Raw genomic sequence first — 144,179 nt, 5'->3', positions numbered from 1 at the left:
ACCCACCCTGGGGTATAGGGTGACCAACCCCCATAGAGGGTCTGTCAAATCCCTGGACCTGCTCATGTCCCTGCCTTTCCCTTTAGTCAAATGGTAGAATCTATTATATTAAAAGTCACTTGGTATTTTAATGTAAGAGATATAAGCCTCCAAAGAGAGATTAAAAACAAACATGGTATTACATTTATAGACAGATTTGTCTCTCAAGTTCAATCGTGTTTGTTTGTCTATGTTGAATAAAAATACAACCATTCGTGAGAAAGAATTAAAAATCAAAGGGATAGAAATTTTGAAACCAACAGTCAACATTTTTTGCAATGAATAAGCATATAAAACATTCTAACTTTAACAAACTACAAAAGGAGATTGTCCACTTTGCAATCTATTTGATATAATTCTAGAAATGCTAGTTATGGTATGATAGAAACAGTAAAAGAATGATCACTCAGATTGAATCATCACTAGTATCACTTGCCTTTGCAGAGGATAAGATGTATTGCAAGAAAATCCAAAAGTGCTTACCAAACCCACCCCCAAAACAGGGAAATGATAAAAATATGAAATATAACAGAATATTTAATATCACCTAAATAATCTGTATTTTTATATATTGCCAATGAAGACCATGAAGAATTCATGAAAAGATAAATATCGTTTCAAGCAATGACAAGACCATTTCATATGCACACACATAGACACATACACAAACACATATAAAAGCTTGTGATGTCCTTGGCGAAAGGAACTCTGAGTAAGGCAACACGGCTTAATGACAGAGATCGGCAGTGATTCTACGCTTTGTTGCTTTTATATACACCAAAATAGCCTATGGCAATCTACTAATGGTCCATATTAATATTTTACCTTATCAACATCATAAATAATGTTTACAAAGATAATGACAAAATGGTTGTGACCAAAATCTTGTAGAGAGGTAGGATACTCCTGACAACTAGTGAACTGAAAAGTGAAGAACATTTTGATGGAAAGATAAAATAGTTTGGAGCATTTTGAATTTTCAGGTGCTAGCAGGACATACAGAGCATAACTGTGAATCGTTTTTTTCCCTAATAAAAGAAAAAAGTGATAAAGATTTGGAAATAATGCTTGCAAAGGTGATAATTGAAACCAAAAGAATGAATGATAATATCAAAAAAGGAGATAGAAAGGAGGAAAGGGAAAGTGGGGGTGGGGGTGGGAGGGAGTGACAATAAAACAGTGAACTGGGAATGAGGTAATGGAGAGCTTGAAAGCTGTGATGGTTTATAATTTTTTTTTTCTATGTTCGTCATGCTTATGGTTTTTTAGAGGAAAAAATTTTATATCACATACATAGAGCCCAATTTCTTTGGCCATTTTCCAGTTTCCCAGTTAGTCTCATTTTTTAATCATCTTTGCCAATTTGTTAGGTATCAGGTAAAATCTCAGATTCGTTTTACTTGAATTTCTCTTATTTGTGATTTGGAACAATTCTTTCATGTGGTTGTTAATATTTTGCTGCTCTTTCGAGAATTATTCATATTTTTATCACTGATCCACTGAGAAAATGGCTTTCTGTTCTACACTTCTGCTAGTTGGTTAGCTACCTTGAGTATCAAATCTTTATCAGAAATATGAGATATTAAATGTTTTCCTTGCTTTTATAATTGTCTGTATCTCTTGCTTGGATTAAGAATGAATTACTATTTATATCTCCAATTCACAAACGATTGTTTTTCCAATTCTTTTATGTCATGATTTATTTGCTTACCTTGAGAGTAGAATTGTAAAGGTGAATAAAGTTGGCATCTTTTTTAGAGGGCACTCAGTAAGAGTTAGAAAACTGATTCTATCCTTTAACCTAAGATCCCATTATCAAAGTATTAGGCAAACATATAAAGGTCTATCTGTGCAATACTATTTTAATTGATTATCTTTGCTACTGAAAAACTGGAAAGAATTTATATTTGAAATGGTGGAGGAATGACTGAACAATCTGTTCTGAGTGGAAAACCCTTTATTGAGCACTTATTATGTGCCAGCAGGCTACGTGACAGAGATACAAATACAAGAAGCAAGACAGTGGGGGGTAGAGCCAAGATAGCTACAAGAGCAGATCCTGTCTTGGGCACTCTCTCACAAAACTTCTAAACTAAAGACTGTAACTAAATTTTGGAGCGCCATAACCCACAGAGAAACCCAGTGAGGCAGTTCTACTACTCAAGGTAACTTGGAAAAGAGCAGATAGGCTCTGCTCCCCGGGGTTGGAGGGGCAGCCCTCCAGAGGGCTGGACTGCCAGAGCCAAAGAACTTCAGCCTCCCAGAGGCAGTCCCAGGGTGTTGGGAGCCACAGCTCACAGCAGTGGGGGCTGTTTCCTGACCTACACCCTGGGGAACACCAGGCACAAATTGGGGGAACAGCAGGGGTGACCTCTGCCGGAGCGAGCATGTGAACTCCATCCCTCGGGGAACACAGTGAGCAGCAAGCAGCAGCATGGCTAAGGCAGTCCCGATCCAGGAAAAAGAAGCAGGCAGAGCCTGTAAGCAGGAGCCCCCAGGGCGTGAACCCATTGAACCTAGGGAGGGGAGTGAAGAGAGAGACTACTAAGCCCTGTCCCTGGAACAGGACTCTGGGGTTCTGACTACATTCATATCCTTATTGCAGTATAGGCCCCCCCCCATAGAAGAGCACCCCCCCATCTCAGCCCCATGGCAGAAGGGGGTGCATATGGTCATTCACAGACCAGGAGGGAGGGCAGAGACTCTCACACTGAGACCCTTGTGGGAGTATCCCAAAAGCTCAGGAATCACCCCCAAAACAGGTTAAGGCTGGGAAAATGAGCAAGCAGAGAAACAAGAGAAACACCATTGAAAAATATTTTGCCTGTGAGCCCAAGAAGGATCAAGACACACTCAATCCAAAGAAGAGGAAGCCCAAGCTCCTTCATCTAAAGACTCCAACAAAAACAGAAATTGGCCTCAGGCTATGGTAGAGCTCCAAAAAAGACTTTGAAAATCAAAGGAGGGAGTTAGAAGAAAAACTGGGAAAATAAATGAGAGGGGGGGCGGAGCCAAGATGGCGACAAGAAGGGATTGAGTCTTAGGAGCTCTCTGATAAAATTCATCAGCTAAGGACTCTAACTAAACTTTCGAGAGACAGAACCCACAAAGGGGTCCAGTGAGGCAGTTCTCCTACTCAAGGTAACCAGGAAAAGAGCAGAAAGGCTCTGCTTCCCGGGTTTGGAGAGGCAGTCCACCAGAGGGGTGGCCCGCCAGAGCCAAAGAACCTCAGCCTCCCGGACGCAGCCCCAGGGCACTGGGGGTCTCAGCTCACAGCAGCGGGGGAGTCCCCTGAGCTGCACCCCGGGAAGCACAAAGTGGGGGAACAGCGGGGGACCTCTGCCAGAGCGAGCACGTGGAGCCCAGCCCTCAGGGCACACAGCAAGCAGCTTCTTCTTTCCCTAGCCCTGATCCAGGAAACAGAAGCAGGCAGAGTTGGTAAGCAGGAGCCCCCAGGGCATGAGCCCATTGAGCTGAGGGAGGGGAGTGAAGAGAGACTGCCTAGCTCTGTCCTCTGCCCCTGAAACAGGACTCTGGGGCTCTGACCACATTCAGATCCTGACCACAGTCTAGCCCCCCCCATAGAACAGCAGCCCCCCCCACATCAGCCCCTTGGCAGAGGGGGGCGCTTATGGTCATTTACAGACCAGGAAGGAGGACAGAGCCGCACACACTGAGACCCTTGTGTGAGTGTCCCAAAAGCTCAAGAAACACCCCAAACCAGGCCCAGGCTGGGAAAATGAGCAAGCAGAGGAAAATAAATGAGAGAGATGCAGGAAAAACCTGAAAATGAAGTCAATAGTCTAGTCAAGGAAATCCAAAAAAATGCTGAAGAAAATAGCATGCTAAAAATCAGCTTAGGTCAAATGGATAAAACAGTTCAAAAAAGTTATTGAGGAGAAGAATGCTTTAAAAAGCAGAATTGTCCAGATGGAAAAAGAGATAAGAAAACTCTCTGAGGAAAAGAAATCCTGCAGACAAAGAATAGAACTCAGGGAGATTGATGAATATACCGGAAATCAGGAATCAATACTTCAAAACCAAAAGATTGAAAAATTAGAAGAAAATATGAAACATCTCATTGAAAAAACAACTGATATGGTAAACAGATTTAGGAAAGATAATTTAAAAATTAGTGGAATACCTGAAAGTCATGATCAGGAAAAGAGCCTTGACAGCATTTTCAAAGAATTAGTACAGGAAAATTGCCCTGATATCCTAGAAGCAGAGAGCAAAATAGAAATGCAGAGAATCCACAGATACCCCTGAGAAAGTGATCCCACAAAACCAAACCCCAGGAATATTATAGCCAAGTTCCAGAACTCCCAAGTCAAAGAGAAAATAATACAAGCAGCCAGAAGGAAACAGTTCAAATACTGTGGAGCTGCAATCAGGAACTCACAGGACTTAGCAGCAAGTACAATAAAAGCTCGTAGGGCTTGGAATATAATATACTGGACGGCAAAAGAGTTTAGAATGCAACCGAGAATCAACTACCCAGAAAAACTGAATGTCCTCTTCCAGGGAAAAAGGTGGACTTTCATTGAACCAGGGGAATTTCAAATGTTCCTGTTGGAATGGCCATAGCTGAACAGAAGGTTTGATCTTCAAATACAGGACTCAAGTGAAGCATAGAGATTGGAGGAGTAGGGGAAAATATGATGGACTTGATGATAAACTGCATGTATTCCTGTATAGAAAAATGATGCTGATAATACTCATATGAACCTTCTCAATTATCAGAGCAGCTAGAAGGAGCTTTTATAGATGAAACACAGGAAAAAGCTGAATTTGAAGATAAAATATGGTGTAAAAATGAAGTCAATAGAAAAAAAGGAAAATGTCACTGGAGAAAGAAAAAGGAGATGGGGAATAGGCCAAGATATTTAATATAATAAGATTTTTCTTTATTACAATGAGCTATTGCAATGATATGGAAGGGGCGAAGGCAAGGGGGAATGAAGGAATCTTTGCTCTTATCAGAGGTGGCTAGAAGGGGAAACAGCATATATACTCAATGGGGTATAGATATCTGGAGTAAGTAGGAGAGAGGGCAGGTGACAGGGGGAAGGGGTGGGGATGTGAATGATAGATGAGAGGATGGACCATGGGAGGAGAGGGGTCAGATATAACACATTTTCTTTTTTACTTCTTGCAGGGGACTGGGATTGCATGACCTGTCTGGGACCATAGGGCCAGGTGGATGCTGGGCCTAAAATGAGATATGGGGGTTCGGGGCCTCTTGGCCCCAGGACCAGGGATCCTTCTGCTACACCACTCAGCTACCCTACAGCTGAGTTAGAGTGAAAGGAGAGAGAAGATATATTACATGAAAGTGGAGAAATATGAAAGGAGGGAGTTGCGATCAGCAATGGCAACAGTGGAAAAATATGGAAGTAAATTTTGTGATGAACTTATAAAGAATGTGGTCCACCCACGACAGAGTTGGTCGTGCTGCAACACAGACTGAAGCACATTTTTATTATTATTATTATTATTATTATTATTATTATTATTATTATTTTGGGGAGGGGTGCAGGGCAAATGGGGTTGGGTGGTCTGCCTGGGGCCACATAGCAGGGTGATCATTGGGTATCTGAGGCCAGATTTAGACCCAGGTGATCCTGGCTCAAGGGCCAGTACTCTGTCTTCCACCCAGCTGCCCCTACTATTATTACTATTTTATTTTATTTTTGGTGATTTTTCTGTTTTTGGTTTATGCAGGGCAGTGGGGTTGGGGTGGCTTGCATGTCACACAGCTGGGTGATTGTTGGGTGTACGGGGCTGGATATGGACTTGGGTGCTGCTGACTCCAAGGCTGGTGCTCCGTCCACTGTGACAGCTGGCTGTACTTGCAATTATTACTATTATTTTTTTATTTTAATTTTATTTTTTTTCTCTCCCCTTTACTTTATTGCTCAAGTGAGGCTATATTTTTGGGGCAAAGGGGTACTTTGTTTACTCTTAAACAAGAATATTTCATTAATTCATAAAATAACACTGTTTGCACAAAATGAGAATAAATAAATATTAATTTACAAAAATAAAAAAAAAAGAAGCAAGACAGTTCCTTCCATTGAGGAGTAGTCAATCGATGAAGGGTCATAAAAGAGTGCAAGGGCCAGGCTGATGGTGAGGAGAGTCGTGGCTAAAGTGATGCATGTGATCGTTTCAGAAACAAAGATGGAAAGGAGAAGGGAGGAACTGTGAATGCCAGTCAGATGACTGGACTGCTGCCTGGTATAAGGAAGTCAGTTTCATATTATTATGCTATTGAAAAGGGTAAAAAGAATAAATAGGAACACATATGGCTTCAAAATAAAACTTTATTGTGAAGAAAGCAGAAGCAGAGAAGCATTTACCAATACACACACTTACACAGACACACACAGTTTGAGAAACTATATATACGAGGAGGCAGAGCCAAGATGGCAACAAGAAAGGATCCTGTCTTAGGCGCTCTCTTATAAAACTCGTAAGCTAAGGACTCTAAATTTTCGAGAGACAGAACACACAGAGGGACCCAATGAGGCAGTTCTCCTACTCAAGGTAACCTGGAAAAGAGCAGAAAGGCTCTGCTCCCCAGGGTTGGAGGAGTGGCCCGCCAGAGGAGTGGCCCACCAGAGTGAAAGAACTTCAGCCTCCTGGAGGCAGCCCCAGGGCACTGGGAGCCAAGGCTCACAGCAGTGGGGGAGTTTCCTGAGCTACACCCTGGGGAGCACTGAGCACAAATTGAGGGAACAGTGGGGGACCTCTGCCAGAGCTAGCACGTGGAGCCCAGCCCTCAGGGCACACAGAGAGCAACTTGGCCACCACAGTCCAGATCCAGGAGCAAAAGCAGGCAGAGCCAGTAAGCATGAGCCGCCAGGGCATAAGCCCATTGAACCTAGGGTGGGGAGTGAAGAGAGAGACTGCAGAGCTCTGTCCCTGAAACAGGACTCTGGGGTTCTGACCACATTCAGATCCTGATCCCACTCTAGGACCCCCCATAGACCAGCAGCCCCCCCCCCCCACCTCATCCCCGTGGCAGAAGGGGGCGCATATGGTCATTCACAGACCAGGAGGGCAGACAGAGCCTCACACACTGAGATCCTTGTGGGAGTGTCCCAAAAGCTCAGGAAGCACCCCCCAAAACAGGCTGAGGTGGGGAAAATGCGCAAGCAGAGAAAAAAGAGGAACACCATTGAGAAATATTTTGCATATGAGCCCAAGAAGGATCAAAATACTCTTTCTGAAGATGAGGAAGCACAAGCTCCAGCATCTAAAGAATCCAATAAAAGCAGAAATTGGGCTCAGTCTATGACAAAGCTCAAAAAAAGACTTTGAAAATCAAATGAGGGAGTTAGAAGAAAAACTGGGAAAAGAAATGAGAGAGATGCAGGAAAAACATGAAAATGAAGTCAGCAGCCTAGTCAAGGAAATCCAAAAAAAAATGCTAAGAGAAACTATATATACTTCTAGAGGATTTATCTTTTCTAGTCAAGTTTTCTCCTGCTCTTATCCCTTTTTGCTCTCCACAGGGAAGCACGATCTCTTTCACTTGCTTCCATTTAAGGTGGACCAAGGAATAATTCTTGGCTTCTTGATTGGTAAACTACTGTTATCTTCTGCTTACAGTTTTCACAGAATTCTTGTGCTCTCATTCTGATTGGTTCTCTCTCAGGAACAGAATCTGGCTAGGCTCTGTCCAGGTCCCAGGGCTAAACCAAAGATCATAGTGAGGGGAATGGGGAGAAAAATGCCCCTTTCTCTTGTTACTTACTGGGCCATCCATAGCAACCCTTATAGAAGAAATTCCTACAGACTCTGTGATATACTTTGAAGGCATGCCATGGAGATATTTGAGTCTATCCTGGAAACCTCTTTTGTCTGAAGGTGGCATAAGAGCAAAAGAGTCACTTGACATACTTTGAAAAACAGCATCTGGTAATTCTCCTGCAGGTTCCATAGACTCTTCTGACTGACCCCAGGGAAGGCTTCTGTGTTGCCACATGCCCCACCTGACTCGTTTTCATAGAACCAGTCAGTCTGCTCATGATCGCCTTGTCTTTCCTCAACACTGGGAAACAAATCATCATCAGTGCTGCTGAGGCTGCTCAGGTCACTGTCACTCAAGATGTCCTCTGAACCTTTTTGTTCCTCATATTCCATGGTATCCTGATTGACTGGAACCAAGTCTTCCCTTTTGCAAACCACTGCACCATCTTGGATTTTCAGTCTTGGTCTAGACACATTTAATTTTCTTTTCAATTTGTTGTTATTGAATTCCTGGTGTTGGTAAGATCTCCAGTCAAGGTCCATTTCTTGTTCTCCATCTTCAGGTTGTCGAGTCAGCATCAGTGGGTTCGATATTTCCAATGGCGGATCTCCTTCCATGTGCTTTACCTTTCTTCTTTTACAATGAGCTCTTTTAGCTAAATTATCTACAGCAAGCTGTGACTCATGCTAGAAAGAGCATTGACCTGTAATACTATTTAGGCTCAATGATGATCTCCGTTTTGCTATGAACAAGTAGTCATCAGAGTCACTGTGATCTTTCTTGTCCCTCTTCTTCTTCTTCATCCACTGCATCTTCTTCTTCTGGCTCTCTCCAAACTCCTTGCCCAATTACTCTTAAACAGTGGCCTGTCTCCCAAGGAGTATGAGCATTATCTAATTGCCGTGTTCTCTTCCTTTTACTTGTGGGGCTTTTTGCTGGCCAAGTCATACTTCTTGAAGGATCTCCTGGGTCGGCTAATCCTCCTTTGGTTTGTTGCAATCTTTCATCTAGGGCTGAGAGGAGATCATGAACCAGTTCTTCCATGCTTGCACTAAAATGCCAGCTGGGCGTGGCTCGAACTCTAATCCATTGTCTCCAGAATGCCTGGAAATTTAAAGTAATCCTGGAGCTGGACTCGGAGGCTCAGGCTCCAGGGAACACTCCTGCTCCAGCTCTGGCCCCAGCTTCTGGGATCTGGCAACAGAACGAGAAGACTTTCTGCCTCCTAGGCATGGCATTTTGAGAGGGGTCTCTGGAAGAAGAGGGTTAACATACAATTTATTGTTTAAAATAGGTTCCCTAAGGCCCTCTTGTCCCTAAAACGAGGATAAGAAATAATATTGGAACCAGTTGGGCAGGATGACCTAAGAGGTCACCATTTCCTCCATCCTGAAATGTGAGCTTCTGTTCTGGGACAGGGCCCGGGGACGGGCCTAACGTGGGTTCTACCTGAAAAAGACAAAGGGTCCCTAGAGACATTAACGTGATCCTTTGAATGAATGAAGCAATTTCTCTATGTAAATTCTTGTTAAGAGTAGATGGGAGAGGAGATGAGAGAAAGAGGGAGACAGAAAGACACAGAGACAGAGAGAGAGAGAGAGAGAGAGAGAGAGAGAGAGAGAGAGACATTGATATTCTCATGCAACTTCCAGGGCATCCTACCAAATCTTTCATTAAGGGCAGACGTAATGAGAGATGGTTTCCACATTCCTCACCACCACCATCATCATCACATCCTGCCTACCTGCCAACAAGCATAGAGTAAAAAGATGTGCGACTGGCAGTAGACTCACAAGCCCAGAACACAAGTTCTGCTTTCCTACCAGTCCTCAGTCTTCATTCAAGGAAATAGAGCAGGGTCCAGCTGTCCCCACAAACTTTTACCTAGAGGTCAAGGAAAAAGCCAGTCCAGCTGAAAGGACATGAACCCCTGGGTGGGATGGTAAGGGCGGCCAGTAGGTGACAGGATGGTCAAGTTTCCACAACCCTATTAACATCGAACTCTAAATCCACCACTGAGCAGCACAGCACAGGGTTATCCATTTTCATCCAAGGAAACTTGCCTGAAATAACTTGGAGCCATTATTTTAAGATATGGATCCCATCTGAAGGGCCTCAGGTTTCCAGAGGACACTGGTCCATAGGTGCTTGCAGAGCCTGGAGGCCTGCAGCCCTAACTTCAGGACTTGGGAGTGCCCAGACTTCAACCAACCCTGGCCTCCAGCCTCTTCTGCAGATCATCCTCACTCATTGGGACCTACCTCTATCTAACATTGCACCTGACTAGCACAAAATCCATGAAATCCATTGTTTATGATGACAGAGTTAAAAGGATGAGCCAATTAGTGAAAGGCAGTTGAATAGTTCAGTGGAGAAAACACTATGCCTGGGCTCAGGAAGACCTGAACCCAAATCCTTCCTCAGACACTTCCTAGTTGTTTGACCTTGAATGAAAAATTGCCCTTTGACTTCCCTATGCCTCAGTTCACTGGAGAAGGAAATAGCAAACCATTTCAGTATCTTTGTCAAGTAAATTCCCTGAACTATGGTCCACAGGATTACAAAGAGATGGAAACATCAACACCACCACTCAGTTTAATGAATTATTCAAACACAAATGACACAAACACAAACACATGCACACAAAAACAAAGTTAGCTTAGATTTCTTTTTATGTAAAATAGGGGATTCAATTTGTAAATGTTGTTTAACCTTATTAAACCATTTTTTGAACAATTAGAAATCAGGCAGAATGAGTCCATGTACTTGTCTTTGTCCACCTTTCCTTTTATCTTTACAAAAGACCCAAAGACACAAATTCTTCAAGGAAAGAACTGTAAAAGAAAAGACAACAGAGTTAAAGCATATTTTACCAGACTTTGTCTATGGTATCCATGATCTCCGGACGGTTGTCATCCGCAAGGTCTGGCCTCCACTTCACCTTATAAGGATCCTACCAGTGTGTAGTTGGTTGGGAGAAGATCAGTTTCTCTTTTAACTAAACCAGGTCATTCTTGAACTCTTACAGAAAGTTGAATGGATCATCTGCCCAGGTTTTGCTAGCCATGGACTCCCTGTTAATGGTTGTCCTGAGTGAGCCTGGAGCTTGTTGCTGTCCAGCAAGCCCCATACTGAGTAAGGAGCTGCCTTGGTGGGGACACTGCTGTCCCTTGAATCTGTGCTGCCAGTCTCGCTGTTTTGGGGACTAATTCTTTGGGGGATGGCAGGCAGGTCTTAGAGACATAAAATATTTTAATTCATTCCTTGACTTTTATAGACCCTCTACAAAAGGGAAAAGGAAATCTCTGGGGCTGCTGGTTGCCTCCAGGAGGAGGAGTTTTGGTCCACAAGCTCAGGAAGAGTCTGACACTGCTAAGTAACTGAACAAGAACTGTAAGAGAAGAAAGGGAAATGCTGAGGTTGAAGCAGCTCAGCATCTGGACCCTCAGTTTCTTATTCCTACAGTTGAGGAGATTGGGGAAGCCTACAGGACAGCTGGTAGGTGAGCAGGGACACCCTGATATGAATACTGAAAAAGGAGCAATGATGCCTCTGTCCCATGCACACCCTTTTGCAACGACCCCTTACAAGTTAAGGTAGTGGGTAATAGTTACTGGATTCTATTCTTTCCTTGAATTCGGTGTCTGCAATTGAGGGAAGACTTTGTGGTTCCTTTGGGAGGGGAGTTTTGGGGAGGGGCCCTACTTTTTCCCTGTGACACAGCTGCAGATTGGTCTCATGGTCCAGTCACAGTGTGAATGACTCCTGTGGAAGGTGGAAGAGCAAGATCAGAGGTAAGGTGGCAGGTAGAGGAGGGGAACATGAGGATTCAGAATGTTGGAGCTGGGGAAAGCCTTCCTTTGGATTGGTCAGCCTGAAGGTGCTAGAGGAGGTGCCTGGGGTAGGTATTATGGAGATGTGTGCATGCAGGGTAAGGGGAACAGGACAGTCAGGGAGGGTTAGGATTGTGGGGGTGGGGAGTTGGAGGCAGTGAGGATAAAGGACACTGGAACTGGAATACATCTTGCCCACCTGCCTCCTGTGCCAGTCTACTCAGGTGCTTCCACAATTTCAGATAAGGCTCATCTTTGCCCATGAGTTTCCATGCCCTGTATCCAGTGAGACTATCAGCCTGCACTTGGGATTTTAGTGGATTAATTTATTCTGTCATGAGCTCAGGGAAGCCTTTGCTCCTCCCCAATGAGGAGTCTGGATATTTCTCACCCCAGCCATGGGAGTCCACAAGACTGAATGGATGCTTCAGCAAGTAAGGGACAAAGCCCAGCACAGAGATGGCAGGGATGGGTGGGGCACATACAGGATTCAGAAAGGAAGAGGGGACCACTTACTTGGTTCAGGGTGATGGAGGAGCAGATGCAACAGGTGTTATATGGGCCTGCGGGTCCATGGGTTCCATGGGGTCAGGAGGCATGAACTGTATGGGGTGGAGGAGGTAGAGGCAGTGGAGAAGAAGGAAGGAGGAATCCATATTCCCTCTCATACTGCCAGGCCACCATCTCATTTCTATCCTCCTTAACACTTTATCCCGTCCATCCTTGACTCAGAGGTACCTTAACTTGGAAGCAGTCAGCCCGGGATACCCAGAAAACTAGAATTACATTTACCCGAAGGTGACTCTTGACTTAATGGGAGGGAAAGAAGTTTAGATGGAATCACAACTGATCTGGAAAGAGGAGATGAGAATTCCTCTCAGAGGAAAAGAACCTAACGAACCCAGGGCCAAATAGGCAGGCCTTCTGCTTCAGGAAGGTGGGGCCTGAGCAGAACCATGAAGGCAGGGAATGGCTCTGGACCATCCTCATCAATATGCAGCCCAAGCCCCACACTGTGCCCAGCCAGGACAAGTCCCGTTTTGGGGCTTGGGGAGGAGGGAGAGAACGCTTGACTTTCTGCATTTGAGAAATGAGGATACAATTTGCTGGAAGATCAGCAGAAATGTCTGATTTGAAGGGAAGTTGTGGCCTGCCCTCCACTCATCATGGAGGCCCCTAACTGCAGTTGTAGGTGAGGTCTAGGAGAGCACATTCATCTCAATTGTCATTACAAGCTTGGTTTTCTGAAGATTAAAAAGGACCTAATGGGAGTTTGGAAATTAGGCATTTGAGGAAATAGAGGCTTCTCTTACCTCTGACATCACTCTCTTTAGGGGTGAGATAGTGGCAACATCACCTGACTGTCCTCATGGATGGACCAAACTCAGACTTCTATCAGGGAAGGATGCCCAGAGTAGCCTGGATGTGGACACTGGTCTGCCCTATGTGAAAGCAGGTCCTCACCTGTGTGGTGTCTGAGGAGGAGGAGGGTGCAGATACAGAAGAGGGAGGGATCTCAGACAAGTCAGATCAAGCCCCTCCTTGGAAACAGCCCCTCCCTTCATTGAGGCTTAAGCATGAAGGATGGTTTGAGGGGTGGGTATTTCACCAAAAAGATTGATCAGGTACCTCCTGGAGCTCTTAGTGTAAAGACAGAAGCCATCCCTAGGACTGTTTCCCAAGTCCAAGGGATCATGGAATGCTTTCAGATGGTGGAAATCTGCAGCCTTGATTGCAGGTCTCCTGCCTAGATCTCCCTCCATCCCAACACTAGCCCTGACTTGACACATATCCATGACATCACTAGAGAGGTGTCAGTCTGAAAGGAGAGGAGACAGGAAGTTTATTGAAGAATTTGTCCTTAATGCAAACCAGAAATTGGGTTTTGACATAGTTTTATCATTCGTATCATTTCTGGGAAAGAAGGGGGAACAAGTTTGATATGGAGTTTTTAACCCCTTACAAGAGGAATACAAGGAATTTTGTTTCTCCTTTCATGGCCAACAAAAGCCCAGAGAAAGACATTTTTTGTAGAAACTACTCAAATTACATGGAAAAAGGAAGATATTTGAAGAAAGAAAATATTTGAATCAATCTGTCCCATGATATGGAGTATGCTGTCAGACTTTGCTCACCCTCTCTCTGGGTGTCTCTCTGTGTCACTCTGTGTGTCTGTATAGCCCTCTGGGTCTGACTGTGTGTCCCTCCTTGTCTGTGTGTCCCTCTGTTTCTCTCTGTGTATACCTGGCATCTATGTGCCCAATGCAGGCTGATGGTCTCACTGGTTCCTGGTCAGGGCACCACAGGGTCAAAGCTGGACCTTACCTGGACTTGTGGCAGCAGGTGAGAAGACTGGTAGAGGCTGCCCAGGGACAAGACTTAATCTTGCTCTCTTCATCCTCACTGCCTCCCTCTCCTACACCCTCTTGCCTCCATTCATCTCTCCTTGATCATTCTGTTCTCCTGACCTCCCCACAATATAAAATCTCCCCAACGACCTCCTCTAGCCCCTTCAGACTGAGTGACCCCAACTAAGATTCCCTGCCCTCTAGTCCTACCCATGCTCCACCCCTCCCCTCTAGCTCACATCTGCCCTTCTTCCTCCTCCTCCTGAAATAGATCTTCTCTCTGGGGCAGGTTCACAAATGGGGAGCCAGGATGTCCCCCCAAGTCTCTCCAGCAGAGGAACCCCAAATTCTTCTCACAATTAATTCCTGACAGAATGGATTGGAGAGCAGAATCCAGCTTTTGTCTCCTCTTGGATTCATTCCATCAGGAATTCTGGGAAGGCTTCATTGTGTCCTGTGGCAGAGGGAGTGGATACCCTTGGCCCCCCATGACCAGCTGCAAGGCAGATCCACTCCCTGGCAGTAGGAGGAAACAACTCTGAGAGCAGTTGGGGTGGCCAAGGAGGAATACTTAGTGAGGGGGAGGGGGATAGGAACGGAATGTTGGAGGGGGGGCTGTTGTTGTTTCTGAACCTGTGTCTTGAGGTGGAGGCGCAATGGAGGGCCAAGATAGGGAGAAAAGAATGGCCCTGGAGATGGAGATTCTGGGGAAAGAGTGAGCCTGAACCTGCCTTGCTCAAACACCCACCCTCCCTCCCCTTCCCATCATCACAATCCTGGGTTTAGATGCTCCTTGACATTGGAGGGTCATGGCCTGCAAGCCCTTACAGCACAGGTATGACCTGGGAGCAGGTGGAAATACCTTGGGGCCCACCAGATCTAGGCTAACTGGCATGTCCAGCTATCTCAGGCCAGAAGAAGGTATTACCATTCAGCCACACCTGGGCAAGTAGGTGCCAGATTGAAGGGGCGGCTGAACAGAAACCGGGAAAAAATACCAAGAAATGATTCTCCAGCTTACTTCCATCAAGTTTCACAACCACCTGCCCATATCTCCCCACTTTCCTAGCTTGTGGCCTTTAAGGCCTAGTGGAGAGGGGGCAAGGCTGGCCTTCTGATGTAGAGAAATGTGGGCATAGGGTATGATGAGATCAGTTGGAGTCAAACTTTGCCAATCTTTTGTTTGGATTGTAAAGGCATTCCTCCTTTTGTATTCTAATTTAGGCCACACCTGAGGGTCTGACATTCAACTTGGATTGCATTGCTAAGAGACCCCTCCTCAAAAGGCAAAATCTCCAGTGAGGGACTTGGGTCACTCCCAGGTCACCACCCATTCCCATGGACTCCTGAAGAGAGCTTAAGGGGAAGGAGTAAAGGTCCTGGCTCTTTGACCTCCCAGTCTCCTGCTGAATGCTGGCCAGCTAACACTCCACATGGTCTTCCCTTAAAATTCTTTCTACCTTCTCTATCCCTTTATTAATATGTTGTTGCTTCCTTTAAGAAATTACTATTTTCTTTCCAAAACCTGCATTCCCATGTCTGAGTCGTGATTCCTCTCTGGGAAGAAGTGAACCCAGGAAACAAATCAGTGGCAACACTTCCATTCTCCTTCTGAGAAATGGATATTCAACTTGGTGGAGGAAGAGGAGGAAGTGGAGGTTATAAGGGGAAAGCCTCTCTCCTCTCCCTGCTGCTCCAGAGACTGGGAAGCTGATCCTATGATTAGTTTTGTGACAACGACCTGAGTGCTGTGTTTTCCACAAGGACGAGAGAGGATAGTGCAAGAATATCTCCTGTAAAAATAATACGTCACTAAAGCCAAGATGGCTGGTCTTTGTCTAAGCCATACAATGACAACCTGTTTACAGAAAGGGCAAAGGCAGACTAAAGGAATGGGGATTAAAGAAATAACTTTGACCAGTTGTGGAGCTGAGTGAAGTCCCTGAGCAAGACACCAAGTTTCATTACTGGGGGAGTTGACAAACTAGTTTCAACAAGTTGGGGACTGAGCTAAGGCCTGGGTCTTGTCCTTTGTGCTTGTCCAAGGAGGTTCATGCATGGTATCGTTCACCGCCCCCCCCCCCATGCTCATTAGTATGACCATGTTGGGGGAACCATATAGGGGTGAATGCATCAGTTAGATTGTTATCTTGACTTGTGATAAGCATAAAGGGGAGGCTAAAACCTTTCAAACTGCATAGAAAACTGAACATTGTCATAATTCACAGCCTTCCTTCATCTGGAGAGAGGGCCCTTCTTTGCAAAGAAGAATCCATGAAAGCCATTTTAGTCACTCTGAACTATTATTACGAGACATTATCCATCACAGCAGCCTGTAAGGAGGGCATCCACATCCCCAGAAGGAATCCCAGGAATCATTCTCCTAGGGTGAGGTATCCAAGAGGACCCAGTAGCAAAGAGAGTTTGCAGGAGAACCAGAGAGGAAGACTCCAGCAGCCCCACCCCGCTTGGGGCAGCTCACTGTTCACTATGCCAACTGAGATGGAGCCTGATCCAAATAAAATCAAAGAAAAATATGATTGTTGGAATCTATTTAAGGAGGGGCTCAAGGGTGATGCAACAACTACAGCTTGTGGACAGAGACAGGAAGATTCAGGAAGAGTCTTGAGTTCCAATAGGGCCTAACACTCTTACTGTCTGTGTGAGCCTGGGATAGATATAAGCCCTGAATGCCTCTGTTTCCTCATCTGGGAAATGAATTATAAAATAAGAAAATGACAATCTACTCCAGTATCTTTATAAGAAAGACCAAAATCATGTCACAAAGAGCTGGACACAATTGAACAACCAGAACAATTTAACTAGACTTTGACTGTAATCACCCTAATCTCTAGAGCTTTCTTCCATAAACCTGTGAAACCCACCCACCCTACATTTTAGGGAATAAGTGAGTTCTTGGACCAGGATGAGAAGACTTTACCTTTTCCCCATAGCTGATCTGGCTTCTTCATAGGGGCAGAATGTTCTAGGGGTTACAAGGGAGATCGGAGTTCACTCAGGTCTCCTACCCAGGGGTCCCCCTCTTCCCCAACAATTCACTCCAGGAGTCTGGGTTGAGCCTGGACTGTGCATGTGATCTAGGCTGGATGCCAGGGAGGCCAGCACCGAGGCCAGAAGGTCCTGAAACCCAGGGGGCACTTGGGCAGTGCTTTTCTCAGAGGAAGTCCCCCTGCTGGGCTGGTTGCACCCTTTCCTGGTGGAGAACATGCCTCCTCTGGGTCCATCTTGTCCAGCCTGGTAGCAGATATGTCTCTTGTCCTTGGGATGGTAGGAGGCAGACCCAAGGGAGGCTTTCTCACAGAAACATAGCCACAGGCAAAATAGGAAGAGGAAGGACAGAGACTGAAACAGAGTGAATCAGAATAAAGGAGGTTCAGGGTCCTTTCCCTCAGCTTCCTGTTCCTCAGCAGTGGTCATGGGGACACATTAGGGGCTGGGAAGGGGGGCAGAGATGCACAGGTACTTTCTGGCCTAACCTTACCTTGGAAATAGAAGCCCCAGCTGATCCATATCCTAAACCTTAGTAGGGGATAGAGGTGAGAGGGGGGCAGGCTTCACAGGTATAGATGCTATTCTGGATTTTCTCATTAATTCATCCTGTCAGGAATTGTGGGAACTATATGTTGTCTCCCCAGGAGCCAGTAAAGGGAGGTATCAAGGAAGACCTTCCTCAACTATTTCTTCTTACACACCCAGAGTGCAAAAATGGTGTAAGAGCCTGTTTCTGTGTGTGTGTCTGTGTGTGTGTGTGTGTGTGTGTGTGTGTGTGTGTGTGTGTGTTTGAGTGTTAGAGGTAGAGGGACACAGAGATTACCAAGGAGGTGATGGAGGAGCGGTGGGAGTCCTTGGAGTTTAGGGACCCCAGGGCCAGGCTAGTATCAGCAAAAGTATGGAATCAGGACCAAGGAAGGAGAGGGTTGGAGACAGGATTCTAGAAGCCTGAAAACCCCCGTCCCTAGGTCCCCTGCTCTCCCCCCTGCTGCTCATTAACTAAAGGGTCCATGTCCTGCCAGCAGAGACCACAGGCAGTGAGTTTGCCCGCTATGAACTACTCCTGGTGCTGGGTGAGAGGGAGCCCACCAAAGGCAGGAAAGCTTGAACCCTGAATCCTGAAACCTCAGAATCTAGGGAGGAGGTAAGGAAGAACTCCATGTGATCTAGGTTGGATGCCAGGGAGGCCAGCACCGAGGCCAGTAGTTCCTGAAACCCAGGGGGCACCTGGGCAGTGCTTTTCTCAGAGGAAGTGCATGAGCTGAAATAGTTCAGAGAGTGAGAGTACTCCTTCCTTCATCCACATCTTTCTGTTACCCAATCCCCAATGCCCCCCAAATCACCCTCCAGTTCTACCAAGGTCTTTCTGCTGTACTTTGGGGGCTGGTGGGGGGGACTGTAAACACTTGGCTTTTTCTTTGAGAAGTGAGCTTTCTAACCCCTCAGGGAGGCTGATGGGATTGTGAGAAACTATCCCTCTTATTTCCACCTACCTGGACTGGGTCCTCTTTAATTGACTCATATGGGGAGAATAAGAGAGGATTTGTGAGAAAAAAAAGAGTGAGTGAACATGCAGAACATAATTAACAAGAACATCCAGAACATCTCCAATATCAGAAGAATGGTCTGATCAGAAGGGCCTTTCCCTCTAGGGGAAAAGAGCTTCCCCACCCCTAAGGCCTCCCTATCTCCCATTATGTGTAAATCACTGGTGAGAGTAGAAAGGAGAGGAGATGAGGAAGAGAGAGAGAGAGAGAGAGAGAGAGAGAGAGAGAGAGAGAGAGAGAGAGAGAGAGAGTGAGACAGGGAGACAGAGAGATAGAAGCAGAGTGACAAGGACAGAGAGACAGAGACAGAAATAGACAAAAGACAGAGGGGTAGAGGCAGAAAGCTTTCAATTAAGGGTGCAAAGCTTTCATTAAGGGTACACTAATGTTAGATGGGGTCCGCCTTGCCCACCACCACCATTATCATGTCCTGACACCCTGACAAGCAGCAGAATGCAGAGAAGAACTGTGGAACTGGCAGCAGTCCCCAATAACACAATTTTTTCTTGTCACCACACAGTCATCATCTAAGTAAACAACTCCCATAGAGCAGGCCCACCCATCCCCATCAACTGCCACTCTTAGGACATGGAAGAAGCCAGCCCTGTTAGAAGGATAAGAACTCCAGAGGGGGAGAGGCCAGCAAGTGACAGGAGGGTCAAGTTTCCACAACCCCATTAAACATCATTTCTAAAGCTTGCACTGAACCCCACATCCCAGGGTGCTCTATTTTTATCCAAGGAATCTCAGCTGGTATGATTTGGAGCCCTTATTTTAAAATATAGATTCCATCCCAAGGGCCTCAGGTCTCAGAGGACACCATAGGGTGCTTACAGAGACTGTAGGCCTGCAGCCCTGACTTCAGAACTTGGGAGTGTCCAGGCTTCAGCCAACCCTCTTCTCCCAGATCTCCCTCAGTCATTGATACATCAATCTAACATCCCAGCCAACTAGCTAAAATTTCATGAAATCCATTGTTTATGATGGTGGAACACAAGGATGAAGTTAAAGAAAAAGCAAGGTCCCATTTAGTGTAAGATGGATGGCTCAGTAGACAGAACACCATGAGCAGCACGATACAGGGAATTCCATTTTCATCCAAGGAATCTCAGCTAGAATAACTTGAATCCCTTATTGTAAAATAAGGTTTGGAGCTCAGGCTTCAAGAAGATACTGGTCCATAGGGTCCGTGCAGACCCTAGAGGCCTGCAGCCCTGACTTCAGGGCTTTAGAATGTCCAAGCTTCAACCTACCCTGGCCTCCAGCCTCTTCTCCATAGCTTTCTCATTTGTGGTGACTTCCCCCTATCTAACATCAAGACTGATTAGTTCAAAATTCATCCAATCTGTGGTTTATGATGCCAGAGCAAAAGGATGAGGATAAAGAAAAAAGTAAACTATTTAGAGTAAGTCAGTTGGATGGTCCAGTAGAGAAGATAATATACCTGAGATCAGGAAGACCTGAGTTCACATCCATCTTCAGATACCTCCTAATTGTGTGACCCTGGAAAATAACAGGCTTTTAACTTCTCTCTGCCTCAGGTCACTGGAGAAGGAAATAGCAAACCTCTGCAGTATCTTTGCCAAGCCTATCCCCTGTACTTATATGGTCGCCATGATTACAAAGAGTGGAAAACACCATAAGCAATGCTATTCAGTTTAATGAATAATATACACAAAGCTATCTTTGATTTCATCTTATGTAAAATAGATTCTAATTTTAAAAGATTTTTTAAACTTATTAAAATGCTTTTCAAATTTTTTTTTTATGTCAAGCAGAAAGGACCCCTGAAATTTTCTTTGTCCACCTTCCATTTTATCTTTAAAGATGCCAAAAGACAGAAATGTGTTAAAGGAAAGAACAGGAAAGAGAAAGACAGTAGAATCTATGAAACATATATTTTATCAGACTTTGTGGGTGGTATCCAGGAGCTTGAGATCATTGTCACCCCCAAGATCTGGCCTCCACTTCATCTCATAAAGACTTTACAAGAGGGTAGTTGGATGGGAGAAGCTCAATTTCCCTTTTACCCAAACCAGGCCATTCTGAGCTCTTACAGAAAGCTGAATGGATCATCTGCCCAGGCTTTATTTGCCATAACTGTCATGGAATCCCAGTGAGTCTGGAGCTGGTCATTGTTCAGCTAGACCCCGGCTGAGTGAGGAGCTGCCTTCCCTCCTGGGAACAGTGCCTCGTGATTCTGTCCTGCCTGCCTAGCCTGTGTTCAGGGTTTTTCCTTTGAGGGAGGGCAAGCAGGCCCAAGATTTAAAATATTTTAAACAAATTAGCTATTGACTTTCTTTAGACCATCTAGTAGCAGAGGAAAATGAAATCTCTGGAGCTGCTGGCCACTTCCAGAAGGAGGGGTTTGGTCCCCAAGCACAGGAAGAGTCTGACACTGCTAGACAACTGAACAACTGTAAGAGATGAAAGGGAAAGGCGGAGGTTGAAGCAGGCTCAGGATGGGAACCCTCAGCTTGTGGCCCTACAGTTGGAGTGAGTGGGGTTGGAGAAACCTACAGGATGGCTGGTGGGTGGGCAGGGACCCCCTGATGTGAATATTGAACAAGAGACCTTGAACTTCGGCCTGACCATTTATGGGTTAGTGGTCTCTCTGTCCCATTTATACTCTCTTGACAGGACCCTTCATAAGGGAGGGAAGTAGGGGGTAGCCCTCCAGAACTGAATTATTTCTGGATAGTCTATACTTCTCTTGAATTCAGTCTGTTGACAAATGAGGAAAGACTTTGTTGTTCCCATGGAAGGGAACTGTGGGGAGGAGCCTTCCTTGTTCCCAGATGCAGCTGCAGAGTGGCCTCATTGTCCAGACCATGTGTGAATGGCTCCTTCGGAAGGAAGGTGGAGGAGCAAGAAGACAGAGAAGGGTGGGGAACATCAGGATTCAGAATGTTGGAGTTGGGGAAAGCCTTACTTTGTATTGGTCAGTCTGAAGATGCTGCAGGAGACCCCTGGAGTAGTTATTATGGAAGTCTGGGCAGGCAGGGTTAGAAGAGCAGAATGGCCAAGGAGCATTGGGGTGGTGAGGGTGGGGGAAGTATAGACAGTGAGGATAAATCACACTGGAATACATCTTGCCACCATGCCTCTGGAGAGAGGGGTTATGAGGGTGGGCCAAATGAGAGGACTTTTCCTTTTGACCAACCTAGGACTTTTTCTGATCTTCCTGGGATCCTGGGAATCTCAAGACTGTGAAGAGGTAAGCCAGATATGTCCAGCATCCTACCCACCCCAAAAAACCTCTCCCCTCCCCAGATGCCCCATCTCTTCTCAAGAATCTACCTTGAACCTCAAGGTCTCTCTTTCACCTTTCCACTTTAGACACTCCCAGGCTAGGAGTTCCCTTCCAGATGGAGAACATGCCCAGTCCCCACTGACTTTTTCTTGCTCAGTCTGACCCCAGAATAGGATACCAGGGAGTGTTTGAGTGTTTTTTGAGTTAAGTTTTAATAACCAGATTTACTAAGAGAGTAAGGGGAGGGTCTGAAATTTAGATATTTAAGTAGTCTCAGTCCAAACCTTCAGTTCTCTGTCCATTTAGGTGATTGGGACTGGGGGATATATCAAGGATGGCTTGTCCAGAGGTCAGATACCCAGTGATGTGGGTAAGGAAAGAGAGATCTTGACCTTTGTCCTGCCAAGTTCTGGGCAACAGTGTCTCCATCCTACCTAGACCAACTTTGCAAGACCCAACTCTTGGTTTCCTGGGGGATGAGATAGACCAGGGAAGGGACTCTTACCAAATTGTCTTATCTCTGGAGTGAAATACTCTTAAATCCATTCTTTCAGGAATTAATTGAGGGAAGAATTTACTATTCTCCTCCTGGGGAGACATGGGATGGGAATATCCTGGCTCCCAATTTGTGAACCTGCAGAGTAACGTCATCCAGCCCCAGAGTGAACATCTGTTTGAGGATATGAAAAAGCAAGGGCAAGTGTGATAGAGAGGAGAGGGATGGAGTAGAGGAGATTCAGAAAGGGGGCAGGGATGGGAGTAGTCTTGGTATGGGTCAGTCAGCCTGAAAGCCTGGAGGAGGCCCTTGGGGAGATTTTATATTGGGGAGGTCTGGAGGGCAGAATTTTCAAGGATAGGTGGGGACATGAAGGTGGGGGAAGTGGAAAAGAGAATGGAGGAAATAGGATTAAGTCTCATCATGGAACCACTTCTGCCAATCCTCTCACTTGCTGCCAAAATTCCATGTAAGACCGATCTTTGACCATGAGATCTCATGCAACCAGTGAGACTATAAGTCTGCACTGGGCTCCCGGAATGTTCCAGTCACTGTGTTAGGCTCTGGTACAGGCAGAAAAACTAAAAAGTCTTGTTCCTTCAACTATCGGTGGCATCACTTGATGTGGGGAAATGAGAGATAACGATATAAGGAATAAATTGGGGGAATCTGATAGAACCTGGTCTGGCCCAACAGCATGACCATCAGTACCAAACCCTTTAGGTCCCCCTCTCCCCCACAGCTGCCAGGCCCTAGACCAGAACATGTAGCCTGGCGTTTGTGGGCTGTGTCCTGGTACTGTCCACACAGTGCAAACTCCTGGTTGATAAATTCTCTTGTATATAACCATTCTGTGGATCTTTCAGGAAACCTGGGAACAAAAGCCATCATTTATAGTCTAGTGGACACCCAACGCCCAGAGAAAGCCTTCAGGTAGCACTTATGATTCTGTGACGTCCTCCACCCAATTGCCACTTCTCTGAGCTGGGGAACAAGCCTCAAGAAGAACCTTTGTCCAAATCTGTCACCCAGAACAAAGCAGAGGGAGCTCATTGTTCACTCAGGATGTGTGATCAGGGACATCCTGGATCTTCCTCAGTGTATAAGGGGGAAGCCATGCCTAGGACCTGCTCTCCAGGTGTCCTTCTGGCACTGTGACCTGATTCCTAGCCAGAAATAGGTGCCATCAGCTGAAACTTCTTTGATCTAAATGGGCTCTGGTGTAAATCCTTGCAACAAAAATAACCCTTTGCATTTTTTTCCTAGAAAAGTTTCAGATTTTTGTCTTATACTTTTAACCCCAAAGCCAGATGAATCCGAGGCATTTCCATTACCTGCAATCAGTGGTGTTATACGAAAGTTCCTGGAAGAGGATTTGTAGTGAGACATATGAAACAAAAGGGAAAGAAAATATAATTAGGAATGTATCGTAGCAGTGTTTTGTCTGGGAACTGTGATCTACAGATTGCCTTCCCCAGAACACAGGCCTCCACTACCTGTGGGTGGGGATGGGAAGGCTTTCTCTTTTAACCAAACCAAGTTGATGCAGAGAATTATGACATGGATGTAGCAGAAACAAAATGTTAGATCTTGGTAAGTGGGTGGAGGTTCTCCACTCTTGAGATGTCAATTGACTCCCAGGGTTTCATTGCTTAATGTAAAATCTATATCTTGTCTCCTCATTTCCAACCCCCAGTCTTCAACCCTTCACCTGGTTTCTTCCAATAAGTGGGCAGGGAGTACCCTTTTGCCCTTAGAGCCCAGATGAGGGGCAAAAACCCAGTCCTCTCTCTCTCTGACCCAGTCAGCTCTCTCAGACTGTCTTTCCTTATCTGCCTTTAGCTGGCTCTGCCACACTCTCTGCCTACTAGGCTATTCTGTGTTAAGTGCCTGCTGACCCTTCAGGAGGAAAAGTCTCTTAACCAGTTCACTTTGTTGTATTTTATAATGAAATCCTGAGCAGTTTGAGAGAGAGAGAGAGAGAGAGAGAGAGAGAGAGAGAGAGAGTGCTTGAATTCACTCACCTTTTCCATGGCCTTCAATCTTCTGTTTTCAAATTCTAAAATTTTAATAATCGAAAACAAAAACTTTATCCTGATATGTTCAGGGAATCTCAGATTTTTTTTGAACTTAAGTCTCCTACCAAGGAATCAACCCACCTCCCCCCCCACACACAGCAAAACCACTACCTTCAACCTATAATTTATCACTTTACAATCAACAGCCCCTGCTCCAGGGTTTGGAAGCTCCATTTTCTGATGTTTCTGCCCCCCACCTACCTGCCAACCTTTGATCCTTCCTCTCCCCATACATTTTTAATACAGGCTGTGCTAGGAGAATTGGGGAATGGCCTGGACCTTACACAGTCTTTGGATCTGGCCCCTCCATTTCTTCTCCCTGTAAGTGGGAGAGGGTAGGGGAACTATTACGTAAGTCTGCTATGAAGGGAAAGGGAGACCTTGAGTTTCGGTCTGGTGATGTCTAGGCTACCTTTGACTCTCCCACATGGATATTCATAGTTTCAGACTATTTAACTTCATGGTCAAAGGGGCATGGCCCTCAGAATTGGGGTATTTTATTGAATTTTTTCAAGTCCTATAATGAACTCTGGGGAGCCTTTGTTGTTTCCCGGGATGGTGAGACATGTGGTGGGTCAGGGTGCTTCTTACCCCAGCCATGCACATGCAGAGTAGCCCCACTGTCCACAAGAGTCAACAGAGGGAAGGCATGGTCTGTTCTCCACTTACCACACATCATGGGGGCCCCTAAACTGGAGTTTCAGGTGAGGTTTAGGAGAGCACATTCATCTCAATTTTTTATTAGATGCTTGGTTTTCTGAAGATATCAGGACTTAATGGGAGTTTTCAAATTGGGCATTTGAGGAAATTAGAGGCCTCTCTGAATTCAGACATCACTTTCTCTCTGGGGATGAGATAGTGACAATGTCGCCTGACTGTCCTCAAAGGTAAAATGGCCCAACCTCAAACTGCAATCCGGGAAGGATGCCCAGTGTAGCTCAGATGTGGCCATTGGTCTGCACTATGTGAGAGCAGGTCCTCACCTGTGTGATGTCTGAGGAGGGGGAGGATGTGGATGCAGAAGAGGGAGGAATTTCAGACAGGTCTGTTAGGCCCCTCCTTGGAAACAGCTGCTCCTTTTATTGAGGTCTAAGCATGAAGGTTGGTTTCAAGGGTGGGTCTTTCACCAAAAAATCATCAGGTAGCCCTAGACATCTTAGTGTAAAGAAAGAAGCATGCCTAGGACTTTTCCAAGGCCAAGGGGTCATGGAAGGATTTCAGAGGGTGGAGGTCTGCAGCCCTGATTTCAGATTTCCTCTCTAGATCTCTCGGTAATTTTTGACCATCTCCAGCCCAACCCTAGACCTGCCTTGTTACAGATCCATGCATCCACTAAAGGGTTGTCAATCTGATAAGAAAGCTGACATGAATTTTATTGATGAATTTTTCCATAATAGAAAGCAGAGGGCAGTTAGGAGGTGTAGTGGATAGAACACTGGCCCTGGAGCAAGGAGAAACTGAGTTCAAATCAGGCCTCAGACACTTAATAATTATCTAGCTGTGTAACCTTGGAAAAGTCACTGAACCCCACTGCCTTGTAAAGACCAAAAACAAAGAATCATAATAGAATACAGAAATTGGTTTTTGACTTAGTTTCAAAACTCTTTGTATCATTTCTAGAAAAGATGAGGGACAAGTTGATTTTGGGGTTTTAAACCCCTTTCAAGGGGAATCCAAGCAATTTCGTTTCTCCTTTGTAGAAACTGGTCATAATCAAGTGAAAAAGGAAGGTATTTGAAGAATGAAAATATTTAAATCTGTCCCGTGTTATGGAATTCCTTGTCAGACCTTGCTCTGACTCTCCCAAGTCTCATCCTCTCTATAGTCAGGGACCAGTGAAATGAAGAGATCTTGACAGGTGAAAAGGATCTTTCTCCTTGGGCACCTAATCTCTTTGCCAAGCCTTCTGATTTTCAGAATGTTTACATTGTTTTGGATATTCACTCACTTTTCTTCATAAGAGCATTAAAGGTGACCGAGTTCAGGCAGACTGGACCAAGTGGTGTAGTTTCTCCCTATCCCATCAGTCTTCCTGGAGTGTGGGGGGAGGCTGGAAAGCACACTTGCCAATAGAAAGCAAAGTCTTTACAGTTGCCCACCAATACCCAGAATATGAGGGGGAAGTCTTGCGAGAGTTGGAGGGTGCTTTTGAGGGGCATGTGGAGGGTGTTTAGCAGGATGGTGATGATGAAGGAAGGAGGAGGGACATCCCCTCACTTCATGCTCCAGCTCCTGCCACTCCTCCTTGAAGCAGGAGGACTGCCCAGGTGTCCGCTGGGTCCCAGGGCCTTCTGCCTCTGTGCTGGCATCTCTGCAAACCAGCTGTAATTCCCCTAGACCAGGACCTCCATTCTACTATTGAAGTAGAAACTAGTGCCTGATGGGATGGGATGAAGGGGATTTCCCTATTTCCCCCAAACTCTCCTTTTTTGCTTTGCCAGAAAGTGGAGGGTGTTCTGGGGGTTGCAGGATGGTTCTCAGGAACTTGGGAATTACTCCCTCATCAAAGACTCCTCTTTCCCCCATTCACTCCCTAGGGAGTCTGTTTTCCTTTCCCAACAGATGGCCTGCCAGCCTGAAACCTCACTTCCCTAAGGCAGGAAAAGTCATCAGCATAGTCCACTCTAGGAGGCAGGTCCAGTTGGAGCTCCTGCCTTTTGCATTGGAAGATACAGGTCCCAGGAGTGTGGTGAATGCACTCTAGGGTCCCCTATCTCTGTTTATGTCTCTATCTCTGTCTCTCTCTTTTTCATTTTTCTTAATTCAGTCCACAACAGGAGAGGAAGGTGCTGCACAAAGATGAAAACAGCCTCAGGATGCTGAGCTCAGCAAAAATCCAGGACAGAATGATGGCTGAGAGCCAGCAGGCACCCCTAGGGGATAATGGCAAGGGAGATCTTGGACTTCTACTGGATGATTTCTAGGGCTGCCTCAGTTTCCCCTAAAATCACTAAAGCTGTTTCCAGAAGCCAGACCTGTTGGCTTAAAGGATATAGGAGGAGGGGTGAGTTGCTCCCTAATGAAGCCTTGGATTCATTCCATCAGGATTTCTGGGAAGACTTTGTTGTGCTGGGGAGGGACAGATCACCTGGGCTCCCTTCGAGATCCTGCAGGGCAGCCTGGGTGTCTGCTGGGAGGGGGGAAACTACTCTGGTCCTCCTGACTCCAGAGCCAGTTCTCTGTGCCACCTAGCTACCCCTAAGGTAATGGAGTTAAGTGACTTGTCCAAGGTCACACTGCTTGGCATCAATAGGAGTCTGAGAGCGAATTTGACCTCAGGTCTTCCTGACTGCAAGGCTGGTTGACATGACTTTCCTTTTTCCCAGAATTTCCACAGTTTCCAAAACAAACCCTTAGTCTTGGCTTTGTGTTGAAACACATGGGGGGGACTCAAGGTGCCTTTCCCCTCCTGTAAGGGGAAAAGTAAACAAAGTGTCCCCAGCCTGTCCTGAAAACCATGTGATCAAAGAGTTTGGAAAGGATGCCCAGAGCTGACTGTTCTTTTGGGAACAATTCTGCAGTGACTCAAATTCCCAAGGCCTGGTCTCTCAGGCTGACATGTCTCTGGGGATCCCATTCACCTGTAACAAGTCAGGTGTCATGTTGGGTGGGGGACGACCAGAATTCCGGAGGCAGCTCCAGAGAGGAGGCCAGAGGCCAGGCATGGTCACATAAGTACAGACAGACCCTGAAATCAGTGCTGCAGGCCTCTGCCCTCTGAAAGCAACCCATATTCCTTTGGCCTTGGGAAATAGAGTCCTAAGGACTCTAGGTGCCTAAGAACTCCAGCTGGTTCCTGAACCCCACTCCCAAAGCATCCTTAATGATCAGCCCTCAATGAAGGGAGGGGCTGTTTAGGGAGGGGTCTGTTTGGGCTTGTGTGAAATCCCTCCCTCTTCTGATCCACTCCCTCCACCTCCTCTGCTGCCTCACCCAGGCCAGACCAGTGGCCACATGAAGGCTACCTTGAGTTTCCTTCTTATTGCAACATGGGTTTGGCCCAGCCTAGCTTTGAGGATGGTCAGGTGGCATTGCCATCATCCAATCCTCATAGATATTCAATTGCAGTGAATCCACTAGTTTTCTCCAACGTCTAGTTTCAAAACTCCTAAGACCCTGATGAATTTTTTTCCAGAAACAAAGCTTGGAATAAAATCTGGAGATTTTATCCTACATGCCACCTGCAACCTAACCTTAGGGTTCTCCATGATGCCTGGTGGGTGGAGGGTGGACCATGACTTCCCTCCAAATCATTAGCTTCTGCTGCTCTCCCAGAAAGTTTAAAGGTCATTTCTCAGATGCAGAAAGTCATGAGAACTCTCCCTCCTCCCCAAGACTCCAAAGTGAGACTGCCCTGGCTAAGCACAGTGGGCTCCATGATGATGAGGATGGGTCATTCCCTGACTTCCTATTGCCCTCAGGCCTCACTTTCTAAGAGCTGGAGGACTGCCCATTTGGCCTTTTTTTTTTTTTTTTTTTTTTTTGGTTTGAGGAGTGTTGGCTTTTGCTTTGTGGTTTTTCAGGGTCAGTGAGGGACAAATAGTAATTTACTTTTTGGGGACATAGACATCTCCAGTGGGACATTCAGAAAGCAACAAAAGGTCATACAGACAGACCCAGATGGACACAGAGGCAGAACCAGGAGACACCTGGACAGAAGTATTGAGGAACCCACAGACAGACCCAGGGACACAGAGACAGATCCAGGACACACAGACAGACATATGGAGGGACACAGACAGACAGAAATAGAGGGACTCACAGACAGAAACAGAGGTACTCACAGACAGTCACACACAGAGGGACTCATGGACAGACATACACAGACAGACTGACCCAGAGGGACAGTGAGAGACACACAGGGACACATGGAAATCCACACAGAGGCGTATGACCCAGAGGGACACAGACAAGGAGAGACATGCAAGGAGTGACAGACTGACCCAAAGGGACACACAGACACAGGAGGCTACACAGACAGAACCAGGTACATAAAGGCATACACTGTGCTTACAGACACAGAGGGACAAATAAAGGACACAGTCAGACAGGGAGACACACACAGAAAGACACAGAGGGACACATGACAGATCCAGAGGTAAACACAGACCCAGGCACCATGCCACCAGATTCAGAGGGACACACAGTGGGACATCATGACAGACACAGAGGGTCAGTATGGAATCAGCCTAAAGGAGAGGGTGGAGACAATGAGGATGCTGGAAGCCTGAAAAACCCCAAGCAGAGCCTGTGCAATCACCCCCCGCTGCTCATCCCTAACTAAAATGGTCCTGTCTTGCAAGTGGAGAGCAAGGACAGTCACTCCTTGTTCACTAGGAGTTACTCCCTGTGCTCGGTGTCTTGGGATACCAGCAAAAGTAGGGGTTGGGCCCTGATTCCTAGAAGCTCATACTCTAAAGGAGGACAGAATCAATTACATGTGATCCAGGTTGGATGCCATGGGGGTACGTGGCCAGTCCTTCTCACAAGCTGGGACTGCCCTAGCTTGGCACAGTGCGGGGGTTGGGCTGCATGATGATGATCCACAAACATTTCCCAACTTCACAGTTCTGCTCAGCCCACACCTTTCTGAAGCAGCTGACCCTGGGTGTTATGGTCTTCTCCCCCGGACTGACCTCTCTCCCCTTCTTCCAAGATCTATTGTGATTCCCTCTCCCCTTCTCTTTTTTTCTCTCCCATTAGTTGACTAAGCCCCTTAGGGTAAGTCCAAGTGTTTCTAGTTTTCTGGGTATCCTGGTGTCTCTGCTTCCAAGCCGTGGCACCTCCAAGTCAAGGATAATCAGCACAAGTGGTTTAGGAGGAAATGGGCAGATGGTGATCTGGCAGCATGAGTGGGAAGATGGATTCCTGCTTCCTTTGGCCTCACTGCCTCCACCTTTTTCACCTCTCCCTCCAACCTATACCTCCTGGGTGGGTCCTTCTGTTCTCCTGACCCTATTATAGACCCAGGCCTGTAACATCTGTCTCATCTGCTCCTCCAGGACCAGTCCAAACCAAGTCTGTAACTGACTTCCCTCCCCTCTTCTGAAACCTGCCCTAGCCCTCCCTGCCATCTCTTTGATGGGCTATGTCCCCCCCAACCTGAAGAAACCATTTACACTTGTGAACAGGGGGACTAATCTGCACAACCATGGCTGGGATAAGAAGCACCCTGATCCCCCCAGATGTCTCCCCAGCTGGGGGAAAAGCAAAATCTTCCCACTGTTCATAACAAAATGAATTAAAAAAAAATCCAATAACACCCCTATTCTTAGGCCACCACCCTTTGGGCCCCAAGTTAAACCAACCAGTGGGTCTTGAACAATGAACATCTCTCTGTGACAGAGTCAAAAGTAACCCAGAAATCCTCAGGCAGAAAGTCAAGGTCTCCCTTTCCCTTTCTGGCTACCTTCCCTGTTTGTCACCCCCAACCTTTCCCAACCACAAGGGTAGCAAGGTGAGGGGACATGATCTGAGATTGCTTAAATGCAAGTCCTTCTGACTCTCCAAATACTACCTGTATTCAAAATTAAAGAATCCAGGGGGGGCTGATTCCCACCAGCCAAAGGAGAAGCAGCAAAACTAAGGCCAGGTTGGGCAGGAATGACTAAAGGGTGGGAGGTAGGTGGGGAGTTGCATCTTCATCACAAAAGGGAGCTTCCAAATCCTATGGCAGTGAGTGTTGGATATAAGTTGACATATTATAGATTCCATGCAGACTTTCTTGGGGCAGTGTTGAGGGAAGTGCATTTCTTGGGGGGTACGAGTAAATCCTTGACAGGAGATCCATGTTCAACACAACTCTGTGACTCCCAGAAGATATTGCTTGGGAAAAGGATTGATTTGATTAAAAAGGAAAGCCCTCCCTACCAGATACCCCAAATAGAAATTTTTATGAAGGTAGGAGAGAACAGTACTTTGGAGATGACCCTCTTTAGATCGTGGAAATCAAAGGAAAACAGTGCTAAAATATATTCCAAAGTATATTTTCTTTCCCTTTAGTTTCATTTGCTTCACTAAAAATTCTCCTCTTCTGGAAGCTTTTTTATAATACCACTGAATGCATATAAATAAAATGTTTTGAATTCATCCAGCCTAGGGTTCAAAAGTAAAATACAACAACTGAATATATAATTTTGGGACAAAAATTCAAAAGTGTATTGTTTTGCAAGGATTTGCATCAGAGCCCATTGACAACAGGGATGGTTAGGTTGATAGCACCCATTACTGGTCAGGTAGCCATTTGCAATGACTGAGGGACACCAGCAGAGCAAGTCCTAGAGATGGCTTCCCTATTGGTCCCTGAGAGATCCAAGATGTCCTCAATCGTACACCTGAGTGAACAATGAGCTCCCTCTGCCCTGCTCTGTGTCACTGAATTGGACAAGGAATCTTTTTGAGGCCTCTTTCCCAATTCAGAGGAGTGGTAATAAGAGTGGAGAAAGGCCCCAGAATCAGAAGTATTGTCTGAAAACTTTCTCTAGGGGTGGTGTGTCCACTAGACTCTAGGAAGGATGACTCTTATTTCCAGGTTTTTTTGAAGATCCACAGAATGGTCACATAAAAGAGAATGGACCAAACAAGATTTCCACTGTGTGGGCATCCAGGAGGCAATACAAAAGACCCATGCTACATGTTCTAGTCTATGACCAGGCAACCTTGATGAGAGGGGGATCAAAGGGGTTTCATGTTGATGGTGATTCAGGGTTGTTTTGGGGACCAGGACCACCTCTATGAAATTTGCCTGTGATTTATATTTTATCATTATCTCTCCTTTGTACCCATCAAGTGATGCCACCCATATAGGGACTAAGTGTTTCTAGTTTTCCTAGCTGTACCAGAACTAAGAACAGCAACTGGCACAAGCTGGCAGCTGAGTGCAGGCTGATAGTCTCACTGATTGCCAGGCATGAGATCTCATGGTCAAAGATGGGTCTTAAGTGAAATTGTGGCAGCAAGTAAGAGGATTGGCAGAAATGGTTCAGTGACAAGACTTATTCCTTTCATTCTCATTTCTTCTACCTCCCCCACTTTCATGACCCCTTCTGACCTGGATCATTCTGCTCTCCTGACCTACCCAATATAAAATCTCCCCAAAGGCCTCTTCCAGCCATTTCAGGCTGACAGACCCAAATCAAGACTTCTCACAACCCTGTTCCTTTTCTGAATCCCACCCTTACTCCACCCCTCCCATCTACATCACATCTCTCCTTGCTTCTTCACCTCCTCAAATACATATTCACTCTGGTACTGGACAAGAGGTAACTCTGCAGTTTCATGAACTGGGAGCCAGGATGTTCCCCTCTGACATCTCACAAGCAGGAGAATACCAGATTCTTTTCACAATTAATTCTTGACAGAATGGATTGAAAAATATTACACTCCAGAAATACTATGATTTGATAAGGGTCCCTCCTCCCCCAGGCCATCTCACCCCCAGTAATCCAGTAATTGGGTCCTGCAAAGTGAGAGTTGGTAGAAAAGAGACAATATAAACCCAGAAATCCTCAGGCAGAAGATAACGGTCTCCTATTCCTTACCCACCTTAGTGAGTGTCTATCAAATCAAAGAGAGAAAATTCTAAAAGCTGCCAGAAACAACCAATTCAAATACCGAGGGTCTATGGTCAGGATTACACAGAATCTGGCAGCATCTACATTAAGGGCTCATAGGGACTGGAATATGATATGCAGGAAGGCAAAACATCTTTGTTTACAACCGAGAATCAACTACCTCGCAAAACTGAACATGCTTCTCCAATCAAGAATGGTAATGGCAATGGCATTGCAGATTAATAGGGTGGAAAATGGGGAGGCCGGGAATTGATTAGAATTTTCTTTCTTCTAAAGTACTGTTGAGTGATGAATGTTTATTCTGTTCAGTTGGGGAAAAATGAAGTCAAAAGAAAAAAGAGACCTTTGGGAATCTTGAGATGCAAGAAGGGGCTGGCCCTGCAAGGAGGGCACAAACCAGCAGTCATTCATTTCCATGTTTTTCCATGTATCAACCCAACTGCTATGCTTCCCACTTTGTAACTGACTTAGTCAGTGTCCAAATAAGATGAAAGACACGTTGCCATGGTTGCTTGTTTCTTGTGCCAAAGTACAGTCCACATCATTTTTCTGTGATCCTCTATGCACTCATCTTCCCTACTCCTGGCTTTTTAAACCATGGGCCTTTCAGACTCACATGATCTATAGGGTTATAAGATCCAGAACAGAGAGGTCCTCAGTTCAACTCCATTTCCTTATAGATGGGGAAACAGAGGCCCAATTAAAAGACTTTTCCAAAGTCACACAAGGTACAAGAAACAGTCGTAAATTCAATCTAGTTCTTATTTGGAAGGATAATTGTGTCCTTGATAAGTTTGGAGAATTCTGTTCAATTGGAGTACTATGTGTTTTCTTTCATTGAAATTTTATTTTAATTTTTGAATTACATGCAATGGTAGCTTTTCAACATTCATCCATTAGCAAATTTAGGAGGTCCACATTTTTCTACTATCCTCCCTTCCCTCCCACTCCTCCGTGGTGGCCAACAGACTAGTAAAAGTTGTACTTTTACATTTGTGCTTACCATATTTACATATGGGTCATGTTGGGGCTCTGCCTTTGAGGAGAGTCTGACAAAAAAGAGACAAGCCAAGATGACATATTCCTTGAAGGGATTTGGGGCCATACCACCCAAGGCCAAATGAAGGGGCTGATCTAGGGCAGCAGTGTCATAGTGATCTTTTATATATCTGAAGGTCTGACCTGTGAAAGAAGAATGAGGAGCATTCCAGTATACTAAAGCTAGAGTCAAGAGGTATTGGCATCAAGTATGTGGAGTCAGGAAAATATGCTCTCAAATAACAGTTCTGATGCACTTCCTCACAATGTGACACCAAGCAAGCTATTTAACTTAGCTTATTCTTCATTTCCTTATCTTCCCAGAGCCAGAAAAGAGCCCTGTAAAGTAGGGACTGTTATCATCCCCATTTGACATAGAAGTCTCAGAGAGGTTAAGTGTCTTGCCCAGAGTCTTCCAACTTGAGGTGTCTCAGGCAGGATTTTAGTTGATGCCTTCCTTCCTCCAAGACCATCACTCTGTCTAGTAGACATACTATTGCCTCTTGAGTGCTGAGACTTGGTACTAGAGGAAGGTTCAAAGTCTATATGATATAATTCTTGACCTCTTGGAATTTGTAGTACATATGCACACAGATTTCTAATAGAAAAAGAGTCAATAGATTCTCTTTTACTTGATTTATGACTTTATTTGTAAACAGATTCGTAGGAGAGATAGATACAAACTGATCACTCTGAGAGGTTTGAGGTAGAGAAAGCCATTAGGGACTGGGAGATCAGAATAACTTCTCATGAGAAATGACCTTTACAGGATAATTTGTAGAGAGAGGGGGGATACATGAGTATAGAACATTGCATGTGACATAATTTGTTGTAGTAGTATTTGCTGATTTTGCTCATTATTCCTTTACTTTTTTCCCTTTAAAATTGTCATAATAATGACTCTCGGGGGGGGGGGGGGGGAGAATGACACAGGGGAAAATCTAGGCAATATAGAACAAGAGATATTAATAAATATCTATGTAAAAAGGGAACAAAAGAATGATGTCTCATGGGAGGAAGCAGAGAGGCAATGGGTCAGTTGAAATTCCAGAATCAGGTGGAGGGGGTATTGGCGGAGGGGAGTTCTAAGGATCAAACAAGAAAATGCCCATAAAGTTCTTTGCAAACCTCAAAGTATTATTCAAATATCAGCTGTTGCCATCATTCTTATTAGCCTCAATGAGTCAGCCTGAGGACAGATGTGTTTTAAATTCTAGGGAAGTCAGGTTCTGGATAAAGCCTCTGGAGCTATCCAGCAATAACATAATCTGCTCTGGGAGGCAGTGAGAGCTCCATCACTCAGACCATTCAAATCAGGGCCCTCAAGGATTCTGGGGAATAGGCTGGACTGGGTGACTTCAAAGTACCCTTCTGACTCTTTCAGATCTGTAAAGTTTGTCTCGACACCAGGCCAGACTGGAACTGCAGGAAGGCATCGTGGATCATTGTTTTCCCATTGGGTGTCCTTTCCCTGTTTAGCCAGTCCCCCTTTGCTATCCAGCAGTTAGTGTGTTTTAAGTATGTGATAAAACATGGCAGTAAACTATTATTCTTTGCTCAAAACTCCATTTCATAGCAGGCCTAGATGCGAGAATTTCTCTTCCAATCTTCCATTCCTGATAATGAGTGCTGTTCACTGACCTTTCCCCCCTGAGGCACATGTTAGTTTTCAAAATGCAGATAAAACACATTGCAGGGAATTTGGAATCTTAATTTCCTTGAGAAAAGGGACTTAATAAGCAGGAGTTACCTGTTCCTGAGCAGACAAACACATGAACACAGTTCAGAGATGAGGGGAGAAGGAGAAAGGGCCCAATTTTCTATGAAGGCTTCCCTCTCTTCTTTTTGCCTCTTGTCTAAGGGCTGTATGCTTGGCAGGGGAGCCTAAGGAAGCTTAGGAGATGTGAGCGGTATATGAGTGTTTGTGTGTGTGTGTGTGTGTGTGTGTGTGTGTGTGTGTGTTTATATGTCTGTATGTATGTGTGTGTTTGTGTGTGTGTGTTGTATGAGAAACACTGAGATAAAGTGAGATTGATAAAGAGCAGAGAAAGAGAGACTGGGAGGCAGATATTTGGAGAAAGAGAAAGGAAGACACAGAGAGGGATTGAGAAAGAGAGAGATTAGGAGAGACAGAGATTGAGAAAGAACAGTTATGAAAGGCAAGAGAAAGTGAAATGTTTTGAGAAACACGAGAGACTGAGAGAGAGATTCAGAACAATAGAGAGAGTACAGAGATTTAAAGAGAGATTAAGAGATTGAAAGAGACTGGTTGAGAGACATTTAGATAAAAAGAGACTGTGAGAGTACAGAGATTGAGACAAACGAGAGAGAATGAGAGTTTGAAAGAGACAGACTATGAGAAATATTTAGAATAAAGGCCTGAGAGACTACAGAGATTGAGACGAGAGAGACTGAGAGGTTGAAACAGACAGGCTGAGAGACTGATTTGGACAAAGAGAGACTGAGGGAGTACAGAGATTCACAGATACAAGCTATATTAAGAGAGAGGTTGAAAGGCAGATTGGGAGGTATTGAGAGAGATTTATAAAAAAGAGACTGATGGAGTACAGAGATTGAAAGAGATAAGGGAGATTGAGAGGTTGAAAGAAACTGAGAGACTGAGAAACACGTAGTAAAAGAGAGACTGAGGAGTACAGAGATTGAGAAAAACAAGAGACACAGATTGAAAGACAGATTTAGAAACAAAGAGAGATTGAGAGACTGAGAAACTAGATGTAGTAAAAGAGAGACTGAGGGAGTACAGAGATTGAGAGAAACAAGAGAGACAGATTGAGAGATAGATTTAGAAAAAGACTGAGAGAGTACAGAACATTGAAATAGACAAGTGAGATTGAGAAAAAGGTTGGCACAGATTAAGAGAGACTGAGACAGAGATTTAGAAAACAAGACACTTACAATAAAGATTGAAAGAGAGAAGAGATTGAGATAATGAGAGGTTGATAGAGATTGAGAGAAAGATTGAGAAAAAGAGAGAAATTAAGAGACAAGAGCGATAGAGATTGAAAGAGAGCTTGAGAAAGAACCAGACAGACACAGAGGCAAAGAGTGACAGGGAGAGTGGGAGCGATGCTGGGAGTTGTGTTTCTAGCAGTTTAACATGAGGCAGGGGAGGTGATCACATACAGGTGCTGAATGTCTGATCAGCTTCTGACTACAGCAATGATTGTGCATAAATCTTAGGGCCAGAAATTGGCAGCACCATGCCTACAAAAGGGTTGAACTTTTTACCCTCTTCTGATATAATTTATGCCCTATATCATTTGAGAGAAAGTTATCATGGCTTTTTTGGACTCAACTTTCTTCCTGTCTCAAAACTCTTAGGACATCACCTAATCTTGGCAGAAAATTAGATAAGGGGTAAGAGAAGGGAGAATTGCTAGAGAGAGACACTGAGAAAGTGGTAATGATACCTGGAAACCTATCATTCCTAAAGGTCTTAAAGGTCACACTTAAGTGTAGAGATCTAAAATAATGTTGATTTTCCAGAACTAGATTTTCCTAGAATGGTCATAAAAATAAAAGAAACAGCTCCAGGATTTTGAATATAATTTTCAATAACTCAAAAAGCAAGGCTTTCTTTTCTCTCTTGGCTCCTTTGTATAGTGGCAACCAACCATCCCCCTACCCTGATATAACTTAAAGTGCCAACAATCCAATCCATGAGTTCACAAGTTGTCCCTCAATCCACCAATGTCAGGTTTGATCTCTTGATGACTCTAACAGCCTGTCCCCAGACCCTAAAGTTCCTCACTGTATCCAGAATAGACTTTGCCAACCTTGAAGCATGATAGCAATGGACTTTGAGTGTGGGTCTTAGATTACCTGGGCCTTCCTAAAATGAGGGCTTTATAATAATGACCTTGTACATCATCTCGACATTTATACAGAAATAAAAAGACCCTCAGGATCCTCCTCCCTCTTCTCCCCCACCACCCCAGGACAAAGGGTCATTTCTTCCCAGTTCCCCCCCCCAAGTGCTGCCTCCACTAACTCTGGCCTCACCTCACCTGACCCTGGTATCACCTACCCCAAACCTGGCCTCACCTCATCTGACCATAGTGTCACCTCCCCCAACCTCTGACACAAAAAACCTGTTCAAGTCAATGATAGGGGGTTATTGAATTCCTTGTTTATTCCAATTCCTATGAGTTCTTATGTGACTTGGGAACTTGATCTTTTCATGCTGGTAACCCATTTTATCTTGTACTGCAGTCCAGATTTTCTTCATGGTCCACTTTGCCCCCTCAAGCTCACTCCATGCTTGCAAAGTGGTTTCTTTTGTGTCGAAAATCAGACTTACATCACAATTTCAGTTTTGCTTCTTCCCAGGACAATCTTCTCTTTCTTTTGTGTCCAAAACCAGGTTTTTTCAGTGCTCGGAGTCTTGTGTCTTCTGTTCCGACCAATCTATTTCTTCCATGTCCACATCGTTTTTTTCTTCCTGCATGTCAGCATGTCATCTATTTCAGAGGTTGAGTTTCTTTCTTGATCTTCAGGTGTTGGTGTGGTATCTTCCTTGGTAGTGACACTTTGACTTTCGGAGTCAATGGGGTCAAAGCAGTGCCATCCGACTCCCCTCGGTCAGGTGATGAGAGATTAACTTGATGAATTTGGGGGGATAATACATCTTCTGCTGTGGACTCCATCCTTATTTTACCCCTCCAGCAATGAAGTGAAGAGAAAACACCTAGCTTTGTAAAGTTACTGTTGTCTTAGTGACATCATGCCACATCATCAGGCTTTATATTGTTACCTTTTCAATTATCCCAGAGGTATCTGAGTGGAGGAACCAATGGCAGGCCTTGGGTCAATTTACCCCTCCCCCCATTAAAACACACACACACACACACACACACACACACACACACATATATAATTATATATAATTATATATAATTATATATATATATAATATACATATGCTTATATAGGCACACATACACCCTTTTCCCTTAGTTTGCTTGTCTCCCAACACTGTTTTCTAAAAGCTCTTCCATCTGTCTTACCTTGCTATTCAGGGCAAATGAACTTATATCTTTTATGTATTTGCAAAGCTCTGTGCTAAGAACTGGGGAAATGGGGAAAGAACAGTTCCTGCTCTCAAGTCAAATGGTTCCTGGGGGAGCTAGTGCCAAGTCTGACCATGCTACTTGCTTACAGGACTGGACCCTCCCAATCCCATATTCTGCTCCCATTTTCTGAGCTTACTTTGAGAAGGCCTAGATGATCCAAACCCCAACTCACTCCCATTCCCATTCCTAGAGCTCTTTTAAGTTTTCCAAAGTACTTTCCTTATACAGAAATACTGTAAGGTAAGTTTTGCATTGCTTATTATGTTACCCAAAAGGAAACTGAGGTGCCGAGACCTCAATGTCCTTGCAGCTAGCAAGTATTTGAGGTAGAATTCAAACCCAGGTCTCCTGAATCCAAGTCTGGCTTTCTTCCCATTTTTGCAAAACTTGAAGACAGTAGATGATGAGCCAGTGACATCATGGAAGGGCAGCTTTCCTCATTGACACAGATCATATCCCATTTGTGTGCTCGTCCTTCTTAGCCACTGCCTCAGTTTTCTCATCTGTAAAATAAGGACAATAAAAGCACTTATCTCAAATCTGACTGAATAAAAAGATAATTATAAAGCACTTAGTATACTGTCTGACACACAGGAACCACTAGCTCAATGTTGGCTACTATTCTTTTCCTCTAGGAGGATGCCAGCTCCTTGGCAGCACTGATGTTTGTATCTCCAGAACCTAGTGCTTTGCTCTAGCTCATAGATGTTTAATAAATGTTGAAATGGAATTGAATTGCAACTCTCTCATATGCTGGCACAAGTTTTCTATGAGGTGGTATGAAGTAGCTGGCTCTGAAATCAGAAGAAACTTAGGGTCAGATTCTGCTTCTCTTCTGATGCTTCTTAATTAGATGACCCTAGTTATATCTGTTAACCTCCCTGATCCTTAGGTCAATCTTCTAAACACGACTACAGGGCTGCTGTGGAGCTCATTGAGATAACGTGGACAGTGTACCATGATAACGTTTAAGTGCTATCCAATGTCAATGACAAGTGCTATCTCAGAGATGAATTACTGGCTGTATTGCGGGAGGGGGGTCCCTATAGATTCCTTAAATTTCTAGGGAATTTGGCAAGCTTCAGGATGTCTCGTGTTTCCTTTTTCATTTTTCATTCTCAGCCAACCTCCTGTGGCTATACAGTTTCCCAAATACATTCTGGCCCATTCTATTCCTCCACTTTAATTCTGAACCCTACTCATGTCCAAATTCATAGGTAGCCATGGTGGGCTTCCTCAGTGGGCTGTCCTTCCGTGTGCAGGCTAGACTCTGAGAAATACAATTTTAATTCACTTGGATTTTCCTGTTGGGCTCTCCAGACTGGTTTCTTCCTCTCATTGAGAGGACCTACTTTTGATGCAGTGACCCCACAGTACTCATATCAGTGAGAAATCAGGACAGTGGACTTTTCCTGGATCTTGCTCAGAGAATTAGGGCTGAGAACTTTCCCATGGTTCTCCAGGGATAAGAGAAGCCCAGTGTCAGAGTCACAGAGGAAGAGTTTTCAGGGGCCCAAAATGAGGGCCTAGAGTATGATAGAGATGGCAAGTATCCTTCCTGCCCTGAGATGGAGGGTTCTGAGAGGCCATGACTGAAGAGGGTGAGAAAGACCTAATTCTGGCCTCTTCCTCAGCTGAACCCCCCCCCCCCACCTCTGAAGCAGTTAGGTAGACAACTTGGCAGTTTGCTGTTCTTGTCTAAAGAGAAACTTCACAGTGGTCAATGACTGAGTGGCCCTCAGCTCTGCCCAACTTGGAAAGGAGTACAGGATTACAGTTTTAGAACTAGCAGGAGGGACCTTAGTGGTTCAAAGGTCAGATTTAAAGGCAGAAGGGATTTTACAGACATCAAGGCCAAATTTCTCATTTTACACTTCTGGAAACCTAGGGCCAGAGAAGGGAACTGACTTGTCCACAGTCATCCAGCTACTTAGTGTCTGAGTTGGAATTTGAACCCAGGTCTTCCTAACTCCAAAATCAGGGCTCTACTCACTGCCTGATGCTGCTTCTCTCCTGTCATCTGACTCAACCCCTTCATTTTCCATTAGATGGGGAAACTGGGGCCTAGAAAGGATATGTAATTGGCCCAAGATGCCATGGATTATAGTCAGTTAGGATTTGAATAGATTTTGCTCCAAATCTAGAGCTTTTTCTTCTTCTGAAGGAAGATCAGTTAGACAAGAGCTAGTTAAGGCAAGCTCCCTCCTGTGTTCTTGCTGGCTCAGTAGCATTCAATGGGTCAGAAGCTGTCCAATGTGCTGTGGAAAGAGGAACATTTCAGGCTCTTATGACCTACCTCCACAACCCCTGTACCTGGCATTGGAGGCTCTCCAATGTGCCGCCCCCCCCACCTTTTCATCCTTATCTTCCACTCCCCCTCCCCCATATGAACCCTATGCTTCAGACAGACTGGACTACTTGGACATCAGCTGCAAAAGATTAATGTTCCTCAAATGGGCAAAAGATGTTAAGAATAGACCAGGCTCAGGGGCAGTGAGCAGCCCCATTCTCTTGTGCAGGGAGTTTTTGTGAAGGGAGTTTTGATGCCCTATCCAAAGGTGAAAGGACAGAACTAAAAAAGCATGTGTGTGGACTTTTTCAGATGTTGTTACCCACTGCAACTCATCTTTCTGTGCCTGGAATTCCTGTGTATTGTGCCCTGGCAACATATTAATGACAACGTTGACATGGATTTAAAGGGTATCATGATGGCAGCTCTCTGAACCTAGAGCTTTGTTTATCCAGAAAGATCTCAAATGAAAGTTTTAGAAATGAAGCAGCCTATGCAGGAAACATAGGTAACCCCAAAGCAACTCTTGGGCCACATATTAAATGGATACCATTTCTATAGTGTTTTCACCACCGGGCACGTTATGCTAGCTCATTCAGGCCTCAGAAGTATATCCTAATATTGTCATGCCCATTTTCCAGATTGACAACCAAGACTGACAGAGTTCATGTAACTGGCTTTAAGTTGCACACCTGGTAGGTGTTTAGAAGAAGGCTTTGAACTCTGACCTCTGGCTCCAAACCTAGAGTGCTCTGCCTGCTGTCTGTTAGGTTTGAGATGCCTAGGGGGCATCCAGGTAGAAATGGAATTCAGAGAACTCAGTGTGTCAAAGATTCAGAACTGCATAGATATTATGGCGGGAGCCATGGGGACTGATGAAATCACCAACAAAGAGAGTATAGGGAGACAACTGGGGAAACAAAGGAAAGAAACATTTATATATTAAACACTTTAACAAATATGATTTCATTTGATCCTCACAATAACCTCAGGAGGTAGGAACCACTTTTACAGTTGAGGAAAATGAGAGAAACAGAGATAAAGTGACTTTCCCAAGGTAATACAGCTAGGAAGTGCCTGATTGGAGTGGAAGTCAGTCTCTTCCTACCTCCAGGAGTGACAATTTGTTCAATAGGTCACCAGCTGCCTCTAAAGAGACTTCAGACCAGAGTTCTGGTATATATTTAATCGTGGGGGGATGGGTTGGAAAGAGATGATCCTGCAAAGACAACTGAGGATAATTTTATGACACTGGTAAGACAAGAACCATTACAGAACAGCATCAAGAAAACCTGTTTCCTCCCATAAGAGAGGAAAAAACAATAACTCTGGAACCAGACTTAACAAGTGCTTTTAAACAAACATCAGCAAAACAAATAATCCCTATGCTACATAAACTTTCCTTTTTTTTTTGGCAAGGCAATGGGGTTAAGTGACTTGCCCAAGGCCACACCGCTAGGTAATTATTAAGTGTGCATTTGACCTCAGGTCCTCCTGACTTCAGGGCCAGTCGTCTATCCACTGTGCCCCCTAGCCGCCGTACATAAACTTTCAAAAACAAAGAAGGCACAATACCAAGGTCCTCCAATAAAAATATTGTCCTGATAGTCAAACTATGCAAATATGTAAGTAAAGATTATTAATCTTACTTTAACAGCAGGAACACAGAAGGAAATGCAAACATACAAAGCCAATACCAGTATATTTTAATAAATTTTGGTTTTATTTCCATCTTTGCTTTCCCAAGTCTGAATAATGATTCCTCCTAGGCAGAACCAAATTCAAGTTGCCAGAGGCTACACTGTTAGGTGTAAGCTTTAACTGGCTCCAGCCCCCCACCTCCTCCTGGCCCCCAGAAAGCTCCGCCCAACTTTGACTCTTCCTTCGGAGGAAACACCCTTCCACCTGAGATGGAGTAAGTCAGACTCATTCTGGGATATGGACTGTGCCAGCTCCTCAGGCGGTCTGGGAGGGACTAGAACTGGAAAACCTGGAGGGTCACACAATGATGGAACAGAAAACCCCGCTGGGTTGGGACTCAGAGACATGGTGAGGGGCCGGCTTCCCACCAGGCCGTGGGTTAAACGAAACCTTTACAAACCCAGAGCCCTGCGCCCTGGGTGCCAGGTAACTGATACCATATATTGCAACACACTTTCCCAATTTACCATTTGTTTTCAGAAAGTGTAACCTGTGTACTTTAATTTTAAGAACACAACACCAACATCAAAAATGGCTGTTAACCAGAGCATTGTCTTCATTTAATGGTGCAAACACTGCCAAGACTAAAGTTATGGCTTTTAAATATCACAGGTTACTACAACACATTATGAAGTAGAATGAATATAGAATTACTGCAGTAGATAAGTTTGTACAGTCAGCCTCTTTGGGGAATCAAGTCAATAATTGAATCTCCAATTCATAAGACATGGGGTGACTTCATGCTTCTTACCAAAATATTCAACTAAAAATGAATTGGAGCTATGCCAATATGTCATTTCCCCCCCCTTTCTTTTCCTCTATTTGCCATTTTGAAGGCAAAACCTGGGAATTAGTAATGTTTTGATTGTATTCTGTTACTTTTCTGAAGCCCTCATCTTTTTTTTTGGTTGTTTCTCTAGAGTTCTCTAAGTAAACTATCTTATTATTTACTCAGAGAGATAATTTTATCTACTCTTTGCCCATTTTTGTCCTATTGTGATAACTGGCATTTCCGGTACTCTTTGAATAATGAAGATGATAGACATATCAGTTTCTTTCCTGATTTTACTGCAAAAACTCCATGTTTTACCATTACAGATAATACTAGCTCTTCATTTTAGACACTGTAGAGGATATTTTCATCATATTAAACAAACATCCTTTCATTCCTGTGATTTTCAGTTTTTGGACATTGATGGTTGTATATTTGATATATGATTTTTTGACATATATTCATGTAAATTAATGGCATAATCATATCATATTTATTATTTTCATTAATATAATTTAATATTCTAATTAGTTTCCTCCTCTTGAATCATACTTGGAATTTTAGTATAAATACAACTTAGTTAAAAAGAGATGAATTTTTTTAATGTTACTTTAATTTCTTTGCCACTATTTTATTGATCTTTTGTAAATTTTCATTAGTACTACAACTTTATAATTCCCATTCTAGCTTTGATTTTTTTCCCCTAACTTGACTATCAGGACAATATTTTTATTATAGAAAGTTGTGTCTACTTTATTTTTAAAGGTTTATATATGGCAGGAAATTTGTTTTGTAGCTATTTATCAGAATTCACTTGCAAAGCATTTAGTCCTAGAGCTGATTTTTTCTTCCTTTATTACAATTAATTTTGTTTCATATTTTCCTTCTGAAATAGGGTTATTTATATTACCAGTTTGCTGTTAATGTGAATGAATACTTGATGGTTCTATAGCTCTTCTTCCATTTCATTTAAACATTCAGTCTTTCGAGCATACACATGACAATTTTCTTTTTAGACTTCTATTGGTTTTATCTCCCTTTTATCATTTATTATTTTAATAATTTGGGTTTTTCTCTCTATTTTTTATTTTATTTTATTTTAGTTTGTCTTTTGCAAGGCAAATGGGGCTAAGTGGCTTGCCCAAGGCCACACAACTAGGTAATTATTAAGTGTCTGAGACCAGATTTGAACCCAGGTACTCCTGACTCCAAGGCTGGTGCTTTATCTACTACGCCTCTCTCTTTTTTTAAAAATTAAATTAGCTAATGGTTTTTCAATCAAATTGTTCTCAGAACCGCTCTGTTGATTAGTTAAATTTCAAATTTATTTCACATTTCATTTTTTTAAATTTGCATTTTTGTGCTTGTGGGAATTATTAATTTCCAAAATTTTGAATTATTTAAACTTCATATTCAGATACTTTATCATGTTTTCCTTTGTGTCAACATAAGGGTTTAGGGATATAAATTTACCTCTAAAGATTGCTTTAGCTATTTTCAATAAAGGTTAATGATAACAATAACAATAGACATCATTTATCTATTTAGTAGCTGGCCCACTCATTTAGGAGATGATTTGTTAGTCTGTTTAGCTTTGCAGCTTTTGCTTCTATGTCCTTTACTGATCACTATTTCTTTCTTATTGTGACCTATAAAGGAAATATTTAAGTTTTTTAAATTATTTATTTCTTTTCACATTACTACAATAATCTTGTTGTGAAAGTAAACATACACCCCTCCCCCCCCAAAAAAAGATAGAGAAATCTCAAGAGAAATAAAGTGAGAAAAAAAGAGTACTTCAGTCTGTGTTCAGATACCATTGGCTCTATCTCTGGGCTGGGTTGTATTCTTTATGATAAGTCTATAAGAGAAGTTGCTTCAATATTTTTTCCCACAATTTCTATGGTTAACTGTATTTCCCTCCATTCTATTCCTCCTACTATCATTTATTCTAGTCTCTCTCCTTTCACTCTGTCTCTCCTTAGAAGTGTGTTGTATCTGATTACCCTCTCCCATGATCTTCCCTACCTTCAATCACCTCCTACCCTCTCCATTTTCCATGGATCTACCAAGTTATCTGGGGCAAGAAAATTGTTTCACTAGGTCTTTCTATGGGATCTGCCCCTCTAGTATTTGGTTAGAGTCATAATTTGATGACATTTGGAGTTTTGCGGTGAAGAGTTTCTGGGAATTCCTGCCTTCATGCCATCATCTTGGTCAATATTTAAGGTTTTTGGATTTATTTATAAATTGTTTATGGCATAGAGTCATCGGTTTTTGGTAAAAGCCCTGTATGTGTCAAAAAAATTAGTATCCTCTCTAAAATGTATTTTAATTGAATTCTGGTTTCTTCTCTTATGATTCTATGGAGTCTATTGACCTGTACCTTGACATCTGTTTTCATTGCTGCTAAGAAATTTTCTTCTATGATTTTCTGTTATGTAGTTTCCATATTCTTTTTTTTTTGTTAATGAATTTCTTCATCACAGATAATTCTCAGGATGTTTCACTGGGGTCTGTCTTCTAGCTGTTATCATGATCACAAAAATCCAAATCTTTCAGTCTTATATTTAAATTTTTGCTACATTGTTACTTATTCTTTAACTATTGAAATTTCCTGTTGTATAAACCATTTTATTCTTCAGAGTATCCATTGATTTTTAGGGGTTTTCCATCAACTATTCCAAACTGTTTGGACTCATTTTCATCTTTTCCCCCCTTTCATTAATTTTACCTGCATAATTTAAAATACCAGACCTTCCATCATTTCTGTTCTTTAACTTGCCAGCCATGCAGGATTCTTTCAGACAATCCATTTGCTTCTGGATATCTTGTAATGTTTTCTTTTCAAGTTTACTTTTTAGTAATCTATTTTATAATGTCATTTTTAACTTTTTATTTTTATTCCTTATTCATTTCTTCATTTGCTCTTTTCATTATTCTTTCAGGTATTGTTTTTGATGATATCATTTTTCTCTCCTCTTTGTATTTGTTATTGTTTCTGTACCTCATTTGGGGCACTCCAAGATGATGAAGGGGAGCTGGATTTAACCATAGCCTGCTACATTTGGAGGGTGCATTTTAATTTTGATTGTAAGACAAATTTGTAAATCTAGAAAGACATTTGACTTTTAATAAAACTGTTTAGTATTTACTATTTAAAAATGTTTTAATTATAAATCTTTATAAAATGGAAGGAAGGAGAAATGATATTGGAAGGTAGTATATAAGGACCAATGTACAAGATATCAAAAGGAGGAGGAGAAGCAAAGCTGTAGAGGAAAAAAATTAGACCTTGTTGATTCCAGAAAAGATGACCAAGAGAACATCAACAACTATATGCCACTCCATATGCCAACTCATTCATCTGTACAAAATCTTCATGAGAGTTATCTGCACATGAATCGAGGGTATTCCAGAAATGGATGTTAGTAGAGAACAATCACACTTTTGCAAATGATATTCAGTGATACCTTCTCACAAGAGAAATAAAGATGTAACAAATATAAGATCCTATTCTGCTCTTATTGCCTGTTGATGATGAACCATTATGAAACTCAATAAAACAAAATATTACATTATAAGCTCTTTTACCACAATACATCTCTCATTCATACAGCCAGATTCCTTAAGATTCTTTGGAAAATAAAATAAAAACTAAATTAATCCTTTTCTATGACCTTCTGACAATAAACATTAGGTGGGACCTAAAACAGGTCAAAATATTTCCCACTATAATGGAAGAATTCTGAAGCATAGCATTCAAGTCAAGGAAGGAAACTGGAAATTCCTGTACATGAAGATTCCCTGTGAAGGCTCCTATTTGTATCTGTTGCATCAAGCCCCAGGACATTTTAGAGTTTCCCAGAAGAGAACTGCAATTATTCAAAAGACCATTGAGGGAGCTGATCCTTCTGAAGATGTTGCAAGGGTGGGGAGGGGTGGTCGCATGAAGAGTTAATCAGATGGCAAGCATGTGGTGTCAATGGAGAAGAATGACTAAGGAGGGGTGAGGGGTGGATTCAATGATGATGAAAGATTCCTAAATATACCATGCTCAAAAGTCCTCCCCTCCCTTTCTTGTTGTTGCAATCTCAGGAACTTAGCATCCTTGCCTGTGAAGTGCCATATCCTATCGGACTAAGCCCTCTAGCATTTTCTGGATGACCATAATGGACCAGTCTCTGTATGAGGTACAAGGGAGACTACAAAAATTAGATACAGAAGATACCTTCCCTTAAGGACACTTATAATTTAAAGGGGGAATGGAAGAGTCTATTGGAAGACAACCTTTAAACTATGACCAGGATGCACCGCTAATCTACAGAATAAGGTATAGGAAGTCATTCCCAGGGAGTGGAAGGCATTACCATCCAGGGGCCCCTGGGCAGTCCTCCTACTTCAGGAAGAAGAGACCTGAGCAGAAACATGAAGATAATCTGAAAATTTCTTGGCACTTTCATCACCATCATGTCGACCAAGCTAGCCACTCTCCTATACTGCCCTATGAAGACTTGTCAGTTCACTTACAATTTGGATTTTGGGGAGTGGGGGCAGTAATTACTTTCTGCTTTTGAAAAATGAGCCCTAAACATCCTGGGAGGGGAGAAGATAGTGCTGGTTACAGGAGAAAGTCTTCTCTCTTGGCTGCTCTGTGGACTGTGAAGGAGGCAAACAGGAAGATGTCAGTTGAAGGACAGGGGATAACTGTCACCTTGAGATTCTTTACCTATTGTATTTTTCTGCAGATCAAATTCTTTTCTGAAAGTTAGCAAGAAAGCATCTTGGAATTAGATATTTCAGGTAAATATGAAAACTGATTTCCAGGGGTGGCTAGGTGGGGCAGTGCATAGTCCACCAGCCCTAGAGTCAGGAGGACCTGAGTTCCAATCCGGCCTCAGACACATAATTACCTAGCCATGTGGCCTTGGGCAAGCCACTTAACCCCATTGCCTTGCATAAAAATAGCTTATTTGACCATCTCTTTTCCAGGAAAGCTAGGATTAGCAATATCATATGGTTATCCACAAAGATACAATGGAGTAACTCAGAATTTGAACCATGGGGGCATCCTTGGAAGGAATCCCAATGGAAAACCAAGAAAGACATTGATCTGCTTCCTATAGAGTCAAAGGTTGCTGCTGCCTCTGCCACTGCTAATGGATGCAGGGGCCTGTTGGGCATTTGGGACAGGTCAGATTGGCCCTCCTTTGGAACAAACTCTTACTTCACTGAGACCCTAGACATTGCTAATTGCTTGAGAGACACATCTTTTCTGTCACCAACAGTAAAATCAACCAATGATTTCCTCCTCCTTTTCCTCACTTTGTTAGATGATCTGATTAAAAGATCTCCTTTTGACAGATCTGGGGCATGGTGAGCAATACAGAAATATGCTGCATGTCTCAGTAAGTGTAAATGGGGAGGATGGTTAATGAAACTCTTCCTCTTGAACCCTGACAATTGAGGACAAATAAGAGAAATGAACTTCCTGCCCAGCAGGGGGTCTAACTGGAAAGAGTCATACTACAGGCTTAACACAGACTCCCTGGGCAGTGACTGGGAAGTGGGCATTTCCTGGGCAGATGACCTGGCAGAGCAAAAGCCTGTGTTTTAACCCTCAGAGTGCATCACACTGTGGAAAAGTAAAGAGCAGCCTGGTTTGGGGAAAGGGGAAAGCCCTCTCAGTCCATCTTACCAGAGATTTGGGAATTCTTCCAAAGGAGGATGAGGTTGGGAGCTTGAGGATGACAAACTCTCTGTATTACTCTTATCAAGGGCAAACTTTAATAACATATATTCAGACTTAAATTAGATTTTCCTTTGGTTTCATTTTCCTAACAGTCCTCTGTTTTGTAGATTAGACTATTTCACCAGAAAAGAAATGAATTTGTGGGGTTTTTTCTGTTTAACCTTAGGTTATTTTTAAAGCCTCCTCCTCATCCAGGCATAGTGATTTTAGAGGTAGGAAATCAGACCTATTCTTCACTATGTGTGAGTGTGTGTGTGTGTGTGGGGGGGGTGAGTAGGCACCAATCACTGAGAGAAATCTGAAAAGGAGGTTTTTATGTTCAAGGTACTGTAAAACCTGGATCCTGACAAGCCCAGATAGGAGGACTCCAGGCCTCCTCCCTCCCCAATCACCTCCTGGCCTTTTATTCCCTTGAAGCCTAGAGATGACTTCCAAAGTTTAGAGAGGAATACCAGCTTTTTCTGGATCAGATTTCCTGGAAGAAAATCTGCCTTCCTCTGATATACTTCTTGGTGACCTGTTTGTACAAAGGTCCAACTCTTCCTGGACAAATCTTCAAAAAATTATCCTAATTCAGGGAAGGATCTGCAGGTTTAGAGGTAAGCAACCAAATCAGAATTATTACCTAAGGGCTTTCTCCACTAGGAAATTTATAGGCTGATTTTGAACAAGGTGACACAGGCCCTTACCAGTCAACCTGGACAACTAGTGGCCCCAGATGGCTTCCTAGAGACATCCAGAAAGAAGACTACATGGCTAGCTCTTTGGGTGAACTTGACTTTTATTATAGCTTCAAACAAAGGTGGTTTTGATCCCCACCCTTTGTGGCTGCTCCTTCCCGTGGGCAAAGATGGTTTCCCTGAGGTGTTATTTAAGAAGACTCCAGTGAACATTCCTTTGGGATAGTTAAGTGCTAGACACATCTTCCCAAAGGAGGCCCTGATCTATAGGCCACTGGGAGATATAATTCTGGTGAAGCAGAAGTGCCCCAAACACAAGGATTCAAACAGAAAAGAACCTCAGCCACTGCTGTCCTGTGGACGTTTGTTGAGATATCGGGGGTACATCAGCATCACTCATTATCATACATATCAGTAATAGGATCTCTTTTATTCAGCTCATCAAATAAGGTAGTGGAAAGGTCTCAGATTATGTGTTTGTGTCTTTTTATTTGTGAAAGATAAGCTCTGGTTCGAAAGCAATCCTTACAACAAAGTGAGGGACTCCAAGTTTGTTGTGCTTACCTGATCAGACCTGCTGAAAGTCCCAACAGCCCTGCATCCATGTCATCATCATCCTCTTCTTCATCTTCATCATTCCCTAATACCACAGAGGTGGGGACCTAGTCACACAAAGAAAACCAGTCTATGTCAGGTTTACACTGGGATTCCTTCTGTTTTGTCCATACCAGACACACTCTCATTCAGATTACTGTATCTTTGAGGAGAACCAGATGTCATTGCCAACATCACAATGCTGTGGAAACACACACATGACCAAGTCAGGTTTTCCATAAATCCCAGATTATTCTGACATGCTTGAGCCCAGCACCTTTTCTTTTATGGGGAGACTTTTTTTTCAGAACAGTAGAATGAGAAGACATTCCTGAGAGCCATGCTGTCCCCTACTCTCCACTTCCACTCAACCACAGGCCATGGTGGGGGAGGAAGAGAGGGCTTTCCTGCACGTTCTTCAGCTCTCCCAGAAAATTTATTGATCAGCCTGTCAGAGAATGTAATTGTGGTCCTCACCCATGTTGCAAGGGCACAGGTTAGGCACTCTAAGGGGGCATGGTTGGAGAGTGGTAAAACGGGTTGTGAGAAAGGAGAAAGATGCAGGGTCATAACCTGATTTCCTTTAAATCTCAAGTCAAGAACTAACTTCAGAAATGCAGAGTGCAGCCCAAGTGCTCCAGGACACTGGTACCTTCTTCCCTCTGAGATGGCCTTGAGCAGGTCACCACCTAGTTTTTTAACAGATACCTTTATATTGGGAGCCCCCCTTAGATCAGGGATTTGTAAGAAATAGTACCTCAAAGTCAAGGATGACTGTGTGGAAGCTTCCATCATACTTACTGCCTCTAGCCATGCCCTTACTTTGCCCTGCTGCCCTTCCACTTTGTGCCCCAGGGACCTCAACTCTTCCCCACCCATACACACAGTCCTGTGCAGGTCTCTTGGGTCTATGTAGATTCTCTCCTCTACTCCCACCCCTTTTTCAGGGATAGAAAGTTGAGGATCAGGAATTTGCACCGGCTTAAATATCTGCCCTTCTACTTACCCTCCTGCCAGGTTTGATTTAGTCATTTCAGTTGTGTCTGACTTTCAGGACTTTATTTAGGGATTTCTTGGTAAATATCCTGAAGTGGTTGGCCATTTCCTTCTCCATCTCCTACAAGTGTGGAAACTGAAGCAAACAGGGCACCGTGACTTCCCCAGTGTTTCATATCTAGTCAGAGTCTGAGATCAGATTTGAACTCAGGAAGAGGAGTCTTCCTGATTCCAGGCCTGGTGCTCCATTCGATGCTCAAAGTAGCTACCCTATTCTCCTTCCAGACACTATATTTATTCTTTAGGTACACCTAGGACCTACTTGTCCCCACCCCAAGGAGAAAGATTAAAACAGGAGCCAGGCTGAGTAGAATGGAATAAGGAGGAGTCATTTTCTCCATCCTGAAAGGGAACTTCCAACCCAGAAGAGGGCCTGACCAGAAAGAGACACACTCCAGGCTTAACAGGGAGGTGAACAATTTCTGGTCAGATGACCTGGCTGAGCCTTCATCAGGGACTAGAATATATGTTCAGCTCTTCAGGATCTTAAGAGGTGTGAACAGGTGATGACCATGTCCCATGCAATGTGCAGTCAGATATTTTCAGACTTAACTGATGCATCCTTTCCTTTTCAGTTCACACATTTCCTTCAAATCCTTTCTGCTGTCATTTTATTAAACATCATAGAAGGAAGGGAAGTAAAAGTATTTGAAGTCAGCCTAGTGGATGTTCCTTTCAACAGCCACTAGAATCAGGAATAGATCATTTAAAAATCAGTCATAATTCCCCTCCTAGTCAGCCTTACTTCTGACTGCCATCTCCTCACTGATGTCCAATATGAATAGCAAGTCAGACCAATTAGGTGATACTAGGGCCGGTGACATTTACTGGGAGGGAGATTCAGAATTGCCCCCAACTGCAAATTTTACTTCCAGATGAGCCCTACTACTCCTCATCTGAATAAATTACTCCTGTGAAAGGAGTTCTACCCTCCCTACCAACTGCTACCCACAGGACAGAGAAGAAGCCAACCTAGCTGAAGTAGGAAGGCCCCCTGGGGGGAGACAGGAGTAAGGATATGGCAAGAGGCTCAAATGACCAACACCGCATTGAACCACCATCATCCCTCTGGTGCTGATCTAGACAGTCCAAGACTTGGGGAGGAGCAGCCCAGGTTCCCCAAACATCACTGTTGGGAGAATCCCTGTGGAGAATTAGTCTTTTTGAGACACAGGCACAGCTGCTGAAGACCTAGAAAAGTAAGTTCTGACCCCCAAAGATCTGGACAAAGTAAATGGGTGAATCTCAAAAATAAGATTTTCTCGGTAGTAATCACATTAAAGAAGCATCAACGCCTGTTTTTCTGCTGTATGCTAAGGATCGTGGGACCTCTAAGATGCATTGTAGTAAATCCCTTCCCGAAATGTTGCCTCCCCAATAAGGATTTAAGATCTCTGAGAGGAAACATAGTCTTGCATTTGTAACCCAATGCTTTCCACAGTGCTTTGCCAATAGAATCAGCTGCGTAAATGCTTATTCAGCCTTTCATTCAATAAAGCCACAAACTTGGATACATTTCATTCACTTTATTTGATGTTCTAAGTGAAAACAAGCCATGTTACACGTCTGTAGGATGATGAATGGATGGAAATGCATACTTCCCTTGTCTCAGCAAGGACCTTAAGCATGATAGTGGTTGCAGTTCTTTGCATCTTGAAGCTCCATGTTTGGGGAAAACTGCTTCAGTAACCTGTGTGGATCACAGCTTCCTTTTGAAAAGTTTTGGTGAAAACCAAGCCCCTCAAAAGTAATGGATTCTAGAGCTCTCATGATAAGTGTCTCTGTGAACCTCTTATTTGGAGTAACCAAAAACAGAGCATTGGCATCTTCTCTTTGGAGGTTGTAATAGGATCACAACTCTTCCAGACACCTTCATGGGTTTTTCTGGAAAGTCATATATCCCCACTGTGTGGCAAAGCAAACTATCTGGGGACTTTGAACCTATTGTTCTGGATCAGCCTTCCAATTACTTGTACAAGAAAGCCTTTTGGCAATAATGCTGGGTCAGTGGTCTGCTTATGTACAGACTTGCATTCTACTGGATTGAGTAATAGTCCTCAAAGATGGACAAGGTAGAATAGGACAAGTGTCCAAGTTAGACACAGAGAAGCAAAGCAGAGGCAGGTAGATGTTTATCCGGGGTTTTTGATCAAGAACAATCTGATGTCAAAGCCATCTCTAGGTCCTCGGTCTTCCAAGAAACACAAGGTCCTCAGAGGGTAGAGTTTGCAACCCTCATTTTGGTGCCTGTCAGTATCTGAGTTCAGTTTATAAGCTTAGCCTCCAGTCGACTCTCTAGATGTCTATGAAAAAGTGAACCTTTGGTAAGTAGACCAAACAAACACTTGTAAAGTGTCGAGGATAAAAGAAGTTAGACCAATGTAAACAAAAGTATAAGAAGTCATCTATCCCATGGCAGCAGGGGTTTGCCAAGGGTCAATTATGTTAGGTCTGATATTTGGGTTTCACAGTGTCCAGTCGTTGAACGCACCTCAACTCCAGCCTCTGTTGGACATTGGGAGCAAATAACCTCCTCAATAAAACACCTCACGATGATGAAATGGCGAAAGAATGAGAGTGGCCTTAAGGAAGAAGTTATATCATTGAGTTTTCATTTCATAGATCCATCTTTGACATTTTTCTTGGGTGGGGGAGGGCATGACTTATTTATAGTTTATTTTTTTCTCTAAGATGGAAACTCCAAGAAATTTCTTTGTCAACATTCTATGTTCCTCTTACAGCCAGGAGGAGGAATTTTCAGGTACATGAATGACACGAAAGGGAAAGAAAATATTATTTATGTTCGAATACTTTGCCAAACATTGCCTTTGATCATTGTTTTCCAAAGAACATTGTCATCCCTTTTCCCCTGACTTCTATGCCATTTGTTAGGGGTTACTGGAGTCTTTGGTGAGTACAATGAAAAGACTAAGCTTTTACCAAATTAGGTCTTTCTTCTGTTCTTCCAGAAAGTGTGTTCTAAGGACTGCTGGACAGATAGGTAACTGCCCAGATGTCCCCACCCCCGAGATCCCAATCCTAATTCATTCTGGCCCTCCTCCATGTCCATGAATAGAGCAGTGTTCTAAACAAAGTAGCAAAGATGGTCTCAAATAATGTGTTTTCCTGATTCCTGATCTCTGTCTCTGTCTCTCTCCCCCTTGTCTCCTCAAAAGTCCCTGGTTAAAGAGGAAGCAGGACAGTAAATGCAGAGAAACATTTTCTGGGCAGCATGAGCTGGGAAACCCTTCTTACTCCATCCCTGGGGAGTCCTGGACTTTGCAGATATGGGGAGAGCAGAGGTGGATGGCAATCCCTAGCTCCTACCCTGTCTTCATACCCATATTTGCTAATTGTCTGGCAGACTCAAAATACGAAGAGACGCACTGGCTTCTGTAAATAAACATGGAATTGAAGGAACACAGGATAAGACCATGGATTAAGGATTTTCATTTTCCCTAACCAACAGCTATGGGGCCACACGAATAAGGGGCAGTTGATCCAAAGGTGCAGAAGTAATACGTATCTGGGGGACTGAACATATATAAAAAAAGATGAAATGGAAAAAAATAGCAAATAGCATAAGTGCAGGGCCTATGGATATTCTGCTACCCTACAAAGTGGCAACAGGCTACATGACCAGGGGGCATATAGTCCAAAAGCTCCAACCCTCACCAGCCCCCAGCAGACCCTTTGCTGAGGACAACTCCTGGTCCATCTCCTTGTATATCTACCTGCAGGTGGCTCAGCAGATCCAAGACTGATAACTGTACTTTGGGGATTGGTGAAGGGTGATGCCTTGGACCACCTTATGGCCTAATAATAGTGGAGGTGAACAGAGCCCTCCCTACCCCCTCAGTCTTGTGGAAGAGTTCTCAGGCAGTCTCGCCCAATGGCCCTCAGACCATCTCCAAGCCAAGCTCTGAGGCCTTTCTAGAGGGTTCTGCAATTGTGGTTTTCCAGGAGAATTTGGAGAAATCATACTTCAGAGAAAGACTAGAAAGGAAGTTTTTGTGTTTGTGTGTGTGTGTGTGTGTGTGTGTGTGTGTGTGTTTGTGAAGCCAGGATAATCTGGGCTCCAAATGAACTTGACTTGAACATCTGTGCTCCCATAGGCATAGGATGAGAATGGAACTGGTGATGCTCAGAAGTACATGGGCCAGAGAAGAGTTTGTTCTGTGTCATTGATGCAGAATAGAAAGACTCTGTGGGTAAACAGTATCCAGGGGCAAAGTCTAAATTGTGTCAGCAGATGGAGGGAGGGCGGAGCTGAGGAAATGATAGTGGTGGTGATGATAAGGCAGGAAGGTTTGGGAATTTTAACAGGAGAATGTAGACTTCTCTCTAGTAACAAATTCTTCCTTCCTTTTTTTGACACCATTTACGTTGGAGATTCCTCTTCACATTGCCTTGATATCCATGTCCTGTTCTTTTTTCCTGTTCCATTCTTCTTTTCTGCCCTAAAGATACACTTTTGGGATCAGTAAAAATTAGCCATGTCTAAGATCCTCCTATGAAAATCTCTACAAATTCAGACTTCTTGTGATAGTTTTTGATACTCCCTGCCTTGAATCTGCTTTGGCGCTTTGTGGTTGTTATTCCTGTGTTTTTGTCAAGTCAAGTTAGGCAATGTGAAAATCAAAGCAAACCTGGGGAGGGCCAGGTAGTGCAGTGGACAATGCAGCAGCCCTGGAGTCAGGAAGACCTGAGTTTAAATCTGGCCTCAGACACGTAAAAATTAATTAGCTGTGTGACCTAGGGCATGTCACTTAATCCCACTGCCTTGCAAAAAAATTAAAAATCCCCCAAAGAAAATCTGGTTCAAGGTTTCCACACTTTCTCAAAAAATCAGAGAACACCTCCCGCTGTCATTTTGTCATCCTAGGGATTTATTTCCTCTAGATTCCTCCTGTCTTTCCAGTTTGAACCATATCAGATATTCTATTCGAAAAACATTTTACCTGTGATCCAATATGCATACCACCTGCCAGAAGTTCTGTAGATAAATATCTATTCTTCAGAACTTGAGAAGCTCTGTGGCCCTGATGCTGTGACTACCTGAAACTAGACTGCACTTGGGGTATCAATTTCCCTTTCTTTCCAAGGCTTTCATTTTTGAGGGTTCAGTTCTTTTGTTCCTTTTCCATCTGGGTTCATGCTTGGTTGGTAGGATTCATTAGAACCAAGAAATATTTTCAGTGAATCATAAGAAATGCTTTATATTGATGTTTGAGGTACATGGACATTATTCCATAATTTTATTTCTTCTTGGACAGAGATCTCCTTTTATCTGTGATTTATTCTGCGCCATTAGCAATTCTTGTTGTGAGAGCCTATTGACCAGGAAATGGTTGAATGCGGAAATCATGTTAAGAACTAGCATATTTTCACATGTAATGCAATGAAGGGTCATCTTCCATGTCTTGGATAAATACTTTCATGTATCTTCTTTTTGTTGGTGATGTCAGAGATTCTATTTCTCATTGATTGCTCAATAATTCAGGCCATTCAAGTATGGCTCTTGATTTGCTGGAATAAAATGGAATAGTCTTGATATGGGATACAGTCTATGGAGAGGTTATCCTTTTCTCTGAAATCTATTAAATAGACCCCCTGCAGCAAAAAGGTCAGTGTTGCCTGTATTGATTTTTTTATGTACACTTATCTTCACCCATGTTACTTTTGAAAGTAATGGATCTCTCAGACTTTATGTATTTTTTCTCTTGAGACTGGTTGTGTAGGGATTTTAAGGACCTGGAACTTGCATCCATAATTGGACCCCCTACTCTGAACACTTTTTCATGTGTATTGTATATGTGGAATATTTCTCTTCACTCTGTCTTGGTGTCCATTTCCTGTTCTTTTGGCCTGTTCCTGTCTTCCTCTCAGCCCTAAAGATAAATTTCTTGGGTCAGTTAAAATTGTCCAAATCAAAGATCTGCCTTTCAAATTCTCTGCAAATTCACAGTGTGGTTAATACTTTTTGATGCTATCTTTGTTGAATCTGCTTTGTTGCCTAGTAGTTGTGATACTGTTTGTCATTGAAACATGGGCAATGTGAAAATCAAAGCAAAATCTGCCTAAGGATTACCCAGATCTCATCAACAAGCCAGAGAAGCCCCCCTACTGTGAATTCATCCTCATTGGAGGACATTTCCTTCAGATTCCTCCTTTCTGTCCAGGTTCAACCATATCAGATCTTCTATTGAAATACCATCTTACATCTGATCCAATATACATGCCACACACAAAAGAGACTGTACAGAAATTTCCTCTGCTCAGGACTTGAGAAGCTTTATGGCCCTCAAGCTGTGAGGACCTGACTGAAGATTCCATTTGTGGTGTCAATTTTCCCTTCTTTCCAAGTCTTCCTTTTTTGGGGATTTGGTCCTATTGTTCCTTTTCATTCTAGATTCATGCTCGGTTTTTAGGATAATTGAGAACCAAGGAATAGGATCAGTGTTTCATAACCCATGTATCATATTGATGTTCTAGCTACAATCACATTACTCCTTTTATTTACCAATGGCATTATTTAGGATAATTACCAATTTTGTGAGAAATTCTCAACCATGTATGGGTAGAATGTTGTGGAGAAATACCATGAAGACGTCCCATGAAGGGGAGGCCTTCCTGTCTTAGATTAAAACTTTCTTATTTCCTTTTTAATGTTGATGTTATTGTAGATTATACCTCCCATTACTTGGATGGTCCTGTCTTCATCCACTATGAGAAAGCCTCATTGACATACTACCAACATCACCTCAGCTCCTAGTTTGTTAGAGGTTCCACCTCTGCTTTAGATTGTGGCCCACCTGAGGGCAGGAACAAGCTCTTCTGTTTGTCTTGGGCTCTCTAGCTTGGACAGACAGTGGTCCATCATGGAAGCCCAGGCCCAGATGGAGGCTTAATTTCTTGCAGACTATGGCACCTCCCTTTGAAGGTTGAGAGGTTCTGGCATGGCAGGCCCAGGAGGAAGGATAGAAGGGGACCTGGGTGGATTCTGGTTACCATCTCTGCCAACTACCTCCTAAGATATTCAGATCTTCTGACTCTGCACCCCCAAACACCATGTCCCTTGGCCTCCTCTAGCATCTGCACTGACCTCCACTGCCGCACAACTGATGCTGCTCCAAGGAAGACCAACATCTCACTGTACCAGCATCCCATCATCTCTCTTCTGCTGCCAACCTCCCCACTTTTGCCCCATTCACATTGCTGTCAACCTCTCGACATCTGTGCTCATGGACATGGAGTGGCGACATGGAGCTATCTACTCAATCACAGAAATATCAAAGTATTCCCCAAATTCCTGATTGAATAAATGAAAGAGTAGAAAATCATCCAGAAATCTTTCAGGGTTGAAGGAACAGCCATTCCTTCATGGCTTCAGTTCAGGGGTCTGGACATTGGGTTAGGGTATACCCAGGATAAGTCCAAGTTACTCTAGAGATCAGCTAGAAGTTCAAGGTCTCTTATGCCCTCTTTGCCTCAGGGGTTCCCTGCCAAGCTCTGGACACCCTGGGGTCTCTGACGATACCCCCTTACTCCCCAGGAATGGGAAGATGTCAGAGACCTTGCTTAAAACATGAACCTGGTCCATTCTCAGCCCTTACCCTTCTCTTTAGTCAGAGGCTTTAGTTCAAACAATATTAACACAGAGTCCCTGGGGCCCAGTTGGCATCACCCCAAGGACAAGAGCCAGGTTATACAGGGTGACCTGAGGAGGGGCTTTTATTCCATAAGGGATGGCAATATCCTGCACAGCAGTGGGTCTGCCAGAAAGGAGACATAGGCTCCATGAGCAGAGATGGAGAATGCAGAGGGGGATTGGGGAGGTGGGGGCATCCTGGACAGATGGCCTGGTGAGCTCAGCCAGACCTTGTACCCCCAGGACCTGTTATACTTTATGAAGAATGGAAGAGGGGCCCCCACAGGTGACATGAGAAATCATGAGAGGAAAGAGTAGAGCTCAGTGCTGTGGGGATGACAACTCCCTCAAAACCATGTTCATCAAGGCAAAGTCTGAGCAGATAGAATTAAACTGAAATTGTCTTTCCTTTTTGTTTATGTGAATTCCCTAGAATCCTCTGTCTGCTGAGGTTTTTGTATGACATTATCAAGAAGATAAATGAAATTTGTTGGTGTCTGTTTGAGATTTAAAATATTAGTGTTAAAAAATACCACATTTTTTATCCCCAAAGACATCAAAGGTGAATAATTTTTAAGCCTCATTCTTGCACCTGATACTATAGGCAATGATGACATGAGTTTTAATGAGTTCAGAGAAGAACAAGAATGTGCAGGGCAGGGTAAGCTGGGAAGTCCTTCCTCAATCATCCCTGAAGACTCCAGGGTTGAATGTCTCTGCAGGAATTTTTAGAGTATAGGTGGATGGCAATCCGTAGCTCCTGCCCCTCTCTTCAGGAGCAGAAGTAATAACTGTCTGGTGGACTCAGCATATGAAGAGACACACTGGCTCCTGAAAATCAACATGAAATGGAAAGGACACAGAATAATACCAGGGACTGTGGACATTCTGCTGCTCTAACCAACAGCTATGCGGCTACATGCAAAAGAGGGTCATTGGCTCAAAAGTTCTGCCCCTCACTACCCCTCACTTATGATGCTGACAACAGTAACTCACACTGGAGGCTCCTATCTTTATACATCACCTTTACACATGGCTCAGCAGGTCCAGGACTAGTCATTGTAATTTGGGCAATGACATGGAGCAATCTACAGCTCTGGGGTGATGGAGGTGACCAGAGCTCTCTCCAGAATCTCACTCTAGGGCCAGGAATCTCAGGAAGAGTCTGGACCCCTGGCCCTGAGACAGTCTCCATTTTCAACTCTGATGCGTTTCTCTGGGCTTCTGCAATCACAGCCTCCCAGTAGGAATTGGGAAAACATTCCTGAGAGAACAGCCAGTAAGGAGACATTGTGCACAGGGATGACAGGATAACTGTGGCTCCTTGTGAGTAATCCCTTGACCATCTCTGCTCCCACAGGGAAGGGAAAGGAATGATACCTAGTGAAGCATAGAGGTACAGTGGACCAGAGAAGAGCTTGCCCTGTGTCAGTGATAGATAATAGGACTCCCAAGGCAAACAGGGTTCAGGGACTGGTCTAACTTCTGGCAGTATGCAGAGAGAGGTGAGAACTCAGGAGACTCTGGTGCTGGTGCTGGTGATAAAGGCAAGTTTTAGGAATTTTAGTAGGACAAATCAGACCTCTCTTCATTAAGAAATTCTCACTTTTCAATATTCAGTATTAATTGTGTCAGAGGCAAGTTCTCTCACCAACAGCATAGATCCAGGGAATTATTACACTGCTTTAATTCATTTTTCAATGATGTGATGGGGCCTCATTACATATATGATTTTGTGGAGGGTAGAATACTAGACTTATCTTTCAAAAGAACTGAGTTTAAATCTGGTTTCCAACTTAGTAGCTATCTAACCCTGCACAATTCACTTAATCTGAGGTCAGCGTGTGCGTCTAGTCCTGTCAGACCCCCTACTGGTCAAGAAGCTCCCTTCCTGATGGAGACGGAAACCTCTTAGACCACCCTCCTCCCTGCCCAGGCTGGGCCTAGGTTGGCTTCTTTTTCTTGGGATGGCAGTAACCAGGCCGTAAGGATTCTTTGTTTAGTTATTTTTTCATGAATAAATTAATAAAGATCCATAAATCAAAATCAAATGCCTAAAGCCTCTCTTCAGACTGTTATGACTCCTCGATGTTGTCACAGAGTTTTATAATGTTAGGCCCAATGTTACATAGGGGTCAGACCCCAGTGAAAAGGAAAATTTAGAGAGGAAGTCACTATCCAGGAGCATTATCCACCTCGACAGGGACAGCCCAGACGTCAACACTGCAATACCCTACCCTCTGGACTCCCTGACCTCATGAAGTATCAATCCCAAAGGATGCCTTACTTATTTTTCTCCTCTTTTGAGAGAAGTGGTACAAGATCAGAAACTCAGCATGAAGAGTACCCATCCTCTTCTGAGACTCTCATTCACACGTTTGGGTACAGGCTCTAACTCCTGCTGGGCCTTCTTGGGGGTTTGTATCCTAATCCAGGGAACCTGTAATCCAGTAGCTAGAATGATTTTCAGAAGTCTTTGTCTTCAAGGTGTTTTGTAGGCAGATAGAGTAAAAAGGTGGTCCCTGTCCCCAGGCCTATGGCTTGACCAGACAGTGGGCACAGGTGGTTTCCATGAGAGACCCCTGAAGAGGACTCCATATGACCTTCCCTTGGAGAGAGGTTCAATCCCATCAGATCTTCAGAAAGGATTTTGTGGGTGCTCTAACCAGTGGAAAACCATGACTTCCCCAAGGCAACCATGAAGAAGGCTCCAGCAAACATCTGTTTGAGGCAGCTCTGTGGTCACCACTCCTTCCTAAAGGAGGTGCTGATCCTGGGGTTAACACCAATAGCCATTAAGGTGAGGCAGAGTTGCCCCAAATGCTAGGAGTAAAGGGGATAGGAACCTCAGTTACTATCTTCATTGGTGTACTTGTTCAGAAAACTCAAGACTGCATCTGTATTACCTAGCATCTCTGTAATAGGAGCCTCATTTTTATGATCATCCAGTAAAATGTTTGAAAGGACTCAGAGACTGTGTGTTTGTGTCTTTAATGCTTTAGGACATACATAAGACCGGCCTCTAAAGTGATTCTTAATGTTTAGAATCTCAGTAATATGATAGCTTGTTCCAAGGGAGGGGCTTGATGAATTCTACCTTGTCTCCAAAACCACAATTTCCTCCTCCTCCTCATCCTCTAATACTACACCAGGAGGACCAGTGTCTACATCATCTTTCCTTTGGATTACTTGTGGTATTGTGCACCTGGTCCAAACTTACATTTGATTCCCTTTGTCTTTGAGGACAACTAGATGTCATTGCTATCCCATCCTTTTGGGAACAGAGATGTTCAGATCAGGGTTCAGAGAGACCCCAGTTTATCCTGACATGCCCCAGTACAAGCACTTTCTTTCTGACCTATTTTCTGATGGTGATGATGATAACACTCAAATCTACTGTGAAGACAGTCTTGATGTTACTTTCACCTCATCCCCCACCTCTAGTCCTTCTAAGAATTTGTCTAATCTATTACCTTCAATTTTTTGAAAAGAGTTGTCTTCTGTTCTACATAGTTTTCCTATCTCTCATAGTTTATTTTTTTTCCTCAAGGATATGATTTTTCTCTCAACAAACCAAGAATTTGCCTAATATATGAATGAGATGAAAGAATTTTCCCTTTCCTCAAACTAGTTCCTTCTTCTACTGTTCCAGAAGTTGAAACCAGTTCTAGGGCTAGAAGGGCAAGGCTAAGCTCGGTCCGATTTGTGACCAAGGAATTGCCCCCTTCCCAAATCCTTTCCTTATTCTCCACCTCTCATCAGATGGTCTTTTTCCAAATGGGAGTGGGTCAGGTTCCAGGGAGATACCCCGCTGTGCTGAACCCTGACCCCCTCCCCATGGAGAAAATGGCCCACTGTGGGCCCACCCTGCCCATCCTGCTTCAATTCTTTCCCTTGTTCATGGAATAGTGGCAGATGCTTCTCCAGGACACTTTGATTTATTTTGTTTTAATGCAACCTATAGCAGGGGAGTAAGGGGAAGGGCAGAGCTTTCATCAGAAGCAGAGGCCTGATCTCATATTTCTCTGCCTAGGATGGATGTGGGGCACCATCAGGAAACTCGAGGTTGACAGATGTGAGGGAGGAGGAGCACCTTGAGCCGTTTAGAGAATGTGACACCTTGACCTTGTACCTGATGATTCTTAGAGTGATTTTTTTCCAGGAGATACCCACTGGTCCACATCCAGGCCCCTTGAGTCAAGGAGAGTGGGATGTAAGGTAACCTTCCAGAACTAGTGTTTTCTCTTTACCCCATCCAGTACATAATTGTGGGAAACTTTGCTATTCTCCTTGGGGGGAGGTAGAGTAGGAGACTATGGCAGGTTGGCAGGTAGGACAGTGGAGGTGCCTCTGCCATTCCACATTTGCTTGGAAACACTAAGAGAGAAATTTTCAAGGCAATGAGTCACAGATTTAAGTTCATGGAATTTATGGTAACTTTCATATCCCTTTGTAATTAAACAATTAACAGCAGCACACTCTGGGACCACCAGCTATTTTCCCCCCACCCCACCTTTGCATCTAAGCTGTTTATTTTTTTTTGTAAGAATTTAACAGCACTTAAATTGATAAAAACAAAATCTTTCCTAAAATAATTTTAAATGTTCTTTAAAACCTTGAAATGCTGAATGTATTTAAAATTTAATTAAAAAAATTTCCCATAGTTATTAATTTTAAAATTGGCTATGAATTCAAACAGTTTTAGAAATCCAATGTAAGAAGTAAATCTTTTACTCTCTTAGGAGATTTAGGTGAATCTTTGCTATGTAGATAATGATCTAGAATTTTGATACTACTTATATTAAGGAGAATAAGAAATTTTTTAATGCTCAAAAATAAATTATAATCAACCAGCGATGGCATGGTTAAAATTCAGATTTTGTTTATAAGATGTATCCAATAATGCCCATAAAAGCAATTAAAAGCCATTTCAACCCTGCTATTCAAACAAGTTATTTACTCATATTTGTGTGCATATATACATACACACATACAGTATTCTACATAAACTCAAATACAGACACACACACACAAACACACACACACACACACACACACACACACACACACACACACACACACCCCTACTGTGAAAGACTCAGGCAATAGGAATGGGAGCCAAATGCCTGAAGATCAGTTACTGAATCTGTTCATACACAGTTCACCAAAATTAAAAGAATCAGACAAAACAAGGAATTACTTTTTTTAACCTCTTTCTGAGACAAAAATACAGTGTGATATGACTAATATTTTTTTTTACTGAATTGAAAGGGGCGGCAACAGATAATAAGATCTGAAAGTAAATTAAAATTACATCAAAGGCAACATTTAACAAATTCAGCACAGAAAAAATAAAATCAAGTACAGTGGAATGAAAACTAATACCCAAAGATAAGAGAAGGGTTAAATTTTTTTATGAAAGCAAGGAAGAAAATAAAAGATGAATGGACATGTATTTTCCCTCCATTTTCTGCCCTTGTTTATTTAGGCCTGGTTCAATGTTGGAACTGAGGGACATGGAAATTAAGTGATAAGCTTGCTGAAGAAATGCTGAGTGGTTTTCAACTCATACTCAAAATGTTTATAATTTAGTTCCATACACAAAGATATTGATCTATAACTTAAAATCAACTTTAAAATTTGTCTTACAGATAGTTAAATTAGTAGAAAAAATGTGCCTTGCCATCATTTCCACCCCAAGATCAAATTTAGAAATATATTATGATTTTATTACTAAATATATCAGTCTAAATGAATAAGTCAGCAATATTTCTATAAAGTGTTTAAACAAACACCTCAATACCAGATTCAATCTATAACTGAAGTATTTCTCATTTTATGAAGTTTTATTTTAACTGACATTTAATAGACTTTTCTTATAAATGGTCACATAGTGAATATAACTCAGCCAGTTATGTGTGGAATACACATGCTCAGGGGAAGACTATTTAACTCACTTGTAGCTCACATGCGCTTATCTATAAATACACACACACACACACACACACACATATATTTATATATACACACACACATATACATATAAACACAAACAATTTGTTTTGATGTTTTTTTCCCCAAATTCAAGTCAACAATTTTGTGGCAGAAGGAGGCTGTAAAAACACAATGACTATTTTTAGATGCTACATACTCATGTGAACCAATACATTTACCATACAACTGATCATACGGCAATCTTGACTTCTACCAGAATGAAAGTAGGTCATTTTTCTATCAATGCAAGGTTTAAGAAGACAACTTCATACACAAAGGGTGGTCCTTGATCAACTATGAAAGTAATTAGCTAATAATCAAGTGCTTGAATATAAAAACCCAGACTGAAAAACTAGCAAATTTAATATTCTTTATCTTTCCTGATAAACTTATTCCCTGCACTCTCAACCAGCTAGAAAAATATTCTGTACACCAGAGAATACTGTATCTTCTCTGATGGTGACTTTGGGACACAAGTAGAATCACTTCCTCCTTCAATTTTTCTTTATTCCTCTCCACCCTCTTCCTTCTTCACTTCTGAAAAAAGCTTTCAAACTATTTCCACTATTTAATAAGAGTGGTCCAGGCCAAGTGATTCCATAGTTTTATGAAATGTCTTTCCTTTGTCATGCATGTCTTAAAAAGGTGAAGGAAAAAAAATGAGGCTAAAATATAAAATGAGAAAAAAATTTAAATGGTGAGCAATATGTTTGGCCCAAAGCTTAAGAACATAAGCATACTGATAGCCAGAAATTAAAAACAAAATTAAAAACATTATAATTTTCAAAACCTTTAGCAAACAGAGGATTTCTACAAGATGCAACATATTGGGTACTACATAATTATTTTCCAAAGAACATTTACTTTTAGAAATATTGCTCTTTTAGTTGTTTTTTTTTCCTTTTGGTTGCTGCACAATGAATTTCTTCAGCTGCATAAACCAAGTAACAGAGCATTTTAAATTATTTTCACTTTCTTAGCCTGGTGAAAACTTTTTTCATGAAAACTTTTTACCCTTTCCACAAAAGCAAATGTTCACAGACTACATACATAATCATTCTGGCAACCTAGAAGAGTTCCAACTTCTTCCATTCCAACTTAAGAGTTAGAATGAAAGTATGTCAGACCTTTTAGTCCTTTTCAGGTTAAGATGTTCTTCATTCTTATACTCACTGAAGTCTCCCCCCCCACCTCCCCAGGCAGCTTTAACCAGGTATTTTCAAAAGGAAATATTCAGGGTAAGAGCAACAGATAGAAGTATGTGATGGAATACAAGCAATGGAACATTTGGCAAAGATTCTTAAATGTCAACTTTAAGATCTCTAACATGTTTGGGGAAATGGAAAACATGTTATTTCAACTGAATGCAAACTTGGATAAAATCAGAAGTGACAGGAACACATACTAAAACACACTCCCATACAATCTACATTCTAAAACACAGAGGGAATGAATGCACCAGGATAGGTGAGATTTAAAAAACTTAAGGTTGGGTAAAATCTATGCTAAACATAGAACTAAATTCTGCCATCATATAGGAAATGGCATTTTTAAAAGGTGTTTTTTCCCCCTAATAACAAGAAAAACCTGCCTACAATTTAAAACTACTTATATGCAATTCCTTTTCTTTTACTGCAAAGAAAATAATGTCTTTTATGTCCAAACTACAAAAATAAAACCACAAGACAAATGTAGATGTTGAGAACCTATCTCCAGAATCCAGTAAAATGAATAGAAGGTGGTTTGTGGGTGGCTGTTTTTTTTTTCCTTTTCTTTTTTTTTCCACGTGTTTTACCACACAGGCAGTCTTAGGTTAATATACAAAAGTAAACCCAAAAATACAGCTTTGTTCCCTGTACATTTCTTTTAAAAAGAGGAAAAAGCACACTTGTGTATGTTTCTAAACAGAATAAAGTAAAACAGCACAAAGTTCTCTTTTTTCTGCCAAGTTCATTGTGTCTGGGGCGGGGCGGAAGGGAGAGGGGAAAATCAGTTCATTGAGACAATGTCCAGTATGATGCCAGAGACTGATGCTGTGTCTGTGCCACTTCTATTGGCAACTGCATGGCCATGACTTTCTCGAAGGCTGTTAGGGGAAACAAGACTGCTGTTTCTGCCACTACTGCTTCCATTCCTGGTTGGAAGGGCAGTGCTACCTTCTGCAATTAACTGATCAAGAAACATCTGCGAAGAGGCATATAAAAAAAATGAGTTGAATATAAGAGTTCTAGTTCATCTGAGACAGCTGCTGCTGCAGTGGCAAGAAGGGAAATGTTGTAATGATAAGGAAATAAAGACAAATATTTAATAATTATTCTTCTGCATTATTCAGTTTTTTTTTTCCCAGCAGTAGAGATTTGAAGCAGGAAATTGAAATATACTGAATATCTCTACATGTAAATCCTTGGAAGACAATTGGTACAGTCAAGTGAATTTAGGATGATTTACATCTGGAGACCTTGGTTTCTGAAACCAGAAGAAAAGTAGAAAGAAAATATTAATACTCTTTATTCCAGTGCAGAAAGCAATCAAATATCAAAAAGTGAAATTATAATGCAGATAATTATAGTCCTTTCTCCTTGTGAGGAGACAATCATTGACTAAGGAAATTTTATGAGCTAAAATAATTTGCTACCTATTTGCAAGACAAGAAGCAATACTGGAAAAAGGCAGTAAATAGTAAATAAGAATTACTTTCACTAAACTTAAACACAAGTGAAACAACAATTTTGAAGTATTGTCCTTTAAAAATGAGGGTTGCTGGCGCAGTGGATAGAGCACCAATCCTGGAGTCAGGAGTACCTGAGTTCAAATCCTTCCTCAGACACTCAATTACCTAGCTGTATGGCCTTAGGCAGGCTGCTTAACCCCATTGCCTTGCAAAAAATCTAAAAAAAAAATGAGGGTTGTGCTATATGGTATTGCCATTCAGAACAGGTTGTCCAAAATGTGACCCACAGGACAATTTTACATGGCCCCACTATGGGTTTCCTAAATGCTTTAGTAAACAAAGCTGTGCTACCACAGAGCTCTCACTAAAATGTCAAATCAAAATATCTTGTTTATTGTTTTAATAAAGCCTCCTAAAAGTAAGGCCGGAAAGCCCTGATTTAGAACATTGCAAGAAAGCCATTTTTACTTCTGATATAATAGTTATACTTTAAAAAGAAATATTTTCTTTAGAAAATGAATGTAATTTTTTCTTCAACATACCTTGATTGTCTCCTGATAAGAAGGGAAAGAAAGCTAAGCCTGTTAAGAATAAAAATAAAATATTAGCATCTTTAAAAACAGACAAAATTTAAAATTTTTAAATGTCTAACTTAAAAAATTATCTTAATATACTCCACCTCTTTAATAAATAGCATCGAAATCATATACAGTGTATCTAATAAGTTTTAGTGAGGGTAGAAGATATTAAAACTTAAAACTACCCGAAGACTTTGGAATGCCTTGTACAAATGTGAGTAAATACATTTGTCTTTTAAGACTTTTAAGACTTTATCATCTTATTGTTTAAAAGGTTGTTAAAACTAACCAGGCTTCAGGGCAAATTAAAGAATTTAAAATGACAACAGACAAAACAAACAAAAAACCAAAAGCAACTTCTACCCATATACTTTCCTTTTCTTGGTCTGTTTCTGGACACTTACAGCAAATACTACTCCAAGTACTTATCCAGAGTAGGTGGGAAGAGTGCATCAAGGTTACATTAAAGTTTTATGGATGTAAACTTGTGTTACATTAGCTACCTTACTCTTGGACAGGTTCAAAATAATGGCAGGAATACCTACAAAAAGTCACTGCCTGCCCAACAGGGCCTTGCTGCCTAACTGGCATATCTTCACACCTATTCTCACCCTAATTTGGAATTGAAAAGATAGCATTTGAAGAACAAGTGAATAAACATTCATCAAATATAAAATACTGAAATCATAATTTAGGGGAGAGAGGACAGGGGCAGATCCAAGATAACTGACAAAGTTTTCCAGAAAACCAGGATTTCTTTTTTTAGTGACAGACATATGAAACACTCTACATATATAAATGTGACAAAGATACAGTGTACATCACTTTCCTCCTTATATTCCCCATTTTTTTCCATGTACTTGACACACTAAAGTAATATGTCTCTAGGGTTGATTAGTAAAATTTAGCCATACAAAATTGTTAACAACAATGCTCTTAACTAAGTACAGACCCTAGTTTTACTTTGGAAAATAAACAAAAATATTGACACATATAGCATTCTGATTTTTCTTTTAGCAAGCATCAAGGTCTTAATTTTTAAATAAAAGTCACTCTAAGGTTTTGAAGAAGACACTTTATTAAGTGGTTGTTTTTTCTGACTATATGAAATATAAAAACCTTTCCGAAAGTAAGACTTAAATAGCTAGGAAGATCGTTTTTTTTTTTTTTTTTGGTAGGATCCTAATTCACAGTATCTTGAAATAAATTATTTAGTTTGATCTTTTATAATCTGCGGTCCTAGAAATCAGAAAGATTAAAGCAATGCTATCAATCTAATCATCACAATCACATACAAGGAAAAGAATGTGCCAGGTACTATCTGATAATTTAAATAATATTTTAGCTGTGGAAACAGTTTAATATTTCTTCAGAATGAGAGGCAGATCAGTCACATGGAATAAAATCACAGTGAAATACATTTCTTCTAGCAATTGTTAAAAATGATATAATATACAATTAGAAAAAAGATAATAACATATAGAAACATTATCCAAACTGGGTGACAATACCCAGAAGTTGTCTTACTAGTTTTAGTTTTGATTATAGTGGCCAGCCCTAGATGGTTGGTACAGAGATTTACACATGCCCAATTTATAGCAGAAATGCAGAAAATTATTGGTTCATTTGATCTAAAGCTTTAAATATTTTGCAACTTTCCTATTTGGATTTGCTTTATCCACAATGTTATTTGTAAATACATGTATAACCTACCTTGCAAGTCATAAGGCATGGGAGTCATATGGAATGGATGCCTCTAGTCTTGAATGAGGGATCTATTAATATAGCTTGTGTCTACAGCAGGAAGGCTTGGGGTTCTTGACACTGGAGATGCTTGATGAGGCATATTTAAAATGCTAAAAGAAAGAAAAGTTTTCATAGTTCCAATAATTTAAACTTCCTGTAGATCATGGATATCCTGAAATATAAGCTCCTTTTGGTTTGTAATCTAATTCAATAAACTCTACATTACTTCAGAAGTTGTAGGGAGAAAGATCCCCCCATCACACCATTCTTGGAAAAATAGAAGCTACAGTCATGTTTGTCTAGGTCCCTTGGTTTTGTGCACTTAAGCCAAGGGCCTCTATTGCCTTGGCCACATTATAGTTCTAGTGATAAGCATTCACAGACACTGCTGAACAGATATTTAAAACGCAGAATTATACAAGAGCAGACAAGGGAAAATGGAATTGTGTGATGTCTCCAGGGGCTAGTCAGTAAAAAACATTAAGGCTAAAAATAAGTTTTGGGACATGAAAACAGACTTAGTAGCTAAGAAAGTAGTTGTTTAGTTGATTTGTCTGATCTTTGTGACTCCATGTGTGATTTTCTTGCATAGACTCTGGAGTGTTTTGTCCTTTCCTTCTCCAATTCATTTTACAGATGAGGAAATTGAGGGTAACAGCATTAAGTGAGTTGCTCAAGGTCACACAGCTTGCAAAAGTGGGCCAGATTTGAATTTAGATACTTTTAATTCCAGGTCTGGCACTCTATCCACTGTAACAACTAGCTTCCCCAAGTGGAGATTATTTCTGGCATAAAATATATTTTTTGTAAAATTAAAACAACAAAAAACCAAAACCAAGACTTTATGAAAGTAACAAATGAATGGTTACCAGAAATGAGAGTATGAAAATCAGCAACCACTGAAGGATGATGGAAGAGGAGAACTAAGGGTCCAACAATTAGAAAAAAGGAGAAAACATACAAGATAAGAATTTAAATGGTTGAATGATAAGAGGTCCCCCTCATCCTGCTCCCTTACTCCCCAGGTTAATTAAAAAGAGGGGTAGAATATTAATCAAAGTTTTGAGAAGAAAAAGTCAAAACTTAACCAAAACAGAGGTGGAGCCAGAGTAATTTGAACAGAGAAAGAATAGTACTGCCTCAATAATGTAGTCTAACTTGATGAAACAGGGGTACAAAGCAATACAATTATAATAGTACAAGCTATTATGTATGACCTTATACTCTGCTCAATTATTCTTTGTTACCAGGAGAAGAATCTTAGTTATAGACTTTGCAACATTTTTATGAATTGAAAATCAATCAAAAAAACATACTGTCTGATGAGAACATTTATTAAAGCTCCTTGGTCTGTCACAAGCAACTTTTCCCCATTAGATAGCTCCTCTGATGATAATATTTATGGATTAAAAAGAAAAAAAAACCTTGAAATGTCAATCTGGTATGGTGACAGAAAGGTATTAGAAAGTTCTGTAATATATATCACACTGGAAAAAGAGTCTGTCACAGGGGATGGAAATGGAAAAAGTATTTCATTACATTCATTTCGATGTGCTTCACTTTAATTCTTGGCAGATTTCTTTCTTTCAAAATGCAAAGGAATACTACAACAATCAACATGTTAGACTGAGTTCTCCTGTCATTTTAGTAACTTGGAGTTACATGATCAAGTATTTTCATTATGTCGCAGTTTCACACCTGATAATTGTTGTATAATCTGCTGTATAAGACCAGGGCTAGGGGAAGCTAGGTGGCACAGTGGATAGAGCACCGGGCCTGGAGTCAGGAGAACCTGAGTTCAAATATGGCCTCAGACACTTAATAATTGCCTAGCTGTGTATCCTTGGGCAAGTCACTCTTAACCCAATTGCCTTAAAAATAAAAAGACCGAGGCTGTCCAAAATGTGGACCACATGCATCCACTAAGTGATTTTATGCAGCTCCCTGTGGGTTTACTAAATGCTGAGCTACATCAGAGTTTTCACTAAAATGGCAAATCAAAACATATTGTCTATTGTTTCAATAAAAACATTTAAAAGTAAGGTTGGACAGCCTTGGTATAGACTATTGTGAAGCCAACCAATCCCTGAAGAAGTGAGGAAATGGTTCAAGTAGTTATTTTTTCAAAGAAGAGCTATATTTTGGGGTAGAAGCCGGGGAGAAATAAAGAAAATAAAACCTCAGAAGGGTTTGGAAATCTGTTGAAATCATTTAAAGGGAAAAATACCCAATTCAATGATACTAATGAATAGTTTGTCAGATCATTAGCAGTATTGATCCATGAACATTTAAAAAAGTGTAATATACTTCATAGATCATAATACATATTTATGCACAAATATGTGTGCATATTTTAAAACACTTACTAACACTGAAGAAAAAAATGATATCCCTGTACATTCTTTCCACACATTGTGGTTTTAGAATACACCTTTGCTTACACTATGATTCTATATTAAATAGAAATATACTGCCATAAAAATTTTGCAGGTATTTGTTTAAACTATGCTAGTCTTAGGCAAGAGGAAATTCAATGTTATTTTCTTTTTTACTGATACAAATAAAAAAAATAAGTTTCTCAGAAGTTGTTATGCCATAATTACCATAAAGCTGAACTGCTGGCAGAAGTTAATATGCATGAACAAAGGAGAAACACTCACAAAAGTTTCCAAGAAACAAAATTATGTATATATCCATTCTATTTAGCATAATTGTCTTGCTTTAAATGTCTTTACCTTTCATTTTTTTAAAGGAACTAATGAGCTATTTTGGGATGAAAGTGTTATTTTCTCTTTCAAACTTTGTTGTGATAATATGAATAGAGAAGTTGTGAAATATTCTGTATTCTTTATGACTCGGAAGTGAGCACAAATCTACCTATACCACAATAATGCTTTTTACTAGTGCCAATTCTTGATCATAAAGGAATCTTCATAAGTAGTAACTGCAAATATGGCCAAATACGAAATCTTTTGAGCGTTGCTGATCTTTAAAATAAACAGAGAAATAATTTCAATTTAGTACAAGTATTTTCTTTCTTTCTCTGGCAATGCTGTCTTCGTGTCTGTGGGCCACCATGTGCTGAAAAACTTCTCTGTGCCACATCTATCCTGAAGACTTTCCACCTCTAACAACAACATCTTATCTACCCTACCTATCCCTCTAGGTCAGACCTTACAGCATACTTTGCTTACACCATTCTCATGATTAAAATATTAAAACATGTCATGTGTATTTTGTACCTTAGCTTTAAATAAATCAAAAGTATGCTTTACCACAGAAGAAAATGATTTGGTTCCAGTATTAAGATCTTCTTGAGGTAGCACAAGAATGAGAGAAATGTATAATCGGGTGTTTATAAGAGCAGATAATAGAGAATTTGTTTGCAAAGTGCTTTATATTAATTAACTCATCGGAACACCCCTGATAACAAAAGATACAGGAGGAGAGATGCAATCTGCATTGATGGAAAAGGCACCTCTATTGCTTCAGATATGAATACATTCTAAGTACCAAAAAAGGTTATTGGGGTTTTGTGATATTCCCCAACTAGATGTAAACTTCACACAGACAGAGGCCTTGCCATCCAAACTTGATAATAACCTAAGGACCTAGCATAAAGATTTGAACTTAGGACTTGATAATAAATATGTCTGGTTATTGAGAAGTGAAATGGAAGGGAAGTGAGGTAGATGAATCTGGAGGTGAGATTTAGGTTCAATAAGAAAAAGTCTGGCAAGAATCTGGTCATTGAATGGAAGATAAAAGGACTAGATGTCTTATTCACCCAAACTTTGTTTTGTATGGTATATAGCTGGGGCAGACTGACAAAGGGATCTGTATCCAGAGTAGCCTGTGAAGGTAGAGGACCCTTGATCATGGGAGCGAGTTCAGAAATAAGCAAGATCTGTAAGACTCCAATCCCAGGAATGAATTTGAGTAAAAATTGGTTTCCAGCCCAGCCTGAAGTGTGAAGAAATAATCAGCCTATAGTCACTCTGAACCAGAAGAATTTTCCAGTTGGCTGATAGTGGCCAAGCCCACCAGCAGTTTATTGACCTTTTTTGCCTTGGATAAGACTATTGAATATTTAGAATAACACACTCTAAGAAAGCAACAATAAGATCAGCTCAGACATTTTTTCCGGAAATGTTTAAAGCCCAGCCCTAACAAAGCTCAAAGTCAGGAAGTATGTTGAAAGAATGAACAGACAGACAAAAAGAATCTCCCCATAAAATATTACCAAAATGATAGGGATGTTCAAGACAAAACGCTCTCAAAGAAAAACTCAGTTTGGGCACAAATTCAATTAGAATTGTTAGAAGAATTGAAACAATAATTGAAAAACTAAAACACCAGAGGAATATACTGGAAAATAAATGGATGTTATGGAAGAGAAATTAGAAAAAAAATAGTAACTTGGATTAACTACAACTCTTTACTAATGATGCTCTCCATCTCCTAATGGAGAGGTGAAAGATTAAGATATTGAAACAGATTCATAAGACATTCTATACAAGCACAATGCAGGAATTTGTTTTGCTTGACTACTCATGTTTATAACAGGGATTTTGTTTTTCATTCTTCCTCAATTAGTTGAGTGTTGGGAAGGAAGGATGGAGTTTTATTGATCAAAAATGTTTTTTAAGGAAAAGAAAACCTGCACACACCTAGGCTGCTCTTATAGAGTTAAAGAGGTGTTAAACATTGCAACCATGTGAAGAAAGTAACAAAATATTTGCTGAGTATATATCAGAATAAAAGGGAAAGGCCTTTCCAGAATTCTCAGTTATCCAAGACATGATCAAATATCATCACAAATATTGACAGTAATTAAAGGAAATGATGGTAAACAGGTGTGGAAACCAGCAAGTGCTATGTGCATCTTTATATGGCTAATATTGTTCCTTTTGGTCAATTCCTGAAACAGTTTTCTTTCATTTTCTGCCTCATCAAACCTACTGAACATTTGAGGTCCCAGAAGCTTAGGCTACAATGTTTTTAAAGTTTTATTAAATTTAGAATCAAATTAGCTTCTCAGAACATTATAAAATGGAGGACAGTGGCCTTGCCCCTAAGGAACTTACTAAAGAAAATATCTAACACAGAGAATCAGAGAGTTTCCAAACTCTAGACCGCCTCAGAAGCTATCTTTTCCAACTCTGACTTGGACAATAACTCTTTCTACACTGTATTAAATAAACAGGAACCCAAGCTTTGACTTCACAGAACTGTGACCCCATTATTTCTAAATGCATCTCATCCCACTTTGGGGTGGTTCTAATTGTTATCAAGTTTCTCTTTAAATCAATTCCAAAACCTCAAGTCTAACACACCTCTTGATAGACTATCATATCCTCTTTCTAAAGTTAAACTTACCCAATTCCTTCAATGACACCACAATGGCATGATCTCAAAGTCCTCCACCATCCTGACTGACCTCAATCGAACACACATACATACACACACACACACACACACACACACACACACACACACACACACAAACACACAGACACACACACACAAATACACACACACACACACACACAAACTCACACACTCCTCAAGATAATCGTCAAGGAATGGCATGAACATGATAGAGTACAATGAGGCTATCTTAATTCTAAAATACTTTCAAAATTCTACAACAGGTTAGCTTTTTTGGCCACAACATCAAACTGTGAACTCTTACTGAGCTTAACAAAAATAAAAGCAAATTGTAACTGTGATTTTAGATATGAAACTCCTGGTGAGGAACTTTAGTGATGAAGATTCATATCTGCTCTGAGATTTACAATCAGATAGTTGCCTGTGGGCCCTGTGAGGGTAAAGGATTTTCTTATTCCCCAAGTCAGAATAACTCAGAGGCAGGACTTTTTAAAAAAAATTTATTGAAGGCAAAGGGGCTAAGTGACTTGCTCAAGGTCATATAGTGAGGCAATTATTAAGCATCTGAGGCCGAATTAGAGCTCAGGTCCTCCTGACTCCAGGGCTGATGCTCTATCCACTGTGCAACATAGCTTCCCCAGGGGCAGGATTTGAATCTAAATGTTTCTGATTCTAAAATACCTCCTCTCCTTCATATGCTACACTGCCTTTTTGGGTTGAAGTTACATAAAACCTCACAGATTGTTCTTTTCAAACTCCTATCTAACCATATGTCCCCTATTATATACTTGAGAAGTTAATTTTTAAACTCAATTTCACTAAATTTTGTATTGTTAGTTTTAGTGAAATATTAAAACATGTGCAGGGTCTATTGACTATTAAGTGTTCCCAAGTATAAGCACTAAAATAAATTTCTGAACCTTAGTATTCCATGTCCTGAATATGCCTTTGTACAGGCTGTCCTCTAAGCTAGAACTACTCCCTCCTCACCTCTACTTCTAAGTGGCTGGATTGCATTGTACATAAGGGGGAAGAATGTGTGAAGGGAGGAGGGCTGAAAGGAGGCTGTGGGGTGAGTGGACTGGAGAAGAGAGAACTGGAAAGCAGAGAGACCAGTGGTAAATTTAAAGAAAACAAATTTTTAGTTAAGCAAAATAATTATAAGCTAGACTTTAATAAAGTTGTGAAATGAATAAAAGGAATCTGTGTGTATGGGGGGAAGGGGAGGTGAGGGAGTGTGGGCGGGTGCAAGGGAATGCGAATGGAAATAATAACTATGGATGGCCTTTACTGAGAATTTAGCCATGAAAGACAGAAGAGATATCAGACTAGGTTTACTCTTCTTTTCCTTAAAGGTTGGGGGAGATGTAGTAGTGCTTGAAAGTAGCCAGTAGGGTTGAGGAAGAGGAATGGGAACAGGGGCCTGAAAAGTAGATAGACTGAGAAAGCAAAATTCTGGAAGAGACTGAGTGGATCAAGAGCAAAAGAAGGAAGTATGGCCCTGGCAAGTAAAAGGGCCACCTATTCAAAGCAGAGAATAATAAATTAGGTTCTGATGTATTAAAAAGGAGAAAGTAGGAACTTATAGGGAATAGCTGCTATGAAGTTATGTCCTACACCAAACAAGTCCTTCAATGGAGTGGCATCATTTATTTCTTTCTCTCCAACATCAAGGAAGAAAGAAACATCACAGATAGTCAGCTGGAGATGGAAAAAAGGGTTACTATATAGAAATGATGACCTAATTGGGATGAAGAAATTTGTCCTTACACAGACTTCCTCCAACAATATCCAATAGCATATAAGGAGGAGAAAAATGTTGAGCCTAGTGTCAAGGGGCCTACAAAAAGGATCCTGAAAAGTCTAATATATGAGTTTGAGTCCTGAGCAAAGTGCTAGAGTTGAATGCCTGGTGCTAGAGGAAATTCTAAGGCAAGATTTTTTGAAAAAGTAATATTGTTTGTTCAGTCAGGCAAGAGCAGCCAGAGAATAGATTATATTGGAGAGAAGGAAAATAGGGCATTCACTCAAACGGATGAAGCCACCCAATTTGCTATATCAATGGTGGCTCGCATGTATAGAACTCTTTAAGATCATTCTGGCTGGGTCACTTAGGGGTATAAAGAATAAAGTGGTGCAGCTAGGTGGTACAGTAGATACAGCACCAAACCTGGAGTCAGGAGGACCTGAGTTCAAATCCAGTCTTAGACACTTAAATAAATACCTAGCTTGTGTGACCTTGGGCAAGCCACTTAATCCCAATGCCTTTCAAAAACCAAAATAAATAAATAAAATAAATAAGTTGAGGAGGGAGAGGCCATCAACAACTAGGAAATTTAAGATTGCCTCTCAGTACACTTGAACTTAGCTATCAGATGGGATCCAACATATGTTGGACAAAAGATTGTAAGATAAAAGAAGGCTGGGAAGGTAGAGATGGAAAGCAGGTTATGAAGGGTTTTAACTGCCAAACACATATTTGGTACTGGAAGTGATTAAGAGTCACTGTAGTATTCTGATTAGGAGCAGTGGGTGATAGCATCTGTGTACTTTATTATTTTTTTACAACTTTATTTAAAGCAATAGTTTTAAGTGCCTTGCCCACCCAGCTAAGTAATTATTAAATATCTGAGGCTGGATTAGAACTCGGGTCCTCCTGACTCCAGGGCTGTGCTTTATCTACTGCACCACCTAGCTGCCGCCCACCTGTGAACTTCAGCAAGATCACTTTGGCAACTGAGTAGAAGATGAACTAGAGCAGTAAAGACATGAGGTAGAAGGCAGCTATTGCAATAGTCTAAACAAAAGGATACTTGCAGTGTCAGAGGAAAGGAGGAGGAAAACAGAAAAATGTTGCAAATGTAAAATTGACGGGTCTTAGCAATGGAGTGCAAATCAGGGTATGGGAGAATGAAGAGTCAAGGATGATAAGTTAAAAAACCTAGGTGACTGGGAGGATGTAATCCTCCTGATGCTTTTAAGGAAACCAGGAAGAGAGAAGTGACGGGGAGGGGAGAGATAATGAGTTCAATTTTGGACATGGATATGTGAGCTATATTATCAAGATAGGAGTTAGGGCCAGACAGACAGATCTGATAATCATCTTCAGAGATGATAACTGAATCCATGGTAGCTGAGAAAATCACCAAGAAAAATAGTAGAGATGGAGAAATGGGCTCAGAAGAGAGTCAGAGGAAATGGGTGATGTCTAGGTGAAGATGGCTACAAAGGAGACTGAAAGAGAATGTTCGGACAGGTAGCAGAGAGCAACCAGAGAGTATCAAGGAGAAGGGTGATCAACTGTGTAAAGGAGGAGATCAACTGTGTAAACTAATGTAAAGAGGTCAGGGATGAAGACTGAAAAAAGACATTGAATTTGGCATTAGGAAGTTAAGAACAGAGTGAGAAGAAAAGAAAAGGAGGCACCAGATGTTAATAGTCTTCTTAAAGAGTTTAGCCAAAAAGAGCAGAGAAATGGTACAACATGGTGCAGCTGGCTGGATGAAATGAGGCTTTTGGTTTTTTGAGGCTGGGAGAAATATAGGCATGTTTGTAGGAAGAATGGAAGCAGACAACAAAACAATAAGAATTGAAGATAAGTGAACGGGAATGATAGGGAGAAGTCTGTTGGAGAAGACAGAACATGACTGTAAGTCTACAATAATACATGTAAATAATTTGTAAATAAGTAAATATAAACAGATCAGGGGAGCATGGACTACCAACAACTTTTTTTTTTAATAATGGTGTGTTTGATTAAAAGAATTAGGAAAGCACTGATTCAAGCTGAACATAATGAGGATTTGAAGTAGCATGATGGCTAACTGGAGAAAAGTGGATATCACACAGGTCAAAGACTCTATCAACAAGCCTTTAATCAAACATCTACAATATGCTAGGCAATAGGGCACACAAACACAAAAAATACAATAGTACCTGCCCTTAAGGGGCTTACATTCTCCAAATGGAGAGATGTATACATAAGGGAGAGAAAAATTAAATGGAGGGCCAGGAATTGCTTCATATATATGATTATGCTTAAATTGAACTTATAAGAAAATGGGGACACTCTAAGTGGCTGTAGATGAGGAAATTTATTCCAGGAACTGGCAACAGCCTGTGGGAAGGCAAAGAGATAATATGTGAGAAAATAGCAAAAAGGTCAGTTTGATTGGGGTAGTATATTGTTTGAAGGAAAGTAATATATTACAAGCCTTGAAAGGCAAATAGGAGACGAATTAAAAAGAACTTCAAATTGTAAACTGAGAAGTTTGTATTTATTCCTTTGGGTAGAGAGATGCTGTAAAGGCAGCATGGATCAGTGATAAATTTATTCTTGGCATCAATGCTTAGCAGTCTCAATCTTGCCTTTAATACTATGCGAATGTCATTTACCTTACTGAGTGTCAATTTTCTATATACGAAGTCCATGCCTCTTGTATACAACCTAACAAAAGATCAGCTATGTAAGGCACTATGCAAATCTTACACTGCTTCATAAAGACTAGTCATTGTTACAATTAATAAGATTTAGTAAATGTTTCTATATGGTAGGGAGAGAGAGAGAGAGAGAGAGAGAGAGAGAGAGAGAGAGAGAGAGAGAGAGAGAGAGAGAGAGAGAACCAGAAGATGAACCGAAGGTTGCAAACAGTAATTAAATTTAAAACTTCCTGGACCTTTTGTTTTGATCTCATAATCAGTATCATACTTAGGGATTTCCCTAAACAAAGTAAGAAGATGAAATTTCATTTTGGGGTATTCAAGCTTTTAATGAAAATTAATTAAAAATGAGAAGCAGTACTATTACTTCTGTTTTGAAAACTTTTAAGTAAAAATGAATTCCTTATCACACTCACACTTAACCTTTGTTATTTAATGGAGAAGCAGGAGATCCAGAAAGACAGGTTCACTTGGTTCTTCCTCTTCTTCACCTGATGAACTGTTTATAGTGAGATCAATTACTTCTACTTTCTTATTTTTGTTTGAAGATTGATAGTGAGAAGATAACTGGTGATCCAAGGGGGAACCCAAGCATCCTGAGGAAAAAACAGAGCAATACAATTTAAAAAGAAAATACATTTTTCATATTTTCTTTTCTTTCTTTTTGAGAAACCTAAGGAATCATCAGTTAAAGTCTGAACTCATTATACTGACAGTATAAATATGAAACATGGAAAGGTGAGCTGCTTTTTTTGTTTTCAATCAGTTTATTATGAGTTGCTAAAACTTTGATAATTCAATTTATAAGTGTGCTTTATATTGCCCCTTTGTAATGAAACCAAGTACTCTGTTTTATGACAAGGTACTCAGGTGGTTAAAAAGTGTGGGTTAATAAATTTAAATTTAAGTTTTGGTGGCTTCTTAGAGAAAATAAAACAAAAGCCATGACAAACAACAAGTGAAATGAGAATCACTTCATATTCAAATTTGTTAAAAGCATGCTACTTCTTCTCTTTTTTGTTATTTTTCCCCCCAATTACATGTAAAGAGAGTTTTAAACATTCAATTTTGGTATGATTTTGAGTTCCATATTCTCCTCCCTCCTTCCCTTCCATTCCCCTCTCCAAGACAACAGGTAATCTGATATAGATTATACATGTATAATTATGTTAAACATATTTCTATATTGGTCAAGTTGTGAAAGAAGAATCAGAACAAGAGAGGGAAAAGATGAGAAAGAAAAATCAAAAAGTAAATTTAGAAAAATGAAAATAGAAAAGCATACTATTTCAAAAACACAATTTTAGCAATGAGTTTTTGGATTATGTTACTTTGAAATCTCTTATCAAAAACTTTGGAAAAATCTAGATAGAAAGTAAAATTAAATTAAAGTTGTTTCTGAAGACTAAATAATTTTTTTAAGATGCTTGAGATAATCATAAACCAGGTTTTTTACTGCAATTTTTTTCAGTGAAATGCACACATTAGCATAAAATTTGTAAATACTCACCACCAACTCCATTATAAGAAGCAGAAACTTCCTGGACTTCCTTTTTTGATCTCATAGGAGCCCAAGATCCATCCTCTTTAAACTGTATTTGATCACAATGTGTACAGTACTTTAGGATTTCCATAAATAAACTATAAAAAGAAAAAAAAATCATTTATGAATATCAAACTTTTTATGAAAATTGAACATACTTAAAAAGAAGAGCACTAAGAATTATTATGTTTATGAAAATTTAAAGCAAAAATGGAAAATCCGTATATTGTAGCAATGACTGAAAATATTCATGAGTTACAGGGAAGCAGACTAGAATTCTCCTTTTTTTAATTTGTTTGTTTCAACATCTAAGAGTCATTGCCTGATAAGATATCAATGGAAACTTTTCTGAAGAAGAAAGCAATGCTATCAATGGTCACAAGAAAAAATGCTCCAAATGATTATTAATTAGAGAACTGCAAATTTATAAAACTCTTGAGGAGGTAACCTCACATCTATCTGATTGACTAACGTGACAAAAGGAAAAGGACAAAAAACTAGAGGAGGGGTAAAAAAAAGTTGGGCCACTAATAGACTTGGTGGAGTGAATTAGTTCAACCATTCTGAAGAATAATTTGCAGCTGTATCCAAAGGGCTATCAAAGTGCTTGCACTTCGATTCAGCAATACCTCTCTTAACTCTGTGTCCCAAAGAGATCACAGTAAAGGAAAGAGGATCTATCTGTACAATTATATTTATAGCAGCTCTTTTTTGTGGTGGGTAAGATTTGGAAATTGAGAGGATGTCCATCAATTGGGGACTGGCTAAACAAGTTGAGATAGTTGATTATGATAATACTATTGTGATGTAAGAAATGACAAACAGGATGGTTTCAGAAAAACCTAGATTTATATTAACGCAAGTGAAGTGAACAGAACCAGGTGTAACAGCAATATTATAATGGTGATCAAATGTGAAAGACTTAGTTACTCTGATAAAATCAAGAATCCAAGACAATTCCAAAGCATTCATTGAGGAAAGATGATTTCTCTCTGTAGAGAAGGATATATTTTTCTTGGTGTAAATATGTGTTTTCTTTTCCAATATGGATAATATGGAATTATGTTTTGCAAAACTTCACACATATAATCAATACTGCTTACCTGACAAAGGGGTAGTAGTAGGATGGGTGAGGAGAGTATTAAGAACCCAAAATTTTAAAAAAAAAGAACATAAATTCTTTTCACATTTGTTTGGGAAATACATAATTAAATAAATATTAAAAAAAATAAATCGAATGTATCGGAATTCGATATTACTAATTACCAATATTACTAATTACTAATATTACTAATTACTAATATTTTGTTTAGATTGTAATGAAATACTTCTCTTCTCAGCAGAGAGGAGACTAGAGGCCCTGTCAGATATGGTCAATATATATTATTTTTTTTTGCCTCATTACACTTGTTACAAGATAGATGAACATCATCATCTTTGTCACCAACAAGCATTTCTTACATTCTTTTACTCTATGTCAGAGGGGGAATAATTGGCAGGTGGGGGAAAGGTGGGTTACAAATTCAGAAGAATGTTCCAAAATACCAAGTAAAACAGGAAGAAAGGAAAATTTGGTATCACAGATCAAGTATGTACCCATCACAAAATTCATAACACAGAATAAATTAAAAATTTAAATTATGATGAGGATATTAGGAGTATTTGGGGGGGAAATGAGGAAATGTATCTGAGGAAGAGAAGATTTTAAAAATGCGAGAAAAGGGCAGTTTCTTCAGTGAGTGGGAAATCTGTAGAAATGAGGTAACCGAAAGTTTAACTTTTGCCTTTTGTAGAGTTGTATGACCCTTTTTACACATGATTTTAGATAGCCTATATACATATTGGTTAATGACATAAAATGTAACCCTGATTAGAACTATTAATTACTCAAAATTATAGCTTACTATTTTTAAGTACTACAAGCAAAAATAATAAAAATGTGCATTTCCAAAGCAAGATGACAAGCCGAACGAGTAAAGTCTTGAAATTGCTTTACACCACCGTTTTTCAAGTTGTGAATATAAGCTGTGTTTCCAAAGTGGCTTACCCATCAATAATGAGGTGTTCATATGGAGCCTTCTTGTCACATACAGGACAAACCCAATTTGGCTTTTTCTCATTCATTTGAATACACAGAGTTGCATCAAAACATTGCAGGTGTGAACACGTCAAGACCTGACAGAGAATAGTCAGGCACACTTTACCAAGCTTTAAGGAAAAACAAAACAAAAAACCAAAGTATTTTTCCCCATGGTTTAAACTTCAAACGAAGTTTTCTGAAATACCATATGCATTTTCTAATTTCCACATAAATGGGCTTGGCTAAAAAGCAAATAGTTTCACTATGAAATGACACAAATATATAGTCTGTAAAACTTATTTAGAGTTTTAAATATACTAAAGCATTTCATCACAAATAGACACATTAGCTTTGGAGAAGCTGAATGAACATTATTAAAAAAGTAATTACCACAGCAGCATGCTGTAACATAATATCATTTATCAATGGAAGTTTGAGAAAATATTTAAGAAACACATCTTTCTAAACTGTTGACCTTTGAATAAATGGTTTCAAGGATAAGTTTGTACATTTCAAGATATCTACAGTCTTTACCAGAAAATTCCAGATACTAACTAGAGAGCTTCCTTCTAGGAGAAAACTTTGGATTTGTGGAAACTATAGAGTACATCTTCTTTTCTTGTTACAGGAGTTCAAATAAGTGAGCCTAACAGGAATTGCTGTTGCTTCTCTTCTATCACCTATTTCAGCAATTCTTTATCTTTCCTGGGGAGAAAGCTGACCTGCTACACAGATGTTCTACCTCTAATATTCATCACATTCTGAGAATGTGGACAGACGATACTGTTCTCCATCTTCTACAATGCATCCAAGTTCTCCTGCATTTGACTGATTTCATTATTTAGTGCTTCAAAAGAAAAATGTTCTATAAACCACTCAAGAGCCATTTATCATATTGCTATTATGTATATACTAGGTACTTGGGGGAGATACAAAGGTAATTAGAACATAGTTCCTGCCTTCATGGAATTCACAAGCTATTAAGATACATATAGATATACAGTGCTAAATAATATATTCTACAATAATTTATAATTCATTTTAAGGATTACTTACAAGGGAGGACATGATTGGCAAAAAAGGAGATGAAATGGTCACTCAGTCAAAATGGACATTTAAAAAACTGGTCTGTTCCAGTAATATACTGGAACTTGGTATACTATTAAAATCATAATATGAAGGCTTCTACAATGTTAGAACATTTATAAGAGATTTATTAAAAAGCCTTGGAGACAGTATAGAAGATGCAATCTGATCTATGAAAGGTGTATCCAACACAGATGGCATTACAGATCCTTTAAAATTTACAAAAAATATAGCACAGAACAGGATAACATGCTATGGGGAGTGAGTAAAAGTAAAGACAATTTATGATTTGTGGATGGGCCAAAAGTGATCAAGTATGAACTCTGATTAAATTCTGAAGGAAATGTAGGATTTTAGAAGACTGGGATGGAAAGGATATTTAAGGCACAAGGAAAATCATTTCCAACATCATGAACAAAGACAGAAAAAGCATATGTGAAGGGCAGAAGCATAATAGAAAGGGATGATTTTGAGAAATATTGTGGTTAAAATCAAGAGAATTCATAATTTAATATGTATGAAAGATGAAGTAGCAGGTAAACTTAAAGAAAAGCTTTTGAGAGAGATTAAAGTCAGAAGTAAAGAGTGCTTTGGGGAGAGAAGATGAGCCATTACTTTGAGTTTCAATATATTATTTCAGTTATGCCCTAAATTCAAAGAAAGTTTTAGGAGTCAACAATAGAAAAAAAGATAAGAATTCATTTAGGAAAAAGAATGAGCATGATTTCAGGCCTATAAAAATATCATAAGTTTCAGTGATGTACAGAATTTTCTATTTTACTAAGGATATGAACTAAAATTTAGAGTCCAGAATTACTTTGCCAATACCAGTTCCTTGCTAGATATTTTCAGGAAGATCATTAAATGCTTTTGGGCTTGAGTTTCTCCCTCTGCAAAATGGCAGTAACACATTTTGCTTCTCCCCACATTACCTGTAGGATATTATGAGGTTAAATAAGATAGTGCCTTTAAAAGTCTCTTAAAAGAAGAAAGGATCTAAATATATTCTTACTCATCAAATGACATAAGCAAATATTTCGATGGAGTATTAATCTATTAATTTCCTTAGATAAGTAAATTAAGATGAAGAACCATATTTGTGTCAAATCTTTTAGCAAGCTACTAGGAGACTCACCAGGGTGTAGTCCATTTCTAAGAACAAAGTTCTATATATTTGACAAGTGAAAGCAACAAGCAATATTTAATTCCATTATGCTAATAACAGTAAAGCCATTTTCCTGTAAAATTTATAATAAATTTATAAATGTAAATACACATACAAAAACTTACATTTATATTAATTGAGTGATAGGGAAAAGAGAGAGATGAAGCATCAAGTCTGGAGACCCACAGATGTCACATCTATTAACTATCCTCAAACTTTCACCATCTGCCTAGAACTCTTTAGTGGCTGAAGACAACAGGAGAGCTCAAAAAAAAATATCTCAAGTCTGTCTTGACAGTGACTACAGCAATTATGTTTATATATGAGAACATATACACTCCCATGAAATATGGGACTTGGGTCTCACATTTTTAGGTCAAATTCACAAGTGAATTAAATAACTATGGAGTAAGATTTTTTATGTTACTAACATTACTTTTTTTTAACTATTCATCAATTAATATCCAATCATTTTTTCTTATTTCTAATGTGCTATAAAAAAAGAATACAGATATCCAGAACTGTCAAAATATCATGTAAAATAATCATCTTATGTCCTCTCTACACTTACTCAATCTAACATTTTGCAGAATATGGATGCAGGTATGAAGCAGAAGACACAGAAATAGGAAGGATAAAGTAGAAAATAAAAAGACATATGGGAAAAAAGATACCTATCAGATATATTGTTAAAAGAAAAGTCTATGACCAAACAATGGATAAAGAAGGAAAAAATGGATAATTTTGATTACACAAAACTAAAGTTTTTGCACAGTTTCTATAAAGGAAAGATCAAAATCTCACTTCCAAGATATATAAAAAACAGATTCATATTTATAACACTATAAGTCATTCCCCAATTGATAAATGGTCTAAGGATATGAACAATAAGCTCTTGAACAAAGAAACCTAGGCTATCTAAAGTCATATAAAAAATGCTCCAAACCGCTAAAAATTCAAATCAAAGTAATTCTGATATTTCACTTCATGTCTGTCAGATTGGAAAAGATAATACAAAGGAAAATGCTAAATGGTAGGAGGGCTGTGGGAAAACAGGTGGACCTGCTGAGTGGTCCTGTGAATGAGCAAACTGATTTTGGAAAGCAATTATGAACTATACACAAAATTTATTAAAAATTGAATACCTTTTGACCCAGCAGTATTGCAGCACTCCCCTTCCCAAACAAATAAAAAAAAGTTCTACATGTGCAAAAATATAGTAATTTTTTATGGTAGTAAAAAAACTAAATGGCTATCCAATCCATCAGTTGAGGAATTTATTTAAAATTGTGATTTATGAATACGGCAAACTACTACTGTGTTATCTAAAAATGAGGAAATGGATGATTTCAAAGAGACATAAAAAGACTTACATGAACTGATGCTGAAGTGGATAAACAGAACCAGAAGAATAATTTGCACTATAAAAATCAATATTATAAAAAATAACAGTTTTGAAGACTTATAAAACTGTTGATGAATGAAATGAACAGAACCAGGAAAACAACTTGTATAAGTATAACAAAACTACAGAAAGAACTGAGATCAAATATGGCCTCAGACACTTGTCACTAGTTGTATGACCCTGGGCAAGTCACGTAACTCCACTGCTTCACCCCATCCTCCCAAAATAACAGCAATACAAAAGACAATCAGGGCAGCAAGCTGGTACAGCAGATAAGAGTACTGGGCTCTGGAGTCAGGAGGACCTGAGCTCAAATTCAGTCTCAGATACTCAATAATTACCTGGCTATGTGACCTTGGGCAAGTCATTTAACCCCATTGTCACACCAAAAAAAAAAGGACAATCAATTTTGAAAGTTCTAAGAACTATAATCCATACAATGATACCAGAGGACTGAAGATGAAATATATTATGCACTTCCTGGTGATATATTGGTTTTTCTTCTCTTTTCAATAAAGACAGAGGTAGGAATGAGAGATAACATTTCTCTTGCTTTCTTATTTACAATGGTTTGTGGGGAAAAAAGAATGGTACTTTTATTTGTTAAGTAACTACTAATTTAGACAGTATGCAAAAACACAGAGCATGGTTTTATTTTTTTTTCCTTGAGAAAAAGCTTACCGTAAAGGTGCTACATTACAAGTTCATGTTATTCAGGTTCAACTGGGTCCTAGGAAGTTCTTTTATTCTTTTTTGTTTCTTTTTGCAAACTGGCTTCCAATCTCATTACTCTATTGAAGCTACTCTCTCCAAAGGTAGCAATGACTTCTTTCTTATGTGACAAATCTGATGTTTTTTCTCAGTTGTCATCCTTTTTGACTTATCATGGTACAACTGACATTAGTGTACACCCCCTTCCTTAGGAGTGCCCTCCTTGACTTCTGTATTTTGTGATATTATCTTCTCTTGGATTGAGAACCCAAGTGCTCCTTTGCTTTACCATACCACTTAGCTACTGTAGGTGTTCTCCACAGTTCTATAGTATGACCTTTTCATCAATACTAGTAGTTTTTATCCATGTTTGTGTCACTGACTCCCTGTATTAGTCCGATGAAGCCTATGGATTCCATTTCAGAGTAATGACAAATCTTGACATTTATACTCCCCAAAAAACCCCTCTCCTTTGGCTCCTCACAACTTTTCATCACATTTTGCCTAGATTCTTGAAAATGCCTCCTTTCCTAATTGGTCTCTGCCTCAAGTCTCTCATCACCTAATATACTACTTTGAAAGTAATTTTCCTTTATGGATCTGAACCATATGACTTTTCAACACAATAAATTTCAGTGAATTCATGATGGAACTAGGATAAAATATAAAATCCTGTGTTTCCCTTTAAGAGCACTAAATGACCCAGTAGTAAACAATCTTTTTGGCCTGATATGAAATTATCCCCCCGCTAAATTTTGAGATCCCATCTCATTGGCCTCTTCTGACAGATTCCCATCTCCTATCTCTGTCTGCACTAGTCACTCCACATGCCTAAAATATACTGCTCAAAGAGTCCCTATTTTCCTTTAAGATGCAGTTCAATCACCATTATCTGTATGAAGCTAATCTTGATTCCCTCCAATTGCTAGTAACCTCCTTCCCAAACTGCTATTAGCTAGTGTTTATATGATGCCTTAAGATTTGCAAAGAAATATTTATTTTTTTACAGATTATTCTACAAATATTTATTTTTCTAAATAGGTATGTATATATTTTACAAAGAGTTTATTAGAATAATCTTTGGGGCGGCAAGGTGGTGTAGTGTATAGAGCATGGGTCCTAGAGTCAGGAGCACCTGAGTTCAAATGCGACCTCAGACACTTAATGACAACCTAGCTGTGTGGCCTTGGGCAAGCCACTCAACCCCATTTGACTTGCAAAATCCTAAAAAAAGAAATTATCTTTGGCAGTGGCTCCAATTTACAGATGAGGAAACTAGGGCAGACAGATGTTAAGTGACTTGTTCTAGATCACATATCTTAAGTAATTTGCCAAGGCAATATTCAACCTCAGGACTCCCAGACTGCAGGTCAAGCACTCTATTCAATGTGTCACCTAGTTGCTCACATTATATTTAGTTATTTTTGAATTTATTCACTATATATTTATTCTTTATAAATGTTTATATATTGTCTTCTCCCATTAGAATGTAAACTCCCCGTGAGAAGTGTGACTTTCTTTGTACTTGTACTTCAATGACTAGCACAGTTCTGGTCACTTAATAAATGCTTACTGACTGATCAGAAACGTTTTAAAAAAACAGAGGACAGATCAAGGAAAACAAGATTAATTATATTATTTTATGTTGTTTCTTTTGGGGGGAGAAGGTGATTTTCCCAATGTCACACAGCTAGTAAATATCAAGTATCTGAGGTCGGATTTGAGCTCAGGTTTTCCTAACTCCAGGACAGGGGCTCTATTAACTGTGCCACCTAGATTCTGCCTAAACTATTTAATGTAACTTTCTCTGAGGCCAGGATAATAATTTTTTATCTTAAAATGAATGAAGTTGCAATATAAAAAACTCTGAACTTCAGGCCTGAATAATCTCAAACAGGAATCTGAGTTACTCCCTCATTCTCCATCTTTCATTTCCAACAATTAAATTAGAATTAATTTGATAATAGATTAAAAGCAACATATTGAATTTGCTGTGAAGTTTTAATACATGTTATATAATTGAGGTAAACTATTGGCTTACCCAGTGACACTTATTATTACTAAAAAAATATAAAAGTTTAAGTTGTTTCATTATATTCCAATTCTTCAGGTCTCATCATTTGGTAACCCATGGACAAACATAGTCATGTGTTTATAATTTTAACATGATTTTAATATGGTTACTTTTTTAGATGTAACAAACAGTAACTGATGATTAGAAAAATATTCAGATTGTAATTAACTCTTCAACAAGTTTATTTTCATAATAATCTGCATAGGCTTGCTATATAAAAGCTATTTTTATTCAGAAGGCTTCTATATGAAAAGTGTGCTAAGTTCTCCAATGGCAGAAAAATGAATAAATTTGATGTCTTTTTTTTTGGCCTTTATTTTCTTTGCGTTTTTTGACCACCACTGCATCTGTCCTATCCTTGTTGTGTTCCCTCTGTTGGCTTTCTATGATATTGCATTCTTTTTTCCTACTATCTTTTTGACCATCTTCAGTAAGGCTTTGTCTTCAGCACTATTCTCTTCTTTCAAATTCTCCCTTAGCAATCTCATTCATTTTCAGAGTTTCAATTACAATTACCTTGTACTCTTCTTCACACTGTAAAGTCCCAGAGCTGTATATTCAGTCCTAATCTTTCCCCTTCACTCTAAACCTGTGTTCCCAAACTGTTCACCAGTCATCTTTAAATTGATATTCTGCAGCTACCTCAACCTCCCTATATCAAAAACTAAACTTACCATCCTCCTTGAAAATCATCTCTTTGTGATGATGTCACCACATTCAAGTCTCATATTACATGCACACATCTTGCCACTATCCTAGTTCAGGTCCTTATTAACTTTTTCCTGGACACTGTAATAAAAGTAACAGGTCTCCTTGGGCCCAGTTTCTTCCTTCTCCAATAGTTTTCAAATAGCACAAAGAAAATTATGTTACTCCCATGCTCAAAAACCTTTAGTAGCCCTCTATGCTTAAAGTAGAAAAAATAAACTCCTTAGTCTGGCATTTATGATCTTCCACAATTTGAATAAAGTCTACTTTTCTTGCCTTAGTCAACTTTATGCAGTCTCTTGAAACTCTTCACCATAATGGTGGCAATCCTTTGTATACACTCTAGTTTTTCAATATCTAGCAAAGAATTGGTATTGGCAAAATAATTTTGCACTTGAAATTTTAGTTCACATCCTTAATAAAATAGGGAATTATATGCATCTCTGAAACTGATGAGATGTTTATAGGCCTGAAATCCTGCTCATTCTTCTTCCTAAGTGAATTTCCCAAATGTGGCATCCAAAATATTTTAGGGTTCAGAAAAACCCTAATGTGAGGCTCCTGCTTACACATAAATTTACATATGCTATTCCATCACAAGTTCTATAAAATTATTTCTAAAATAGTTCAAAGGGAGAAAAATGCCAGTTAATACTTACTGGACAGAGTAGAGAAATCACTGATCATAGCTATTTCACCGTCTGGACCTGCAGTCAATTTCTCTTTAACTGTCATTCATTGAAGGGATGGGGAATCATAAGCAGAACAAGATAAATAATCGGTTTAGCATAGAGAGCTTTAAAAAAATCTGGTTTAGGATTTGCATTAAACATCTCAAATGAAAAGAAATAATTACATAGCCTACAAGTCATATGGAAAACAAGGGAAATTTTTGTATCTATAGTATGACTGCATTTCTTATAAGGTTTTCTGTAATTTTTACCCCCAGGAACCAAACATTACAATGAAGCAACATAAAAAAGGAGTATGTACAGAAGGTAATGTTAAACTAATGATAAATTCCATTTTCATTAGAATTCTAGGATGCGAGATCTGTGACCACAAGATTGCTATTTATAACAGACAATAGAAAAATTAATCATATATTTATTTATTTTTTAATATCTTTTAAACAATGACAAAATCCTTCGAGAAAGTCTTAGTAAGAAATTTATGATGAAATTATCATATAAAAAGGGTATTCTGATTTCATACTATAAATGCAAAAGTTTTAACTACTCAAAAAACTTCAACCAATATGAAGTTATTCACAAATATCTGACTGATAGTGGATAAATCACTTTAGCTTTGCTCCAGTTTCTTCACTTTTACAATACAATGAGGCAGTTTAAAATAATCTGGTTCTAGATTAGCATCTCACAAGATAAGTATATCAAAATTAAAAGAGGTTGAAATAATCTGAAGACCTACAAATTATGTACATGAAAAACTTTTTCCTCATTTACATTCCCATTTCTAGAAGTTTTCAAGCAAAGATTAGAAGACCATCTAGTGAGGCTTGAAGTACAGGTGCCTCTTATTTAAAAGTTGAAATAAGATAATTTTCAAGTGTCTTATTATGTAGACATATCTTAAAAGCCTAGGATCCTCTCACTCCCTTGCTCAATATACTTCAATGGTTCCTCTTATCTCTAGGAACAATAAAAATACCTTTCTTCATGCTTTTTTAAAGTTTAAAGCCTTTTACAATACGACTTCAAACAACCTTTCTATGCTTCTCATGTATTACTCTTTTTCAGACTCTCTACAATACAGTCAAACTGGTTTTCTTGCAGTTCCCAACATGACATTTCTTCTCCTGTCTCTTTGCATTAGTGCAGGCTATCTGTGCCATACCTGGAATGTCCTAGATCCTCATCCCTCCCTCTTAAGTACCTTATTTTCCCTCAAAGCTTAGCTCAAATGCTATCACCTGCAAGATGACTTCCCTCTTCTCCCAGCCTCCAGTACACTCTATTACCTTGGTTTATTTCACAAATACTTATCTGTAGTATGAAGATGACAGGTTTCTCCCAGCATGTGGTATGCTGCAGGTTTCTTTGAAAACTCAATTCAAATTCCATCTTTCAAAGGACACCTTTCCTGGTCTGCCCAGAGGATAATGCCATTTATTTATATGCTATATCCTCCACTAGAAAATATATTCCTTGAAAGCAGCCCTTGTTGGTTTTCCTCTCCTTTCTTCATTTCCCCAGCTCTCCTCAGTGTCTAGCACTAAGGAAGCCCTTAAATAATTTTTGATTAACTGAAGATTCTTGGATGAAAACTTACAACTAAAATTTTAATGCACAAAATAATTCCTACATTCTAATAATTTGGTAAATATTACTCTAAAATCTACCATAACATACACAGCTATATCATAACTAAAGGTCAAATAAATAGGAGGAGAAACCTTTTTCAATGGCTTCTGTTTATGCTTCTTTTATTAAGGATGACCACTTAATCCAAACTTATGATCTTTCCTTAAAGTTAGTAGTGTCCACATGCCAATTACAATGATTTAAATAAGTCAATGGATTCTATTAATAATCTCATTATGATGAATTTTTTTCTTTCATTGAATGATTATTTTTTTTCAATTTTCATTTTTAATTTTTAAAAGTACCAGTCAATACAGTACTGTTTGTTTAATTTCTTACCAGAAAGTCTAAATATCACAGGTGCTGAATTTCTAGAAGGTCAATCTTAGACTAACACTTTATTTTAAGGAATATATTATATAGGCACATACACACACTTTTATATAATATAATTACATAAGCAACAATTACTTTCCATAATCAATATCTGAAGAGGAACTTAATTTATTAATTGTTCTCTATAATCTGTTTTATGAAATGGAAGTTTAGATAAAAATACAGCCTAACCTGTATCAGATTATGAGCTGTACTTTGGAGGGAGGTTACAGTGAGAGAAAAAATCTGGAACTCAAAATCTTAAAAAAAGGAATGCTGAAAAAAATATATATATATATATATAATTGGAAAAAATAAAATACTATTAATTGAAAAAAAGAAGAAAAACCTGGAAGATTTCCTTGAAAAAAGACAAAAGTAACAGGTTATGAAGGACAAGAAAGTTGATCATTCCAGAAATAATGAAAAGTCAATTCTAAGGTCCAGAGATAGGAGATAAAACATTATGTGCATGTGGAAAGTCAAGAAGACCAATGTAGCTGGACAGTTAAAAGAGTGAATAGGAATAAAAATGGGAATAATTAGTGGGAACAAATCTCAATAGACTGGGAAAAAAAGAGTCCATTGTTATGAAGAGTTTTAATGCTAAACAGGAGTTTTTTATTAGATCTTAGTGGTAACAAGGAGTCATGGTAGTTTATTGGAGATGATATGGTCAGTTTGATATTATAGGAAAATAATTTTGGCAGTTATGTTGATGATGGCTTGGAGTGGATAGGGTCCGGGGGATGGTCAGTTTTGCTTTCTGAGATGTTCTTTTCAGTATTTGTTCTATTCTGTTTTTTAAGGTTTTGTTTTCTTCATTATTTTTCTGTGCCAGCTATTGAGTCTTTTTCATGATTTTCTTGCACCACTCTTCTTTTACAAATTTTTCCTTTATCTCTCTTATTGATTTTTAAAATCCCTTTTAAGTTCTTCAATGAATTCTTGTGTGGGTGTTGGGGGCATGAGACAAATTCAAATTTTTCTTTGAGGCTTTAGATGTAGCTGATTTGACTTTGTTGTCTTCTGAGTTTGTGTTTTGATCTTCTTTGACACAATAGTAAACCTCTATAGTCATGTTCTTTTGCTTTTTTTGACTCATTTTTTCAGTCTATTTTTTGATTTTTTACTTTGTGTTAAAGTTGGTCTCAGATTCCATGGTGAAGGGGCGAGGAGGAAGGTACTGTTTAGACAAGATTTTGTGCTGCTTTTTTCAAGCTAATTCTGGGGAGTCTGTTACAGTTTTCGTTCTTCTAAGCTGGTATGATTTAAGCAAAGATGTGGTCCCTGCTCTCCTAGTCTGTGAACCAACAGGAACACTATTCTCCATCCTGGAACTGTGAACAAGATCCCTGTAGCTGAAAGCTCTGGTATACTACTGCTTCTCTTCCTCCTCATCCTGGGACTGAAACCTGGAACTAAACATGGGCAATGAACCTGTCTGGTATCCAGTCCCAGCAGAGGTTCTCGTCACCAGCTTTTCACCCCCCTCACCCCTCCCACCATCATTGCTCATTTAGTTGCCCCTAAGATTCACTCTCCGAACTGTCCTGCTAGAAAATTGTTTCACCCTATCTTTTGTTGGTTCTGCCAGTCCAACATTTGTTTTGAAGTCTATTATTTTGAAACTGTTTGGAGAAGAATTTGGAAGAGCTCAGAGTAGTCCCAGACATTACCTTCCTACATAAAGTATTTTCCTAAGGATTTTTGCAAGGCAAATGGAGTTAAGTGGCTTGCCCAAGGCCACACAGCTAGGTAATTATTAAGTGTCTTTGGTCGCATTTGAACTCAGGTACCCCTGACTCCAGGGCCAGTGCTCTGTCCACAGTGCAACCTAGCCACCTCCTACATAAAGTTTAATACATTAAAATGGCATTAAGATCTTTGGATATTTTGTTTTGACTAGGGAGCCACCTTCAGGAAAGTCACTGAACCACTGAGAGCTGATGAAATTTCCAAGTAAAAGAAAAGAGAAAATACAACAAAAAAGACCGAGAAGGAGCAGTCAGATAGGAGAAGAACCAAAAAAGAGTAAAGTTGCAAAACAATGTCTTATTACTTAACAAATTTTATAATATAAATTTTAACTTTATAAAAATCACAGGGGGCAGCTAGGTGGCACAGTGGATAGAGCACTGGTCCTAGATTTAGGAGTACCTGAATTCAAATCCATCCCCAGACACTTAATTATCACCTTAGCTGTGTGGCCTTGGGCAAGCCACTTAACCCCATTGCCTTGCAAAAAAAATCACAATAAGAATTTAATATGTATATGTTTTTGATTAAGGGTAGAATTAAAATATTAAAATAAAATACAATTATTTTATATTCAAATATTTCTAACAGTTTTAATCGATATTTTAAATTTAAAACAAAACCCTTGTTTACCAAAATAGGCAAATTAGAACTATAATTGCAAGGAAATACTGAAAACTTAAATGAAATTAGCTATATAAAAGAAATTTTTGTTCTTCGGCAAAAAAGGCATTTTTACCAAGATAGAAGAAATAAACAGGAATGACAGATGCTGAATTCTATTACAATGGCTTCCAAGGGAGTTCACAATTTTCTTGATTGAAAAATATTATTCAAAGCACATAAACTGTTATGGTGAGGGCTTGAATTTTCCCCAGCATTTCCAGTTTAGAAGAATTCTCAGAGGTTATCTAATCCCAACCATATCTGAACAACAATTCTTTCTAAAGTTTGCTGGGTACGTGTTTATGCAACTTTTGCTTGAAGACATCTAATAAGGGAGAACCTACCTACTCCTTATGCAGTACATTTAGCTTTTAATAGTCTTGTTATAAATTTTTTCCTTATACTGAGCCTAAAGCTGACTCTTTTACAATTTATTTTCATAGCAACAACTCATGCAGAATATGTATCACTTTTTATATGACAATCCTTAAAATGAAGAGGGGCAGCTGCCTGGCACAGTAGATACAGCACCCACCCCGTAGTCAGGAGGACCTGAGTTCAAATATGATCTCAGACACTTAATCATTATCTATCTGTATGCCCTTGGGCAAGTCACTTAACCCCATTGCCTTGCAAAAAAAGTAACTTGAAGACACCTTATTAAATCATCTCTTTTCATATTATCTCTTCTGCAATTCCCTCAAGAAATTTCCATATGGCAATATCCCAAGAACTCTTATCATATTACTGTCTTCCTCTGGATGTTTTCCAACCTGTCAATGTTCTTCCTTAAATGTGAAGATTCTAGAAAATGTTAGCTAGATCCAGTGCCTCGATGTAGCATCCGTTTGCTTCTAGAACTCAAGGAATATGACTTCTCATATATCTTTTTGAGAGCACTGGGACATATGTTCTTCTCTAGTTCAAAAAAAATTCTCCTTTTCTTTGTGAGTCTCAGTTCTTTCTGAATTTGGGTGCCTGAAGACCATTATTTACAGGCATGCCTTTCTATTTTTTACTCTGCTCCCAATTTTTCTATTTTTAAAAGTCTAAGCTGGACAATAACACGTTTGTGCATATTTAAGTCATTTCCCCTTTAGTGCAGCTACCTTCTTTCTGACTTTCAGAATTCCATTCTTGAGTTTTCTTTTTCTTTGTATTGCATTCCTATGGAAAACTTTTGTTCAAAGAATTCTAATTTCTCTGAACCTTGAGTTTGTTTTCCTTAAACCTGGGATGAATGGAAATCTGTATCTGATTTTCCTCTCTTTCTCTATCACAATTTCTAAGACAAATGATAATGTCTCACATGCAAAAGTTTCTTCCCTATTGGTGAGAGGAAGGAAATTACTTTGAGATCCTAACCCATAATGATTTTTATTTTAAAAACTATCTTAGTGAAATTTTACTCATAGTAAATATATCATTTGTTAAATATTAATCTGGGTAATCACAATTGACATATGCACCTTGATTCTCCTTTTCCCCCTCACCCCTTATTTTTTTTAAATCTCTTTCTCTTTCTTTAGCTCACTAATTTAGATTATCAAAAATTAATATCTGAAAGGGATCCCAGAGATCATCAAGTAGTTCATGGATGAGGAAACTGAAGTCTAAAGAAGGAAGTGATTTGTCCAAAGTCGCATACCCCTCGAAAGACCTTGAATTAGAATCTTGACTCCCAGGGCTTCCTACCAATTGCTTTTAGTGCACACCAAAACAAGGACAAAATATCATCTGTACAAAGCAGTAGTCTCTTGATAATTCAGAGTAGCTAAATTTTATTATGAAACCAATGAAATGTTTATATTAGGGAGTATTTTAAAAATAGCATAGTTCTATAATTCTGTGGTCAAATAGGAAAACATGTAAATAGTTATGTAAGCATATAGGTAATTATACATGTTCTATATTTGCTAGAAATGCTATTATCATTACTTTCTATTACATATAGTGACTAAATTTGTTAAATTAATTAAATCATTCTTGTCTCATCAATAAAATGCTTAAAAGAAGTTGGTTAAAGTTTCTCTTCTTAGCCAAATACTCACAACCTGGTTTACAAAACTGGCTTATCAAATCTTTCCTTAAAGATGATACTAATGAAAGTTTGTTTTGCTCTTACTTAAAGTATCATTTAGTACAATTTAATCGAGTGAATATTCACTGCTTTCCCCACTGTAACATTATTTATATCTATATAATAAAATGCGAACTGCAGCATCAGCATATTTTTTGGCCAAGGAAATGTGGTTAAGTGACTTGTGCAAGGTCACACAGCTGGGTAATTAAGTGTATGAATCAGGATTTGAACTCAGGTCCTCCTGACTCTGGGATTGGTGCTCTATCCACTGTGCAACCTAGCTGCCCCAGCACCAGCATTTTCGAAGTGAAAGAGTTCCACCTGCTCCTTGACAAGAACTATCAGTGGTTTATTGAAGAATATATGCCTTTTCACTCTTCCAGCACTCATAGTGTCGGATGTTCAAGTGGAGCAGAACAACACAAGATAACATATAGTCATGCCCATTAATGGCAAACAGCAATGGACAACTGGCAACTCAGCAAACTGTAAATGAAAATGACTGAATTGTCCCACTTAAATTTCATCTATCATAGATAAGAACTAGAAGAGACTTAGGAAATCCAGATCTAACTACTTTACTTATTCTTAGGATTTTGGGGGGCAGCTGGGTGGCACACTGGCCCTGAAGTCAGGAGGACCTCAATTCAAATCCAGACTCAGATATTTAATAATTACTTAGCTTTGTGATCTTGGGCAAGTCACTTAACACCATTGCCTTGCAAAAACCAAGAAAATAAATTAAAATAATATATGCCTATGATTTCAATAAGGAAAATTTTCTATAGTGAAAATGGGCCATATGGTACTTAAGTTGGGTATACAAGGTCAAAGTAGGATGAGATTAAAATTTCTGAAAAACTAAGAATTCTCATCTTTCATTTGCTTACACTAAATCCCAATTTGGTAGTTAAATTCTGAGTATAAATAAAATAAATCTCAAGGGTTCCTTTTAAACATATTCTAATAAAGACTGAGAAGATAAAGAATACCTTCACTTCCTGGTTCCTCCAAACATAAATGTAATTTCCTTGTAACTTTCATTAGAATGAAACTGAAATAAGGACCCTTTTGCTAAAATTAGATCTATCTGTCAAGGGTACCATCATTTTCTTGGTCACACGGGTTGTTCTTAATCTTGTTCATTATTGAGTTCTTGCTGTCATAACCCCCACTATATTATAGATTCTATCTCCACAATATCTCTAGCACCCTATTCTTTCTAGGTTCATGGCCATCACCCTGGTTTAGGCTTTTATCACTTCTCACCTGGATTATGGTCATAGGCTCCTACCTAATTTCCTTGTTTCAAGTGTAATCTCTAACATATCCTCCACATAAGATGTCAAAATGATTTTAAAGCAGAGAGTGGGCTGATCACCTCATTAAGTCCCTAATGCTTTTAGGATGTAGGTTCGTAGCTAGAATCCAAGAACTTGCTTTTTTAAAACATATTTTGATAACTTTCAATGCAATTGGTTTCTTTCTAATCTTATGTGTTTAGTTTTACACATATAAAAATATAATTCTCAGGTCTGTAAGCTTCAGATACAAAAAAGATTAAAAACTCCCATTGAAAGACAAAATATGAACTTTTTGTTTAGTATTTAAAGCCCTCCATAATCTCAGTCCAGCCTATTTCTTCCCCTCATGTATTTTACATTCCAATAAAAAAGACTTACTATATTTCATTACTAAGTTCTGCCTTTGCATAGGTTATCTGCATAGTGTCTGAATCAGTCGAAGCAATAAATCAATGCTGAGACCATTCCCAATGCCTAGAATGCTCTTTTCTCCTCATCTAAACATTTTGAGTTCCTAGATCTCTTTAAGGTTCAGCTCAAGTGCTCCTTCTACGAGACAATCCTGATACCCTCACTTATTTGTAGTTTCCCCACAATCTCTGAAATTACTTTAGATTATATTTTATACTTACTTATCTCTGGACTTATCATTCCTGACCCCACCAGATAGAATGTAGATTCTTTGAGGGCAGGGTCCGTCTTATTTTTGTTTCTGTATTCTGAGCACCTGGTTCAGGGGTTTTTACATATTACATTTAATAAATGCTTGCAGAATGAAAGTGCAAAGTTCTGTCATATATAGGCAATATTCTATTTCATGGTACTCATTTTTCTACTTGAGTTCACTAATTTACCATACTGATTTTCTACCACACTGATTTTTCTGCATGGATGATGGCAAAAGTGGCTATTTATGCATTGTTGATGGAATTGCGAACTGATTCAGCCTTTATAGATAGCAATTTGAACTTATGCTCAAAGGGCAATAAAACTGAATATTACCCCCTTTGATACAGTAATACCACTACAAGGTCTATAACCCAAGGAGATCAAAAAAAGGGTAAAAAACCTACATGTACAAAAATATTTATAGCAGCTTTTTTTGTGGTGGCAAAGAATTAGAAATTGGGGGGATGCCCATCATTTGGGGAATTGTTGAGCAGTTGTGGTATATGACTATGATGGAACACTACTGTTCTGTAAGAAATCATGAGGGGTAGAACTTCAGAAAAGCCTGGAAAGACTTCCAAGAACTGATGATGAGGGAAGTGAGAAAGAATCAGAAGACCATTGTATATATTAACACCATTATGGGATGATCAACTATGATGGACTTGGCTCAAGTCCATCAAAGACAATTTTAAAGGACTTGTGAAACTCTGGAGTCTGCGGCAGACTAAAGTTTAACAATTTTTATTTTAAAATTTTGTTTTATGATTTATTTCCTTTTTGCTCTGATTCTTCTTTCACAACAGGATTAATATGGAAATATGCTTAATAATTATGCATGTATAACATCTATTAGATTCTCTGTTGGGAGAAGGGAGGGAGAAAACTGAAACTGCTACAAAAATATGGCTAAAACTATCTTTACATGTAGCAGAAAAATAAATCTCATTTTTGAAAAGTAGCTATTTATACTGATTTCAAGTGGCACAATCAGTCATTTCTAGGCAAACTTGTGTGGGAGGTAAATTTTTCTGTGGTGATCATGGCCTCCAGATTCCTTTCTAGACCTAACAATTTCTTTTTTTTTTCTTTTTAATTTAATATTTTATTTGTTTTCCAATTATTACAATAGTAGTATCTATCATTTTTGTAAGGTTTTGAATTTCACAATCCTCCCCTCGAAGTCTAACAGTTTTTACATTGCCTCCATGCCACACACTGATAGAAACTGAATGTGTAATAAGAGTAAACGTAAATCCCCCTCCCCCCAAGAATATGAGAAATCTCAAAAATAGTGAGAGAGAAAAAAAAATATATACTTTAGTCTGTGTTCAGATTTAAATGGCTCTGTCTCTGGGGTGATTTGCTTTCTTTATTATAAGTCCACCAAAGAAGTTGCTTCACAAATTTTCCCATAGTTGCTATTACTAAATGTACCTCCACTCTATTTCTCCCCACTCTCATTTATTCTATTCTCTCTTTCCTTTAATCCTGGCCCTGTCCAAAAGTGTGTTGAATCTGACTGCTCTCTCCCTCGATCTTCCCTCTCTTCTGTCACCTGTTCCCACCTTCCCTCCACCCATTCCCGCTTATCCCATCCCTTTCTTCTCATTTTCTCTAGGGTAAGATAAATTTCCTCACCCTATTAAGTGTGTATGTTATTTCCTCTCTGAGCCATTTCTGATGAGAATGAAGGCTCACTCCTTCCCCTTGGCTTCCCCCTTTCCACTCCATTGAAAAAGCTTTTTCTTGCCTCTTATGTGAAATTTCTTAGCTTCTTCTTCATCTCCTTTCCATTCCTACCAGTAATTTCCTTTATCACACATTGAATCCATCTTTTTACTATGTAATTCCATTATATTCCACTCCTTCCTGTGTCCTGTCCATATATGCTCCTTCTAACTGCTCTTATAAATGAGAAAGTTCAGGTGAGTTCATATGCATTTCCATGCCGGAATACAAGCAGTTCAATATCATTAAGCTCCTCATAGTTAGTCCTTCTCTTGCACTCAGTCTGTGGCTCACCAGTCCTGCACTTGGAGATCAGACTTTCTGTTCAGCTCTGGATCTTTCAATAAGAAAGTTTGAAAGTCCCCTATTTTATTGAATGCTCATTGTTTCCCCTGAAAGAGGATGTTCAGTTTTGCTAGGGAGCTGATTCTCGGTCTTAAACCAAGATCTTGTGCCTTCCAGAATATCATATTCCAATCCCTACAAGCCCGTAATGTGGATGCTGCCAGATCCTGTGTAATCCTGACTATGAAGCCACAGTAGTAGAATTTTTTGTTTCTGGCAGTTTTTAGAATTTTCTTTGATTTGGGAGTTTTGGCTGTAATATTCATGGAAGTTTAACTTTTGGGATCTTTCAGGAGGTAACTGGTGAATTGCCTTGATTTCTATTTTAACCCTCTGCTTCTAGGATTTCATGCAATTTTGTTATATTATTTCTAGAAAAAAAATGAAGCTTAGACTATTTTCCTGTTCGTGGCTTTCAATAATTTTTAAATTATTTCTTCTGGTCTGTTTTCGAGGTTGCTCATTTTTCCAATGAGATATTTCACATTTTCTTCGAATTTTTGGCTTCTTTGGAAGAGCTTTATTACTTCCTGATTTCTTGCAAAGTCATTAGCTTGCTTTAGTTCCATTCTGCTTTTTCAGGAATAATTTTCTTCAGAGTGCTTTTGTATCTCCTTTTCCAGCTGGCCAATTCTCTTTTTTAAGGCATTCCCCTCCTCATTTGCCTTTTGTTTTGCTTTTTCCATTACTCCTAAACTGGTTTTTAACATATTTTCTTCAGTATTTTTTGGTTTATCATTTACCAAGCTGTTGATTTGCTTTTCATGATTTTTCTGCATCATTCTCATTTCTACTCCCAATTTTTCTTCCATCTCCCTTGATTACTTTTAAAAGTCTTTTTTGTAGCTCATTCATAGTCTGAGCCCATTTTCTATGTCTTTGAGAGGTTTTGGATATGGAAGCTTCAATTTTGTCATCATCTGAGTATGTGTTTCTGAGTATGTGTTTTGATCTTCCATGGGACCAAAGTAATTCTCTATGGTCAGATTCTTTTTCTGCTGTTTACTCATTTCCTCAGTCCAAGACTAATTTACAGCACTTCCAAGGCCTTGGGGTTTTTTGGGGGGCGACACACCCCTGCAACCTTGATTCCTCCAAGATTTTATGCTCTCTTTCCTGTGCTTTAATATGTAGATGATCACCTCATTTTCCTCTGCCCTGGAGCTATAAAGAAGGATCTAGCTTGTCTACTTAGTATGGAAACCCAAAGTGCATCCTGGATCTGAGTGTAGGCAAACAGCAGAATCCTACCGTGATGGAGAACAGAGAAATCTCTGCAGACTTCCCTTACCATCTCTGGGGGTGCAGGCTGCTTTCTCCAAATTCTCAATGCAGTTTCTGCAGCTTGTGCTCATCACTGCACACTCATTCTGTTGTAGCAGAGTTCTCTCACCACCCCTTCAAGCTGTTTCTGGTAATCTCTGGATTGCACTGGGTTGCACTGCACTGCAGCTGCTACTTTTTTTCTAACCCCCAGTCCTGGTGAAACACACCTTTCCTGCAGAAATTCTAAGTTAGCTTGGACTGGGAAAATGTATCACTCAGTGTTTCTGTGGGTTCTGCCCCTCTAAAGTTTTGCTAGAGTCATCATTTGTTGGCTTTTGGAGTTTTGCGGGGGAAGGAGTTCCCAGGAAATGCTGCCTTCACACAGCCTTCTTTACTCTGTGCCTGATCTGACACTTTCCCTCTCCCTCTATCCCATCCCATGCATCTCTTGTTTCTGACTGTTGCCTTTGCTGTCTGTCACTTAGTTCCTGGTGAGTTGTTAACTAAAAAATTAAGGTGTTAATGCTAAAAACAAATTCAAATATCAGACAGATATTCAACAAAATTCTATGAGCACTTAGAAATTAAGAGGATTCCTGAAAATAAATACTCCCTTCAATGCAATGACATCTTGGGAGGGAAAGAGTAATCTATTCCAACAAAAGTGGATTAAATTATGAAATTATATTCAAAGATGGTTTCTATAAAGAGGTAGAGGGAAAACCTGCCCTGTTGCTTTCATTCTGCCTTCTAAATGACTACCTTATTAACTCTGTCTCCATAATGTTTTTGCCAATTAGACAACAACAAATTGAGATTTATGTTTCTGTTCCCAAAATTCTGCCACTTTCCTCCAAATAATGAACAGCTGGTGTTCATATTAAGTGCTATTTTGTTTTTTGGGTTTTTTTTTTTGCAAGGCAATGGGCATAAGAGGCTTGCCCAAGGCCACACAGGTAATTATTAAGTTTTGGAGGTCGAATTTGAACTCAGGTACTCCTGACTCCAGGGTTGGTGCTCTATCTACTGCGCCACCTAGTAGCCCCTCAATGCTATTTTCAATATACTTTATTGCCCTCTCCTGTCTTGCCTTACTTCTCCACTATCTTCTCTCTATAATAGGGAGAATAGGTAGACTCAGTATACCATCACGGTTTTCCACTAGACCCTTACCCTGTGAACCTTTGAATATTGGAGTTAAGGGATCTAACAGTTCAAATTAAGCATTTTTACTACCACCACAAATTCAACATATCAATTTAAATCAAGAAACTTCCTTGAAATTTTTTTTCAATAAGCTCTCCATACATGTGAGCACTTAAATATTCTTGACATAATTATAGTGCAATTCAACAAACTTTATAAAGCAACTTCTATGTATAGAATATAAATCTGTGGATGCACATTTTGTGTTTGTTTATTCTCCTTCTACATATGCACAAATATGACTATGGTATAAATTAGAATATATTACATGTTTAAAGACAATTTAAAAGCAAATCTTAGAAGACTGGATAGGGAAAAATCACTTTTATTTGAGGGAAAGGGGGAAAGATTCCAGAGAGGATCTAAAATGGACACTTAACAAAGAGAAAACTTCCTACGGGGAAAATTAAATGAGGAAATTTATTTTAGGAAGAGAGATATGGGAGAAGGAGTTAGCTTATATAAATGTATGTAGGGCAGAAAGGGCAGGATGATAGCAGGAAATAGCTAGTAATATAGTTTGGTTAGACCACAGAATGCATAAAGAGGAACAGTATGAAATAAGACTGGGAAAGTAGGTTGGAGAAGGACTGGGGAATGTCTTGAATGCTAAACTAAAGAGTTTATTTATATTTGTAGGCAATGAAATTTTATGAATAAGGAAATGATCAGGTCAAGACTGTGAAGTTTTTTTTAATTCTATCTTCATAATTTTTCAAACCACATGAACAAGACAACATGCATTAAACAAATTTCATTTAACTTTAAAAATTAGGTTCCATATTTCAGAAGTATTCACTTACCTTGGCCAAAAAATCATCCTAGCTTCCAAAATATTTTACAGAAGCTACTTTACTATAGCATGAATTTAAAAAAGTTCTTATTCACTAACAGACTAGAAATAGTCTTAGTCTTTGGGAGTTAACACATTTTTATTCTGCCTAAATCAATGAAACTGAACTTATCAAAATTATTCAGTTACCTAAATCCACAAGAAAATTCCTAAATTCCCTAGATGAACAATAAACAATAAAACAACCTAACCTCCTTTGGGATTCATGATTAAATCTTCCCCATACTCTTTTTTTCTTCAAGGCAATAGGCTCAAGTGACCTGTCAACTTCACATAGCTAAGCAACTATTAAGTGTCTGAGGTCAGATCTGAAAATTCAAGTCTACCTGGCTTCAGGGCCAGTGCTCTATCCATTGTGACACCTAGCTGCTGCCCTTTTTCCTCATATTCTTCAAACACCCATTTTATGGTAAATTTTGGCAATAATATATTTTAGCATTCATGGACAACCTATATAATCGTCCATTCTAAGTTAATTCAATGATTGAAATAAGAAAAATAAAAACTTCTTGAGTGCCTTGTTTTATTCTCTAACAGAAGATAAATGGAATAAATGGATTTAGGTTCTTAATGGAGAAATGTTTCACTCAAGCTCCACTCTGATTACTTTTCATGGTAAGGAGATAATGTAGGATTTTTGAAAGCTATGCTAGCAGGTTTTGGCAGATGCTATGCCAAAGTGGAAAAGATTTCAAAGATAAACCTGGTAACATTCTGCTGCCTAAGTACAAAATTAGCTTTTTTCATGGTGGTTTATAACCAGAAGACTGGCCATAGAAACTTATGTAACTATCTACTAAGGAAGGACTGCAATCTATATCAAATGAATACTTAAATTCTTAAAATCAGAAACTTTTGAGAATTCAAGGAGAACAATATAATAATGTCCATATATTATAAATAATACATACTTAAAACTCTAGAATGATCTGGATTCCTTATTCCCTTTGCTCAAAACCTCTGAAGGAGAACTGTAGAGGACAACTGCTTTACAAGATATACTGCCATAGACTAATTCTGAAAAACACAAATAAGCAGTAATCAGAAAAAGTAGCTCTGAAAATAAAGGCTTCTATAGATACATTTTTGATAAATAAATATTTAAAAATATAGATTACCAGTCAAATTCTCTGCCTGACTGTCTAAACTATGCATGTTTTCTTTAAAAATTAAAGCTAATTAATTATATACATCTCCATAAAATGGTTCCCTGCTCAGAACAGTAGGAGAAGAGAATTGCAATATATAAATTTTTCTTAGGTAACAGATAGAGCTGACAAAGATGATATAAAATTAAAGACAATGCTTTACCTTCCCTCAAATCCACCATTTCAGCTTTCAACCAATTACCAATGATCTTAGGATTATAAGTGAGAAGTTATTCAAGGAAAGGAAGATTTAAGAAGGAATATGAAATAGGAGAGAATGCTTAGTTTTGTAGGTGAATGTGGACATGTCCAATACTAGCACAGGGAATGCAGAAATGGATGTAAGAAAAAGGAACCAGGAAAAGAGTCAAATAACAGAATAGCCAAAATGGAAAATGTATATAGCTGGTTAAATGTAAGAAAAGAAAGTTAGGGGACCAGAAAGAAAGCAGTTTTTTGAAGAGGGAGAGACAGAATTTCCAATGCAGTACTGGATACTAAAGAAAGATGAAGAGGAGCTAGCACTTTGAGGAGTAAGAAGAAATGATTTTCATTTTAATAATTTGTATTCTTGACAAAAGTAAACATCAAGAAAAGGAAGAAAACAACTGTTTTCAAATCTAGGACTAGACATCATCTTCAAATCATTCTTGCGCAAGCACAATTTTGAAAATATGGTGGTCTCAAAAATTTAGCTCTGGAAGGATCTCAAGAGATCTTCTAACCTAATTTCATCATTCTATACCTGAAGAAAACAAAGACCAGACATCTTAAGTGAGAGGATATATGGGTAGCAAGTGGCAGAACTTGCTTTTCATTTAATATCCTCTAACACCAAATATAATGCTTTTTCTACTATAAAAAGCTTTTTCTTGGAAGTTGAAATGTAGATATTCTTTTGTAGGGTAATTTCTTTCAGTTAAAAATAGTAAATCTATATTTACTTGAAAAAACTGTATACATATATCATATAAACAATAAGCCAAAGTATTCCAGTATATTAACTTCAATGATCAGATTTCAAAATTTACAAATCAGAAGAAAAGTTTCCTTTAAATTTCTTCCATTTTGGGCATGTGAAAATAAACAGACACACACACACAAACACACAATATTATATAATTAAAAATCTTCTTTTGGCATTCATGTTAACTATGTTTCTTAATGCTTCAATTATGACAAAAGATAAAGAAATTTAACACTATAAAATTATTTACTGACAGCATGAATCTGCAGTTAGGAACTTGCTCAAGGCAACCCTTTGCATAAATCATTAAAAGAAGATGAAAGAGAAACTATAATTATACACTCAACAAAAGTGTATGCTTTATCTACTTGTGACATGTAACTGAAGTGATAATAAAATGTGATTTGTATCCATAACATGAACCTAATTTTAAATTCCCCATTTACAGAGCTTAGTTCACCTACTCACAAAATAATGCAAAAATCATGTTCTTGATCCTTTATTCCTTATTATGTTCAATTTTAATGAATTAATATAGCATTTAGAACACCAAATTTATTTATATTGATTTTTGGAACATGCTCATTATGTTCCAATATCCTGTTCTTCATTGTTAGAATGTTGTTTGGGTTTTTTTAGGTTTTTGCAAGGCAAATTGAGTTAAGTGGCTTGCACAAGGCCACACAGCTAGGTAATTATTGTCTGAGGCCAAATTTGAACTCAGGTACTCCTGACTCCAAGGCTGGTGGTCTATGCATTACACCACCTAGCCGCCCCCACTATTAGAAATTTAAAAATATCTACATAATAAGGACCACAACTGGCTCTAAAAAAGATAAAATGCACCTCCATTCTTTCACTGGAGGGTGAAAGGATATTATATATGTCATCAAATATATACTAATATTTTGATTGGCTATGAATTTTTTTAATTGCTATTAGGGCAGCTAGGTGGCACAGTGGATAAAGCAATGGCCCTGGAGTCAGGAGTACTTGGGTTCAAATCCAGTCTCAGACACTTAATAATTACCTAGCTATGTGGCCTTGGGCAATCCACTTAACCCCATTTGCCTTGCAAAAGCCTAAAAAATAATTTGCTATTAACAGAAGATTCGTTGTGTGGGTGAGAAAAGTGATAATAGCTGGAAACATGATATAAAAACAAATGAAAATTAACAAGAAATAAAAACACCTCCAAAGAAATATATTACCCTATGAACAAGGGACATTTTAATGCCAGTCCAACTAAAAATGGGGTGAATAGTATATGTCCATAGCTATAGGACAACCTCTTTGAAATTTTCTTTGACACCTGTCCATGATCCAGGTAAAATAGATTTCATTTCTTTTTTCCATGTTTTCATTTGCTGCCCTTCATGCCTAAATGTCCTAAAATCAAGTAACTCAAGTTAAAACCTTCTACATGAAATCGTTTCTGGTAATGGAATGTAACTGTGTTGCAAGGAGGGACAAATATGATAAATATTAAGAAACATGGAAATAATTTTCTGGATTGATTCATATTTTTTGACTTTAAAAAGATTTTATTTATTTTGAATTTTATAATATTTCCTCCATTCTTGCTTTCCTCCCCACCTCTGCCCACAGAAGGCATTCTCTTAGTATTTATATTGTTTCATGGTGTACACTGATCTCAGTTGAATGTGATGAGAGAGAAATCATATCCATAAGGAACAAAGTAAAGTATGAGATAGCAAAATTACATAATAAGTTAATAGATATTTTTTATCCTGATTTGAAGGTAAGTCTTTGGTCTTTGTTCAAACTCCACAATTCATTCTCTGGATACAGATGGTATTCTCCATCACAGATAGCCCAAAATTGTGTCTGATTGTTGCTCTGATGGAATGATTAAGTCCATTGAGGTTGATCCTCACCCCCATATTGCTGTTTGGGAGTACAAGTTTTTTTCTGGTTCTGCTCATCTTGCTCAGCATCAGTTCATGCAAATCCCCCCAGGCTTCCCTGAATTCCCATCCCTCCTGGTTTCTAATACAACCATAGTCTTCCATGACATACATATACCACAGGTTAAGCCATTCCCCAATTGAAGGTCCTTCCCATAATTTCCAATTCTTTGCCACCACAAACAGGGTTGATATTCATATTTTTGTACAAGTGATGTTTTTACCCTTTTCTGTTTTTTTCTTAAGTATTAAGTATTTTTTTTTTCATTTTTAACATTTTATTTGTTTTCCAATTCAATACAATGCTAATACATACCCATCATTTTATGGAGGGCTCTGAATTCTACAATTTCCCCCCTCCCTTCCGGCTCTGTCTCTGGGGTGAATTGCTTTCTTTATCATAAGTCCCCCAGAGAAGTTACTTCAGTATTTTTCCCACAGTTGCTATTATAACTAGCTGTACCTCCACTTTATTTCTCCCCACTCTCATTTATTCTATTCTCTCTCTCTCCTTCATGCTGGCCCTGCACACAGGTGTTTTGAGTACCCTCTCCCTCAATCTTCCTTCTCTTCTATCACCTATTCTCCCTTTCCTTTCCTCCATTCCCCCTTATCCTATCCCTTTCTTCTCATTTTTCTCTAGGTAAAATAGAATTCCCCGCCCTATTAAGTGTGTATGTTATTTCCTCTCTGAGCCATTTCTGAAGAGAAAGAAGGCTCATTCATTCCCCCCTTGCTTTCTCCCTCCCCACTTCATTGAAAAAGCCTTTTCATGACTCTCATGTGACTCTTTAGCTTCTTCTTCTTCATCTACTTTTCCTTCCTCCCAGTAATTTTCTTTGTCATCCATTGTCTCCATTTTTTTACTATAATACTATTATATTCTGCTCCTTCCTATGGCCTGTCTATATATGCTCTTTCTAACTGCTCTTATAAATGAGGAAGTTCATAAGAGTTATCAGTGTCTTCTTTCCATTCAGGAATAAAAGCAGTTCATTATCATTAAGTTCCTCATAGTTAGTCCTTCTCTTCCTCTCCTTCTATGGTTCATCAGAGTCCTATACTTGGAGATCAATCTTTCTGTTCAGCTCTGGTTGTTTAAATAGGAAAGTTTTAAAGTTCCCTTTTTCATTGAATGTTCATCTTCTCCCCTGAAAGAGATCTTCAGTTTTGCTGGGTAGTTGATTCTCGGTTGTAAACCAAGATCTTTTGCATCTCGAAATATCATATTCCAATCCCTACAAGCCCTTAATGTAGATGCTACCAGATTCTGTGTAACCCTGACTATGGAGCCTAGGTAGTTGAATTGTTTGTTTCCAGCAGTTTTTAGAGTTTATTTTTTGATATGGGAGTTTTGGAATTTGGCTATAATATTCCTGAAACTTTTTCTTTTGGGATCTCTTTCAGGAGGTGACGGGTGAATTCTCTTGATTTCTATTTTGCCCTCTGCTTCTAGGATTTCCGGGCAATTTTGCTGTATTACTTCTTGAAAAATGAAATCTAGGCTCTTTTCCTGGTATTGACTTTCAGGTATCCCAATATGTTTTAACTATTTCTTCTGGATCTGTTTTCAAGGTCAGTTGTTTTATCAATGAGATATTTAACATTTTCTTCTAATTTTGGGCTTTTTTTGGAAGAGCTTTACTTCTTCCTGATTTCTTGCAAAGTCGTCAGCTTCATTTAGTTTTATTCTGCATTGGAAGGAGCTATTTTCTTCAGAGTGCTTTTTATTATCTCCTTTTCCAGCTGGCCAATTCTGCTTTTAAGGCATTCTTCTCCTCATTTGCCTTTGGTTTTGCTTTTTGCATTAAGTCTAAACTGGTTTTTAACATGGTATTTTTCTTCAGTAATTTTTGTTATATCTTTCACCAAACTGGTGGTTTGGTTTTCATGATTTTTCTGTATCACTCTCATTTGTCCTCCCAATTTTTCCTCCATCTCCCTTAATTGCTTTTCAAAGTCTTATTTTATCTCATCCATAATCTGAGCCCATTTTCTATTTCTTTTGGAGGTTTTGGATATGGAAGCTTTGATTTTGTCATCATCTGCATATGTGTTTTGATCTTCCATGTGACTAAATTAATTCACTATGGTCAGATTCTTCTTTTTCTGTTGTTTACTCATTTTCTCAAACCAAGACAACACTTCCAAAGCATTGTGTTGTTTATGGGAGGGGACACCCCACTGGGACCTTGATTCCTCCAAGGTTTTATGCTCTCTTGAGTGTGCTTTAATATGTAGATGCCTGCCCCTACTTCCCTCTGCCCTGGGGCTATAAGGAGGGATCCAGCTATCTTAGTATGGAAGCCCAAACTGTTACCTGCATCTGAGGGCAGGCAAACAGCAGAGTCCTACCCCAGGGAGAGCAGAGAAATCTCTGCAGACTTCCCTTACTGTCTCTGGGGATGCAGGCTGCTTTCTCTAGATTCTCACTGCTGATTGTGTGGCCAGTGCTACTCATTCCACACTCAGTCTGGCATAGCAGAGTTCCCTCACCCCCTGTTCAAGCTGTTGCTGGTGATCTCTGGGCTGAGCTGGTCTGGGTTGTGCTGCTACCACAGCTGTTTTTCCCAACCTCTGGTCCTGCTGATACACATCTTTCCCACAGAACTTCTAAGCTATCGTAGACTGGGAAAATGTATCACTCAATCTTCCCATCGGTTCTGCCCCTCTAAATTTTGTCTAGAGCCATCTTTGTTGGTTTGTTTTGGAGGTTGGGGAAGGAGTTCCTGGGAAATGCTGCCTTCACTAACTCTTCTTGACTCTCCCCCTCTAGATGAGTCTTTACCCTTCTTCATATTCTCTTCAGGGTATAGACCCAGTACAGGTATTGCTGGATCAAAAGGTATGCATATTTTTGTTGCCCTTTGGGCACATGAACTGATTCATATTCATTTACATGAATCAGTTCCATACCTGGAACAATCTCCCTCCTCCAGGCAGATTGTTGACCTGCCTGGCTTCCTTATTATCACAACTAAAATCCCACCTTCTACAGGAAGCTTTCCCCAAACCTCCTTCTTATCCTGTATATATTATTTTGTTTGTACAGAAAATTTATGGGTTCTTATTAACAAAGTTATCAAATTTAATCTTGTCTCTACCTTATTTGATTAAGAATTCATCTACTTAAGTATTATAGAAGTTGATATAAAGTAAAAGGAGCTGAACCAGAAGAATATTATGAACAGTTATAGCTATACACTCATGAAAATCTACAGTACAACAAAATTTAGCTACTCTGATCAATAAAATGATTCACAACAATTCCAAAGGATTCATGATGAAAAATTTTATCATCTCCAGAGAGAGAATTAATGAATTCTGAGGGCAGATTGAAAGCATATTTCTTTATTTTTCTTCCTTTTTTAAAAATATTACTAATGTGAAAATATATTTTATATAACTTCACATGTAAAACAAAAAAGTATTATATTCACTCAATGGTTAAGTGAGGGAATTTGGAATTGAAGATAAAAATGTATAAAAAAGGAAATTGCCTCTTATAACTGTGAAAGTGATATGATATGCTTCTATTCCAAGTTTTCTTTTTTGTATGGTATGACTGCTAGCATAAAGTTACATATTCATTTAGAAGTTACTGCAAAAAAACAATTTAAAGTGCTGGTTTACGTCTAATTGTATGATATTTAGCATAAGGTTACATATTCGTTTAGAATGTTTTGTAAAAAGCAACTTAAAGTGCTGGTGTAAGTCTAATTTCTGTCAGACAGGTTTCCAGTTTCCCTGTATGTTTTAATGAAACAGAGTTCTAAGTCCTGCATGCTTTCTGGTTTACCAAACATCAGGGTACTGAAATCTACTGTTTCTGATTCCCTCTCTGTTCCAATATTTCTCCTTCTTTGTTAACCAACACAAGATTATTTTAATGATTGGTACCTTATGATTATAAAAGTTATCCCCACCTTTTGTGCCCTTTGTCACTATCCCTTTTCATTATTTGTCTTGGTATTTCTAAACTTTTTCTTGTTCCAAATGAATTTTCTGTATTATTCTGTTGAGCTCTGTAAAGTATTCCTTTGATAATGATATATGTAGCTTTAAAACTATACATTAATTTTATTATTATTTTTATTAGAGTGGCTGAAATCAGCCATAAGTACTGAATGCTATTCCAGATATTTAAATTATTCTTTATTTCCTTAAGTGATACTCTGAAATTTAATTTATATGAATATTTTGTATTTTGGTACCCATGCACAGATATGTGAGGCATTTTAAGGTTCTTGAATGGAATATTTCCTTTTTGTTATTCTTTTATTTTATCACCGGGAACTTGTTATTAAAGAAACATTCTTGATTATTGAGAGTTACTTTTGCAACTTGCAACTTTGCTGAAATATCTGTGTTAATGAGTGTCTCTGTTGATTCTCTGGTTTTCATGTCATCAGCGAATGGGAATAACTATCTCCTCTTTACTAAACTTTTTTGTCTATGATTCCATCACTATTGCTGGCATTTCCAGAACTCTGTCAAACAATTATGGGGAGAAAGGTCATCCTTGCTTTATTTCTGTATTTACTGAAAAATCTTCTGGTGCATCCCTAATTACATTTGCTTTTGATTTTAGCTCAATGCTCTGTACACTTATGTGCTTGCTGTTCTCCTAGACAGATAATTCTTTCTAGTTATATTTCTAGAGCCTAACACAGAATAGATGCTTAATAGATTTTTATTTATTTATCTAAGACAAGGAATAGTTCATCAATTAACAAGTTTATGTCAGGCATAATGCAAGGCATAAAAGATGAAAATGAAACAATCCATGTAATCATGTAGTTCACATTATAATAAGATAAATAGCATACATACAAAAACATATGGGGCAGCTAGGTGGCATGGTAGATAGAGCACCGGCCCTGGAGTCTGGATGACCAGAGTTCAAATTTGGTATCAGACACTTGATAATTATCTAGCTGTTTGACCTTGGGAAAATTACTTAACCCCATTGCCTTGTAACCCCCCCCCCCCAAAAAAAAGAAATTAAACACAACAACATCTAGAAAATATATACAAAGTCATTTCAAGGACCAGATGTATTAGCAGCTGGGATGAATAGGAAAAGATCTCATGTTGGCAGTAGAGTTTAAGCCAAGATTTGAGAAAAATGAGACATTTTATGAAGCAATGGGAAATATAATAACCTATATGATGAAGAGCCAGAAGGCCTGTTTGGCTAGAATGCAGAACATATGCAGAAGAGTCCTGCCTGATATGCTTAACAAGATTGGCAGGTGTCATTTGGATTGTGGAAGTTTTCAATGATGTCTTCAGAGAAGTTTATTGTTTGAATTCAGAGGAAAGAGGGAGTCACTGGAGCAGGACAGTGACATGATCAGATCTATACTTGGGGGAAGTCCCTTTGGCAAGTGTATATAGTGTAGAGATTTATGGCAGGGAGACTAATTAGGAGCCCGTTGCAAGAAGGTAACAGGTAATGGGAATTTGAATTAGGGTAGTAGACATATGTAGTAATGAAAATTAGAGTTGTGGGCAATGTATTAATAAGCCTGGGAAAGAATTGATTATTAGTAGTGAGCAGGGGAGAGAAAAAAGTCACGGATGATGACTCAGACCTTTGAAAAATTGGATGGAATTGGGGGAAAGGTGAATAGTTAAGTTTGAGATATCAAGATTGAATTGATAATTTAGGGGATGCCAATCAATTGGGAAATGGCTGAATAAGTTGTGCTATATGAATGCTTGTTTTTGTTTGTTTGCTTTTTCGTGAGATGGCATTGGGTTAAGTGACTTGCCCCAGGTCATATAGCTAGAAGTGTCAAGTATCTGAGACCAAATTTGGAATCAATCCTCCTGACCCCAGGGTCAGTGAATTATCCACTGCTCCATCTAGCTGCCCCTGTGGTATATGAATGTAAGATATTATTATCTTTAAAAATGATGAGGAGGCGCTGCTAGGTGGCGCAGTGGATAGAGCACCGGCCCTGGAGTCAGGAGTACCTGAGGTCAAATCTGGCCTCAGACACTTAATAATTACCTAGTTGCTTGACCTTGGACAAGCCACTTAACCCCATTGCCATGGAAAAACTAAAAAAAAAAAAATGATGAGGAGGCAAATCTCAGAAAAACCTGAAAAGCCTTATATGAACTAATGGTAAGCAAAGTGAACAGAACCGGGAGAACATTAACAAATTAACAGCACATTAACACCAATGTTGTATGATGATCAAAAATGATAGACTTAGCTCTGCTCAGTAGTATCATGATCAAAGACTTGTGATGGAAAAATGCCACTGATTGAAGGAAATTATTTCCATATTTTTTCTTTATAATGGTTTTTTCCTTTTTATTCTGATTCTTCCTTCACAATATAACATATATGAAAGATGTTTAACATGATTCCACATGTGTAACTTATATAACACTGTCTGCTGTCATGGGGAGGGAATTTGGAATTCCAAAGGAATGCTGAAAACTATATTCATATACAATTGGGAAAGAAGACATTCAGGTTCAAGTAAGTAACAAGTGATGAGCAAATTTAATTCAGGGGTGAAACTAAGGCTGAATATGTATAACTGGGAATCATTTGCACAGAGATAATAATTGAACCTGATGCAGCTGATCAGTTCTCCAACAGTGAGAATTTGGAGAGAAGGAGATCCAGGATCAAGCCTTCAGTCCTATATATAGTTAGAGGGGCAGGATATGGATGGTCATCTAGCAAAGGAGACTGAGGAGCAGTCACAAAGGTAGGGTCAAGAGGGTACAGTGTCATGAAAATCCCAGAGGAGAAAGTCTCAAGGAGGAAAACATAATCAACAGTGTCATATGCTTCAGAGAAGTCAAGCAAGTTAATGATTGAGGAAAGACCAAGGATTTAGCAATTAAGAGGTGACTGAAGGGCGGCTAGGTGGCGCAGTGGATAAAGCACCGACCCTGAAGTCAGGAGTACCTGGGTTCAAATCTGGTCTCAGACACTTAATAATTACCTAGCTGTGTGGCCTTGGGCAAGCCACTTAACCCCATTTGCCTTGCAAAAACCTTAAAAAAAAGAGATGACTAGTAATTTTGGGCACTAAGATTTGCTAGCTATTTGAGTTGGAAAAGTGATTTAACTTTCTGAACCTCAGACTTCTCATTTAAAAAATGATGATCATGTTTATAACTAGGACTTGTACTTGTATTACCTACTTCTTATAGTTAGTGAATAAAAAAGTGGTGCCCAAGCTTTAAAGTACCATATAAACATATGTGCCTATTTCTTAGAGATGAGCTCAGTCATACCAATTAGTCCTTTTTTATTATATGCAAATTTGATAAAACTAAATGTTACTTACTCTTCCAATTTCTGCAGTCCAGGAAATGACAATGGTGTTTGGTACAGTTGTGGACAAACGGACAAGTGAGGTGATATTAATTGGTTGGCTAGGTTGCTTTGGTTCCACACCATTTATGGTAGGTGGAAGATAGCCCTAAGAATAAAATTTAAAAATTTCTATTCCTTCTTTCCCATAATTTGAAATATTATTCTTTTAATACAAACTTTTAATACTGACTTCTACTGGATATGGTTTTTTCATTAAAGCTAAAAGAAGCAAGTGTTTCTTTGGAATTAAAATTTAAGAATTTACTTGAATCTGATGTCCTATTAAATCAATTTTTAAAAATCACATCTTAATATACAGATCTTATTTTTTTTTTAAGATTACAGGCCTGGGATGTTAAACCTGCAGGAAAATATTAGTGCCTACATTTCAAAGAAATTAGTAAGAGTTAAAGAATGTAAAGGGGTGGCTAGGTGGCGTAGTGGATAAAGCACCCGCCTTGGAGTCAGGAGTACCTGGGTTCTCAGACACTTAATAATTACCTAGCTGTGTGTGCTTGGGCAAGCCACTTAACCCCGTTTGCCTTGCAAAAACCTAAAAAAAAGAGTTAAAGAATATGAAGATATCATGTACTAGAACTTCAGAAAAAGATCATTTAAAAAAACCATGGAAAACAGTTCTCTTTCCTTTAAACTCATTCTCCTACAAACATTCATAAAAAGAATTCCTTGGGTACATCTTCTTCACCTGGAATCCAGTGCTTTATTCAACCTAACATGAAATCCTTGCTCTTGGCCCCCTTGTCTCTAATGCTTTTCTTCAATGCATACCTTTCAATAGCTTATGTTAAATGTTTTATCTATATATAATTCTCATCAAATCTTTCAATTACTAAGTAAAAGCTTTACATTTTTAAAATCAAATAATTGATGAAAATTATGATGGTTATGCTTTGACAGATAAGTTGATAATTTTAAGAATTCCGGACTTACTGGAAGGCTACAAGGTTTCCCATTAACTTTCAGACAAACATTGGGTGGTAAATGATCTTCTTGTGGACAACTGGTTTCTGATAAACAAAACCTGAAAAACTTAAGAACAAAGTCAATCATCTTTCAAAATAATAAGTTTATTAACATTTCTGTTCAAGAGATAACTAAGAAGTTTTTAGAATATGTTCATGACCCAGTAACTTGGCTAAGAATATTAAGTATTTATTATATTTTTTCAACATCGCTCATTGATGTTTGGATAAAAGTTTTATAAATAATGTTATCTCAATTAGCTTCAGTGACACTACTAAGAATCTACCTGGTTATCTTCACAATAATTCACATCATCCTATACTATCAATTTTTAAGGGAAATAATTTATACTCTATTTTATACACCCTGTATAGCCTGTGTACAAAGTATTTTTACAAGGTAGCTCCAAAAACCTTTCTCAACAATCAAATCCTGTATGTGAAGGTTATGCGCTCACCTTCCTTTTGTGAATTGATTATAGCAGTGCTTTTTCCTTCCAAGACTACTTTAGTTTTAGAAGACAAGTATAATATTCTTGAATTTCCAGTATCCTAAGTCAATAAAGGTTTTGGAAGAAAAAAATAAGGGATCTGAGAAAATAGTTTTTACAGTGATTCTCAAAGTGGGCTCAGTGATTTCAGAAACTGGCAGTGGAAGCTGTTCTATATGATAAATTATAATTAAGTAATACATGGACTGTATTCCTATTTAAATTGAAACAAAACTTTTTAGCACCCTTGAATATTCTTTACCTCTTAATTATGCACTTAATTTTCTGGCAACCACCCTTCCCCCCAAAAAAAACAACTAAGTATAGCTACATAATGCATAAACTCGAACTCTACTTTCCTGTAAATTTAGGAAATGAATTATAAGGTTGACCTTTTCAATCCATTATAAGTTACTGAGCAGCTAGATGGGGCAGTGGATGAGCACTGGCCTTGACATCAGAAGGAATGGAGTTCAAATCCAAACTCAGACTCTTGTCACCTACTAACTGTGTGACCTTGGGCACTTAACTCTGATTCCTCTCATCCAGGGTCATCTCCACTTGCCCTGATTTCATATCTGGCCACGGACCCACATAGCTCTGGAGGGGAAAGTAAGGTTGATGACTTACCACAGTAGCCTCTTCACTCAAATCCATTTCGTGCCTTCACCTCCCTGATATGATGTCATGCCATAATAAGTTACACTCTTTCTAACTACAACATAAACTTAGCTGTCATTCCATCATTACAAAATATTAATAGTATATTATAGAACTAACTAAAGTTTCTTTCTTTTTTTAAGATTTCTATTTTTTCCTTATGCCCTTCCCTCAACATCTTGATTTTCTAAAAGCTAGCTATGAAACTTATCTATAAAAGGTCAATACAAGGTATACATCTATTATTTATTTAGATATTATCAGATCAATTCTCAACACCATAAAAATCAAAGTGAATTGGAAACTACTCAACTTAGGTTTAACTAATTATGCGGTATACAATTGATCATCTAACAAATGTAAAAATGTGGAAAACAAATACCTTGAGGGGTGAAAGCATAGTAATTTCATTGCCAATCAGTCTTCTTCTTCTTTGCCTTCTTCTTCTTCATCTTCTTCTTCTTCCTCTTCCTTTTCTTCTTCCTCCTCCTCCTCCTTCTTTTTTTTTGGAGGTTTTTGCAAGGCAAATGGGGTTAAATGGCTTGCCCAAGGCCACACAGCTAGGTAATTATTAAGTGTCTGAGGCCAGATTTGAACTCAGGTACTCCTGAATCCAGGGCTGGTTCTCTATCCACTTCACCACCTAGCCACCACTGCTAAAATAATCTAAATAAGAGATAATGAAAAAGGATAAAAATATCACTTGTACAAAAATATTCATAGCAACCCTGTTTGTAGTGCCAAAGAATTGGAAATTAATTGAATGTTTTTCAGTTGGGGAATGCCTTAGCAAACTGTGGTATATGAATGTGATGGAACACTATTGTGCTGTTAGAAACCAGGAGTGATGGGAATTCAGTGAAGCATAAAAGGATTTGCATGAACTGATGCTCAGCAAGATGAGCAGAACTAGAAGAACATTTTATATCCTAACAGCAACATGAGGGTGAGGATCAACCTTGATGGACTTAATCATTCCATCAGTGTAACAATCAGACAATTTTGTGGTATCTGTGATGGAGAATACCATCTGTATCCAGAGAAAGAATTGTGGAGTTTGAACAAAGACCAAAGACTATTACTTTCAATTTAGGAAAAAATCCATTATCTTATTCTGTAATTTTGCTATCTCTTATACTTTATTTTTCTTCCTTAAGGATATGATTTCTCTCTCATCACATTCAACTTAGATCATTTTATACAATGGAAGCATTGTAAAGACTAAGAGACTGCCTTCTGTGGCGGGGTAGGGGGGGAGCAAGATTAGGGGAAAAATGTAAAATTCAAAATAAGTAAAATCTTTCTTAAAAACAAGAATGTTTTCTCTTACTTTCCAGGGATTATTATTTATACTGCTTACTTCAATTTGCTTCAAATCATTCAAGTTCTTTTGAAGTCCTTCAATTTGAAAATTTAATGATACAATAGTATTTCATTAAATTTCTATACCTCAGTATTTTTCAGTTATTCCCAATCCATGACACCCATTTTGTTTCAGAGTACCTTTGTGACAGAAGAAGTGTTGCTATTTATATCATGGTATATGATCAATCAGACAAAAAATATTAAGTGCTTATCCTTGTACCAGGCACTATGCTAAACACTGGAGATACAAAAAGAGGCAGAAGACAGACTCTGCTAACAGGGAGATCAAAATCTAATGGGCTAAACAACAAATAAATAAATACATATATATGTTATATACAAGATAAATAGGAAGTAAATAAGAGAGGAACACGCTAGAATTAACATGTTGGGAAGGACTACCTTTACAAGTGAGATTTTTAAGTGGGATATAAAGAAAGTCATTGAAGACAGTAAGTGGAACATTACAGGCACAGGGGACAGTCCTAATAAATGCCCAGAGTCAGAAGATTAAATGTCTTATTTGTAGGCTAGCCAGGAGGCTGCTGTCATTGAATTGAAGAGTACATGTTGGGTATTAAGTCATAAGAGGACTGGAAAAGCAGGAGAGGGCTACACTGTAAAGGGCTTTGAATGTCAAACAGGGCATTTTGTATTTGAACCTGAAAAAACAATAGGGAACTATGTGTTCTCATGCATGAGAAAAGGGTGGGGAGGATGGAGTGAGCAAGAAAGAGAGAAAGATGATCAAACCTGTACTTTAAAAAATCACTTTAGCAGGATGAATTAGAAGCAGGCAGACCCACCATTCAGTACTGCAATTGTCCAGTTTTGAATGATGGTCTGCACTAAAGTGATGGCAATATCAGAAGAGAGAAGGAAACATATTCAAGAATTAATGCAAAAGTGAAATAAATAGACATGGCAACAAATTAAATTTGGGGATGGGTGTTGTTTAGAGGGATGACTGCCCTCTACAGTCATAGTGAGGGTCGCAAGTCAGGATGGTTTAGGGGGAAAAAGTTTGGTTTTGGACAAAATTACTTTAAGATGTCTACTGGACTTCCAGTTTGAGGTATCTGAAAAGTCAATTGAAGATAAAAAATTGGAGGACAACTGGGAAGTTAGAGTTGAGTAGGAAGATTTAAGAATAATCAGCATAAAGATGATAATGGAATCCATGGGAGCTGATGAGATAACAGGATAGATGAAGAAGAGAAGAGGGCCTGGGACAGAATCTTCTGGGTGGATGAGAATTCAGCAAAGACAGAGGTAGTCAGAGAGGAGAGGAACCATGAAGAAGTAATGGAGAAAACCCAACTCATGTCGTGGTTAGGTAGGGATATTTTGGTTTGGAAAGTTAGAGGGATAATAAAGGAATTATAATGAAGTAAAGTGATAAAACTTTTCCACAATCAAACAGAGTTAGTTGAATTTTGAAATTAAGTGGGTGCCCATGGCCACACAGCTAGGTAATTATTAAATGTCTGAGGACTGATTTGAACTCAGGTACTCCTGACTCCAGGGCGAGTGCTCTGTTCACTGGACCACCTAGCCTCCCCCAAACACAACTTCTAATGGAAAATAGCGAGATGAAAAATTCAGATCCAAATTCTCTTACAAGCTTCCAAGCCCAAGGAGAATTATTAAGGAACAGAAGACCCACCTAGTCTAAAGGAACAAGGAGGTAAGAGTCCTCTCATATTTTGGTCTAGTCCGTTCATCAATCACTTCTTAAGTATTAATCATGTGCCAGATGCAAGGAAGAGAGGTACATAAAAAGAAACAATTCCAAGGTACTTGCATTATACATACATACATACATACATACATATATATATATATGTGTGTGTGTGTGTGTGTGTGTGTGTGTGTATATATATATATATATATATATATATATATATATATATATATATATATGTAGATACAATGTCCTTGTGGAAATGCTGGAGTACTGTGTACATGTCTGAATGCTACACAAAAGGGACACAAGCCCTGGAAAGCATGATTAGGGACATATGAAGACTGATTGAAGAAAATGGGATTGTTTCATTTAGGAAAAAAAAAAGTGGAGGTAGTGAGAGGTCCCTGGGTGGGTGGATCATATCTTGATAGTTGCTTTCATATTTTAGAAGAACAATACCTGAAAGAGGATTTAAACTTCTTTAGCTTGCTCCAAAGAGTAGATCGAGGAAGGAGAAAGTTGCAAAGAGACAAATGTAGGCAATATAACAATTGGAGATATCCAAAACAGAAACAGATTGCTTTAGCAAATAGTGTGTTCTGGGCCACTTAGATAGCACAATGGGTATAACACCAGTCAGGAGGACCATAGTTCAAATTCAGTCTCAAATACTTAATAATTACCTAGCTACATGATCTTGGGCAAATCACTGTAACCTCACTGCCTTGTAAAAACAAACCATCAAACAAATAAATAAAGTAAATTCCTCTTTTCTGGAACTCTTAATATAAAGACTAGATAACCAACCACTTGTTGAAAATAGGTTAGAATGCAGGGATGCTAAATTTCCTTCCAAATTTGACATTCTCTGGTTCGGTTCCCAGACGCTACTTTAGTCCTTACTTGAATGAATATAAAACTTGCTGACTCTAAATTATTTTTGCTGAATTTTATCATAAAATCTGTTGCCTCACAGGTTTAAAAAACAAATATTTTTCAAAGTACAATGCATATATTTAGTAATAATCTATATTTAGTGTCATGACAATACCACATTCAAAACAAATAGTAATTTCTGAAGACAAAACTTTTCAGTGTTGATAAGTCATTTTAAAAATTTTTGATGGAGAAAATAAGAGATTTTTTTAGAAATTCAAACTTTTAGTCATTGGTAATCTGATACATGGTTTCACTATGTCAATGAAAATGACATGTCAATTTTTAAAAAATGGATGAATGTAGATGTTAGTATATTAAAGATTTAAAAACTAATGTTTTTGGATGGGTACCTGGGATTCACTTTCCATATTCCATTACAAAAACATGATTACATTTAGCTTTTAGTGCTGGTAGTGAAGTAGAATGGAGAATAATTTTAGAGAAGTGACTGTAACCTCTTATTTTAGTACAATGTTTATTTTACTTAGAACTTTAACTTTATTTGTCATATACTACACAGAAAATTTTTTACAGTGACATTTCTGAATTTTATATCAAGTCAATAATATCTTCACTTTTCTTTTTTTAATGCAAGTGTACTTTGCAATAAAATTTAATGTTAAACTATTTTAAAAGGTCTGTATAGTCAAAGTTATAAATTTTTCCAATAGCAATATATGATAGTTGTACCACAAGGAGAGTTAAGTACTATAGAACATTTTTGAATTATAGTGCTGGAAATCTTGAGATTACTTGGAGGGCAAATCACTGGAAGGACTAATACTGAAGCTGAAACTTTAATATTTTGGTTACATAATGAAAAGACAGGACTCATTAGAAAAGATCTTGATGTTGAGAAAGACTGAAGGCAAAAGGAGAAGGGGATGGAAAGATACTGTCGTGAAAGCAATAAACATGAATTTGGATAGACTTTAGGAGATGGTAGAGGATAGAAGGGCCTGGGTACCCTATGATCCATGGTGTCATGAAGAGTCAGCTGTGGTTAAGTATATGAATACTTAAAAAGACCAATGTTCTGTATTTTATTTCACAACATAACGAATATGAAAATATATACTGCATGATTGACATAACCTCTATCAAAAAGATAGAGATTAAACACATAATCTCTTAACAAGTTGCTTAACATATCTCAGGGAGAGGAACATGGAAGGAATGGGGGGCATGTGGAAGTGAAATTAAAAAAAATAATTTTAAAACTGTTTTTGCATGTAATTGAGAAGAAATAAAATATCAATCAAAAGATGTACAAATCATATTTTCCTGTAATTTCATGTGTAGAATTTGATTGTGACATGATAATTATTACAAGAAAATCCTTTCTTAATGATAAAATTTAAATAATTGATATGAGTAGCAAAAATAATGTGTTCCTTCCTTTTCCCCAAATTGGCTGAGTGAATCAAGATGAAGGAGGGCTAAAGTTTTTTGAGGGAGAAAGGAAGATAGGGATTAAAATCTAACTGTAGGAGTCTGAATTACTTAGAGGAGGCTAAGTAATATCATGCATAGAGTGCTGGACTTTAGAGTCAAGAAGATCTTTTTTTTTAATTTATTTTTTATTCTCATTTAGTACAAATGATTTTTTCCAGTAATAAAATATTCTTGTTTACAAGTAAACAAAATACCCCTCCCCCATGAATATAGATAGACTTGCTTGGGCAAAAAAAAAAGTAAAGGGGAGAGAAAAAATTATAATTAAAAAAAATAATAGTAATAATTGTAGGTATGGCCAGGTGCTGCAATGGACAAAGCACCAGCCCTGGAGCCACGAGCACCTGAGTCCATATCCAGCCTCGTAAACCCAACAATCACCCAGCCATGTGACATGCAAGCCACCCGATCCCCACTATCCTGCAAAAACCAAAAAGAAGAAAAAAAGATCCAAAATAAAATAAAATAGTAATAATATTAGGGGTGGCTGGGTGGCAGACAGAGCATTGGACCTTGAGCCAGGAGCACCTGGGTCCAAATCCGGCCCCAGACACCCAAAGATCACCCTGCTATGTGGCCCCAGGCAGGCCACCCAGCCCCACTTGCCCTGCACCCTAACCCAAATAATAATAACAAAAAATGTGCTTCAGTCTTTGTTCCAACACCAACAACTCTGTCACGGGTGGATCACATTCTTTAGGATAAGTCCATCACAAAAGTTACTTCCATATTTTTCCAATGTTGCCATTGCTGATCGCAACTTCCCCCTTTCTTATTTCTCCACTACCATGTACTATATATTCTCTCTCCTTTTACTCTGACTCTGCTGTAGGGTCACTGAGTGGCACAGCAGACAGATCCCTGGTCCTGGGGCCAAGAAGCCCTGAGCCCCCATACCACCCCTTAGGCCCAGAATCCACCTGGCCCTATGGTCCTGGGCAGGCCTTCCAATCCCAGCCCCTTGCAAGAAGTAAAAAAGAAAATGTGTTATAACTGACCACTCTCCCCCCATGGTCCATCCTCTCCTCCTGTATTCACATCCCCACCCCTTCCCTCTACTCCCCTCGCCTTCTTACTCCAGATGTCTATACCCCATTGAGTATATTTGCTGTTTCCTCTCCTAGCCATCTCTGATGAGAGCAAAGGTTCCCTCATTCCTCCTTGCCTCCCCCCTTCCATATCATTGCAATAGCTCATTGTAATAAAAAAATCTTATTATGTGAAATATCTTGGACTATTGCCCCTCTCCTTTTTCTTTCTCCCATTCCATTTCCCTTTTTTTCTACTGACTCCCATTGTTACACCATATTTTATCTTCGAATTCAGCTTTCTCCTGTGCTTCAACTATAAAAGCTCCCTCTACCTGCTCTATTAACTGAGAAGGTTCATATGAATATTAACAGTATCATTTTTCTGTACATGCAGTTCACCCTCATATTTCCCCCCTCTCCTTCAATCTCCATGCTTCACCTGAGTCCTGTATCTGAAGATCAAACCTTCTGTTCAGCTCTGGCCATTCCAAAAGGAACATTTGAAATTACCCTGGTTCATTGAAAGTCCATCTTTTTCCCTGGAAGAGGACATTCAGCCTTGCTGGGTAGTTCATTCTTGGCTGCATTCTAAGCTCTTTTGCCTTCCGATATATTGTATTCTAAGCCCTCCGAGCTTCCAATGTAGTTGCTGCTAAGTCCTGTGTGATCCTGACTGCAGCTCCACGATATTTGAACTGTCCTTCTGGCTGCTTGTAATATTTTCTCTTTGACTTGGGAGTTCTGGAACTTGGCTATAATATTCCTAGTGGTTGTTTATTTGGTATCTCTTTCTCGAGGGCATCGGTGGATTCTCTCCATTTCTATTTTGCCTTCTGCTTCTAGAATATCAGGGCAATTTTCCTCTAGTAATTCTTTGAAAATGATGTCAAGGCTCTTTCCCTGATCATGACTTTCAGGTATTCCAATAATTTTTAAATTATCTTTCCTAAGTCTGTTTTCCATATCAGTTGTTGTTTTCAATGAGATATTTCACATTTTCTTCTAATTTTTCATTGTTTTGGTTTTGAAGTATTGATTCCTGATTTCTGGTAAATTCATCAATCTCCCTGAATTCTATTCTTTGTCTGAAGGATTTATTCTCCTCAGAGAGTTTTCTTATCTCTTTTTCTATCTGGCCAATTTTGCTTTTTAAAGCATTCTTCTCCTCAATAACTTTTTGAACTATTTTATCCATTTGACCCAAACTGGTTTTTAGCATGCTATTTTCTTCATCATTTTTTTGGATTTCCTTGACTTAGCTGCTGACTTCATTTTCATGTTTTTCCTGCATCTCTCTCCTTTCTTTTCCCAGTTTTTCTTCCAACTCCCTCATTTGATTTTCAAAGTCTTTTTTGAGCTCTATCATAGCCTGAGCCCAATTTCTGTTTTTCTTGGAGTCTTTAGATGCAGGAGCTTGTGCTTCCTCATCTTCAGACTGAATATTTTGATCCTTCTTGGGCTCATTTGCAAACGATTTCTCAATAGTCTTCCTTTTGTTTCTCTGCTTGCTCATTTTCCCAGCCTGAGACTGGTTTTGGGGTGCTTCCTGAGCTTTTGGGACACTCCCACAAGGGTCTCAGTGTGTAAGGCTCTGTCCTCCCTCCTGGTCTGTGAATGACCATAAGCACCCCCCTCCGCCACCAGGCGAGGTGGGAGGGCCCTGTTGTTCTATGGGTCGGCCTAGACTGGGATCAGGATCTGAATGTGGTCACAGTCCCAGAGCCCTGTTCCAGGGGCAGAGGATAGAGCTTGGCAGTCTCTCTTCACTCCCCTCCCTCAGCTCAATGGGCTCATGCCCTGGGGGTTCCTGCTTACCAGCTCGGCCTGCTTCTGTTTCCGGGTCTGGGCTGCTGAAAGACTAAGCTGCTGGCTGTGTGCCCTGAGGGCTGGGCTCCATGTGCTCGCTCTGGCAGAGGTCCCCCACTGTTCCCCCACTTTGTGCCCGGTGCTCCATAGGGTGAAGCTCAGGAGACTTCCCCGCTGCTGTGAGCTGCGGCTCCTAGCTCCCTGGAGCTGCCTCCAGGAGGCTGAAGTTCTTTCGCTCTGGTAGGACACCCCTCTGGCTGGCCGCCCCTCCGACCCTGGGGAGCAGAGCCTTTCTGCTCTTTTCCAGGTTACCTTGTGTAAGAGAACTTTCTCACTGGGTCCCTTTCTGGGTTCTGTCTCTCGAAAGTTTAGTTAGAGTCCTTAGCTTATGAGTTTTATCAGAGAGCTCCTAAGACTGAATCCCTTCTTGTCACCATCTTGGCTCTGCCCCCCACTATCCCATCTTGGCTCCGCCCCCTGCCAACCCATCTTGGCTCTGCCCCCCGCCATCAAGAGTCAAGAAGATCTTAATTCAAATTCTGCCTCAGATATTTATTAATGGTGTCATCCTGGGGAAAAAAAATCACTCCTTGCTCAACCTCTTTCCTCATCTGTAAAATGGGGATTACACAACAGTACCCACTTTCCAAACTTGTTGAAAGGATCTGATAAGATAATATTATATAAAGAGCTTTGTAAATGACAAATCTCTGTGATATATACAATAATCATAAAAACAATTTGAGGGTATGGCATGATTCCTCCTTCAGGGGTCAACTGATAATTGATTCTCTAATATACTACAATAGGTCCTTGCTTCATTTCTTCAAAGACACATAGATTTCAATTCAACACACCTTATCTATTTGTACTACTCTGATTTCTTATAAATTCTCATCCTAGAATCAAAGACCTAGAACTGTTAGTTGTTGGATCAAAGACCTAGAACTGTTAGTTGTTTCAAAGATTACTAGGCCAGTCTTCTTATTTTATAGATCTGGGAGGTTGGTCACATAGGCATTAAGCTCTAGAGGCAAGATCTTAACGCAGGAGTCTTCACACCAGAAACCAGGACTCTTTTACTGAAAGTAGCAAGGGTCTTCTCCTTTCTCTCTCTCACCATATGAATTCAAACTGGACTATCAATAAACTATTATTCGCTCTTGTTATGTGACTACCTTCTTTACGGTTTGCAGTGGAGGTAATTTACACCATTTCATCATTTATAATATGTTTATATCTAAATACAAACACCTCCTGCCTTCTTCCACTTCTTCAGTTCTAGATACAGAATAGGAAGAGAGCAGATTTTGCATAAGATATAATTATCTGAGGAAAGCCAGGAACTAGATCCAAACAGGTATTAGTAGAGAGCATTTGGATTAACACTGGCAGAAGAGTAAATAGTATTATCAGAGTATGCTACTGACCAATTGGAGAGGAAGAGGAAATAGATGATTTTTTAAAGATAAAATTCTGTTATAGAAGTACAATGAAATAGTGAATGGAAATCTTCAATCCCTGGATTTTGATAGGTATTTTCTCTCTAAAGCATTGCTGTCCCTTTGACTAATCTGAATGATAATTTTGTCAAAAAGTAGAAACACTAGGGGCAGCTAGGTGGCCCAGTGGATAGAGCACCAGCCCTGGAGTCAGGAGGACCTGAATTCAAATCTGACCTCAAATACTTAATAATTATCTAATTGTGTGATCTACTCTAATTTCTTCCTCATTGATGTAATGCCATGCCTTGCAAAAACTTAAAAAAAAGGTAGAAACACTAATAAGAGGAAATTTTATTCTGTATCTGATTCTCATTAATAGAGAAAATGTTGCCAAACTTGGAATGAGGATAACCTTAGGTGAATTTGATCATTACAAACTTAGAATATCACAAGTTTCTTTTTCGTCTCTAGGAATTTTTTGACGGGAACACTAGATTTTGGAAGAACAGATTTCAGAATATTCACAAAAAGATTAGGTAAGAGTTCATGTAGATTAAAACTCCAGAGGGAAAGAAAGCCAGATGATGAGGAATAGGAAGCTTTTAACAATGAAATTCTAAACTAATGACACACAGGGGACTCAAAAATAGATTAATTTAAAAAGATGGAAGCAAGGACAGACTGTAGGCAGAACATGTAATTAGTTAAATTTGGAAAGGTAAAGGGCAGTTAGTGGTGCAGTGGATAGAGCACCAGTCCTGAAGTTGGGAGGGACTGAGTTCAAATTTGGCCTCAGACACTTAATAATTATATAACTTTGTGACCCCACTGACTTGCAAAAAGCAAAAAAATAGTTGGAAAGGTAAACTAAACATAAGAAAAATTATTTCCTTAGCTATATCTATCATTATTGATCATCACCCAATATTGCTGTTAGTGTGTACAATGTCCCTCTAGTTTTGCTCACTTGACTCAGCATCAGTTCCAGTTATGCTGAAGTACTGTCCTTCAAGCTTTCTTATAGAACAAAAGTGTACTATTCACATCTGTATACCACAAATTGTGCAGCCATTCTACAATTGATGGGTATCCCCTCAATTCCTAATTCTATGCTACTACAAAAAGAGCTGCTATAAATATTTTTTTGCACATATGGGTTTTTTTACCCTTTTTATGATCTCTTTGGGATACAGACCTAGAAGTGGTACTGTTGGATCAAAGACTGAACAGTTTTAATGTCTTTTGGGGGTCATGTCGAATTGGTCTCTAAAAAGGTTGAATCGGTTCACAATTCCATAAACAATGCACTAGTGTTCCAATTTACCCAAGTTCCCTCCAATATTAATCATTTTCCTTTTTAGTCATATTGGTCAATCTGATAGATGTGAAGATGTATCTCAGGGTTGTTTTAATCTGCATTTCTCTAATCAGTAATGATACAGAGTATTTTTTTTCAGATGATTATACATAGTGTTAATTTCTTCATCTGAGAATAGCCTTTTCATATCCTTTGCCCCAATTTTATCAATTGGAGAATAAGTTGTATTCTTATAAATTTGACTCAGTTCTTTATAAATTTTAGAAATGAGTTTTTTGTCAAAAATACTAGCTGTAAAACTTTTCCCCCATTTTAGTATTTCTTTGAACTTGGTTGCATTGATTTTATTTGGGCAAAAACTTTTTCAATTTAATGTAAGCAAAATTATCCAATTTGCATTTTATAAAGTTCTCTAATTCTTTTTTGGTCATAAACTGCTTCCCCTTCCATAGGTCTGACATATAAATTATTACCTGTTCTCCTACTTGGCTTATGGTACTCATTTCAACCTTATCTTGGGATAGGGTGTGAGATGTTCCTCCTATTTCTTTTGCAGCTACCACAGACACATCAGTCTATTTCTTAGCATGTACCAAGAAGATGCTTTATAATTTTAGATCTGTTGGGAGGATTAGAACTTCCTTTGCATTTTTTTTTTCATTATTTACCTTTGTATTTTTTATCTTTTGTTCCACCAGATTAATTTAGTTACTATTTTTTTCTGGTTCAATAAAGTAATCTTTTTAGTAGTTTAATTGACATGGCATGAATAAGTAATTTAGGTAGAATTGCCATTTCTATTATAATAGATCGACCATGTCATGAGAAATTAACATTTGCCAAATTATTTAGATCTGATTTCGCGTGAAATGTGTTTTAGATTTCTTTTCCCACAATTTCTGAGTTTTACTTGGTAGACAGGTTGATAACATATAGAAATTCTAATGATTTATGTGGATTTATTTTATATCCTGCAACTTTGCTAAATTTGCTAATTGTTTCTAACAGTTTTTTAGATGATTTTCTAGGATTCTCTAAGATATCATCTTGAAAGACTTTTGCTTCTTCATTACTTATTCTAACTTATTTAATTTCCTTTTCTTCTCTTATTGCTAAAGCTAATATTTCTAATGCAATATATTAAAGAATATTGATGATAACCGGCATCCTTGCTTCATCCCTGATCTTACTGGGATTGTTTCTAGCCTATCTGCACTACATTTATGCTTATTGGTGGTTTTATTGTTTTAAGAAACACACCATTTATTCCCTATAGGTTCTAGTGTTTTTTTTTTTTTTTTGGCAAGGCACTGGGGTTAAGGGACTTGCCCAAGGTCACACAGCCAGGCAATTATTAAGTGTCTGAAGCCGGATTTGAACTCAGGTACTCCTGACTCCAGGGCCAGTGCTCTATTCCCTGTACCACCTAGCCACCCTTGTTTAGGGTTTTAATAGGAATGGGTACTATATTTTTTCAAAAGTTTTTGCATCATCTACTGAAATAATCATATGATTTGTTAGGGGTGTTATTGATATGATCAAAATGCTGATAGTTTTCCTAAAATTGAACTAACCCTGCATTCCTAGTATAAATCCTACTTGATTATAGCATATTATGCTAGTGATAACTTGCTATAATCATTTTGCTAATATTTTATTTAAAATTTTTGCCTTAGAATGCCTTAGAGAAATTGGGCTAAAATTTTCCTTCTCTATTTTGACTCTTCTGGATTTAGGTATCAACACCATATTAATGTCTTAAAAGGAATTTGACAGAACTCTATCTTAACCTATTTTTTCAAATATTTTATATAGAATTCATATTAATTGTAATTCAAATGTATAGTACAATTCTTATGTGAATCCATCTGGTCCTTTATATTTTTTCATAGGGAGGTCATCGGTGGCTTATTCTATTTCTTTTTCAAAAATGAAGTATTTAATTTCCTACTCTTTTAAACTGGGCAATTTAAGTTTTTATAAATATTCATCCATTTTTCCAAATATTGTCAATTTTATTGGCATACATTTGGCCAAGATAGCTCTGAATTATTACACTAATTTCTTCCTCACTTATGGGGAATTCAGCTTTTTTCATTTTTGATACTGATAATTTGGTTTATTCTTTTTTTTAACTAAAACTAACTAAAAGTTTATCTATTTTGCCTTTTTCATAAAACCATCTCTTAGTTTTATTTATTAGTCAATAGTTTTCTTACTTCCGTTTTATTGATTTCTTCTTTGATTTTCAGATTTTCAATGCACTTTGCATCCAAAGTGAACTTTTTCAGAGTAACATTAGAAAGTTTCCTTCTTACCAGAAATATTTCCTCAAAATTCCAACAGCACATTATCAGTTAGTACTGATGCCAGTGTTTTCTTCACAGTTAAACATTGCTTAAAAAGCAGGAGAAAATAATTTAAAATTGTAAAACTATTATATAAGAGGACCAGAATTTAATTTTCTACAGTCTTGAGAGGAAAAACAGAATTAGGAATATTGAAAACTGTTCATAACAGGTAAATTTTAGTTCTCTCTCAATTCAAGAGTAGAATTTTCTTATATAAGATACATAACTCTAGTTTTGGTAGAGCTGGAGGGGAAGCCTTAAAGTATAACTTATTTCTATTCCTTCAGGTTGAAATTATATCAGGTTCTTAATGTGCCCATACTCTTTATAAGTCTTTTCAGATATGTTATCAGGAAAATTAATTTAAATGCAGCAGAATGGTAAGATAATAACTAGAACAAAAGAAAGCAGTTAAATATTTGGAAACAGATAAATGGAACTTATTCATTTATTATAATTATTGTACTATTAATACCACTGAAAACTATTTCAATAATAATGTGAACTTATATTCTACATGTTATATGTTACCAACATAATTATCAACATAAGTTATCATATAATGAGATTCAATAATATGGTGACTTGTACACAAGATTGGTCTAAAACATTTACCATTTAAAAGAGAAATAAAAGCATCAGTTTCTTCTGTAAAAATAAGAAGTGAGGGGTGGCTAGCTGGCGCAGTGGATGGAGCACTGGCCCTGGAGTCAGGAGTACCTGAGTTCAAATCTGGCCTCAGACACTTAATAATTGCGTAGCTGTGTGGCCTTGGGCAAGCCACTTAACCTCATTGCCTTGCAAAAACTAAAAACCAAAACAAAACAAAAACAAAAACAAAAATAAGAAGTGGGCTAGAAAATTTCTCAAGTCCTTTCCAGTATAAAATATTACAGATTTCAGAAGAATCAAATAAGTTTTCGCCTAGATTTTATTAACTGCCAGAGATTTTCTTTCCTTTTGGTCATATAAATAGAAAGCTTTCATTTTATTTAAAAGAAATCTTTTAATTTCTAGATAAGCTTTTCTGATGATTCTCCCCTACTCCTATTCTGAGCACTTAGGCTAATGGACATATATATTTAAGCTTATTTCAGTTCCTTCATATTTTATGTGCTTAAACTTTTAGTTGTCCCTCAATGACTAAAGAATACTTTTTATTGGTACTTCCAGTTTAGATGGTTATATGAATGATCATAGAGAAGCACACAGCAAAGCAGGAAGTCAAATAATTATCAAGAAATTAAAAGAGAGAGGCAACTAAGTGGCACAATAGATAGAGAACAAGCCCTGGAGTCAGGAGGACCTGAGTTCAAATCAGTTCTCAGATCCTTAAAAATTACTTATCTGTGTGACTTAAGGCAAGTCACTTAACCAAAATATCCTGCCAAAACAAACAAAAGAAAAAATTAAAAGAGAAACTATATTTGCCTTTACCTAGTTGAAAATTTGCAAAGACATCTAGAAACCCAAGTTCTAGAACATAATTTTTCACAGAAAAGTGATAAAGAGCTAAATTCAATAGGACGGACATCCCAAATCTCTCTGACTAGCATGTGTCAGAAGTACAAGAAACTAAGAGCATTCAGAATTGAAACACTACTCAGAGAACTGCCAAGACCACAACAATGAGTATAAATGCTTACAGGAGGGGGATGAAGGTTAGGATTATATAGGATGGGGGATAGGAAGGGTGAAGGGAAAAGTGTAATCTGAACATTACACCGTGTAAAGACATTGCAGAAAAAATGTCATTAGCAAGAACCCAAGAAATTTCAGTAAAGATCAAAAAGTGCCCAAGCAACTCTTCCAATAACACAGAAGGACTTACAGACCCCTGACACAAAATCTAAATTAAGATGTGACACTAGAGATATAATAGAGGAAGGTACCAAATGCCAACAAAATAGATGTTTAATGAATATCTGATGACTTAACTGAAATATTATGAATCTAGAAACATAAATGAGACAAATGAAGAGAAAGTATCTTCACAACATTTGTGAGCAGAGCCCGAGAGAAAAAATTATGACAATAATAACAGCCCTATGACAGAATGCTTCAAATCACTAATAATTAATATTTCTCTAATTGGTATTGACATGGAGTGCTTTCATATGACTGAAAACTCCCTCTTCATATTTTTAATAGGTAACTAAAGTCTAAAGAGGATGTGATTTGACCAGAATCATATAGGTATAAAATAAATATTGCAGGGTGGCTAGGTGGCGTAGTGGATAAAGCACTGGCCTTGGAGTCAGGAGTACCTGCGTTCAAATCTGGTCTCAGACTCTTAATAATTACCTAGCTCTGTGGCCTTGGGCAAGCCACTTAACCCCATTTGCCTTACAAAACCCCCTAAAAAACATAAGTATGAAAGCCAAGATTTGAACTGAATTCATTAATTTTTTCCTGCCCTTTGTTTAATTTCTTCCTAGTACTCTTGTAGTCCTTGTAAACAACTTTGATGTTTCACCTTACATCCAGATTTATGAAACTGGCATATAAACATATTGCTGGTAGAATTGTGAAATTGATTTATTTGCTCTGGAAAACAATTTGGAATAATAGAAAGTATATACCTACTCTCTGACCTGGCAATACTATTGTCTACAGGAATATGCTAATTTAACAGGTACACTACCACACTTATTTGTTAAAAATTTTTCTTTTTCTTTTTTTTTTCATCAAGAGGATGGGGCCTCAGAAGAGCAAGCTGAGGAATGCATAAGGTTGCTGAAAATGAGGGTCATTGAATGACATTTTTGAAATGCACAGAAGAGAACAGAAGGAAGACCAAAAGGAATCACAAGACAAGCAAGACAGTTTGAAAAGTAAAATGAGTTTATTATGAATTTTAAAAGAGTGAAGATTTTTGTGATCCCTTTGCAATATGTGTAATAGAATAAGTTCTTAAAATGTCAAGCTGGATGCCAGTCTTTCAATTGTTTACAGTTTAAAAGTAACACAGACACAGACATTTTTAAGGGTATGCAAACAACATGTAAAAATTCAATAGACATAAAGTACTTACATCTTATGTAGAGCATTGGTACGTATATCTTAAGGATGAGAGAAAAAGATAAATTTATATGATTGAATGACAATTGGAAATAATATCTGAAATAGGAAAGTGAAGGTGAAAGGAAGAAGAAAAGAGATAGGAAACAAATATTTTTTAAAAATCTTACTCAAAAATATAATAACTATATTTCTTCTATATTACCTAGTAATAGTGATCTGAGGTCATTCCTAGTTGGGGAGATTTTTATGTCTTTTCCTTTGATTTAGGAGATCTGGGTAAAAGTGTTCAAATGAGAAGTAACTTGGAACTTCAAAGAAAAAAATTAAGATTGTAATTTGAATTTTAATTTCAAAAATTATTCTGGAGACATATGCAAAGTAGCTATTTATGACTTTAGCTTAAAAAAATTATGCATCTCTTAACACACTGTTTAAACAGAATCTATATAGATATATCTATATAGATTTATAATACTTTAAATCTACTTAAATATATTGAACTCAGAGGAAGATTCAAGAAAAGACAGAAGTTTAGAGTTCAAATTCATGTTATATTAGTAATTCTTTAATAAAGGATTACTTTATACTGAACAGAAAGGAAAACTAAACAGAAAGGAAAACGGAAAAGATTGCCTTTTGAGAAGGTACATAACAAGGAAAGTTATGAGAGAGGAGAGGAAGAATAGATTGGTAAATTAAAGGCATAAAAATAAAATTAGCAACAGGACTTTTAAAAATGATGAATAATAATCGTAGCAAAGCAGCATCCTTCAGATACAAATACAATTTCACTTTTCTTAAGAGAAAGCATAACATTTCAATCTCCAAGACAAGAACACCATTGAATCTGCCAATTATATACCAATTACATATTTATATACTTTATGTAAAGCACTCCCAATCCTTATCACTACAAACAACATAATTGAGAAGCAAATGCATGTACCAAAGAGTATATAAATAATAATATACTATCCATGTGGTAATTACTGATAAGTTGTTCAAAAGTATCATAATATACTATATATATGTATACATATACATATGTATATATATATATATTTTTTCTCCAAGTCTTTGACTCGTTTCTGCAATTATTACTTATTCATTAATTACCGCTATATAAAGTAGACCCAAATATTCCAAGAAAGGTGGACTGTTTAAAGTATACAGAGAAAATTGTTTTCCACTTAAAACGTACTTTCAATACAATGACTTTGTGAACTGATTAAAACAGAAATTTAACATTTAATATTTTTCAGTAAGACAATTTAAAGTCTACCTTGCTTTAAATCCATTATCCTCTTTCCTAAAGAGAACTAAGTGTGATTTCCAAATTTAAAAGGAAGTTAAACCAAAACAGTTTATCGTTTGATGCACTTAGATGATATCAAGCTTTTAGGTTCTATCCAAAAATCACATTAAACAAATCTTTTATATTGTGGAATCTTTCTCTAGCGAAGTCAAAATGTCATTTAGTCTTGTTAGGCACAGGAAAAAGAGAGAGAAAGTTCTTAGATTAAATATAGGGCACACAATGAATCAATGGATCAAAAAAACATCAACATAAAAATAGCTTAGTCTCTTCCTTACAAGACATAAAGAAAATAATGACTATGAGGAATATTTTAAGATATTCTGAAATCAAAGCTGAATGGATTATAACTTGTAAAAAATCAATGAACAACTTCATGCAATATAAATTAATTGCTTACTTTTGGAACTGTAAAATGGATCAAACCAGATTTGGACAATATTGTATATAATAATAATGAATCACCAAATGTATCATTATCCTAGGGCACTTCCTCATCAAAAGTTTTATTAGAAAGCAAAACTATCAACAGTCACATGAAAAAATATTTTAAATCACTATTACTTAGAGAAATGAAAATTAAAAGATCTCTGATGTACTACCTCACACCTATCAGATTCATTAACATGATAGAAAAGTAAAATGACAAATGCTGGAAGAGATGAGGTAAAATAGGGACACTAATATAATGTTTGTAGAATTGTGAATTGGTCCAACCATTCTGGAGAAGAATTAGGAACTCCACCCAAAGGGGGATAAACTTGGCATGTGTTTGACCTACCTAGCAATATCACTATTAGGTCTGTATTCCAAAGATATCAAAGAGGGAGAGAGGGAGAGAGAGAGACAGAGAGACAGAAAGACAGAGAGACAGAGAGAGAAAGATCTTTCTGTACAAAAATTTTCATAGTGGCTTTTTTGTTTGGCGAAAAACAAGAAATTGAGGTGATGTTCATCAATTAGGAAATGGCTGAATAAGTTGTATAACTGTGATGGAATATCATTGTGATAAAAGAAATGATGAGCAACATGATTTCAGAAATAAATTGGAAGACGTATGAACTATGACAAAATGAACAGGAGTAGTACAACATTGACAGCAATAGCAATATTTTAGCAATGATTGAAAGACTTAGCCATTCTGTTCAAGAAAATAATACAAAGCAATTGCAAAGTACCCATAATGAAAAAAAGCTATTTCTCTCTAGAGAGATGTATCATGAATTCTGAGTGCAGATTAAAGCATACTTTTCTCACTTCATTTTTCAACATAGAAATAAGCTTTACATAACTTTATGTTCATAATTGATCTCATATTGCTTGCCTTCCCAAAGGGTGGATAGGATGGGAGGGAGAGAATTTAGAATTCAAAATATTTTTAACTGCTATAAAAATAATGAGGGTGCATATGTAGGAATTTCATTGCCAAAAAGGAAGAAAGGAGATATTTTTAGGGCACATGATAAACAGGTTAAAAAAACTCATAAACAAACCCTTTTGGAATAAGCAGATATCACTTTACTATATAATAATAAAGATTAATAAAAATCACTGGAAGATTTGGCAAATTAACTAGAAGCTTTTTTATCTCTGGACAGAACCTGTAAAATCTATAAGATCAAAGAATGGGAATAAAAGATCTTCATGGGCAACATATGGATGAACTCAACTAACAAGTAAGCTAACAAAGAAGCAATGAGTAAACGTTGTCTGACTGTGTATTTGGAGAAAAGGAGGGGTTTATGACAGAAATTAAGGCAAATAATTGTCACTAGAAATTATAAAAGTATTTTTCTTTTTGTGATTCTTTTTTCAAAACTTTCCTTTTTCTTTTTTATTTTAGGCAATAGGGTTAAGTGACTTGCTCAAGGTCATACAGCTAGTATGTGTGTCTTAAGTGTCTGTGGCCAGTTTTGAACTCAGGTCCTCCTGTCTTCAGGCCCAGTGCTCTATCCACTTTGTCACCTAGCTGCCCCAAAAGTATTGTTCTTAAATAATAAATGATCTATGAAAATTCTGTAAGACAATCACAGAAATGTTGCAAAGGTTCACTTCAGGATGTAAAAATTTACCACCAGTTTAAAATCTAGCAAGATGCAATTTAGTGGCTAAAGTTGTACAAAAGAAATATACCATCTTTCATGGACTGACAAGATGAGAAAACACCCATTATGTAATTAACTGAACTAGAGGCAACTGGATGTCACAGTGGATCCAGCACCGGCTCTGGAATCAGAGCACCGGCTCTGGAATCAGGATGAACTGAGTTTGAATCCAGCCTTAGGTTGCCCAGCTGCGTGATCTTTGGCAAGTCACTTAATCCTATTGCCTTAAATAAATAAAACTAAAATAAACTAAAAAAAAGAACTAAAAATATTCTGGAGAACTCAATCAATATATTTTACAGGAATTGGAACATTATAAAAATTAACTATTCCCTAGAATCACCTAGCAATGACACAGATTCTAAAATATAAGAACTTGTAAAATAGATGTCACCATGACAAGTTACATGAAATCTCCAAGCCACATGATAAAGGTTCTGTGGACAATTACTAAAGTTCTACTGAGAGAATTGCTTTCAGTGAGAATACGGAGGATAAGTTTGTATCCTAATATTTTTATTCAACAGCAAAATGTTGTTATTTTATCCAACCATGTAATGGTCCATATAGACATAAACATAAAAAGATAATAGGTATTGAAATGTCCCATGAACATTCTTTCTGAATTCCACTGAAGAAAAGAAAAAATTATAACAGCAATAACCATAACAAAGAAGTGAGGTAGATGGCAGATTGGATAGAGGATAAGACTGAAGAGTCAGGCAGAATTCAAATTCTGTGGTGACATTCGAGTCAAGTCACTTCATCTTTCATTCTCAGTTTACTCACGTGTAAATGGAAGATAATAATAATAGCATTTATCTCACAGGTTTGTTCTGAGGATCAAATCAGATAATATGTAAAGGAATTTCCAAAACTTAAAGCCCTATATTTGCTAGATATTATTGTCATCTATGCATCTTCCAAATCCTTCATAATAAGGAGGCTTGATTTATTAAATATTATTATAACTGGAACTCATGTGTTATGCTAATTAAAGAAATTCTAAATTACTTTTATTATTTTTCCATTCAGCTTGACAATTGCTTCTTTATAGTTTCAAGTTTCTACATGTTAATATGAATTTATTATAATTCAAAGTGACTTGTTAAATATATATGAATCCCTTACCTCCTAAAATATCTTCTATTTGAGTTATCATTGGACAAATAAACAGTCTATGGCTTGGGTTTTGGGGTTTTTTTGGAAGGCAATGTGGTTAAGTGACTTGTCCAAGATCATACAGCTGAGTACATATTAAGTGTCTGAGGACAAATTTGAAATCAGGTCCAGGACCAGTGTTCTATTCGTTGCACCTCCCAGTTGCTCCAAGTCTATAGCTTTTAATTGGCAATATTCATCATATTTATGATTTATAAGGCTCAGCAATGTTCTATTACATTCTTGTGCTACAATTAGTTTTGCTCTTTCCCAATAGGTCGGGACATTATTATGTCATAACTATTGTTTCCAGGTCTTGGTTACTGCTATAATAAAGTGTTAAAAATTAAGATTTTGGTGTACATGGGGTCTTTCTTTATATCGCTGACCTCTTAGGGGTAAATATTATAGCTAGGTGAAGAAGTGTAGACATTTTAGTCACTTTCTTCGTATAATTCCAACCCGTTTTCCAGAATGACTGCACTAATTTTACATCTTAATTTTACATATTTACATAGTAATTTAACATATTACTGTGTCGTTCTTTTGACAGCTTCTTTAATGCTGAATCTTTGTCATCCTTGTAAATTTTCTGGGGGAAATTTCAGAACTGTTTTGACTTCCATGTCTCATCATTATCAATGGCATAGAATATTTTTTAATATATTTAATCGTTTGTAATCTTTTTGAGAACTGTTTGCTCATATTCTCTGATGACTCTTGATCTAAAATGGGGGATAGAGACTGGATTGTTAAATTCACTGGTATAAGGAATTCTTGACGGGGGAAATTCCTTCTACCCAAAGCTAGCTAATACTTTTCTTTGCAACTTAAAGTGTCTTATGATATAGTCTATAGCACTTACAGGTTTTACTATTACAGGTACAAGACACTCCATCTCTGCTTTCACTGGTTGCTCCTCCTTATCTTTTTTTTTCTTTCTGTCTCCTAGTGTCTTCCCCCATCATCCTTCAAGTCTCTGATAGTGCATCCTTGCACAAGAAGCCTTTTTACCATCTCCCTTAATGCCAGTGCCTTCCCTAGATCAGCTACCTATAATTTCTTCTGTATCTGGTTGATCTACTATTGGCTTTCTTCTCTAGAGAGCCTTAGTTAAAAAGCTTGGAAACATCTTTACAAGATGTTAATAATATGCCCATTTTAAAGGTGGGGAAACTAAGGACAAAGAGATTACACTATTTGTTCAGTTTTTATACAGTAAGTCTTGTGGTCTGGTATCAGTTTCTGAACTCCATAATGTTTCTATGCTTAGAAACCGTTTTTGTTTTTTTATTTTCCAAATTTTTCAATTTCAAAATTCATTAACAAATGAAGATTTCAATTTCTGAATTCATAATCTATATTACAATTACAATATATTAATATTACAAGTTAATTGCTTGTGCATGCATACTGTTCAAAACAATTTTTACAAAGAAAGATTTTCAAAAACAATTATCTGCAGCCAGAGGAATCATATCTGTAGAAACATGAAATCTAGATTGGTTTGAAAGTCTACATATGGCAAAAATTACATTTTTGTTAAAATGGAATTTATTTTACATTAGATTTCTTTCTTGAGATGAAATCAATTAGAAAGGAAAACCAATTTTATTTAGCATGATAATACTTTCAAAAATCTAAAACTCAAAAACTATGTATCACAATTTCTTGCATCATTTAAACATATATCCAGTCTTATTTTTAAAATAAAACCATCAGAGGCAGCTAAGTGGAGCAGTGGATAGAGCACCAGCCCTGGAGTTGGGAGGACCTGAGTTCAAATCCATCCTCAGACACTTAATTGCCTTAGCTGGGTGACCTTGGGCAAGTTACTCTTAACCCCATTCCCTTAAATAAATAAAATTTAAAATAAAATAAAATAAAACCATCTGCATAACTAGCAGTTATTCACTTTGCTACTTCTCTTTTCAAAAGGATCAGAGACTCATCACAGTGAAAAAAAATTCGAGTTTTTCCTTGGAATTGTGAAATAAGTTTTATTCCAGAAAAGATTGTAATTTCTGTATAAGGAATCCATTGACTCAGTAGGGAAAAGAAATAGTCCCAAGATCTAGGTTCAACATTAGAATGGGGGGAGCAACAAATTTGCGATCAAATAGCTGACTCCTAGTCTGCTAGTTACTAACTATATATGTTCTGTAGTTACTTTAACTTTCTAGTCCATTTTCTGTATATAAATTGTGAATATTATCACTTAACCTATCTCTCTCTCTTCATTTAGCTTTATGACAATTAAGAGGTCATTTTATCAAAGAGTAGCTGCATGGACCAGAAAAGTTCTAGGATGAAAGCTATGATAGGAACAAGTGAAGGTTTTTAGACATGACCATTTTTATAGGCATCAGGCAAGAATACAATGGATAAGAAGATGTTGAAAATTAATGAGAGTAAGTGAAGACAAAATAGGAAGGTAATAGGAAAAAGGGTGTGCATAGAGAGACTGGTCTTGACAAAAAGTTACACTTTCTAATCAGACAAGAATAAAGAGGGAGATCGAAAAGGAATGTAGCTGCGTGATATGTTGAAGAAAGAAAGAATAAAAGGGTGTACTTTCAGTGAATGGCTTCTATTTTTTGGTTGAATATAAGGCAAAGTACTCAGTTGTAAATTATGAATGCATGCAACCAATGGTGAATTAATACTGAATACATTTGGGAGAAGGTAAAGGAGCAGTTATGTGACTTCTTTCTTTTTGTCTTCATTAGAAGCAGAAAATTTGGGTGTGGGAATAATCTAGCTTTAAAGTTCAGAAAGGGACGAAGTTACAAGAAAAGGAAAGTCTCAAAAGTAAAAGTTAACTACTGGGTCAAGATTTCAAAGCAAAGAATTGAAAACAGAAGATGATGTTCTTTGGGATACCAGAGAGGGGAAGAATGACTCACTGCAGGATAGGGTAAGAAATGGAGGGGTGGGGCACACAGGTAGAATGGAAGGTTAAGAGCTCAGATAGATAAATGTCAGAATTATGGACAGATGTACTACAATGACAGAAAAATTCAAACATGGTAACAAAAATTGCTCAATTCTGTTGATTTCTCAACCTGCTACAACCAAATATTTTTAAGTAGATGTTCATCAACTGGAGAATGGCTAACCATTCCACAGTATGGTACATGGAATTAATGGAATATTACTGCAACATAGTAGGTACATAAACAGATATTTTTTCTGGAGGGACATGGAAAGAGAGCAATCCACATTGTTGTTAGGGAGAAATGTTGTTTGTTTGATCATAAATGTTTGTCACTGATGTAAGAACCACGTTAATCCTGCAGAAAGATAGTAAATCTTTTAAATTGCACTGCTACACTCACCATCATTGAATTTTCAATTAATTTTAGGGGTAATTCAATTAGGAACACACATTTTCCTTCACGAACTACAATGAACAATGATCATTTCAACTTCAGTATCCGGTTATCAAAACAGAACGTGAGGCAAAGTGTTTAATTAAAATTTGCAATTTCGAATTGTAAATGTATTATCCCCTCACCAAGAAACTGCACTTGCAGTACTCAGAGGCTGAATGACCGAACAGACTAGAAATTACAAAATTTAGGTGCTTAGGTATCATTTGATGGGGAGACTCAAATTTAATACTGGTTTAGGATTGAGACGTAAAATTTCATTCATATACCCTTTTATAGTATTCAGATTTTCCAATAATAAGTAATTTTTGGATCAATAAAACTCTGTTTCAATTGAAAGTATTTCCCTGTAAATACTTTATAATGACAATTTTTAATAGTACATTGCACTGCAAATCCAAAGCAGGAAAATGAAAATTTATTTAGAGTTCCCAATTTCCTCATACCTTAACTGCAAATGTCACTTTTATCAGACATTGTACTGACAGAAGTCAACAGTTTGAGCAAAAATTAATTTCAG

At 38.7% G+C, this 144,179-nt stretch overlaps 2 pseudogenes; both read right to left on the bottom strand.

Annotated features, from left to right (window-relative positions):
- Positions 1–7,639: 7,639 nt before the first annotated feature.
- On the bottom strand, positions 7,640–59,179 carry LOC141504129 (G patch domain-containing protein 2-like; annotated as a pseudogene).
- An 8,369-nt stretch (positions 59,180–67,548) lies between these two features.
- On the bottom strand, positions 67,549–118,202 carry LOC141504130 (E3 SUMO-protein ligase PIAS1-like; annotated as a pseudogene).
- Positions 118,203–144,179: the final 25,977 nt, after the last annotated feature.

This window comes from Macrotis lagotis, unplaced genomic scaffold (assembly GCF_037893015.1).
Source record: "Macrotis lagotis isolate mMagLag1 unplaced genomic scaffold, bilby.v1.9.chrom.fasta BILBYCTG245, whole genome shotgun sequence".
Classification (NCBI taxonomy): Eukaryota; Metazoa; Chordata; class Mammalia; order Peramelemorphia; family Peramelidae; genus Macrotis; species Macrotis lagotis.
This window is presented reverse-complemented; position numbering and strand designations above follow the sequence as displayed.